Consider the following 140,886-nt stretch of genomic DNA (forward strand, 5'->3'; position numbering starts at 1 on the left):
ACTATACTACCCAAAGCAATCTACAGATTCAATGCAATCCCTATCAAATTACCAATGGCATTTTTTACAGAACTAGAAGAAAAAATCTAAAATTTGCATGGAGACACAAAAGACCCCGAATAACCAAAGTAGTCTTGAGGGAAAAAAACGGAGCTGGAGGAATCAGACTCCCTGACTTCAGACTATACTACAAAGCTACAGTAATCAAGACAATATGGTACTGGCACAAAAACAGAAACATAGATAAATGGAACAAGATAGAAAGCCCAGAGATAAACCCACGCACCTATGGTCAACTAATCTATGACAAACGAGGCAAGGATATACAATGGAGAAAAGACAGTCTCTTCAATAAGTGGTGCTGGGAAAACTGGACAGCTAAATGTAAAAGAATGAAATTAGAACACTCCCTAACACCATACACAAAAATAAACTCAAAAGGGATTAGAGACCCAAATGTAAGACCAGACATTATAAAACTCTTAGAGGAGAACATAGGAAGAACACTCTTTGACATAAATCACAGCAAGATCTTTTTTGATCCACCTCCTAGAGTAATGGAAATAAAAGCAAAAATAAACAAATGGGACCTAATGAAACTTAAAAGCTTTTGCACAGCAAAGGAAACCATAAACAAGACGAAAAGACAACCCTGAGAATGGAAGAAAATATTTGCAAACGAATCAGTGGACAAAGGATTAATCTCCAAAATATATAAACAGCTCATGCAGCTCAATATTAAAAAAAAAACAAACAACCCAATCCAAAAATGGCCAGAAGACCTAAATAGATATTTCTCCAAAGAAGACATACAGATGGCTAAGAAGCACATGAAAATCTGCTCAACATCACTAAATATTAGAGAAATGCAAATCAAAACTACAATGAGGTATCACCTCACACCAGTTAGAATGGGCTTCATCAGAAAATCTACAAACAACAAATGCTGGAGAGGGTGTGGAGAAAAGGGAACCCTCTTACACTGTTGGTGGGAATGTAAATTGATACAGCCACTATGGAGAACATATGGAGGTTCCTTAAAAAACTAAAAATAGAATTACCATATGATCCAGCAATCCCACTACTGGGCATATACCCAGAGAAAACCATAATTCAAAAAGCCACATGCACCCCAATGTTCATTGCAGCACTATTTACAATAGCCAGGTCATGGAAGCAACCTAAATGCCCATCGACAGACAAATGGATAAAGAAGATGTGGTACATATATACAATGGAATATTACTCAGCCATAAAAAGGAATGAAATTTGGTCATTTGTTGAGGTGTTGATGGATCTAGAGACTGTCATACAGAGTGAAGTAAGTCAGAAAGAGAAAAACAAATATCGTATATTAATGCATATGTGTGGAACCTAGAAAAATGGTGCAGATGAACTGGTTTTCAGGGTGGAAGTTGAGACACAGATGTAGAGAACAAACGTATGGACACCAAGGGGGGAAAGCGGCAGAGGGGTGGGGGTGGTGTTGTGATGAATTGGGCGATTGGGATTGACATGTATACACTGATGTGTATAAAATTGATGACTAATAAGAACCTGCTGTATAAAAAAATAAATAAAATTAAATTAAAAACAAAACAAAATAAAAAAAATAAAATCTTATTCAGTAATATTTTTAAAAGAGCTATCAAGCCATTAAAAGACATGAAGGAACCTTAAATGCATATTGCTAAGCGAAATAAGACAATCTGAAAAAGTTACATTAATGTATGATTCCAACTATAAACATTCTGAAAGAGGCAAAATTATGGAGACAGTTAAAAAAAAAAAAAAAAAACCATCCTTGCCAGGGGTTAGGAAGGAGGAAGGGATTAATTAGAGGAAGACAGAAGATTTTTAAAGTAGTGAAACCATTCTGTATGATACTGTAATGGTGGAAACATTACACATTTGTCAAAACCCACAGAAAGAGAAACTCACACAAAGAGTGATCCCTAATGTAACCTATGGACGTCAATTAATAACAATGTATCAACCAATGTTGGCTCACAAATACACCATATCAATAACAGGGGAACTGGCTCGGGGGTGGTTAGGGAGACACTAAGTAAGGGGATATATGGAAACTCTCTGTACTTTCCACTCAATTTTTTTGTAACTGCACCAAAAAAATATAACTTTTTTCAAAGAGTTTGCAAGCTCTTCTCCCTAAAATCTAATATTCACTTGTTTTTCTCCCCCTTTTAAATATAACTTTTAAAATCTAAATAAATGTAGTATGTGGTATGGGAGGAAAAAATCTTCTTAGATTTTTTTTTTCCTACTTGTTAACTCCATCATCCCAACACCATCTACTGACTTTTCTTCCCTCTTTGATTTGTGATGCTTTATCATAGTCTTATGTAGAAGGACCTATTTCTGTGCTAACCCATATAACATTTTGAATTACAAATGATCTAATCATCACCCAATAAGTTTATCTTTATTCTTAGCTTTCTATGTCTCTTGTTTCTGCAGTGAACTTTAAAAAAACAACTCTATTTCCTTTCAGATCATAGACTATCAGAGTTGACAGGAACCTAAATATGACAATACCCAAATGACTCATTTTATAGATGAGGAAATTGGGGCCCAGAGAGTACATAGACTACCCTGTGGTCATGCAACTGGTTAAAGGAAGAAATAGGACTAGTACCCAAGTGTTTTTCACCTATGTCAGAAGATAATCTAAATCTAATCTTCCAATTTTTCAAATGGTTTAACGTTAGAAAATTTCAGAGATGTGTTCATTTATTAACTGGGGAAAGGGGACCCAGTGTGCAAGTGAACCTCAGGAAATCTAGGATAAGACAGAACACTGGAGCTCTATTTGCATGAGATGCTTCCCCAGCCCAGACTCTGGGGAACATGTTTCAAGTTCTTGAATGGAGGGAACTATAAGAAATTGAAAGAGTGGGTAAAGCCACTCTTGAGCAGGGGTGGGAGGGTGGCGGGTGGTCACTAGAGCTGAGGATCCAGAGCTGGCCCACAAGGACTTCTACTTATCAAAGGAAGAAAGTTTTGTTCCAATTTCAAGGCAGGAACAGCACAGGAAAAAGACAGCAGTAGTCTTAGCAGAGGCGCCAAAGGGGAAATAACAGTAGCCACAGCAGAAAGAACAAGAACAAAGGAGGCAAGTCTCCTGAGAGTTTAGAATACCAATGGCAAACTGGGTTGGGGTTCATAGTCCAAAACTCTGTCATAATATTTACTCAAGCCTGAAGTCTCTGAGAGGATGTGGTACAGGATTTTGCTCTAGTATTAACAAAATAGACCTCCTCCTCCTCAGGGGAGAAAAGGAGTCGCTTCCATTGACCCTCTCCTCTCAATCCTATTTACCCACACTTCATTGTAATATCTTGCTTGTGTGCAAACCCTTTGAAGTACTTTTGTTATGTAGTGCAACTTCTACATGTGGTAAGACATTCCCATTGAGCTAACCTTTCTTGAAAATAGTTCGGTACAGTATATCAAGAGCCTCAAAAATGTTCTTAAAAAAAAAATGTTCTTAACTTTTGACCTCTTCTAAGGAAATAATTCAGATGACAAAGATTTATGCACAAAGATGTTTATTACAGCATATTTATAATACCATACATAAGTAGTATACCTAAGTATCCAACAACTGAGCAAAAGTTAAATAAATAATGTTATATCCATTTGATTAAATATCATGCAGCCATGAAAAAAAAATTATGGTCTTGAAGAATTAACTGGGAAATGTTATAAACCAATGTTAGAAAAGAGAAGCAGGTAACTGTGTTGTTTGTATTGTATAAGCTCTATTATGTTTTTTTTTTAATAGGAAAATACTAGATGGAAGGATGCCAAAATGTTACTAGTAGTTGCCTCTGGATGACAGGACCCAGGATTATAATTGACTTATCTTCTGCTTTAAAAAAAAACAAACAAAAAAACTGTACTTCTGTACTTGCTAAGTTGTTTTCAGTTATTACATTTAAAAAAATGCTTATAGCCAGTAAAAAGAATCAATTAAAAGGAAGTTACTCAGTGACCTTCTCTACTCTGTCATCAGTTTGGAACCTCAAGGATGTACCTGGACCTGCTAGCATTTAGATTTAACCCCACAAACCTGTTTACTGTATCCTTCTATCCCAATTACAAGGCCCTCTAACTCTGAACCACTGGCTATCCACAGGACTAATACACATGAGATGAGGCAAACATGCAGAAGCACAAGACATCTTGCTTTGGGTGGGAATCTGTGTCTCCAGTAGAAGGGAGTTTCCACTCTGGATTGGGGAAAGTGAATACATAAAGAATGGATGCAGGATGGATCAAAGGAAGGGGGGAAATGTGGCTCTCTTAGACATGACTTGGCTCTCTAAATTTAGAACTATGCCTGGAAATGAAAGAGACCTAACCCCATTGTCAGACTCTAGAGTTTCTCCTACAGGGGGCTTCACTATAGCCCTAGAGGACCAGGACTCCGGAGTTTGAACCATAGTTAAGTGGCTGGGAGGGGAAGATGAGATAGACTGCGAAGATAAACTGAGTCTTTATAGCACCCTTTCTTAAATTTTAGTGTACTTAAGAATCAACCAGGGAGATTGTTTACATTGTTGATTCCGAGGCTCTACCGCCAGGAATTCTGATTTAATAGGTCTGGGGTAGAGCCAAAGAACATTGTGCTTTTATCAAGCAATCCCACCGTCACCACCAAAAAGCTTCCTGATGCATTGAGCACAGCTTTAAAAATCTAGAGACTTTGAAATTATAGGCAAAATACTGTGTGTGTGCGCTTTTCTGGAGAAAGTCCATTACTATCACCAGATTCTCAAGGAGTTCCATAATTCAAGACGGCTAAGAACGGTCTTGATGAGCACAAAGAGAACTAGAGAAGCTTCACTCAAGCAACAAGTCAGGGGGGCAGGGGCAAGGTTTTCAAAGAACAAAAACCTACAACTTCTGAGAAACCAAACAGAACCAAGGCAGAGTGAAGTGAAAGCCAGTAAGGTGGAGAACCCTGAGGAGGTACCTAAATCATTTTCACCTATAAGTCTGGAATGTTAATAGCTTATTTTTATTAGCCACAGGAACTTGGTGGATGGATGCGTGGCTTAAAGGCACAGGGGTCAGGGAGACATCAGCTCCAGGGGACAGTAATAGGAGCGAAGGTCAGTGGATTTTCCTAGGCAGATAGACTCCAAGGTTGTGGAGATTAAGGGAAGAAATGGTGGTTAACTGTTGGGTTTTACAATCTGGAGTTCAGCTGCTATAAGAATCTAGAGTGCTGTCAGGTAGATGTGGTGGGGCATACCTGAGGCAGCTGTAGTTGAGATGGGGCAGTGATGATAGAAGTGGTCACCATTCCCTGCCTCCCTATACGATCAGTCATGGTGCACAGGAGGACAAGAGTAGAGACTGTGATCAAAGATACTGAGGCTGCAGCAAGGAGGACGAGTTCTCCTGGTGTTCCGCTAAGAATGGGGTAGGAGAGGGAGCTGGCTTCCAGCCCGTGCTCTAGTAAGTGCTCAGAGAGACTGACTTTGTTAGAAGAGTGAGCAAATTTCCACACCCTCTTTGTTGTCCTTTGTGGACTGGGAAACAACTATTACAAATATTATCATAGGGACTTCCCTTGTGGCGCAGTGTTTAAGAATCCGCCTGCCAATGCAGGGGACACGGGTTGGAGCCCTGGTCCGGGAAGATCCCACATGCTGCGGAGCAACTAAGCCCGTGCGCCACAACTACTGAGCCGGCGCTCTAGAGTCCGCGAGCCACAACTACTGAGCCCACGTGCCACAACTACTGAAGCCCGTGCACCCTACAGCCCATGCTCTGCAACAAGAGAAGCCACCGCATTGAGAAGCCCGCGCACCACAATGAAGAGTAGCCCCCGCTCGCTGCAACTAGAGAAAGCCCGCACACAGCAACGAAGACACAACGCAGCCAAAAAATAAAAAACCAAACATTTTCATAAAAGGTTTACCTCCTAGACCAAATGTTCATTAGCTACATTCTCCTCAAAACAAACTTCTCATTCGTTTGTGATATCACAACAGTCTCTTAGCTGATTTCCCTGCCTCCAATCTTCTGGACAACAGCTCAAGGGATAGTCTTTAAAATATTCAGTTGTTCCCCTAATAGTTAGTGAAAATTTTGAAAGCTTCAGAATCCTGTTTTTAAATGAAATATCACTGAGAAGTCCAGTTTAATAAAAGTTAGAAGCCAAGCTGTTCTTATTAAAATGTGTAGGCGAGCTACACAGTAGCTGTCCCCTCTGTTCAGCACCCCTCTCCCATCCTTGTGGCTGCTCTGGAGGCAACACCACGGAGCTCTAGGTGTCCTTGGTGGTTTGAATCCCACTGGCCTGCTTACAGCAGTAAAGGTACTTATAACCCAAGCATTATAGTTGCTGCCACCATCCCCCCTTCCTAGTCCCATACCTGGAACAATTAGCTCCCAAATTGTTTTTCACCATTTTTCAAAACTTTGGACTATGGGGAATTCCAAATATACATAAAAATCAAATCAAATATAATAATAAACCTCCATATACCCATAACCCAGCTTTAATGATTATTAGCTCACAGCCAATCTTGTTTCATTTATACCTCTCTAACCTCTCTTACCCCACACTACTTAGAAGCAAATTTCCTTATAACATTCCATCCACTAGAATTTCATCACATTGCTCAGTCTGACAAGGAATTATAACCAACAATACCAGTGTCACATCTAAAATATAATAATCCCTTAGTAAAATCAAGTATCCAGTGTTCAAATTTCCAATTTTCTCATAAAATGTTATGTTTATATCAGGAACCAAATAAGACTCATGCATTGTGATTGGTTGATGTCTTTTAATCTGTAGAGATTGACTGATATCTTTCAGTCTATAAGTATCCTTCCATCTTTTTTCTTCTTGCAATTAATTTATTTTAAAAATTAGGTCATTTGTTTTGTAATTCTTGTCCTATTTTGCTAACTGCATCCCCATAGTGTACTTTAATATTTCCCACATCCTCTGTATTTCCTATAAAATAGTAATTGGATATAGAGGTTTGATCAGACTCAGGTTTGATTTTTTTTTTTTTTGAAAAACCACTTTGTAGGTGGCATCTGATTGTCTCCTTTTGTGATGTTAGCAGCTGTTGATGCTCAGTGCCTAAGATCTATTTATTAAGGACGGCAAAATGGTGATATTTCAATCACTCCATTTATTAGATGAAATGTTTTTATAAAATAAACTTCCCCTCACCTATGAGGATACCCACACCTCAATATTTTTCATATTATGCCATCTGTCCTGCATGACACATCTTCTCCAATTGATGAAATGCTAGCTATCCTTTCAAACCAACCAAAATATTACCTCTCAGTGAAGTCTTGCCCTAACTCCAAGCAGACTTCACCCTTCTTCTAATGCTAGAAACATATCATTATAATAACGCTTATCTCATTGACTCATAAATTTAATGCCTCTATCCCTGGGGCTCAAAAACAGAAATGGCCTTTGGTCCTAGCACTGGTATAAAGTATTTATTGAACAAATATGTGTAGGATTTCACTTTAGAAAAGTCAGTATCACTTAAGTGACATTATGTAAAATACAAGTTACAAAGCAACTCGCAATGAGATAACCATCACTAGAAGAAGAGTTACCAGAATTCAAGACACTTTACAAGATGGAGTAGAGCTGAGTTACCACGTGTCCACCATCAGACTTTAACCAGACTGAGAAGAGAGCCTGGGGCCTGACTTTTCAAAAATACAGAGAAGACATGGTGAGAATCAGGTTGAACCCGGGTCCTTCCTAGGAATTCCATCAGTAAAAAGTCAGAAGCAGGCTAGATTTGAACCCTGGTGGTACATCAGTATTTAAGAAGGGAAAGGAGGTCCTGAAAAAGAGTACTAAAAGGAGGAGAGAATTTTTTTCCTAGAATGTTGGTGATGTCCCTAGAGGCATGAAACTAGAGAACTCTCTGGCTTGGGAGCAGTTTTTGTTTGTTTGTTTGTTTTGTTTTTAAGAAGCTGCATGGAGCTTCCCTGGTGGCACAGTGGTTAAGAATCCGCCTGCCAAGGCAGGGGACATGGGTTCGAGCCCTGGTCAGGGAAGATCCCACATGCCGCGAAGCAACGAAGCCCGTGCACCACAACTACTGAGCCTGCGCTCTAGAGCCCACGAGCCACAACTACTGCGCCCGTGTGCCACAACTACTGAAGCCCGCGCGCCTAGAGCCCACACTCCGCAACAAGAGAAGCCACCGCATGAGAAGTCCACGCACCGCAACGAAGAGTAGCCCCCGCTCGCTGCAGCCAGAGGAAAGCCCGCGTGCAGCAACAAAGACCCAACACAGCCAAAAATAAAATAAATAAAAAAATCTAAAAAGAAAAAAAAAACGAAGAAGCTACATGGTTTCCTAGTGCAAAGAGAAGTAACTAGCAGCAAAGAGAGTAGGGTTTGCTTTGATGTTTCATGTTTGGATTTTTTTCTCATCTTCCTATAGTGTTTATTTGGATCTTTGTCTGGGGTCTGGGGTCTGGAAACATAGAGGGCATGGATTCAATTTTCATTTAACTCTTCTTCCTCTGATGTAAAACTAAGGTTCCATATCCTGAAGGACTCCAGGAGTCAGCAATTCAGTGGGCAAGATATGAAAATATTCTGTCCTAACCTCCTATCTTTAAGTCAGGCTGACCAATTCACACACAACCCAGCAAATAATTTTTATTTAAATTTTAACTTTGCTTTAATGGAAACTATCTTGGACCTGTTCTCTCTGCCCCCTCCTACACTTCACTCACTGTTCTTTTTCTGCACATACTATGTCCCAGTACTGTGATATACAGGTAGGCTCCTCACCACTTCCTATAACTGGTACCCTGGGAGCTTAGATTGTTCTGTCAGAGGTAGTACCAGATCTGATCCCCCCATCCTCCTCTTGCCTTCTTCCCTCTCTACTTGTTTGAAGGTGATATGCTCTGTTCTCTAGTGGTTATTCTAGCTAATATGTACAGTTTCACAAAAGTCTTAAGCTAATCAATAATTCATTTTCCTCCTGAATATAAGAACATGAAAATTAGTGTTCTAGTCACCCCAAGTTACATGCTATTGTCGTCCAGTATTTTAATTCTAGCTCATATTTCCCTCCCACAAATTACAGTTTTTACACTTAACGCTTACCTACTCTTACCAACATTATTTACCAGTATCTTTGTTCAGTGTTCCTTCTTGCATCAGACTTTCCATTTAAGACCATTTTCCTTCTGCCTCAGGAATCCTGACTTACCTGCGGCAAACTCTGCTTTTGGCTGAAAATGTTTCTAATTAGCCCTCTTTCTTAAAAAAGTTTTACCAAGTGTCAATTTCCACGATAACTTCTTTTGTTAACGGGATGCAGCAAAAGAATTCCACTGTTTTCTGGCTTTCATTGTTGATGCTGACAGGTCATCCATCTAGGCTGTTTTCTAATGTTTGTCTGCATTTTATCTCTAGCTGCTCAAGATAGAGAGCATTTTACCTCAGTGTCTCTAGATATGAGTTGCTTTTTATCTTGCTTGGCGAACTCATTGGGATTCCTAAATCTGAGGTTTAGTGCCTTTCATCAAATCTGAAAATTTATCGGTGGTTACCTCCTTGGATAATGTCTCTTCCTATCGTCTCCTCCTGGAGTTCCAGATAACTTAGTACATTAGATCTTCTCATTCTCTTGTCCTCTATTGTCTGCTTCTCAACATCTTTGCCATTTTCCATTCTTCCTTTCATTCTCTTTGGACTGCATTCTGTATAATTTCTTGAGATCTTCCAATTCACTAGAACCCCTTCAATTTCTCCAATCAATTTAATCTGAGTTTTTATTTCAAATTTGTATTTTTCATTTCTAATTCAGAAAGGCTTTTTTTTCCCAAAAAAAATCTGCTGGGTTGTTTTTTGTCACCTCTTAGCTTCCAACTTGTATTAGCTCATTAGTCAAAAAGTTATTTCATTAGTCTGACAATGCTATCATCTGAAGTATTTAAGGATCAGCTTCTGTGACTTTTTGGCCCCTTTTCCATTTGTGGCATCTTATTTCTTTGTGCATCTTATAATTTTTAAGCAGGATTTGCTTTGGGAGTTTATATATAGGAATTGAGGCCTTCAAGGGATTGCATTTGCTTCTGGAAATCACCTGAAGGCATGACCAACTGTAAGCAGATAGAGTAGGGGGCCCAGAAAAGAACCAGATATAGCTTTCTGATATAAGAGAAGCCGTTTTAGGCCTAAGCCATTTTATGATCTAAGCCTGGCCACAATGCCTGCCCTTGAACAGGTCTCAGTAATAATGATCTTAAGGGAACAAAAGAACAAATTGTTGCTAGGCAAGAGAAGTAACAATAGCAAGGCTAATAAATGAGTTGTAGAGACTCCCAGTTCTGTTTTAAAGGTAAAGATTAGTCTGAAGCACTTTCTTGAGCTGTTTTTCAGAATTTAAACACCCCCTTGGGCACTCAACCACCAGATCAACTGGAACTTAAAGATGATGATGTTGACCTTTTCTGGCTTCAATCAACTACAGCTTGGACTCTGTCAACCTTAGCCCCAATTCTATGGTGAATTCTCCTCAGCCCAAGCTCCTTCATGAATATGCATGTAGCCTTAGCTTAAAACTTCCCCCATTTTGCTGATCCGGAGAGACACTGCTTTGGCAAAGATCCCTGGTGTTCTCCTTACTTGTTGCAAGTAATAAATCTTTCTTTCTCCTGATCTTTGGCTTGGCTGTGTCTTTGGCTTGACACCCACCAAGAGGTGAGCCCAGTTTTTGGGTAATATCAAGGTTGAGACAAAAAATTCCTTGCTCCCCTCTTCCATAGAGTTTATTTCTTGTTCACATTTACACTGAGGGTATCCTGGCTTTACTTGGAGTCACCTTCATTTTGTTTCCCATACCCTGCATGGTCACTAAAATAGATGCTGAAAGCCTGCTGAGTTTGGCAAAAGCTGAGTAAAAGCTAGCTCTAGCAGTTGCTTACTTCCTACAATTCCAGTTTTCACTTCATTTTTGAAGATCTATGGATGCCTTACTTTTGTGCTTGTTCAGCAATATGTTTGTAACTATTTTTTAAATAAATACATTTTACCCAGCATCTTGTTTCTGCTGAAAGTACTTTTCAGAGTATCCAATCCACCACAATGCCAAAAAACAGAAGTCTGAATTAGTTCCAACTATACACACTACACTCCCCCCACCCTTGATTCTAACAGACTGGGTTGTAAAAAGGTCCAGAGTGCAAAGTTTGCAAAAGCCCACTGCTAACTTTGCCTTAAGGATGGAGCAAAAAAGAATTGAAGACAAGAGCAGTGTAAGTGCCTGGCACATTACCGTGAATATCTCATATTTTTTTCTTTTCCTCAGGCACAAATGCCTTATGGCATTCAGACTATTTGTCCATTAGCACTACAAATACCTGGGCAAAGACGGCAAGATAGTAATCCCTTCTGTATCCTAAATAAAAGTGGAAGAACCTGTCCTTTTCAACAATAAAGATAGAAATGTATACAGTGAGAAGCACAGCACTTTCTCCTCAGCTAAAAATAAAACAAAATAGCTAGTTGCCACATGCTTACAATAATATTTATGGCTCCTACAATTACACTAACAGGTATAATGCTCTTGACTCAATCCATCCATGGCTACATTTCATACTACATAAAAAGGGAAAAAATATTGTCAGGATATAATACAGACAGACCAAAATGACTATTTTCACTTATGCTTTCCCTACCTCATTTCCTCCAGCTTCCTCTCCATCCACGTCTGCCCCTAAATTCTGGGTGGATCAGCTGAAGAACTAACGCTTTAAGTGATATAGACAACAGCAAAGTCAAGAGGTCATAGGTTGGGACTTCCCTGGCAGTCCAGTGGTTAAGACTCCGTGCTTTCACTGCAGAGTGCGAGGGTTCGCTCCCTGGTCAGGGAATTAAGATCCCACATGCTGCGCACCAAGGTCAAAAAAAAAAAAAAAGTCATAAATTTACATGAAAAAGAAATTTGCGGAGTTCCCTGGTGGCCTAGTGGTTAGGATTCCGGGCTTTCACTGCCATGGCCCAGCTTCAATCCCTGGGTGGGGAACTGAGATCCCACAATAAAAAAAATAACTTAGCTCCTACAATGTCGTGTGTGTGGGCACACGCAGGCGCGTGCTTTCTTGGTATATAGGCTGTCCCTCAGGAGTGATTTAAATTTCAACACACCTCCTTGGCTTTGGCCAATGGGGCCACTTGCCTCCCAGCTGAGGTACCCTTTGTAGCCAGAAGTGACACTTTAGTTAGAGCCATCGGCTCTAGGGAATTCTCTATTGCCCTAGAGGGCCCCATATCAAGGGCTAAGTTCACGTCTCATCAGCTTGGGCATTATATAGATGACATGATTTACAAAAGAAGTTTCTCCAACCTACATGCTACATATCAGCCTGTCACTATCATCTCAGATTCTACAGTAATCATTCATTCCTTTGAGATAAACACTGTTTCCTATATGAACACTCCTTTATTGTGGTTATCACCACACCCACCATGAAACTAGTATCACTGCCAGCGGAGTTGAAGCCAGTCATCCTGGATTCTAGTTTGAGGCTGAATTCTTAAGCAAGTCTTTAGTGTCTCAAGTTGCAATTAACTCACCACAGGCATTTGAATAACCTAGGTTACGTAAGATTTCAAATTCCTGAGTCCCACTTATTTAAGCAATTTTTGGAAACTTACCACGGAAATCTGCATTTCTAACAAGCTTCCCAGGTAATTCCTGTGTACTTGCTCAGATCTATAAGGCTGGGTGTAGTTGGTCTGTAACTCTATCTATGAAAATACCAAGATAAACCTTTACTATCCTGTATTTCAGATATAAAGATAGACAAAATGAAAAATAACGATCTAGAATAACTGGTCCTTAGTTCTTCCTGGGTGAGATACTTCTAGTCTGTAACAAAGTGCATTATTTCAGCAAGAAAGAACAAGTGGCCAAGTGAGGTCATAGCTCTGAGCTGTCAGAAAGTATGTCACAGCAAGACTCATTGCAGCTATTGCACAAACATGTTCACAAAAAAGGCTCACTGAGGCAGAAGAGTGGTTGAGCATAATCTATAACCGCCTCCAGGAAAAAAACCCAAAAAACTCAGGCTCTAAAGGATCAGGGAACAAATGGGCAAATCTTGACAAAATACACAGGATTCCTAAAGTCGGTATTAAGAGATACCAAGAGCCTTCAAAAGCATTACTAAATCAGTGTCAAGAAACGAGATACAGGGACTTTACAGATCATTCTTTTTAACACCTTGTTTTAGTTAAGGGCAGAAAAATGTTTTTAAAAGACCACAGATCTCAGCTGCATAGAATTCTCATGGATTGCATATGAGAAAGGGTCCATCTGTTTCATTCTCTAATCTAAACCTAACATACACAACAATGCCTGGCATACGGAAGATGCTGGGGAAATATTTATTGAATGAGATAAAACAAATGGACCAATCCAGAGAGAAGAGTAAGGTTTCTATGAAGCTCAATGCCCGTGCATAATAAAGAATATGACAGAAATAAAGGCTATTCACCAGTAGCCAGGTTTTTCTACATTAAAAAAAAAGTCTCAAGCAGGTCTACCAAACCTCTTTGTAAAGCAAACTCTAACAGCTTTTTGGCTCTGTGCTTCATCCTTCTAAAACTACAACTGTCAGACACAGATCAAGCTCTAAAAGGTTATCAGCTACAATGCTTAGATTTCTTGGTCTTACAAGCCCAAGAAAGTTTTCATACCCAAGACCTAGTTCAACAAAATTGAGACATGAGCATCACCAGAAGCAGCTATATATTTTTAATCTAAAGATTGGGCATACAGAAAGCATTTTACATAAATTCTCGAGTCTTAATAATGTAACAGGAAATATGGGCCCCAGAGAAATAAGCCCCTTTCTGTAGGTCTTAATCCTTGGCCTCTACAGTAAAGACAACCCCTGGTAATCCAATGAGTATTTGCTACCCACCCACATATTACTTGGGAGGACACAGAGGAAGCTAGCTATAGGCCTGCCCCGTAACATCTTACTAAAAGATTGCAGATAGCCTGAGAAGCAACATTACGGCCTAGTGAGCCTTTTAATTCTACATTTTCATACTTATTAGGATGATAGCTGGAGCTGGTAGTTTCTAATCTTCTACCCATAAATGTTCAAGAGGGTCATGTATTGCAATGAGCTTTATTCAACGTTAGTTTTGTCAAATGTCGCCAAAGAATCCCAGTGACTTATTCTTTATACTTCAGTTTCCTACCTCTAAGTTAGCAATAAGCTTCCCGTGCTCTACTTAGCCACATTTAATTGTTAAGAATCTTCAGAGGAAAAATGTTTCATATATAATTAAAAAGAATGTTCCTTGTTAAGAGTTGGGATTGAGCTCAAAATAAATCAGTCCTGGTACAATCCCCTTCTAGTTGCTCTGCAGAGAGAAAGGACACTGATACATAAGGAAGTAACCAAGATGAAAAGGAGAGAAGAGATACAGCTTAAAGTGAAGAAATGACACAGACCCCCCCACATACACACTTTAAAAACTTTATTTATATAAAAAAAACTCATTTGTTTTTAAAAGCATTAACAAGAGAGAAAGAAACACAGAAAAGGTCTGGAGCAGAAGACATGCCCCTTAGTAGTGTTCGCTGGGAAGGTGGGATTTTTGGTTCTCTGAAATTGAACGTTTAGTGTTTTTATAAATGAAGAGGAAAAAACAAACAGTTAAAGGTCCCCCAAAGCCCATGGCTGTTCTATTACCCACAGCCCACCGACGAAAAGAGCACCAGGAAGAGAGCAGAAGAAGACAAGAGAAGCCAAGAGTGGAACCACACCTGGATAGGGGCGACCTCCCCTGTGCAGCGTGCTTCTAGGGTCACAGAGAGGGAAAGGCTCCTTTTTGCCGGAAAAGGAGTGGGACGAAACGTGAAGGGGAAAAGGGGTAAATAAGGAATTTTAATGCCGAGGGGAAGGGGGGGGTGGGTTGTGCACTTTTCTCCTACCCCAAAGCCTCAATATATAAAGGAAGGGGGAGAGAGGAGGATAAAGATTTCCAGTTGCATTAAACAGAGCTTTTAGATTAAGGGGAGGAGTAAAAGGCAAGTAAGGGAAAGGGTTAAAAAAAAAAAAAAAAAAAATCAACCGCATAGCAGCTGATTCCTCTAGCCCAACCTGCTAATATACACTAAACTGAAAGGAGGAGGTATGGGGGTGGTGGGGGGTCGGGGAGGGGGATATGGACACGACTTCCCTATAACCCCTTCAGAGACGACAATCATTCTGGGCAACTAAGGAGTAAGAGCCACACCACTCACTCCTCCCACCAATCTCATTTGGAGGTTCATCAGAACAGGATTTTTGCAAAATCCCAACATACACAGTTGAGAAAAACCTTCTATGGCTAATATTAGAGGCTATTCCAATTCCCAGTGGAGAGACTGAGGTTCTCTAGGTCACCTCTCCTCTTCTTTCTGCTATTTAGGGCCAAGAAGTAGGTAAGAAAGCAACAAAATATAATTTGCAAAATCATGAGAAATGAGACTGCAGAGGCAAAGAAAGGCACATGGAAGGGAAGGAGGAGATGCACCCCAGGCCAAAGGCACAAAGAAGAGGCAAAGCCAGGGGCGAACCCCACCTTTTTAAGGGTAAAGGGGGCAGGAGTATGTACATCAAGTCCTTTAGTCAGCCAACCAATCCAGGGAGGAAGCAGGGGAGGATGGGGCTATAAGGGTGAGAAAAAGGAGAAATAAGGGCAGGGGGAAGCCAGCTTTGTAGCTTCCTGCCAGTTTCAGACTAAATGATTCATGTACATTCCTACTAGCTCCTCCTAGAGGCTCTTCTCCTCCCCGGAAGACATCTTTCTGCTCCTTCTCACCCAAAAAGTCTTCCTTGACATATTCTCCTCCTTCTACAGCCTCTTGCAAGTGGCCAGGCCAAGTCAGCAGACATTATCACAGGATGGGAGAGGAGGGTTAAGGACAGCCTCAGTAAGGGGCAGCAGCTGCAGCCCAGGGCTGGCATGAGGCGTGGAGAAGAGATGGAGTCTGTAGGTCCTTGATGGTCCCTGCTCTGGAGGTGAGGAGGGCAAGGTTTCTTAATCTCAGCTCTAGGAAACCTTCACTTTCTCAAGGGCCCTTGCCAAGTGGTATGTGCCAATGTTGCCGGCCTTCTTTGCTTCAAAAATAGTCATTAGGAATAAAGGAAGAGCTCACGCCCTCCATTCTCCAAAAATGTAAAGGTCCCTTCCCCACCAAGAGAAAAAAAATCTTGCTTAAGAATCATCGGTTTATCAGATTGCTGGACACTGCATATATAGCATATAACTTCCAATTCTTCCCATGGCTTCCAGTGAGGATTCCCACTCTCTCCCTCCCTCCACACATTGGTCAAGAGTTCCAGGGAGAGCTGGCAAAAAGAGCTAATCTGCAGCAGTTTCTCAAGATATGCATATAACTGAGTCAGGCTTCTTGGGAGTAATTGCAGGGGATCTGGAGGGGGGAGGAGGGACAATTAAGCTTCACTGGAAGAAGTTAGGGAGTTGATGGAAAGAAGGCAGCCACTTAGGGCTACGAGGGCAGGAGGCAGTGTGGCAGTGGGCACAACAGTCCAGCGAAGAAAGGGAAAAATCATCAGTCCGTTTCACCACCAAAAAATAAAAGTACATATATTATAAGCCCAGATGTAGCGGAGAGAGTGGTGCTAAATCTTCTGCTGTAGGGAAAAAAGAGAAAGAGATGTTAATAGGGTTGGGAATAAGGAGAACCAAAAGAGAGTTGAGCAAATCTGAAGGGAAGAAAGTAGCACATAATGGAGAATCAGATCACCAGTGGCATGTCCCAGCCTCTTAAGAGGTAACAATCACAGAAGCAGCACCCCCACGCCCCGTGTGGCTGAGACAGATCAGATCAGCATGATTGGCAAACTGCTGGCACACAGAGACTTCCTTCCTCAAGGATGATCTTGGGGGTGGCTGAAGGACATACCATGGGGGCGGTAAGACATTTGGTCCCCCTCATCATCCAAAACCAACACATCCACCTCTTCCTCCAGAGATTCCTGCCCCTCGTCCTGCTGTGAACACATGCAATGTGTTAGTATGAGAGTAAGAAAATAAGAACCTCATGAATGCGTGCAAGATCTAGGGAAAATCCCCAAATTTGTAAACTCAAACAAAACAAGGTAATAGTAAGTGAAGGGCAAGATATTCAAAAAAAGGCAGGAACAGAAAGAGAGTAATGTGAGAATAGATCAGTTGGCGTTAGTCACATAAGCAACACATTTATAGCCTTCTTTCTCCCATCTCAACCATCACAGAATAATGGCACAAGAAATCCCAACATGAATCAAAACTCCTACTTTTTCCCTGAAAACCCCGACAAGAAAAGGTGCTGTCTTTCAGTACGTACTTTTTTCCTATTTCACAGAACATGCAGGCTTCAAAACAGAACTAGCCTTAGAAGGACAAGAGTATATAAAGAGAATTTACCATCAGGGGCGTTCCCTTCAATGGCTCCATTTCGCCTAGATCCCCAGATCGATCCAGTGTTCTATTGTGGTCTCCTCTCTCATTCAGTGTGGAATAGTTGTTATCTAGTTTAAAACAAAAAAAAAAGAAGTACAGAGACATGATGTTCCCCTCTAGTGTAAAATATGTATTAAGCAGATAAATGTGATTTAGGCACCTCTTTGGTGAAGCATTTGGGCTTTACCAAAGGCATTAAGGTCAGGTGGTCCTTGACATAAAAAAACTTATATCTAACTGGGAAGGCAATATATATCATATATGATAATAAAGCTAAACTGAAGAGATCTATGAAGGGTACTGGAATTAGGAGAAGACAGTGAGGTGAGCTGCCATAGTTAGGAAGGACCTAACAAAGTAGACAGGACTTCAGCCAAGCCTTTGGGGATGAAGACCATTTACAAAGCAATTGGGAAGGACATTCCAATAGGAGGTATTACAAGAGCAAAATAAAAAAGTATAGACTGAAGAGACAGGATAGCAAGTAGACTAGGTGGGCTCAAACAGAGGATATGGAGAGTAAGACAGAGCGAACCTGGCGTCAGACTGTGAAAGGCTGTGGGCAACAGTTTAGGGACACACACTTGACTCTGTATTAACGGGGGAGGCATATGAAGATTTTTTTTTTTAACCTCTGAGCATTTGGGAATGTGGGAAAAGGCAGATAGATCAGGTTTTACTACATTTCCTTGAATCCTTCCAAATGGGATGTCCAGCCAGTGTTCTTCCAGGAAGGTAAATGGTGCGGGTGCTGGAAAGAGCTGCAGAGCCAGATGGTTCTCCTCATCCCACATAATAATACGGATTACTCCATATCCTTAGGCAGGAATTCATCACCTACCTAATGATTTTGTGTTTGAGCCCATACTGCTCATCTGAATTTCTTCCCGATCAGGTTTCTTATCTACAGGGAGTCAGAAAGTTATCCAGGTCAAAAACCAACTCTTCAAAATCTAAACTCATAAAAATTGCTTTCTAGTCTGTCCTCCCTTCCCCCTCCCTCCCATCAAATTTTTACTAAGAACCCACCACAAATGCTAGGCTCTAGACAAAGCCCTCATGGGACTCAAAGAGATCCCTTTCCTACAGACTCTAACATAAGAAACGATTCACTCTAAGCCAGCAGGTTTCAAATTATTTGGTCTCAGGGCCCCTTTATATTCTTAGAAGTTATGAGGATCCAAAGAATGTTCACTGGTGTAGATTACATGTATTAATAGCTACAGTGCTTTTAAATATTTATTTCATTTAAAATTTATTTTAAATATTTATTTCATTAAAAGAAAACAATAAACTTATTCCGTTAACATAAATAATACTTTTAATTTTTTTTAAAAAAGCATTGTTTTACATTTTTGCACATCTTTAAAGTTTGGTTTAAGAGAAGATAGCTAGATTCCCATATCTGCCTCTGTATTCAATCTGTTGTGATGTTATTTTGGATGAACATAAATGACTCACTTTGCTGTACAGCAGAAACTGACACAGCATTACAATCAACTATACTCCAATAAAAAAAAAAAGGATAAAAATGATTAAAGGGGCTTCCCTGGTGGCGCAGTGGTTGAGAATCTGCCTGCCAATGCAGGGGACACGGGTTCGAGCCCTGGTCTGGGAGGATTCCACATGCCGCGGAGCAACTGGGCCCGTGAGCCACAATTGCTGAGCCTGCGCGTCTGGAGCCTGTGCTCCGCAACAAGAGAGGCCGCGATCGTGAGAGGCCCGCGCACCGCGATGAAGAGTGGCCCCCACTTGCCGCAATTGGAGAAAGCCCTCACACAGAAACGAAGACCCAACACAGCCATAAGTAAATAAATAAAATAAAAATTAAATTAAATTAAAAAAAAAAGACCAATAGACTGTTCTAAAAAAAAAAAATGATTAAAAATGTTTTTTCCTCACCAGAAAAAAAAAAAAAAAAAAAGAATCAAACTGATTCTTATTTAGTAGCATCACAGTGGATAGTGTACCAAATTGTTCAAGATGGCTTTATAAAACGTACACACTTATTAAAAAAATAAAAAGCATTGTTTTACATTTTTGCACATCTTTAAAGAGAAGATAGCTAGATTCCCATATCTGCCTCTGTATTCAATCTGTTGTGATGTTATTTTGGATGAATTATATAAAGAAAATCCAGCATCACACAGATAAGAAGTTGGAAAAGGGAGGAGATTTTTATTAGTCTTTTCAGATAATTGTGGATATTCTTTGATAGTATACTAATACTCGACAAGTAGAGTTTCTTTAAGGTTAGCGCAATAAGGAATCTGAATCCAAACTAATGCTCTCTTCACAGTCTGTTAAATTAATATCTATTGGTCTGTCTTACACTTTGAATGGATCAGTTACTCATGCATGATTTTGAAAATCATGCACTGGTCACTTGGAAAATACTGGTTCACAGAGTTACGCCGATTTTCTAAATGTTAACACATTTCATGATATAATATCAAAAAAATCACATTCATTAACATCGCCACTGATTTCATTTAAAAGTATATTAACGGGGCTTCCTTGGTGGCGCAGTGGTTGAGAATCTGCCTGCTAATGCAGGGGACACGGGTTCCAGCCCTGGTCTGGGAAGATCCCACATGCTGCAGAGCAGCTGGGCCCGTGAGCCACAATTACTGAGCCTGCGCGTCTGGAGCCTGTGCTCCGCAACAAGAGAGGCCGCGATAGTGAGAGGCCCGTGCACTGCGATGAAGAGTGGCCCCCCTTGCCACAACTAGAGGAAGCCCTCGCACAGAAACGAAGACCCAACACAGCCATAAATAAATAAATTAAAAAAAAAAAAAAGTATATTAACTATTGGGATGTTACCAGGCTCACAGTGAGATACAAGTCTTCCAAAATTAAAATTTTCACTTGAAAATTCAGGCAAGTACTGTCAGTTATTTTTCCTCAAACTGACGAGCTCACTGCGTGCATTTTCAAGAAAATGTCTGCTGTTTTTTTAAGTAAAAATAGTGTTCCAAAAAAAAAAAAAAAAAGTGGTTAGTGTACCTAGTAACTCCAACAATAGCACAAGTGCATTTCCTCAAGATAACCATCATGCTTTGGTATGCTACAGGGTGCTTTATGAGTACTCCCTATATCACCAACACAGGATATTAAAAAGCTGTGTACTCAAGAGCAGAAACAATAAAATTAATATTGTTACAGTTCCATCAAGTACATTCTTTTTTTTTTTTATTTTATAGCTACTTTATTTATTTATTTATTTATTTTTGGCTGTGTTGGGTCTTCGGTTCGTGCGAGGGCTTTCTCTGGTTACGGCAAGTGGGGGCCACTCTTCATCGCGGTGCGGGGACCGCTCTTCATCGCGGTGCGCGGGCCTTTCACTATCGTGGCCCCTCCCGTTGCGGGGCACAGGCTCCAGACGCGCAGGCTCAGTAGTTGTGGCTCACGGGCCCAGCCGCCCCGCGGCATGTGGGATCTTCCCAGACCAGGGCTCGAACCCGTGTCCCCTGCACTAGCAGGCAGATTCTCAACCACTGCGCCACCAGGGAAGCCCCATCAAGTACATTCTTAAGTGAAATTGGCTCCTTCTTTTCCCCCTACCCTCCTGAAACTGGCCCTTCTTATAACTGCAAGTACATGGCAATGAAGACTACAACAACTAGTTTGGTTTGGCGTCATCGCCCTGGTTTACACTCAGCCCCCAGCAATAAAGCACCACCGCTGCTTTTGCACCATCAGCACAAATGTCAACAGATTTGGTGATCCTCAGACTACACTTTAAGGACCCGGACTGAGGCAAAACCCAAGTGTCATTAAGATAATAAGGGTTAGGGCTTCCCTGGTGGCGCAGTGCTTAAGAATCCGCCTGCCAATGCAGGGGACACGGGTTCGAGCCCTGGTCCGGGAAGATCCCACATGCCGCAGAGCAACTAAGCTCGTGCGCCACAGCTACTGAGCCTGCGCTCTAGAGCCTGTGAGCCACAATTACTGAGCCCAAGTGCCACAACTACTGAAGCCCATGCGCCTAGAGCCGGTGCTCCACAACAAGAGAAGCCACCGCAATGAGAAGCCTGCGCACCGCAATGAAGAGTAGCCCCCGCTCTCTGCAACTAGAGAAAGCCCGCACACAGCAACGAAGACCCAACACAACCAAAAATAAATAAATAAAATAAATAAATTTATAAAAAAAAAAAAGATAATAAGGGTTATAATGAGCACTTAATATATGATTTGTCTTTTGAAGAAAAATGTATTTGCTCACATGGCAGTGTTTAAAAGATACAGGATAGCAGTGGTTATCTCTGGATAACAGAAATAAGTGACTTTTTTTGTTGTCATTTTTCTGGTTTGTATTTTCTAATTTTTCAACAGTAAACACATACTACTTGGTATTATATGAAAATTTAAAAGGGAAAAACAATCATTTTGCAATATACAGATCTTCCTCGGACTTACAATGGGGTTACATCCTGATAAATCTATCATAAGTTGAAAATATAAGTTGAAAATGCATTTTAATACACCTAACCCACCAATCATAGCTTAGCCCAGCCTATCTTAAACGTGCTCACAATACTTACATCAGCCTACAGCTGGACAAAATCATCTAACACAACGCCTACTTTATAATAAAGTGTTGAATATCTCATAATATAATTTATTGAATACTGTACTAAAAGCGAAAAACAGAATGGTTGTGAGTGTATCGGCTGTCCACCCTCAAGACTGCACGGCTAACTGGGAGCTGCAGCCGATGCCGCTGCTGCCCAGCGTGAGACACTGTCCCACCATGTATCGCTAGCCAGGGAAAAAAGCAAAACTCAGAATGTGAAATACAGTTTCTACTGAATGCATATCACTTTTGCAATACCACAAAGTCGAAAAATCATAAGCCAAACCATCATTAAGTCAGGCACTATCTATATACATTATGTCAAATCATTATGTTGTACATCTTAAATTTATACAATGTTATGTGCCAACTATATCTTAAATAGAGAAAACAGAGTAGGGTTCACTCCCTGGTCATTTTAAGTCCACCAGCAAAGATGGGGGAATCACACGCAGGCTAACTGCCTGTCTTATTTTCTAATGCTCAGGTCTACCAGCTTCTGGGTTATAATCCTGAGGTGAAGTATTACTCTTCCTCCACCAAAAGACAAGCTCATTCAGAAATAATATATCCTATTTCATTAGATGGTAAGCCATCTAACGAAAGAATAGCAGAAGAATAGCAGAAGTGGAATAAAAGCAGAGGGGTATGTCCCCCAGTTACTGTACCTGATTTCTGGTTCCGGTCAATGAGAGGGAGAGTGCTATCATCATATGAATGAGTGCTCTGGCTTCGAGAAGCATTGTTTAGATTCACCTGGAGGCAAACATAAAACACAATAATGTCACAGAGTACTGAATTCACCCTTATCTTATTCCTTAATGGGCTCAGACTTTTAGGTCCTTATTCTCAAATACAATTCTTACCAAAAGGTAACTTGTAAGGGTTAAATAAACACCTATATAGTGAAACAAAACTAGGATATTAGGCTTCTATTTGTGTTCTGAACAGATTACAAAGGTATCAAACACTCATGCTATCAAGGAGATACAGTCTCAGAAAATGACAGTCTCAGAAAATGGCAAACTCCTTCAAAGGGCTAAGGCAGATTTGGAGAAAAGTCAAAAAGGCCATCATCCTTCATTACCACTGGTATTTATTTACACTATGCTATGACACAGAGGAAGACCAGAGCTATTTCAGCAGCAAATGAACTACAGGCACCATTTTGGGGGAAAAGTTAATAAATGATTTCTTTACACACAGAGACTTGGGGCAAAAGTAGACTCAGGGGAAGTTCTCTGGTGGCCTAGTGGTTAGGATTCAGTGCTTTCACTGCAGAGGCCCAGGTTCAATCCCTGGTTGGGGAACCATCCCACATGCCGCCAAAAGAAAAAAAAGAAAAAAGTAGACTCAGTGTGACAGTGAAATAGAAGAAACAAAGACAAAAGCATTACCTGAGACCAAGGGGAAAAAAAGGTGAAAGTCGTGGTCTCAAGAGTTATTCTACCTGAAAGTCTGACTTCTTCCATCCTTCTTTTTCCAGTGGCTTCCGCAGTTCCTTATATCCCCAGATTGTCTGTAATACAAGCGCTGCTGCTCGAACTTCTTTTTCTGAGCGGTTCCTTTTGAGAAAGTAACACCAGATGGAATTTGGATGTAGGACGAGGGAAGAAGCTGAGAACTTGTACTCTCTAATGTAATGTAACGTAAGAATATAAATCCCAAAACGGGCAAGATCAAGTATTCACCAAGTCCCATATTTTAACTCAAACGGTGACACAAAAAAATGTTTGATGTAAGAGTCTTATCGATTTATGGATCAACATTAAGACAGAAAAAAGAGCAATACCTCTTCATACTTTCCATGTAAATAAGGGAAAATAACCTTAAAGAGCAAAAGGGGAAAGCCCCTTCCCAGCAACCCCTCTCTCATATTCAAATTTTTCCAGTTGTAATTTTAAGTGTTAATCTCACCCTGATTTGTTGATCAAAACCAGCTTCTCAATACCCTGTGTCTCTCGAAGCTTTTTGGCAGCCTCCAAGTTCTCAGCAATAACTTCATTGATGGTATTCAAAACAGAGACCACAGTGTCCTCAGAGAAATTCTGGGAAGAGCTCTGTTGCCCTCCTGGCAGATTCTTTACCAAGTTAGGAATAGCATGTTTACCTACAGCGGTAAGACAGGAGCAATGTGTGCAGGGAGAACAAGCTGAGTCAGGTTCTAAGGAGCCTAACACTACACTTAGTCGCGCTGATCATATCAAGTATAGATACTATCCGTATGAATCAACTTCATTCTCCTGTAGGATTATCATTTCAAAAGAGCAAAGGACCTGGAATAGCCATGGATGTATTGTCCTTCCTATTCTTTTATTTATTCTTTCAGTCACATTAAAACAATCTGGGGGCTTCCCTGGTGGCGCAGTGGTTGAGAATCCGCCTGCCAATGCAGGGGACACGGGTTCAAGCCCTGGTCTGGGAGGATCCCACATGCTGCGGAGCAACTAGGCCCGTGAGCCACAACTACTGAGCCTGCGCGTCTGGAGCCTGTGCTCCGCAACAAGAGAGGCCACGATAGTGAGAGGCCCGCGCACCGCGATGAAGAGTGCCCCCCGCTTGCCACAACTGGAGAAAGCCCTCGCACAGAAACGAAGACCCAACACAGCCATAAATAAATAAATAAATAAATAAATATTAAAAAAAAAAAAAAAAAAAAACAATCTGAATACTTTATATCAAATATGCTACACAGTCCATTCAGATAGTCTAATGAAAATAGTACACTGCATACTATACTACTGAATATTATACTACTATTATAGCTTAATAGAACAGTCATTGTGAATTTAAAAAAAACAAAAACTGGGCTCTGTCACTTATGAGCTATATTAACTCTGGACAAATTACTTAACTTCCCTGACCCTCAGTTTACTTATTCTAATAAAAAATTTTTTAAAAATTTTAAAAAAAGGACCCTTGTAAAGTGGTGACATTTAAATGAGAATATACAGACATGCTTAACAATCCCTAGTAACAAAGTACATGCTCAATAAATAGATATTATTATTCTATTTTTGAAGAGTCAGCACCTCTTGTCTTTCCAAGAACCATTAAACTATAACCTTCTCCAACCCCCAGATTCACAGACTATGGAGGACTAGGATTCTTCCTCAGCCCTTTCAACAAATAAATTATTTAGCACCTGCTGGATTAAAGGTGCTGTACTAGATGCTAAGGTAACGGCTAACATCCAGCTCCTCACCAATTAATTCTTTGTTGCGAGCATCCACAGCCAGGTTTCTCAGTGCTCCAGAGGCAGCTTTCACGACCCGCTCATGTTCATTGGTCAGGAGGTCAGCAATGGCAGAAAGAGCCTTCTCTTGACGCAGAGCTGAGCGGATATATCGACCATACTACAAGTAGCACATGGAAAGAAGTAAACAGATTACAAATGGTAGCAAACTAGTTAGGTAAGTCCTCCCATCTCCAAATCCATTTTGTAAAAGGTACTCACCGTCCAGCGCCCAGCACACAAGTTCTGGATGGCCCCAGCTGAGGCTTCTAGGATGGCAGGATTCTTGCTCTCCTTGAGGAGTGAGATGTATATCCGAACCACCTCTGGCTGAAATAAAAGTTCATAGCCTGCACGAGAAAGGACAAGAAAGCAGAGGATGCTTATCAGTACCACCTACAAACCAGGCTCTGGCTGGCTGAAGTCCAGTGTTAGTACTCTGGATTAATGGGTTTATGCTCCTATACCAGTAGACTCTCTAAACCCTCCCACCCACCCAACAGCAAACTCGAGAGATCTGACTACTACATCTGATGCAGTCAGATGTAGCCTTAAGAATAAATCAACCACGGCAAGAACAAAACAGATATCAACTCATATGCAACTCCTGTCTCTCCCTCCTCCTAGCCTCTTCTCTCCCACAGTTTACTCTGACCTTGCTTGGCACTCAAGGGATTCATTTACTCATCGATAGCACTCAGAGTTAGATTCCTCATCTCAAATGAATTATTTCTAACTTAATTGAGACATTCTGCCCACCTGAACTATGATTAAGTGAAAGGGGCTCTCACAGATTTAATAACATCTAAATTTTTATATCCACGGAGAGCTGTGAATTTTGGACTCACCATATTGATGAATATAAAGATCCAAACTGTGATAAAGAGACTTCTTATAACAAGTAAAGTTTGAGTCCCAAGAACTAGTGGCTACTTAGGGTACTTAAGTTTCTGGTCTAGACTACCATCAGGTCCTTATCCTCAAGTAATCTGAATAGTTGCCATAACAAGAAGTCCTTTGAAAGTTACTGTTATTAGTTTCCAAATACTTTTGTCATCACTTCAAATCCTTAAGTCAGAGAAGACAGAACAGTGAACGTACTGTATAGCCTGTTAGGCTGCCAAACACCTATCTGTGGACTATGGAGCCTGAGAAGAAAAAGATAACTTACCTCGAGCAGGACTAGTTCTTTTAGGGAAATCCACTGTATCATTTGTTGGATCCTCTGTGGGTTTTTTCCCTTTGGAAATTAAAAAAAGGGGGAAGGGGTAAAAAGTTTAAGAAAGGGAAGAGTCCACCCAGTATATTTTTTTATTCTTCAGTCAAAATCTTTGGATCAGAGATGCATCAAGAGGGGCGTAAAACAAGAAAACAGACAAACAAACAAAAAACCAGGATCCCCAGCTTGTCCCAGATACAAGAACAGAAAACAGGCAGCACATGAGTAAGATAAGGATAACCACTACTGTTGCTGCTGTCCTGAGTTCTGATAACTGGGGCTGCTGTCCAGAAATAGCATGCCATGAGCCATTAGCTCAGAAGAGCTAAACTTGTTTCAGTGGCCATCCTCAACTGAATTTTCCTACATGCATCCACAGGGAAGGGTTAGGCAAAGAAATACCAGGGAAGCTAAAACCAAAACATGCAAATTAGAAGTAGGTAAGCGCCTTAAAAGATTCCACTCACCTCTGGAGAACCACTCATCTTCCAGTGCATCACCCAAGGTGGAAAGTACAGGAGAGAAATGAAGGAAGAAAAATGCGGCAGAGAGATGTCAACAGGATCATGGGAAAATAAGCAGGAAAGCGGAGAGGAAAAGAAAAACACAGGAAACACAAAGGAGGAATGGGGGAGAAGGCCCCAGATTAGTTGAGTTCTCGGCCTTCACTGCCCAATTACTGATAATAATACCACCACCACCACCACCACCACCACCACCACCGTCACCACCATGAAGCACACGACACAGGGGAAGCAGCAGCAGAGCAAAAAGACATCCCTGACTAGGCTGATTCCTGTACTGCTCAGCAAATATTTTGTACCTAAAGCTAAAAGTGTTCCTTCCTCTCCCCATCCTACATTAAAGAGCAAGGAACAAGGAACCAAGACTCACCTTTGCCCTTCTTGGCCCCAAAGCAACTGGCAGCATGTGGCCCAGTATTGTTGGCAACATTGGGAGGTGCCTCTTGGTAACGTTCTGCTTGTGGGATTTCTCGGTGAACTTGATAGGACAAGTTCCGAAGGAGGCAAACACAGTTCTCCACAAGCTTGGGATCACAAAATACAAGGTTCAATGAGAGAAGAGAATGACTATAGTGATTTTCTAGCAAGTACAGGCTTCCATGATTCACGTATTAAAATACTGATCCTCAAAAGCACAGCCCAATTCATCATCTCTCACAATACCTCAAGTGCCCACGCTTCTCAAAATTCTTGTAGCCTCAGGCTAACAGAAGGTTTCTGCTACCATTTGGTGTGTTAACACAAAGCTCAGGCTCACTCTTTTTTCCTAATTAGAAAAAAATGGAAGTATGGCTAAACAGCTTTAAAATATACAGGTGAAGGAAATTCTAAAGAAAACAGTTTTCGTCTATGGTGAACACCCACTTTAAGGAGTAGGGGCTGGTATAGGTATCTAATGTTATTTGAAAGCCTGAGATGATAGGTCTGCACTATGGGTACCTCATGGTTGTTGTGAATGGAATTCTCACCCATTAACCTACCTTGCTGTCTGAATCTTTCTGTCCAATCTCAGCCTGAACAATGAAAATGAGAGCATCCACCAAACCATCACATTCCCGAAGTTTCCGGCGAGCTTCACTCCTCTCCGAGCTGACATTCCTGAGGGAAAAAGGAGAGGCTTCAAGGTGACTAAAATCCAGAAACCCTCTCTTAATATCCTTAACATCTACAAGCCTCCTTAATATCTTTTCTTTTCACTGTAGCGAATAACGAGTACCTGTTATAAGGAAGGCACTGGAGTTGAGAGAAAGTTGAATAAAACAGTTCCTGCTTTCAGGACATTTATAACCAGGCCAGGGAGGGGGGTGTATAAATAAAGTATACCAACAACAATAATTTAAGACAGAATAGATTCTTCTTGTATGGAAGTACAAATGAAGAATAGGGGCAGAGCACATAGGGGTATATTCCAAAGAGAGAAAGAATATATTGCACATTTACAGGGTATTAGAAAAAGAAATCAGGAAAACTTACATGAAATAAAAGCACTTGAGTTTAGCTTCAAAAGATAAATAAGCAGAGAAAGGCATTGCAGACAGAGGAAGAGCTCTTCCTCACTCTATCCTTCTAGTAGTTTGTACTCCATTTGTTGCATTTATCGCAGCCTGACTTGAAATACAAATAATTGAAGGCAAGAACACAGGTACACACAAGCCTAGGACTAGACGACTGCCTTACGTGCAGTAGGTATTGAACAAATGTTTACCAAATTATATGAACAAAGTCAAAGAGGCATAGAAGTGAGGAAGATATGTGGTTTACTTGCCGTTCCCCACACAAGGCATATATGGTATGCAAGGGAGTAGTGACAAAGGTAGAAAAACAGGTTGAAGTCATAGTATGCAATTCAAATAGGAATGGAGGCTGAATGACAGGCTAAGGAATTTAAACTTTTTTTAAAAGCAATTTAAGTTAGTCTTCAAAAATTCAATCTTCATACTCTCGGAACCCTTATGTTACCTAAGGCAGCCAGCTGTGTTGGTGAGCACAGACTCCCACTCAATATGGCGCGGCTTACAATCTTCATTAGGTTCCCGCTCCCAACCAGAATGCGGAATGATCACTTCATCTGTCAAGGCATGCAGTGCATGGTCCACAATCTCCATTTTGATTGAGTCATGGGATGAGAGATTCCACAGGGTTCCTGGCAGAGACAACTCATCAGACAGCTCTCCAGCACCCAAGACAGTATGCTTGAAGAATGCCAAAGAGAATCCCCTATTCCAACATTTCTCAGTCTTCCCCAATGACCAAATACCTTGTAATGATATTCAAGCTTTAGTCTGTGACCCACAATAAGAAATATATTGTACATTATGGCTCAGTACAAACATACATAGCATGAAGTAAGATTTCATAAAACAATACTTATTATAAGCCATACCCTGTAGGCTATCTACACCCACTTCTCAATCCCAGCACCACTGACATTTTGGGCCAGATAATTCTTTGTTGTGGGGAGCTGTCCTGCCCAACATTAAATGTTTAGTGTATGTCCAGCGTTTACTCATTTGATGCTAATAGCACTCCCTCCCAACCTCCCCAAGTTATGACAACCAGAAACACCGCCAGACATTGCAAATGTCCTCTGGGGGGCAAGATCACCCCCAATTGAGAACTAATGATCTATGCTACTTCTTTTTTTTCTTTCTTTCTCTTGGAACGCTGATTGTGATCCACAAAGTTGTGTTCAATACACACTAATGGAGTATGACCCACAATCTGAAAAACCACTCTTCTAAAGCAAGGACCACAAGCATAAACGCCTATACATGCCAGGCAGGTGAGTCAGGACAAGCAGATATTTAAAAGAAATTACAAGAATATGGGTTAAGTGCCAGCTGACACTCAGCTTCAATTTTGGGGAGACAACTTCCTAGGTGCTGGCAGTTGGTCTGAGATAACATGTTGGAAATTATTGCGAACTGGAGAGCACATGCCCCAATCAGCTCAGACCAACTACTGCCAGGTAGCAAAACAGATCCATTGTTACCAGTTCCCGCACGTTTAAAATAGAAGGCAAGAATCTGGAATTTTAAATGAAATCTTCTGCGTTTAAAACATTAGCAAACAATGCTTTAAAATCTGGAAAACCTTGCATGATCCAAATCTGCGAGATGGATTTGACCCAAAGGCCACAGCCTTTAATCAAAAGTCAAAGGACTAGAAATCCTTCTAGCTCTCAATATGTCTAAGGGGTAACAGTGACCCTAACCTAGCAGTTTCCCTTAGAACTCACCAGTAATCACTTCGGTGAGGTCCATATCACGAGCCTTTCGGAGTAATCGCACAAGAGCAGGAACACCATCACAGTTTTTTATAGCAATCTTGTTATCCTGGTCGCGCCCAAAAGAGAGATTCTTGAGAGCTCCACAGGCTCCAAGGTGCACTTCCTTTTTGGGGTGGTCTAACAACCCCACCAGTGCTGGGATGCCCTTGAGCTTCCGAACGTCAGTCTTCACCTTGTCATTGCGGTAGCACAAGTGTTGCAGGTATGCCGCGGCATTGGACTTGACAGCATCCAAACGGAATCCTAGCATGGCTATCACCTCTGGCAGCTCTGGCTGTCTCCAATTCGGGGGTGGAGGCCCTCCCTTGCGCAGGCTATCCAAGCTTGCTAAACTTCCCCGTTCGTGTTGGGCCAAAGGAGCCCAATAGTACTGGTCTGACGGCACCTCCTCACCAATCATGTCTTCATAGCTCCTGCAGTGTTGGAAGAACCAAAAAGAAAAAAGGAATACATTAAGTTGTTAAGCCTGGTTTCTTGGAGGGCTCCCATTACCCCTCATCTTCAAGGAATGAGTAACCCCAGCTCTAGTACACTAGATCTTATCTCTCCTTTGCATAAAAAATATACTGATCAATTTTTCTTAATGAAATAAGACAATAATCCTACAGGCATCTGCAATTAGATTAAAACTGCCATTTTTTTCTGTGAAGTTTACTAGCTTGGAGGAGCAACAAGCATTCGGATAGTTAATCACAAAAAAGAACCAAATCCTGACTGCTTAGCGTTTGAATGATACCTGACACCTATTAAACTTCTCCGAATAGAGACTGAAATAAACCTTCAGACAGCAGAGTTAATGAAACCAACTGACTTGGTACCACAGAAATTAGCGAACAATATCTGAGAACAGCTCTCACAAGGCCTTAGGCTAAAGGGAAAATAAGGCATTTACACACAGGAAAGAGCTGGTGGAATAAGACCCTTAAACACATTTCACATTTAAGTCTCTCCTTACCCTATTTTGGAAATTATTAAAAAAGAGATGATAGAGTAAAAGCAGTAAAGGATGTCTCAATACCTCATGTGAGGACTTGGCTTTGGTATTGATGAGGTATAAGCTTGAACATTAGTTTGCACTAGTTCATCCCAAGGTCATCTCTGCTACTCAACAAAAGTGTTTGAGACATAATTTCTAGTCTCCAGTTTCTAAAGCCAATACTTCCAATTCTGTCAAAATAGACACTACTGACCACCATCACATTTGGGATACCCAGTCACTATGAAAAGGAATAGACAGAGCAATTGAAGGTAAAGAAAAACATCTAACCAGAAATATTGCTTCCTATTTCAGTACTACCAACAACCACTAGAGGGTGAGTCTGTCACACTGTTATTTATTCATAACCACCAGGAAGGAAGAGACCCATTATCTGTGAGCTCATCTCACTCTGTGGCTCCCACAGGAGAGAGGAGAATCCATTGTGTGGAACTCTCCAAATAAGCCAGTCGTTTGTTCCGCAAAACCACTCCCACTGTCACCAAACCCTCAAGGTTAGCCTGAGCAGAGGGCCTGCCTCATAGCTGTCAACATCAACCACTCAAAAATGACTTAAATGGACAAAGCAGTTAGTAAAAAATCACTATTTTTTAATATCAGTGAAACAAAATAAACAGGTTATATAGCTGAGTTTTTAAAGTAGGCAACTAAACAGCATATTAAGTAAGATTCCATTTCAGTAGGGAAAAAAATAAAGTCAGACTGTGTTTACATGTATAAGAAAAAGAACTCAAAGGAAAAGCATCAAAATGTTAACAGTAGTTCTTTATCAATGGATGGTGTGCTTATCTAGTTTTGTAGTGATGATGTTTTTACTTTTATTATTATTTTAATACAAGCAATTACAAAACAATTACCATAACAGAAGATCTTGGTCACTCAAGATATTTTTACAAGTGGATCATGACATTCTTTCCTTTGTCTTACAAATAACAAGGCTGTGCCCAGAAAGATTAAATGACTTGCTTAAGACTACATAGCTAGTGGCAAAGGCACAACTAGAACCAAGGTCTTCTGGTTCGGTGCTTTTTCTACAAATCATTCTGCCTTACTGTTTTCGTTTGACCTTGTATTACTCTCCTAGCCCCAGAACAGGAAGCAGCAAATGTTCTTGCTAGTCAAGCAGGTTTCCAAGTCCAGTATCACCCTGGAATAAACCCAAGAAGCAAGCCCAAACCCTCTTTCTTTATGTCAATTGCCACAGCAAGGGACAACAGAGAATGACCTGGCCACCAGCACCCACCTAGATCCAATCCCTCTAGTAATGAGGAAGTCAGAAAAAGCAGACTTGTCAACAAAGAGAAGAAGCCAACACCCTAGGCAGACTCCTTTGGTGATTGCTGTTATCTACCACTGCTCCAAGTTGCACCAACTAAGGCCTGGTGTGCTCCCTCACCTCCACCCCAGGAATAAAAAAATGAGTCACATGGGAGTTGGATTTGCTGTCCAAAAGATACCTGAAAGGTGAGTGACTCAGGCTTAGATAATGAGGCCTCTACCCCTGGGCCCAGCCCAGTCTACTGTTCACCAAAGCTACCTAATATGAGTAAAATGAGCACCAAGGCATTTGTTTTAGAAAGTCATGACCTCATACAGAAATTCAGCAACAGCTGTTAGGATATCCTTACCATTAAGACATCCATAAATCTTCTCCCTTGATTCTTATCATTTCTCTTTGCCTGGAAAACACTGTCTCTGATTTATTCTAAAGCAGGATTGGCAGCCCATGGGCCAAACCTGTTTTTTGTACAGTCCCAAAACTAAGAATGGTTTTTATATTTTTAAAAGGTTGTAAAAAGAAGAACAACGACATACAACAAAAATGATATACTGTTTGCAAAGTCTAAATTAGTTCTATTTGGTCCTTTACAGAAAAGGTTTGCCAACTTGCATTCTAAAGCATTTTTTCAAGGCAAACCATCTACCAGTCCAAACGTCAATTACTACCTTTTTCACATCACCAAAGAATCCCCAGGGATAAACAGTAAAGTCAGAATTAGTGACCTTTCAGAGTGTCAATAATGTACCACCCTCTAAGGAAGCCACCCCCATTTCACTTTACAATCAAATGTAAGGACCTAAGCACAAAGTGTCAGGGTTTTTGTGAGATCAAGGTTTGTTTTTACTTGAGATTAAAACCATCACAGCGAAGGTTCTTATATATACCCTTAACTATCTATTCTGGCCTAAAACCCTCAACCTTGTTCTTAACACCAAACCAGAAGCTGAAGAAATTCACAAGAACAAATATTCCATAGCCTCAGACACCAGGCTCCAAAAGGGGGTCAAATCTTAGGCAGAAAATATAGAAACTCTTGGCACAGAAACAAAGGCCGCTCTTCAGAACACAGACCAATAACCATCACAAGTTGTTTTCTATAATTAGAATATATGATTTCTACAACGAAAAAGAGACAAAAAAGCACATCAATACTTAGTAAAATCAGAAAAGGGAAGAAAAGGGTGGTCTTCCACAAAAACAGGCAGACGAGGGGGCCACAACTACCTCTGATCCCAAAAAGCACTTAGACGGAGAAGGAAGAGCTACCCCCTTTTGCTGTCTTTGAAAGACCCTTTTCTTCCCTTTTTCTTGCCTACCTGAGGCGTCGCCGAGGGTCAGAGGGTGTCCCAGTCCGACGGCCAGTGCCGTAATCAGACATCATGCCGTAATCCACGTCATCGTAGCCCATGCTACGCTGGTCATCCTCAAGCCCGTAAGGCTCTGGATGGAAACGATGCAGATCCACGCTGCTCCCACCTACCCGAACCTGGGGCTGGGGCCCATAGACATCCTGTCTACTGGGTGCCCGGTAACCTTCCATGCTGGGCCTATACCGCTCCTCAATGCGGGTCACCCGGGACAGACTGCCATAGTTGTCACTGCTACTTGGATAACCATCTTCATAGTGGCGGCTATATCCATCAGGAGGGTAGTGGAAGTTCCTGGGAAGGGTAGCAGTGCCTGCTTGCCCCACATAGGGGCCAGGTCCCCCATTGCCATTCTTGCGGAAGTCACGACCCAGAGTCTGGATATAGCTGTTCGAAACTGATGAGGCATCTGCAGGCAGCCCGTCTGGTCCCATAGAGACTGGCTGGACCGTCCGTGTTGTCACCGTCTTCACCACTTTCTTGACCTTCAAGTAAAGAGAGAGAAAAGAAAAATTAATGAAGTGAACAAATTAAGCTTAAATTCTAGACCACTCTAAGAAAAGAAACAAACCTCTACCCCCCGGCTCGCTTTACCTAGAAATGCCATGCAATCTACCATCTACCTTTCTCTCCATCTTATAGGAATTCTCCAGGCAGGAAAATTGCGCTGGCAGTTAACTATGCCTCTAAGGGAAGCTACTGCAGACTCTCTTCCTCATTCCATTAGATTTTCCCATATCTCTTCTATCTTCTCTGTCTACCCAGAGATCACTTTCTTTATGCCTTTACCACAGATCAGTGGCTCCTCATCCACCCTAATTAAGTGCTTAGCCCCTCCCCTCAATAAAGACCATAGGAAGAACTCCTCCATCATCGCAGACCTTACACAAGTCTTAGCTTACTGTGGTCTCTGTGCGCCGAGTGGTTCCATCGTCCGAGGTCTCCACAGAGACAACAGACATGGCTCCCTCAGGGTCCTCCTCCGTGTAGGTCTCCACAATCTGCCCTGGCTCCTGCATCCTGGGGATGGTGCTATACAAAAGGTGACTGTGATCCTACATGGAAAAGAGAAAAAAGAAAGAGCTATTATTAAGCCATATATACTAACAATCCATCCCAATCAGAGGCACTGTCTCCCTAAAGACACTGCATCTTCTATGGGCCCCAGGATTTTTAGTGGGGTGCCTGTCCCCACTTTTGAATTTGTACAAAAGGGCAGAAGACATAATTTCCCAGTTCTAGTCATTTAACAAACAGGAACTGAGTTAACTGTCGCTACATCAACACCCAAGTGACAGAGACAGCAGATATAACTTCCCAGTTCTAGTCATCTAAGTGAATATGAACTGTGTTAAACTGCAGCTACATCTACATCTGAGGGATCCTTCAAAAAAAAAAAAAAGTTCACCCAATAAGAACTTTTAAGATGAACCAGAAAATCCCAATAAGAGCTATCTTCTGAATAGCTCTATGCTATTCTTCAGATATGCTTAAGGCTCAAGATCAGCCAGATTTTAGGCATGGTTTTCTGCAAAGTAGAACCATGCCCATTCTAGAAAAGGGATGCAGTAATTGAGAGATCAAATACTGGATCAATGGTCATTACAATTAATTCCAAAATAAAACTACATTTATAGTGTATAAAACTGATGACTAATAAGAACCTGCAGTATAAAAAAAAAAAACAAAACAACTAATACTAAACTTTCATTGGGTTATTTGTATGGAAATATGTTAATATAAATGTTTCAGACATTACGTGAAATTTCTAAAAATCTTATATGTTCTGGTATAATGTTATAAGTCATAATTCTAGTTATTACTTTAAAATGTATATCTCAGAAATAACTAAAAAAAAAAAATTCCTAATGTTCAGCATTTTTCCACGCCTTTTTCTTTTCTGTTAAAAAAAGAAAAAAGAAAAATTATGTGAGTACAATTAAAAAAAAAAAAACAACCTACATTTATACTTTGAAACTCCATTTTTCAATTTTCCTAAATGAAAGAAACTAACGGGAGCTTACAATGTGCCAGGCACTTTAGAAGACACCAATATGCTCTTAAGCTGAGGAAGTAAGAAAGATATGAATAAGCAACCCAGACCTTGAGCCAAAAGAATTACCTGGGGTCCGTTGAGTTTTAGATCTGAAAATTTCTGTCGCTCAAGGTCAACATCGCCCACAAACCGGCCGTTCTGAAACATAGCCCACAAGAAGACAATTCATTTTGTGGCCTTCTTTTGCTCTATCAAACACAAATGATTTTTTTTCCAAACAGGAAAAGGCCTTTCAAGAAGACATTTGTGGCCTGGAGTCCTTCTGTCAGTACAGATAAAAGAAGCACATCACTCCTTAGACTTAACACCTCAAAATTGGAACCGGGCCTAGAACTCTGGCAGACTGGGTCTCTGGAACATAGGAACGTAAGCTCTATGAGGGCAGAGGTTTATTGTGTGTTTTGGTTTTGGTCAGTTTTGTTCACTGTCTCCCTAGTGCCTTGATCAGTGCCTGGCACATAATAGGTACGCAAAACCTATTTTCTGAATAAATAGCAGAGACTCAGATAAGTTCCCCACGAAATCTTTTTGGAAAGCCATAAGAACATAAGGAAACTTGGAAAGCCTAGGTTGGGGGGTTTCCAAAAGCCTTCTTTATTGTTTCATGCATCTTCATGCTCTACAACCACTGGAAACTCCCATACCAGGAAACTTTTTAAAGAAAGAGGCAAGAAATATGAGTTTCTCTTTCCAAGTAGAAAGAAAACAAGTATCTCAACTCCCCTCAAGCAGATGTCTCAGTATCTTCATCACCAATTATTAGAGCCACAGAACACATTAAAAAATGTCATTCTTAAGTTGCTCTGTCTTAAACAGCAGGAAATAATCTAATAACATTATACTACGTAAAAATACATTTGACTACTCCCCTTCAAAAAGAATACAGTGAGATCCAGCCACCTTGGGAGACTCTTCCCCCACCCTACTCCCATTACATAGGGAGTGTAGTGCTGTAGGGAAAGGAAGTTAAACATTACTTTCAGGAAGAAGGAAGGGTGTGGTTTCATTGCTGAGCAGAAGTTAAAAATAAAAGAGAAAGAGAGAGAGAGAGAGAATCCATGTACTAAGTCCTGGAATTCCCCACCACGGCCAAGGCTGAGCAGTCCTGCTCTCCTTTTCCATACATACCCCTCCCTCAACCCTAACCCTCTATTCTTGTTCCTATAAAAACCCTAGGAACACTGCAAACACACTGCTTCCAAATTCCTGATCATCCCCAATTGGAATTATATCCTCTCACTCAACATGCTCCTTAGCATGAGGGACCTTCTCCATCTTAAAAAATAAGTAAGTAATCAATGAAAGGACTTACTGGAGCATGAGCACTGTTCTTAGTTCCCATCAGAGATCTCTTAAAATGAAGTCTATCAGGCAATGCCTACTACACACACACACACACACACACACACACACACACACACAAAACCTCAGACAGATTACATCACAGCGAAGTCAGACTACAGAAACCATAGGAAACACAAGATACTTCTCATTTCTAACACCAACTCTCCCAAGTCACATCAGAGTCAGCCAACCCAGAGACCACTGGCTCCTGTGGTTATCTGGGTTAAACAGCAGCACGATGCTCCCTCTCCAACTCTAACCAAAAGAATTAACAGTGACCCCTTCCTCCAAGAACTGATTTGCACAGCCAACAAAAAGAGTATGGAGCAGGAATACACAACTGATGAACACTGTCACACCTTCTGAGCAAACTGTTCTCTGAGGGAGAATACAAGATGCCCAACTTCCCCAATCACTAAGCAGGCATTTAATTTCCTGAATTTCTGATATGGGGGGTTGGGGGACACACAAGAAAAAAAACAAGTAACCTGAGTACAGCTTCAAATTATATGATCTGCCATTACTAGAACTGCATCCCAACCCAGAAACCCCACTCCAGCAAACAAGAAGTCAGATGGATGCTTCTAGAGATAAGTCCACCCAACTCAGCACAGCAGCAATATTCCCTATCTCTTAATCAGTATTTATCACCCCTGTAAAGGTTATCATGAGGTATGGGCACTGGACAGCCCATAACCACGAGGAGAGTAGCTTCCCAAGAAGGATCATAGTCTCTCTATGACCATGCCAAAGTCCTACCTGCAGGTCTGATGGAGAGAGGGGTTACCTGATGCCGGCGGGTGAGGGTGCCGTTGGCCATGAGCGGGTTGGCATCTTGTGGTGAGACCCGGACGCGTTCCAGTTGCGCCGAGACGTGGCGCCGTTCCTCCTCCAGCGCCCGGGTCAGCTTCTCAAACTGGGCCTCTTGTTCCTTCACAGAGGCCAAGATGCTGGCGGTCGACTCCACCTCTGAGTCGTCCATGAAGGTAAGGGGCAGAGCCGCCGCAGGGCAGGGTAAAAAGGGAAGGTGGATCACAGGGGGAGGAGGAAGGAGGGAGAAGGCCCCCCTCACTTCACACTACCGGGAAAAGGTAAGAGAGAGGAGAGAAAAGGTCACAGGTCAGAGAAGACAGATGAATTATTAATCCCAGAGCCAAAGATGCCCTCTCGTGGTTTTACTGCAGCACAGAAAGAGAGCCACCACCAAGCCTGGACCCACCACCAGTGTGTCTGTTCAAGCAGGATCCTTTGCCCATTACCCTCTTTAACACCCCACCAGAAATAACTATTGAAAGGAAAAGTGCAACTAGATCCAAGAGAGAATGTGCCTAAGGGCTGTAGTCATGACATGAGTTTAAAATTAGGTTATTCTCCCCTGGAAAAATTTGCTGGCATCAACTCAATGAAAGATGTAACTCCACAGTATAGACAAGCACACACTGTCCTGCAGGGGCAAGCCACCTCTGAGATAAGGGGGCAGTACAGATCTTACTTAACCTCTCCCAAATCTGAACACTGAAATTGCTGGAGTGGTGGCAAAATATACTAAATGAATATGCTAAATTAAAATGCCGATAAGAAATGGATGCAGTAAAAAGAATTCCCACCATCAAAGGCAGGAAAACTAAGGCCCTCAAATTGAATACATTTATAAAGGGACTTTTCTACTTTTAAAAACTATACTACAATATTGAGGGCAGAATGTGTGCCTTGGCTAACAGAGGCAAGAAAGCAACAGAATAAAAAAGTCTACGTGCAAAAAGGCAATATTTTCAGTGACCTTCACATCTCTTTGTGGAGTAGGAAAAGGGGCATTATATTAAGTTACAAAGTTAACCCTTGAAGTAGTTCGTATTCTAACCTTCAATAAATAGCTGGAACTTCCTACATCTCTGTTAATCCTGCAGAAAGCTCTGAACAGGCTACATTTTTACCTCTTTACATATTCCAACTAAGGGTAAATATCCAAGTATCTAGAGGGTTTACGTGTACCACTTCCACAATAAATGATATTCAGAAGCGAAGAGTTCCCCATACCCTATTACATAAACTGCAAGTTGGCTAGTAAGTGGAGGGGCACTGTAGTCATACTGTTGGACTTAGTAGGGTTTCTCTCTTATAACTTGGCTATAAGAGACTTTCTGGTCAGTCCAAGATATACCATGTTGAAAGGCAGGTTTTAGAATAAACCCTCTCCCCTATTCCCCACCCTCTCCTCAACCCCTCCAGAAAAAAGGCACTTAAATTTTTTTTATTCTTAATAAACATATTTACATACACACCTGTTAAGAGAAGGTCGTAATTGATTGGTTTAACAGAGAACAGCCCAGTCTAGATTCAGAATATCATGGGAGAAGCATCCCAGCCACCACAGCAAGGAGGAAGCAGGAAGAAGAGAGCTGTAGAAATATTTGGAGGAAAAATAGGAATGAGAGGAAAATAAAATATACCTAATACATTAAAAAAAAAAAAAGGAGCAGCAAGGGCAGGTGTTGGGGAAAAAACAATCTGGGAATGGAAGGGAGTAATTTAAAATATGACTTGGAATTGCTTAATGTGACAAATGCCCTTTGGACTTTGCTCTGTTTTCAAATACTTGGACCTTGGTTGTAGTTTTCATTAAAACCTGGATTCCACTGTCATGTCAGAGTTCCTCTACATGTATTTCTGTAGAGAACCAGGAGCAGGTCATAATATGGATATAAATTCACTTACCCCCTGTTCCCAGCAACCAAATTGGGAAGGAAAAAAAAAATTGCTGTTGGAATGCCCTTCCCCCTCCTTCCCACCCCTAAGGCAGAAACCTCAAAGCCCAGTCCCAGCATGCCCACAAAGATATTGAGAAACCAATGCAATAGTCGTCGTGGGGAAGACATGTGGGGACTAGCCTAGGCTAAGCCTTTTGCTTCAGTTCCCTTTCCCACGCTCCCCAGAGCCCTACCAAGCACAATCGCTTGGGCCTGTTTGCTTTAGAGTATGTGCAGTATTCAGCAAGCAAGAGTACCCAGAGGAATTGATAAATAGGTGCCCAATAAACTCCCTAATTAATTCTCCATCACCAAGACTCCCTCCAGTGGATCTAAATCCAAGAATGTGGCAGTCTTTTTTCCAAAGTCCTCCTACCCAGGCTCTGGGCTCCTGCAGTCACTTATCAACTCCTGTTCTTCCTTTAGGTCCAAAGCCCATTGTCACTTTCTCAATTCCCACCCTACATTCCAACAGGCCACTCAAAGGTCTTTAATAAGTAGCCTTATTTTTTTTTAATGTTGCTCCCTTTTCATCTCTATTACTTCATTTGCACTTGCCCTCATCTGCTATGTACAATGACCTATGAACCTTCCACACCAAGAGGACCCTGAGCTGGGGAGATTCTTCCAGTTCTGGGTTTCAACAGGGTCTGTCCGAACTGTAGTTAGCACTCCGGCAGTCTCCGCCCTGTAATCTTCTTTGTTAATAAAAGACCAAACTACCACTACTATCAGGCATACAGTGCCAACACTCCCTGTTGCACAGAGAAACTGTCACCCTTCCATAAAATTGCCGCTTTCTGCCCCCACAGCTTTAGCTAATACAATACAGGGAGTTAGGAAGGGTAGCAGGGCCTCTACCCAGGGCTCTAGGTCGGGAAGCAATATCTGGAAAAACATCAGCTTCTCCCATCTTCGTGGCTTTAAAAGCTGACCACCTGGCTCTAATTTGGAGAAGAAGGCAGAAAAGTTAAGAAAAAGAAGATCAGATTCCTAGGCCTAACAGCATGGGGGAAATTTTCTGCCTGAAAGAGGGCAGAAGCAGAGCTCTGTAGGACAGAACTGGACTCAGAAGACACGTCCCAGTCCTGGCTCTACCACTAGCCAACAACGGCAGTAAGTCACCGCCACGTTCTCATCTGTAAGATGCCAATACCACCAGCCCCGTCTAACTCAGAGTTGATGTGAGGATCGGCTGAGAATTCAATGCTATACAAATGTGAGGTATTAAGTTGTTTCAAGAGTTAGTTTCTGTCTTCCAATTACATTACTTAATAGTAATGCCTCAGCCCAAAACTATTTTGTGAACTAGTAGACAAAATTAACTGGATCAAGTGCATAACTGGGTTCTAAGGAGTGGATGAGCTGGTTTCCCTACTCCAACACTATTTACTAGGAGGGAGGTCCCACCTAGACCAGTGTTCCTGGGACACAGGGTGCTTTTCTAAGTGCCTGGCATTTATCACAGAATTACACATCTGCTATAATGAGCTCTCGATTCCCTATTTGAGGCCTTAGCAGTTTATTACTAAGGAGAAAGGGAGGGTGAAAAGAACTAGCAATTACTGAATGTTTTACATTTATTATCCTGGCAATCCTTACAGCAACTCTATGGAAGTTTTACTGCAAATGAGAAAACAGGCTATAGGTGTAGAAATTACCCAAGGTCTCAGTTAATGGCAAATTTTGAACTTAAGTCCAATATAAAATGGACAGTCCAGCACCTCTCTCTTACAACTCTTAAGAGCTTTCTACCCAAACATCACAGGAAAAAGGGAAAAGAAAAAGTTTCCATTTATCTTTAGGTTAAAGGGTTATCCATAATGTCTACAAATAAGAAATAAGTGGGAGAAAAGAAATAAATGGGAGGAAAAAGCAAGCATATGTGGGGGAAGAGAACGAAGCAGTTAGGCAAGATATATAGTACACCACCTCACAACTCAAGAGACTTGAGTCTTCTCCATGCCAAACATACACATCATAAGAAAATCATACTATAGACCAGAATCTGCAAACTATTAACTGATTTTGGCAGTTAGAATCAGGAAAGCCTTAAGACTACAGGCCAACATCTTTACAGGTTGGCCACTTATTATTTTCAATGGATACACTTGTTCTCACTTAAAAAAAGTTCATTGGGAATTCCCTGGTGGTCCAGTGGTTAGGACTTGGGGCTTTCACTGTCATGGTCCCGGGTTCAATCCCTGGTCAGGGAACTAAGATCCCGCAAGCCGAGCTGCACAGCCAAAAAATAAAAAAAATTAAAAATGATGATCAAGGAATTGCCAAAGTGGGGGAGAGGAGCAAAGTGAACAAGTGAACCTTGCAATTCCCCTAACACTAGATTTTCTCAGAGTAACTGGTTTTACTCTTTTTTTATTAAAATAAATTTATTTTATTTATTTTTTATTTTTGGCTGCGTTTGGGTCTTCGTTGCTATGCGCAGGCTTTCTCTAGTTGCGATGAGCAGGGGCTACTCTTTGCTGCGGTGCGCAGGCTTCTCGTTGCGGTGGCTTCTCCTGTTGCAGAGCATGGGCTCTAGGCGCATGGGCTTCAGTAGTTGCGGCGTGCGGGCTTCAGTAGTTGTGGCATGAGGGCTCGGTAGCTGTGGCTCACAGGCTCTAGAGTGCAGGCTCAGTAGTTGTGGCACAGGCGCTTAGTTGCTCCACGGCATGTGGGATCTTCCCGGACCAGGGATCCAACCTGTGTCCCCTGCATTGGCAGGTGGATTCTTAACCACTGCGCCACCAGGGAAGCCCTGGTTTTACTCTTAACAAGCCATAGGTCCTACAGACCTACGAGTCTACAACAAAGCTCCCACATTCAAGCAATGACAACAGTAAATATTCAATCTCTTCTGTAAGAATTCTGAACCAGAAGAAGTTGAATTAAATCAAATACCCAGAAAGACCAAACAGTTTGACAATGCCAACCAGGTAAAAGGGGAAAAGAAGAAAGTCACTTGCCAATAGCACAATCCCCACAATGACTTGTTCTACTGTAAATTGGCCATAGAAATATAATTTGAAATTATAATTTTTAGAGGTTAAGAACATAAACTTTGGAATCACACTGACTGCGTTCAAATCCCAGCTCCATTGCTTCTTAGCTATATGACTTTGGGCAAATCTCTCTAATCCTCAGGTTTCTTTTCTGTAAAATGGGAAAAATAAAATACATAGGGTGGTTGTGAGGATTAAACGAGACAATCCATGGAAAGTACTTAGAAAATGTCTTGACGCACAGAAAGCTACTGCTACCAATACAATACTATTACAAATAGTTAACACAAAGAGACTAGGGTTTTGGTCGTGTTGTTAGGGCTTTTGAATAAACCACACGTCTCCACATGTTCCCCTCTCCCACTTACTGTAGCCCTGTAAACTACAGGAATCCTTCACACTCTTAAAGGGAAAAAAAAAAAAATTAAACTCCAGGCCAGGGGTCAAAAGACCCGGAGTTCAAGTCCTGGCTCTGCCAAAAACAAATTGTGAGACCTTGGAGAAGTTATAAATAACCCCTGTAAGCTTTACTTTTTATTACTTTTCAGAGTTTAGCTTTAATGGGCTAATATATGTAAAACTATAGGCTGGGTAACTCTGAACCTCTCTCCCACCTCCATGCACTTCAGGTAAGTATATCCAAAGAGATGACCAGAATCAGGCATATAAGCCTCTGGGGGAAGCAGAAAAATTATTTGTCTTCAGATGGAGAACTCTAAACCCCGTAAAATAGTCTTTGGGTTCTTAGGAAAGAACTGTTATCTTCTGTAGAGCCAGGTCCAAATGCAGCCCTCTTCCCTTTTCCTATTTCTTCATTATGAAATCAAAACCAATGTCATAAAGTTATCCCTTCCCTCTAAATGCAATGATAAGCAAAATTCCTCTTCTACATCACCCTAGGGATTTCAAACTGCTTTTTTAAAAAGCACACTGAGCCTTCTATTGAAGAATACCAATCAATAAAATATAGCACCTGTAACACTACAGAACTGTATTACATAACATTCAAACCAAAAAAGGTAGGTCTTCCAAACACCTAAAAGGCATTTATTTGCCTTAACTGGCATTTGCCCCAAGTTTAAAGCAATTAATGCTGTTCAACCACAAACAGAGAAAATTGGCACCTTATTTTTAAATCAAAAGGAACATATTTTGTCAATAGTTTTTCTATGGCTTCTTATCACAGAGTGCTTATACCAAAGTCCAAAGTCTTAGTACTCCACCCACCACTTGATGTTCCACCATCCAAAGCTTAGAACAATTCAAAGCTCAGTCAGAACAATTCTCATATTTCTCCCTGCTGGAAAGACTCACTCCCACACTAACCCCAAGTCTCTGAAAGTGACTTGAAATAAGATGGAGAAAGGACTCTGCTCACTTCACAATCTCATGTCAACTGGGCACTTCTCAGAATTACAAAACTGACATTCCAGAAACGGCATTGCCTTAGGTGTTTAGCAGTTTCTGTGCTTCCCTGGGGATCTGCTTTACGCTAGGCTCAGCTTCTCCACTTAAGAGCACTCAAAAGGCTGAATGAAGGAGTCTTCAGTTTTACAAGTAAGGACTAGGTCTCACTGTGTCCAACACAAATCTGATGAATTAAGGGAGTCTCTGGCAAATCACCCTCCTCTTAGGAAAGAGTGATCATTCTATCTCACTGGAGTTCCAGGGAAAATAAATATGTGAAAGGTTTTTTTTGGTTTTCTTTTTTTAAAGAAATACTCCTTGTTAAAAGGCAGCTGAGCTAGCAATCTCTACAGGTCACTAGGACACCTTAAACATTCTAGTTACCTGTCAGGATTTAAAGTTTTTACTGTGACTTTAAAAGGAAAAAAAAAAAAAAAAATCACCTCCACCATCTTGACCCTAAATTCAGAAACCAGATGGAACATTCTTCTTGCTCTCTTTTCCCCTCCCAAGTATTCTGGGAACCCCCCAAACCATAAGATACTAAAATGTCTAAATGTTAGACTGGCTTTGAAGCAAAGGAAGGGTGTGGCTCTCGGCTCTTGAGGGGGCCCAGGACTGAAAGGGTATGGAAAGAAACAAAACCTGCTTCTCTCTGGAGCGTGTATGACACACACACAGGACTGGTCTAACAAGTCCTTCTGATCTCTCAGGCCAGGCCACCTCCTTCTCCTCCCCCACCACCCACGTGCCTCTCCAAGGCCTTCCACTGGGACAGATAACACTGAATTTTCTCTCAATCCTGAGAGTCTGAGACACATCAAGTTACTTACCTGTGTCCCTGTTGCAACCCTGCCAAAGGCACCTCACGCAGCCTTATAAGGAGAAAGCAGAGCTTTAGGGAGAGGCCAATAAGGAAACAAAGATAAGAAGGAGGGGCAAAAAACAGAGGGAGGTGTCAGACTGGAGGAAGGGGAGAGGCCAAATGCCTTTCTCCATTCTACAAAAGGAGGGGAAAAGAGAGGAGGTCAGGTATACAATGGGAAATTAGAAAAAGTCTAGTCAAAATGGAACATTATTGTTTAACTCCTGTGTCATGAAAGAGAAATCCTAAAATTAACTAGGACACCTTACACTCTTCCCTACCCTAGGCTAGAGGAAAAAAAATTCATGGAAAAAAAGCTTAACCTTAAGGTTTACTAGAGGCCACCCCACTGTTTGAGCTCCCAGTTCTTTTTTAAAGTGGCAGCTTCTCATCAAACCTCCTAACTTTCTATCTCTGGCATTCCCACCATCTCTCTGCCCATCATTTGAAGATGACTTGGAAAAGCTGAAAGCATGTAACTGAATCATATTTACAGTCCAGCTTCCTAAGAAAGCCCTGAGCCCTGTAAAGAGCAACAAGACACCCCTTCCATTAGGTTTAGAGTATGCCTCCCTTTTGAGACAAGCAAGAGAGAGAAGGTGTGAGTCTATGAAGAAATCATAGGAAATATGAAGGTCCTATTTCAGCTCAGGGCAGATAGCTGAAGGAAATGTTTCTCCCTATCTAAAAGAAGAAAATCTGACCTTACAGGGGGAGAAAAGTTGTGAGTCATTAATTACTGACCTCCCCCTATAAATTATCACAGATACTCTTCCCAACAACCTTTGAGGCAACGTTGGCCCCTTTTATAGATGAGTAAACTGTGCATCAGAAGTACTGGCTTCCCTGGTGGCGCAGTGGTTAAGAATCCGCCTGCCAATGCAGGGGACACAGATTCAAGCCCTGGTCCGGGAAGATCCCACATGCCGCGGAGCAACGAAGCCCGTGCACCACAACTATTGAGCCTGCGCTCTAGAGCCCACAAGCCACAACTACTGAGCCTGCGTGCCACAACTAATGAAGCCCCTGTGCCTAGAGCCAGTGCTCTGCAACAAGAGAAGCCACTGCAATGAGAAGCCCGCGTGCCGCAACTAGAGAAAGCCCGTGTGCAGCAACAAAGACCCAATGCAGCCAAAAATAAATTAATTAAATTAATTTTTTTAAAAAAGTATTCACTATCCTGCTCAAGGTCGTCATATAACTAGTAAGGGCTAGAAACGCATCTCTTCTACTCCAAGTCCGTGTTCCTTCTCCTTGATAGAGTGAAATGAGTATGAACTTTCTATGCTTCCTGTGGTTAAAAGTTATTCTAACTCAAATAGAGAAGGTGACCAAAAGTAAACTTTGGGGGGAGGAGGGGAGGGTAGTGAGAAAGGATGAGGTGGAAGCACCTAGACCTTTGGGTATTGCCTTCATTTTAAAGAGCAAGACCTCACTCAATTCTGGAGAAGAATGGCCAGAATTGAGAAATACCTTAGATTTCCCATTTTAAAAGGAAAAAGAACTCAGGAGAAAAGGTGAGAGGAGCAAAAGTAATAGTATTACTTGGTACACAATCACCTACTTTTCCACTGAAAGGCCCACTATAGAAATCTGGCTACTTGCCACATTCTCTAATCACAGCTCAAGAAAGAAATCTAATCACAAATATCCCTACTCTCATTTTTAACGTGACATCTCACTAAACCAAAAGCAAAGATCAGATCAGAGGTGGGGTGGGAAACAGAAGGAACTAGAAGCAGGGAAGACTGTGCTAGCCAGCATCAGAACAGAGGGAAGGGATTGTTCTAGCGGTATGTTAGCAATCTGCCTCTAGGGCAGCTGTCCTCCTGGGTAATCAAAGGCCGGCTTGTGTGTGTGCTCAGGGACTAGCCAGCCTGGCAAGAAGCTGAGGACTCAGCCACCCAATCCACAAAGTGAGAAGAGATGCCTGTTTCACAGCTGGAATGGAGGGCAGGGAAAACACAAAACAAGAGGAAAAGGCGGCGGGAGGGGGTGGGGGGCGGGGACAGAGAGTGCTACAGGTGCTACTTCAGTCTAGACAGAGGGGAAAAAAAAATCCTAGGAAACTACCAACCATTCCCTAGTTAAGCGCAAACAGAGAATTGCCAGTACCTCTCAATACTAAAATAAAAAATGGGTAGGTTTCTCCAGCTCTGTACATAGTAAGATGTCAACTGGAAGGATGAGACCTAAAATGCAGGGCCCCGGCATTGCCTGTTTCTCTCTATCCCTTTCAGACTCAACAAGGTATCTGCAATATACACAGTGAATAAACATAATATAAATAAACATCTATCTCCTTCTAAAATTCCTTTCTTAATTAAATCCTAGAGATATATAAATAATAGTAGCACACATAAAAGTCAGTGAGATCCCCAATACTAAGAGATCGAAGCCATTTATATAACTCAAGTGCTAAAATGCAAAAGGCCACAGTCAGAATTCACACTCCCTAATCCCTCGGAGTAGCTAGATGCTCTGAGACCCATTAGACACACAAAGGCTGCTCTCTTCTCAGTAGAGCCCTGGTAGCAGGGCTGCTCTCCAGGGACAAAGAGATTTCACAGGAGAACCACAAAGACATCGCCCCTCTCCATTCCCCCACTCCCAGCTTTCTCACTTCCTGTCACAGTAGCACCAGACCACAGTCTCCCAGAAACAAACAAATACAAAGTGCTGGATTCTGGGCTTCAAGCCAACTGCATTCCAGGGCATCCTGTCTACCAATCACCAGCCAGAGCTCCCACTTTGCCCTGCTCAATTCCTTATCATGTTCAGGGAAAACAACCCTCCTCCCTGCCCCAAGCCAACACTACATAGGACAAAGCTCAGGCCTTTAAGAATCAGCAGAAAGATACTGTGTGAAGATCTAAGGGTTCAGAGGGGCTGAGGGGATTTTCAAGATTCCTACTTAGCTAGTTTCTTCACTCTGGAGGCTGTGGATCTTAAAACTGGTATTATACTCAGCTCAGCTACGTGTGATACATCTCATAGAAAGCTTCATCATGGCAATCTGATAACCAACCTGAATTCAGTCAATGGAATATTCCCACCTGGAAAAACTACTTTAGGACACATCCTCTGTCAACTTCTCTATCACCCATTTCTACTGTTTTCAAAGTCTTTCAAACTCTTTTCCCCACAAACATAAAGCTGATTTTTTAAGAGGCCCCAAATAGAACAAACAAAGGCAGCAGACTCCACCCTACAAAGAGGCAGAATAGGTATCAGCAGATGCTAGGAGTAAAGTTCTCTACTTCCCTAGGGAATGAAAGGAGGCCCACTAGGAATTGCACAGTAGTGCTTGCAGCAAAAAAAGTCAACACAACAAACAGCTTTTCCTGCTCACTGCTCCCCCTGGAGTGGATCAGGGGTTGTAGATTTGGAACCTCATCAGAAGAGAAAGCCTCCCTTCCTGGTAAGGGTCCACAGCTGACACCAAGAATGGGATAAATGATTCATTTTTCTGTTATCTTAAACAAGCCCACTGGACGTTAGCTCTAAACTTTAGAAGCAAAGATGCAGATAGATCAAGCTCTATTTAGCCAAAGATTCTTGAAATCCAAAACAACACCCTTTGCCCCCAGGGCTCAATTCTTGCATAAAGCATAGTATAAGGCTCAGCACAGAGGTCTCAAACCAGAGGGACATTCCAGGCAACTAACTAGTAATACACTATCATTTCTCATCTTTTCTCCTCCCTTTCTCCTACACTCCTTTCCCCTTCTTCTTGGATCTGCTAGAAGTACTCTGTGCAGAAGCCTGATTCGGATAGTACATGCTGATGCAAAAGGAGATAAGTCTAAAACAGCACAATTAGAAGGAATTAGTCCATATCTGGCTATGATATAACCAGATGGAAGGAAATGGGGCAGGTATATACACAATAGTCAGCCATTCTAGGACTGGATAGAAAAAAGAATATTTAGCAACACTACGTTTTAGAACAGAACTTAACAGCAGGGCCTAGCCACTGCAAACTGTATCACTGAAGTACACACACAAAAAAGTTACAGATCTCTTACCTAGCACTAAATCGGACTCCCTTTTTCACTCAAAAATAATTTTTAAAATTAGTTACAATTGTTGGTATTCTTATCCAATTCTCCCTTATTCATAGCCCAGGCCAAATAAATCAGTCAATTAAGTACTACTGTGTGAGATGGTTATATAAAAAGCAGATAAAAATAGTAGAAGAGTTTTCTGAGATACTTAAAAAAAAAAAGAGGGTTATAAAAGACACACCCCAGACAGAACTGGACACACCCGTATCAGTGCTGCTACTGCTACTCCAAAAGGATGCTTAGCAGGTTCTCTGCCTCAAATTGAGTAGGTGAGACAGAAACTGCATGCTGACTCAGAAATATAGAAACCCCACAATGGGAAGGAGGGAAGGAGACCAGTATAGCCAACTGATCGCAATTCAGCACAACTTCATCAAAAGTCCTGGTCTAGGGGCTTCCCTGGTGGTGCAGTGGTTGAGAATCTGCCTGCCAATGCAGGGGACACGGGTTCGAGCCCTGGTCTGGGAAGATCCCACAAGCCGCGGAGCAACTAGGCCCGTGAGCCACAATTACTGAGCCTGTGCGTCTGGAGCCTGTGCTCCGCAACAAGAGAGGCCACGATAGTGAGAGGCCCGCGCACCGCGATGAAGAGGGGCCCCCACTTGCCGCAATTAGAGAAAGCCCTCGCACAGAAACGAAGACCCAACACAGCCATAAATAAATTAATTTAATTTAATTTAAAAATTAAAAAAAAAAAAGTCCTGGTCTACTTGTGTCTCTGGCTGTTTGCAGACATTTAGAAAACCCAACCAAGGGAATAACAAATGGGTAAGGAGAAAGTCAATAGAAAGGCCCAAGACTTAAGCTGAATACTCAATGGTTGGAAAAGTATGAATCTGTTTTGCTATATAACTTCCCACATACCCCTTTCTCTCCAAGTCAGGCCCAAAGCTGAAAGAACTGGAGGGAGGGGAGGCAGAGAAAAGAATGTGATTGGGAAAAGGTTTTGCTACATTCCAACTAGCCAACATCCCACATAGCATTAAGAGTGCCCAAGAATCCAATCCCACTACTGAGAGTTGCTAGGACTCCGCTAACACACATCCAATTCCTCTACCACCCTCCCCCTAAACACCCTGAAAAGCAGCATAATTGAGATAGCTTGATGAAGGCACCAGCTGTTTCCACCACTCTCCCTCCCCCCAACCCCAGAGACCAGAGTTCAAACTCACATCAAACACGTAATACAATTGGCCAGTAGGAAGGAGAAGCCAGAACTAAAATAGCAGGAAGAGTGCCAACTGGCCCCACTTAGAAGGAATGCTTTCTTGGCTCAATTTAAAATAAGAAACTTTTGTCATCCACTCCCCTCTGCCCAATTATGTTCTCCTTTCCACAACCCACCCCTCAGTGTCAAATGGATTTCAGTTTCTTCCCTACAACTCCTTGATCTATTTTCAAATGTCAGGGAATACAGGGGAGGTATAAGGTTGAATGTAAAATAACGTCTGGGAGATTGGAAGCCTTCCTGGACTGCAACAGCCAAACCTAGCACAGGGCTATCACATAAGGGCAAGTAGACAGGAGCCCACACAGCACCCATCACCATGTTTCACGCAAGGAAAGAAGGGAGCAAATGCTTCTGCTACTGAACATTGATGATAACCCTATTTCCCATGGAACGGACAGCCAGCTGAAGTAGTAACGCGATCAGCCCCTCCCCCACCCATATTCTAAGTTGACCAGCATTAGCCAAGGAGGAAGGGAAGGAAGCCAGCACTTCCTTTTCAGACAGGAAGTAACATTGGCCCTTCCTGTCGAGTTTTAAACAAATTGTCCAGCTGAGTTTCAATGTTAACATCCTCTCCTGAATTTGTTCCACAATTTCAAAATGGAGAGGGGAAATGGAGATATGGTCTAAAAGTTTCCCTTCCCCCTAAGAGGCAAGTCCTCAATTCCATACTAAGTGCTGGCAGAATCCCCAAATCAGGCGGTGACATCTGTAATTCCAAAACAATACGGGATACAGAGGTAGAAAACTTCAAATTAGCAACCTTCTTACCATGTCTACTACCATGAACTATTCTTCTCTACTTCTTATACTAAGTAAATAACCACCCATCTGAGAAATCATATAGATATGTAGCTTAACTCAAATGTTCAGATTTTGTGGTCCTCAAGCCTAAGTGATCAGAATCACCTGGGAAGCTTTTTTAAAAATACAATCTCCCAAATCTACCTCCCCATCCCTCATACCTCAATTTCTGGAGGGAATGCCTCAGAATTCATGTTTGCAAAAAGCCCTCAAAGTGATTCTGAGAGTCAGCTATTGGGAACCACCGTACCGACCTATCCCAGGCAACCTTCTGACCACCACATTCCTCTCCCAAAAAGGGCATTAGTTATAAAATACATTTTTTTGGACCTGCTTTACTATTCAGCAGACAGCTCATTATTCAAGTCTGGATTTGAAAGCATGGATTTAAATATATAAATGGCCAGAATGACACAATCCTAAATGCTATATTCTAGACTCAGAACCTAAAAGAAAGAACTATCTCACTTTGGAATCCTGAGTTGCTACAGTGGTGGACATCCCTATTTACACTGCAGATTGGACAACCCAACTTTTTTTTTTTTTTTTAATTTAACATACAGAGCTGGAATTTTTATTTAAAAATATGAAAATCCAATCAAATCTTATTAAATATTTTTATAAAAATGAAACTATACACAATTCTAGGATTCAATGTTCATCTAGTTGCCAATATAAGAAATAATTTCATACTGCATGCATGTTGTGTCACATATGTACATATTTAAGAGTAATACGAGTTAATAATAATCTAAAATGTTCTGTGCCACCATGTAACCTGCAACTGTTGTGAAGACAATGTGAGTACCAATTTGTAAACCCAGTTATTTTCTAAATGACTCAGTTTAGCTTTCCTCCAAGGAACAAAGAGTTGTGCCACATTTTCAAAGACTGTTCCACATTCCATCCCCGAAGAAGTCCGAAGTCCTAAATCTAGCATTCAAGACCCTAGATAATTTTAGCCCAGCTGACAATAGAAGTAACCAGAAACTCTGGATTCAAGTGTTACCTCTGACACTTAGCCAAGTCACTTTAACTTCTAGTTTGAGTAAGGGCAAGTGAGTAGCAAGATGTTTTTAGAAGAGGCATAAAGAGAAATATTTCCACAAAGAAGCATGTCACTGAAGACTTAGGAAAGAAGAATGGCATTGAAAGACATACTTTCAAGACAACTGCAAACATCTACAAATGCTGAAGTAATACACATCAAGCAGTTATTTAAAGCAACTTCAAAATTTGGGGGAACCTGATTGCCTAGAGTATTTCCTGCAAGATGATATACAGTTACCTGACCAAAGGAGAAGAGGATGGAAGGGGGAAAAATGTTTCCTGATTGAGGTCATCGCCCAAGGATGATATTAAGTAACAGAATGACAACTAAGAGAAGAAGAGAGGGTAACCAGGTCAAGTTCTAGGGCTACACTCCAAACAGAGAGAGACAGAGAAATTCTTTCACTGAAGGACAGGCTAGCTAAACCAGAAATCTTGAGAGGGAAAGTAAGAATGGGTGATTCAAGACACAGCTACTCTGGTAATCAAATATCCTTTTACTTTCCATTATGGGGTTGCCACAGAACATCAATCACTAAACAGTTGGTGCTTCTTCTTCAATCCCACCAAAGCCAACCAGGCCAAGTGGTTCAGCAATATGCTTTAACAACCATTACTGCTTAAACACACATATAGAAAGGAAAAAGAGACAGTTAGTTATCAGGATTGATCATGTCCCCTGATGTGCAAGACAGAAATATGGATATGGTGACCTATAAAATGGTACCTGAAGCCATTTAATCCCAATGATTAGGGCTGCAGGGAAGCAGGAGCTTTTCAGTCTAATGAGCAAAACGAAAAGCAGCAGATAAGCGGGGTAGGCATAATATTTGGTCATAAACCAAATCAACAAATGTACTCAAAAGGAAACTCAATCTGCTCAAAAAGAAGGCTGTCACTTCTACTATTCATAGAAATTTGAATCTGTAGATAAGAAGGTGGAGGAGAAAAAAAAAAAAAGAAGGTGGAGAAATAGATTTCTCTAGGGAAGAAAATTTTGATCTCACGTCCCAAACACATACAAGCTCATTCTAAGTAGTTGCCTTACTTTTATCATTCTCCAAGACAAGGGTCATCAACCTATGCAAATTCTGCTACTTTGCAAATTATGTGCTGACTATACTCACATGCAACTTCTGCAATGGGACAAAGATGGAGGCTGGGCCAGGTGTTCCCTCAACTCCTTACAAAGCCTACACAAAAAACTGTTAACAGCTGTTGTCTCTGGGGTCTGAAGTGAGGAGACTTTTCTTTGTACCGTATAGTGCAGGAGGAGGTCCTATACTGTGTCTCCCCTTATCTCCAACACACACCCATTGGACCTTTCTGAACACGTCTACTGCCCCCATCTCTTGCTTGCTGGTAACAACCAGCCTCAGGGCCTTTGCACTTTGTACCCATATCTATGTGACTTCACTCTCTAATTTCTTTTAAGTCTCTTTCAAACATACCTTGTAAGTGAGGTCCTCCCTGACCACTCTGTATTAAACAACCTCACTCCCACCCTTGCACTTCTTATTCACCACCCTACATATTCTGATTTATTTTTTCCTCAATAGTGTTATCACACTCTGACTTACTATATATTTACTTGCTTACTTAATATCTATCTCTTCCAACTAGAATGTAAGCTCTGTGAGGTCTATTTGGTGTACAGCAGGCTCTCAAATTTCTTTTGAATGAATGAATGAAGATGTTTTACTTTTGTAATGAAAACAAAAAGTTAAATTTTAGAAAAATAAATCAGTATTATTTCATTTTTCTTTCTATACATTTTTTCTAATTGTGACCTTAGGCCCATCAGTTGGGGTCTCCAGTAGCCTTACCTGCAGATTTGGCTGACCTTCAGCGGGGCAGACATTCAAATGGCCAATTCTGCCCTGGTTTACAAAGTAGTCAACAGAGAAGAGAACAACAGAGAGGTTACAGAACATCCCCCATTCCAACAAAGAAACAGTGGAAAGAAATCAGATTGGCACCAATTTCTCCTTTAAAATAGACCACTCTGTTTTTAAAAGTGAACTGAATATACACCAGCTACTTTATTTCAATGAGATTTACTTCACTTGCAATGAAATGGGAACTGTAGGTGCCTTGATAAAAGTACTGAGAAGTTGACTTAGTTTCTATAACAATGTCTTATATCCTCAACTAGCGGAATATATTTTGGTTTTTCAAATATAAGCTCCCTAAAACAAAAATCTTTTCACTCCACAAAGAGACCTCTCATTATGAGACCGCATTCCAATATAGAACGTGGGAAGCACACACAAAACTGACAATTTACTTTGGGAAAAGTAAGTATCTTTTGCTCTACTGTCAACTGAACCAAAATGAGTAATTAATTAGTAAATGTGGATGAGATTTGAAAATCGAAAAAATAAAACCTAATCTTAATTACTAGAAGAAATCAATCTTCTTGAATCATAACAATTAATCCTAATCTAGACCTAACTGAAATAAACCAAAAGCAGTATCCTAATACTTGTACCTTCACCACATGAAGTACAATCTATTCTATTTTAAGAACTAGAAATTTCTTCCAGGACTTCCCTGGTGGCACAGTGGTTAAGAATCCGCCTGCCAATGCAGGAGACACGGGTTCGAGCCCTGGTCCGGGAAGATCCCACATGCCGTGGAGCAACTAAGCCCGTGCGCCACAACTACTGAGCCTGCGCTCTAGAGCCCACGTGCCACAACTACTGAAGCCCACACGCCTAGAGCCCGTGCTCCGCAACAAGAGAAGCCACCGCAATGAGAAGCCCGTGCACCGCAACGAAGAGTAGCCCCCACTCGCCACAACTAGAGAAAGCCTGTGCTCAGCAACAAACACCCAACGCAGCCAAAAATAAATAAATGAATAAATAAATCTAAAAAAAAAAAGAAATGTCTTCCCTATTACGTGTTAGTGAGGCAAAGTGATGCCCGTGAAGACCACCAATCTAAGGGGAAAAAAAGACAGGGGAGGCAAAAAGACAAAGGGAGACACCAAATAGAAAGGGGAAAGCAAACGAAAAGAAGAAAACGTAGGAGAATCAGTAGAGGGAAATGGGGGTTTAAAAAAATTATGGAGAGCTGGGTGAAGGAGTTATGATAGGAAGCTACGGAGTGCCAATAGAAATTAAGTTTAAATACTATTCAGAACACTAGTTTCATGGGTTATTTAGTATGAGGGAAGGAAAAAAAGAAGGAAAATCTTAGGCTGGAAGAAACCAGGTTTCCAGGCAAGGCTGCATCTAACACACGTGTATTTCCCACGGGCCACAGTTCAGCTTTTCCACATAGAAGAGCAGACCTTCTTCTCAGAGGCACACTTCTCACAGGAAGCGCTGATGAACTCAAAATTTCTCCAAGTTTCAGTTTAAATAAAGGTTGAAAATAGAAAATGATGTTTCCTGAACATAAAAAAGGGAGGTTTGTTTCAAGAAAAGACATAGTAAAAAAAAAAACTGCCTTCATTGCTATGTAACTGTTTCCTGTACATTCAAAACTAACGTTATCCTACAAAATCCTGGTTGGACAAGTGAGACGGCAAGGAAAAGAATCTGGTTCAAAGTCAAGAATAATAAACCCAAACAGAGCTTTTTCAACCCGCTCTCTGCCAAAATTAAAGGAAGTTTATCCTTGGGTGCTAGAGTTCTGTCTCTTGTAGATACAAAAAGGTGGGAGAAACTTGTATTGCTGTTTTTTCCCCTGAAGTATCCAAGTCTCCTAAGAAATTACTGCAAGAGATTCAAGCTTTGCCACCAGCTTCTCTTCCCTCACTCACACCTTACTTTATTAAGGGTTACCCATTCCCCTAGCACCCATATTTTGGACAACCCTGCCCATGTAACTCCCCAAACCTGCCTATTGCTAAAGGCACTTTTTTCCCCATTAAAGAAAAAAAGTTAGCCTATCCATCCAGGATGCCCATTTATTCTGTAATATAAGCATCTATATCCACCATAGAGTCTCAGGTTTTAAGACACCTTAGAGGGAACTTAGTCCAGCAGACAAATGATGTTTGAGTTCACTTAAAGTATCCATTCTAATAGCAAACACAAGGTGTTCCCATGAGCTGGGCAACATCCTATGAATTTTGCACGTATTAAGTCACTTCATCATCACAACAGTCCTATGAGATGGTTAATATTATTGTCCTTATTTTACAAACAAGGAGATCAAGGCATAGAGCAATTAAACAATTTTCCCAATTTTGGCTAGTTAAGTGGTAGAAGATTTGAACCCAGGCAGTCTGGCTCTGGCATCCATGCTCTTAACCATGCAAAGCTGCCTTGCCTCTCTAAATTTATGGAACACTGAGATTGGAAATTCCCTGTTTAGTCAGCATATTGATCAAAAAATACAGAATAATTAAGCATTTGTGGCAAAATTTTAACAATTGGTGTCAAGGTGAATGAAGGGTATACAGGAGTTATTGTGCTACTCTTCCAACTTTTCTGTAAGCTTGAAATGTTTTCAAAATAAAAAGTTAAAGTTTCTTTTATCATCACACAATGGCACAAGTTTTGTGAAAGTGATGCCCAAATTATCTGTTAGCCATCAAAGAAGGCTTTAAGAAAACTCTGGATCCTTATAATGTTCCCACTACATGCCTGATTTAAATTGCCCACACCGGGACTTCCCTGGTGGTGCAGTGGTTTAAGAATCCGCCTGCCAATCCAGGGGACACGGGTTCGAGCCCTTGTCCAGGAAGATTCCACATGCCACGGAGCAACTAAGCCCACGCGCCACAACTACTGAGCCTGTGCTCTAGAGCCCGCGAACGACAACTCCTGAGCCCACATGCCACAACTACTGAAGCCCGCGCGCCTAGAGCCCATGCTCCGTAACAAGAGAAGCCACCGCAATGAGAAGCCCACGCACCGCAATAAAGAGTAGACCCCGCTCGCCTCAACTAGAGAAAGCCTGCGCACAGCAACGAAGACCCAACGCACCCAAAATTAAATAAATAAATTTTTAAAAAATAAAATAAATTGCCCACACCACTCCAAAAAGGCTTAAGGACTCACTGGAGAGGAAATGGCCTTAAAAATGGGGAGCACTGTCCCTGAACCAGAATAGTAAATGTGGGCCCTGTTCTCAATACTTAATATTTAATAATCAATAACATGCAATTCCAAGTAGACTTAGTGGGAAAAAAATTACTTCCAAAAATACATTATACAATATAACTAAATACAAATTAATCCATACCCTTATATCCCACTTGTTAGTTCTAACCAGAACAGTTTTTCTTCCCCGCCTTCACAATCTCCCTGCCAGGCTATATCAATGCCCTCTATTGCAAACCTTGGAGGCAGCTGCATTTAGGCAGAGCAATCCCTATTTCAGCTTCTCAAAGCATTTAACCCCTTTTGCAAGGGAAGAGAACATGAAATCGTATACTGATAACCTATGGCTTGTTCCTTTAGGCAAATTTCTTGTTACTATTATTCCAAATTTCCCATGAAAATTAATTTGGGTTCTTAAACTCATAAACTTCCCACTTTGTGAACAAAATCTCCTGAAGTTTCACAGTGAAAGCAGTGAAAAAAGTACAATGATGCCCAAACATACTTTCTTTGAAGCACTAATGTTCAAAACTATGTTCCCAAGCTTTCTGTTTTCATTAACAAGTATAAAAACCATTCACTTCCAACATGGCTGAAAGCAATATTTCCCTGCTGCGGCCCTGATATGTTCTGGGTAACGAGTTCCTCTCCCCAAGAAAATGGCTGCATTTAAGGTTTCAGTGGTTGAAGTTAACAGCTGCCTATAGTATGAAATGAACTGACTAGGACCCTTACTTTTTTTTTTTTTTAATTTATTTATTGATTTATTTTTGGCTGCGTTAGGTCTTCGTTGCTGCGTGCAGGCTTTCTCTAGTTGTGGCGAGCAGGGGCTACTCTGTTGGGGCGCTTGGGCTTCTCACTGCGGTGGCTTCTCTTGTTGTGGAGCACAGGCTCTAGGCGCGCGGGCTTCAGTAGTTGTGACACACGGGCTCAGCAGTTGTGATTTGCGGGCTCTAGAGCACAGGCTCAGTAGTTGTGGCGCACGGGCTTAGTTGCTCCGCGGCATGTGGGATCTTCCTGGATGAGGGCTCGAACCCGTGTCCCCTGCATTGGCAGGCGGATTCTTAACCACTGTGCCACCAGGGAAGTCCCGGACCCTTACTTTTTACACTATTATTTGTACCGTCTGCCCAGAAAGAAAACAGGACTAAAGAGAAATTAAAATTTTAAATCTTCAATTATTTCCAGAAACTTTATTTAAAAATGGAAGGCGGGAGATGTGTAAAAGGTTGAAACTACAGACTAAAGTTTCAAAATTACATTGCAATTTTATTAATCTTTCTTGAATTGCTTCCTATTTCAACTTCCTTTCAGCCTTCCCCACAAAAGTCCCTCACTGATTCCCATAGTGCCTATTTAACCAAAGCTTACTGAGCACCTCAATATATCCCAGACACTAAGATAGGTGCTAAGAGGATACAGAGGTAAGACAGTACCTACACTCAAGTAGGTCAGTACAGAGGCAAAGACAAAAATAAATAGATAATTTAATAGAGACACAGATGTAGAGAACAAATGTATGGACACCAAAGGAGGAAAGTGGGGGGAGGGGGGTGGGATGAACTGGGAGATTGAGATTGACAATATACACACTAATATGTATAAAATAGATAACTAATAAGAACATGCTGTATAAAAAATAAATTAAATAAAATTCAAAAATTCAAAAAATAAATAGACAATTTTAACATAGTGTGATAAACATTATTTGAACTACCTGCTACAAACCTCTCCCTGCAAGTTGGCAGTATCATTCCAAACCACATGCCAGAAAATTCTCTGGAAGAAGAAATTTCACTGACAATCAAATGAAGTTTGAGACATTTCCAGTAAGTTTAAGAAAGTAGAGGAGGGGAATGGTGTGCATATGGAAAGACTCCTGTTCTAAAGATTGAAATAATATCCATTCTAACATATCTAGCTCCCCACCTCCCCACAGGCTTTATGGAAAATGGATTTTTTTGCGTACATTACTCTAACACGGAGGGGGTTGGAAATCTAAATAAGCACTGACCTTCAGGCAAGATGAAACACTCCTGCCTCTAGCAAGGGCTCATTTTAGTTCTGGCTCGTTTCTATTCTCTGTGGAGAATGGCAGTGTTTTAGTGGTTAAGTCCACTAACTTTGTAGTTAGTCAGACCAGGGTTTAATCCTGGCCTTGGTCACTTACAAGCCCTGAAATTTTCAGCAAACCTCAGCATCTCTGAGGCTCAAATTCCTTAAAAAACAAAAAATAAACCAAAAAACAAACAAACAAAAAGTTGTTGTAGGAAATAAAGTAAATACAATAGTTTATGCAAAATGCTTAGCACTCAGTAAAAAAACAAGGAGGGGGGTGGGGGAGGGAGGGTGGGCAGTTAGTAACAGAGGACCACCAGGTGCCAAAATAGAAAGCAATAAATTATTACAGAGCTAATCATTTTGCTATTCCAATTGAAGAGTGATCTATGCTTAATTTATTTGCATCCATCCTCTCTCACTCATCCTTAGAGAGCAACTACCTCATAAACCCAAGGCTGAATTGCACTTGGAGCTTTTTTTTTTTTTAAGATTTCCAATACTCCCCATTTTTATCCTAGCTGAAAGAACATGTTCTAACCCCTGTAACTCTCCATAACTGGAACCCTAAGAAAGGCACTCGGACTCTAAGCACCCAAAGGAGGCCCCCACCTGGAACATAGCATACCTTAGTCATATAACAAAGAAACCAACAGCATACAGGAGTCAGACAAGGAAAGAAAAATCTGCACAACTCTTACTTACTTGTCTTTTTTTACCCCCAAACCAAAATGGGGAGCAAAACAAAAAATAAAAGATTTACTTATTCACACCCCTTATTATATTTCCTGGAAGAACTAGGAGAGGTGAGGTAAAAGACAAATCTTCCATCTTATCATCCAAAAGGCTCTAATAGTACACACCAGTCAAAACAATGCCTCAGTTCGTGAAATAGTCCTGGACGCTAGTTAACTAGGATGTTCACTGCAGCTACACAAAGCCCAGCATTTAAAGCTGGACCCAAACCACCACCACTCAGTCATCCAGAACCTATTTTCAAACTGCCTTTGTACTCCTTCTTCAGATTCCCTCATCCCTCCCCCTAAAGGTTGAGTGGGAAACTGACACTCTGGTAGCAACATGACCAATCTTCCAAAGATCCACCAAGAAACCCCTAGGCTGGGGTCAAGGCAGAAAGAGCATTTGAAAATTTGTTAATGAAATAAGAACTACAGCCCAACAGACTGTACACATTGTCCTTTTTCTTTCTTTTTAACTGCACTTGCTATAATTAGGAGATCCAGACATTAAAATCTTACTGTAGCCCTTGCATAAATTATATTAAAAGAAGGAACAAAGTTCCATTTCCTCTGAAGCCACAACGTCACAAGAATGAAATCAGCTTTCAAGAAATACTCATGTCTGGAAAAGAAATTCAAGGAAGTGTTCTAGTCTAAAAAGAATTAAGGGGTGGGGGGTACAAAATCAGAGGATTATTATAGATACATACCAGTTTAAAGCTAATGAGCAGCTTACATATTAAGGCCCATCTTGTTACAATTAGGGCAGTATCTATTGCAGTTATAATTTTCAAATGATTCGCATTTTCAAAGGGAGAAGGAAGAGAACATCCAGTTTTCAGCCACTGATGAGTTGGTTATATGGTTATCTAGCATCAGTATTTTTACAAGAATGTGTTTGCAAAACAAAAACAAATCTTAAAATTAAATATAAGACATGAAAGCAGTCATGGGCCTTCAGATCTTACAGGCTTCTGATTTCACGGCAAATTAACCAAATAAAAAACTCACCTCCAAAAAATAACTTTGTTTGGTTTAAAAATAAGAATTCCCCTTGTGCTTTCTCAAATGCATCCTAAACACTAAAGTTTGTGTAAGTGTTTTACCCTTAGCCTAACCTTATTTTAATCCAAGGCCCTTTCAGAGAGCACAAAGCTGAAAATATTTTCACATGTGCCACTTTACTCAGGTGAACTAAAAAGCATGATTAGAATTTCCTTATTCCTTTAAGCACATAAACCAAACGTTATCGTATATGCAGGCTGAACATACAATACCTCCACAAATCTTTGCTAGCAAAGGTAGTTTTAGAAGGAAGGGGATGGCAATTCAGTTACCATGGATCCATTTATTTTCTTTTATAAGGCAAAGCAGGGAGGCTAAGTCTAGAAGGAGAATGAGGCTCCTACCCACCACACCTGGAAAAGTAAAAGAAGGATCCACCCAGCAACAGCAGGGCTGAAACCGATCTGGGCCGTTCAAACTCTCTATGGGAAAAAATATCACCATTTAAGCTGCAAAGCTCCCTGCAACTTTCCACTTCCACAAATCTAATGATAAAAAGGAGAAAGAAAAGTTTTGAAACATATGAAGAACCATCTGTATAACTAGCTTCCGACCCGGACAAATTCCTTTCCCAACCCACACGCAACATGCCAAAAAAACCAACTTTTGGTTTGGGCTCTGAAAACAGAAGTTTGTTAGCCTAACCTAGAAAAAAATACATAAAATCAAAGAACACACCAAAATGTACATTTATGGAATTGCTCTCACCCTCCTGAATCTATTCATCTCCCTATATTAGAGAGACCAGAAGTTTGTTTCTGGGTCTTGAACATTTTACTTTGCTTTAAATATGATAAAATACCAAAATTCCCCGAAATAAGTAGAAAGAAAAATTAACTGCTTAAAAGTTACCCGTCAGCATAACAGACTCTCTCGTTTTTAAATTCCCTCGGTTACCGTAAGACAAAAATTCAACTTGGCTTATCCTCCTTTACCCGTCTATACACATATTTTTTAAAAAGGCACACACCTCAAATGTGGACTTCTAAAAACCAGTCCTTTAAGAAAGAAAACCAAGGCTTCGTCAATGTTCTGAGAAAGACAAATCCAGCAAGGTAGTTGATTTTTCGCCACCTCTTCCTCCTTTCAGGATCTTTCCTGCTCTTCTTTCTCTCTCTCCCTCTTTTTTTTTCTCTCAGATCCAACACCTAAAATGGAAGTTGCACCCAGCCAAAGGCTAGGGAGCCTGGGTGGTGACAAACTGATCTGGCAGCCCTACCCCCTCGCTTTCCTAAGTGATGTCAGCCCCTGAGAACTTCCAATAGGAGCCGGGCATAAATCAGGGAGCTGATTTTATCCAATAGGAAACTTTATTATAGGAAATTAAAAAAAAAAAAGGGTGGGAGAGCAAGAGGAGGAGAAAAAGAGACAGGGGGAAGTTATATATATATATTTATATTTAAAGTGGAGACCTATATAATCTCTGAGGAATTACTGCAGAGCTGGGAGGGGTCGGGGAAGGGGGCTGAAGGAATAAGGGGTTTTTAGAATGGCATGCCTAAGAACCTCGGTTCTCGCTCCCTCCTTCCTTTCCGGGTGGGGAAGCAAAAAAGAGCTGATTTTATTTGCCTGCTGCTATTTGGTTTGTTGCTTTCTACCCCAAAGCATTTCCCCAAAGGAAGACAGGAAGGGAAGGAGCGTGAAATGCTAGAAACAGGACTACAATGTGTTGATTGGGACGGTAGGGGATATCTGAGGTAAACTCTCAATTTTATTGTTTTGGTTTAAATGCATTAGAGTTAATTAGAAAACCTAATGCTTGGACTTGTTAACAATTTTCAGTGTCTATACTTTCAACTAGAAGGAAGCTGAATCCACTAGGCTGTTGAGGAAAATCACTGTCTTCCCATTTGTCCCCAAATCAAAATAATGTGGGTTTGAGGGGGAGAGTAAATGATATCCAATAAATAATATATTTGGAGGAGACGAGAGCATGTGTAAGGAAAAGAAAATCTCATACCTAGAAAATTCAATTTATTTGTTAACTTTGAGCTTAAGACTGTCTAGTTCATACATTCTGTTTATGCTTGACCTGAATAAAGGATTATAGCAAGTATTCTTTTTCTGAATTAAAAGTTATCTTTAATATGTTCTTAGACTATTAGTCCATGAAGGACAGAGATTGAAATTTTTTTTTTACATGCTTGACAAAGACTAGTATTTTATGGTCATTCGGGGATTAGCTATGTGAAAATCATACTGATAAATTGAAAATTTTCTTTCTTACTGAAAAATCTATCCTGTAAACTGCTACCAAATGAATCTTCATGAAGTTTTCATAATCTAAAATAGTTAAGAGCATAGGTTCTGCAGTCAGACTGACTGGCTTCAAACCTTTCTCTGCTGTAAGTATACTCAATCAAGTAAATGTTCTACATACTTTGTGACCTTGTAAAAGTTATATAATCTCTCTGTGACTCAGTTTCTTAACTATAAAATGGAGATAATAGCTATATCTCTTTCACAGGACTGTTGTGAGAATTAAAATACACATAAGGTTCTTAAAATGGCATATAGTACAAACTCAATAAGAACGAGTTATTATTACCAATATCTACCCTACCGAAAAACTTTCAGTGATTCACCATTGCCCAATAATAGCAACCAATAAATGAAGCATCTATCACGTGAGGGCACTTTGCACTCACTCACTGTCCCTAACTTCTAAGACACCACCATGGAGATAGTATTACCACCGTTTAGAGACGAGAAAATCAAGGCTCAGCAAGGTTAAGAAACTAACCTGAGCTCATCTGGCTAAGGAGTAAGCCCCTCATCAGTCTGACTCCAAGGCCCATGCTCTTTCCATTACCTTACACTGTCTGTCCTCGTCCGTTTTCAAGATGCCATATTTACTCATCCAATACATTAAAGTAACACTTATTAAGCATAATCTGACCTTTCCTTATCTTTCTAAACTGGAATTCCGCTCCTCCTCAGGATGAAAGTGTCCTTCTAATCAGGTTTATCTGATCGTTACCCACCCCCTCGTATTTGGTCTATGGTCTCATATACCCTCATATTTGGTCTAATGTGGCCAAAAAGGACTTCTCTCAGAAGTGCTGGAAGAGGTAACAGACATCACAGCACTTGTCTGACAGGGTTTAAACAAACTATAATAGAATAGGAAATGAATACATTTGACAGAGAAACAAACAGCCTTTAAGTCTCATTATCTAAGAATCTTTTCCTGTTACCTTATCACATCTTCTACCTCTACTTTCCATCTATTCCTAGTCTTATATAGCAAGTTTAAAAGCCAAAGATGAAAAAAAAAAAAAAAGCCAAAGATGATTGTCAAAGGAAAACAATCGGGGCTTCCCTGGTGGCGCAGTGGTTAAGAATCCGCCTGCCAATGCAGAAGACATGGGTTTGAGCCCTGGTCTGGGAAGATCCCACATGCCGCGGAGCAACTGGGCCCGTGAGCCACAACTACTGAGCGTGCGCGTCTGGAGCCTGTGCTCCGCAACAAGAGAGGCCGCGATAGTGAGAGGCCCGCGCACCGCGATGAAGAGTGGCCCCCGCTCGCTGCAACTAGAGAAAAGCCCTCGCACAGAAACAAAGACCCAACACAGCCAAAAATAATTAATTAATTTAAAAATAAGTAAATAAAATCAAGCAGAATAAATTTTTAAAAATTGGTAACTTAAACTATAAATAAACAAAAACACAATTTAAAAAAAAAATTTTAAAAAAAAAGGAAAACAATCAACACATGTTTGTTGATTCACTGGTTCCTAGGTCAGAGCCATTATCTAGAATATGCTATGATTTTCTAGAGATGGACTAGTCTTGTGTCCTTCACACCACCACTAACTTGTAAGTAAGTATTTTGCCTTCCTTTTTTCGTGTGTATGTATGTGTGTGTGTGTGTTTTCCTGTCTCCCCCACCAGAAGATAAGCTCCATGAAGGCATAAAAAATGTCTTTCTAGTTTATGGTGTATCCCCAGAGCTCAGCCTTGTATCTCATATTTAGCAACAGATGAATAAATGAATGAAGTCTGTTGGCTTACTAGTTATATAATCCTGGACAAGCCATTTAACATTAATGAATTTGTAGATAACATTCAAAATAAAATTATATACAAGTCAAAAAAGTTAACTCAGTGGTGAAAAAGTTGTTAAATTTTAAATTTATCTCAAACAGCCATCTCCAAATAAAGAATCACAAGGATTAATACTCACTGAGGGAAAAACTGTTTATACTCAGTGAACAGAAAAAAGACTAGTTCCTTCTGGGTTATTTTGAGCACCATCCCACTCTTCCACACGTCAAGGATAATGAAATAGACAAGTTTCCTGCTCTCAAGTTTACATTCTAGTTGGGGTTGGGGGGGGCGGGGTGCGGTTGCAAAAGATTAACAGATAAGATGTCAGATGGAACATTATGCAGACATCAAAACAGACTTATGAGAATGACTTGGGGCTTGTTCTAGACTGGATGTCAGGGACAGTCTCTCTGGACAGGTGACATTTAAGTTGAAATCTGAGTGGTAAGAAGCAGCCAACCATGAGAAAATATAAGCAATGGCAACTACTAACGCCAAAGCCCTAAAGTGTGGGGCTGAAACATACTGGATCCAGCAGAGCATGTTGGAAATGAGAAGGGAGGGATAGGTGGGAATCAGAATGTGAAGGGTTCTATAGGTTAGAGAAAGGAGTTCTGATTTTATTCTTAGGTGGAAGAAAGCCTGTGGGGATTTTAAACAGCAGAGTGACATAATCCAGTCCACATTTTGAAAAGATCTGGCTGCTTATGTGCCAAATGGATTAAAGTAGGGGCAAGAGGACTTCGCTGGTGGTACAGTGGTTAAGAGTCCGCCTGCCAATGCAGGGGACACGGGTTCAAGCCCTGGTCCGGGAAGATCTCACATGCCGTGGAGCAACTAAGCCCGTGGGCCACACCTACCGAGCCTGCGCTCTAGAGCCCATGAGCCACAACTACTGAAGCCCACGCACCAAGAGCCAGTGCTCCGCAACAAGAGGAGCCACCGCAATGAGAAGCCCGTGCGCAGCAACGAAGACCCGACACAGCCAAAAATAAATGAAAATTTTAAAATATAATAATAATTTTAAAAAGTAGGGGCAGGAGCGAAAGCAAGGAAATTAGTTTGAAGGTCAAGTTGCAGTGATATGGAGTTGACTACAGTGGTAGCAGTAAAAATGGAGAGAAGTCAATGGATTGAGGATGTGTTCAGAGATACAGGGTTGTTTTTGTTTGGGGCTTTTTTTTCTTTCCTTTTTTGCTTTTTAGTTTAGTTTTGTTTTGTTTTTTATGCATGGAAGACTACAGTCAGTGCTCACTCTTGCAACTCTCAAAGTTTAACTGCTCCACCAACAACCATCACCACGTACACACAAAGAAAAGATACCTTAAAATGGTGAAAAATTAGGGAAGAGCCGTGAAATAAAATTATACTTAAAAAAGAAGTGTTAAAATTATTATGTAGGGCAGAGCACTGTGCTGTGATGGCTCTACTTCTAAAACAGACTAAAACTATAAATGCCAAAGAGAAGAAATTTTTAAAAATCCAACTCCAAAAAAAAAACTGGCTATCCATACAAAGGAAAACAAAACATTTTTACTCCTTTCTACCCTCTGATGACAACACATTACCATCCAAAGTTTGTCATTTTTGAAGCCCTGCGTAGGATGGCCATTTATCATTCCCTTTAGAAAATCTACTAACACAAGATATAACTGAAATTGGATTAAAAAAAAACAACAAAACCAAACATAAAACCAAGAAGTGAGTCCTCGCTACCTCTTGAAAATTAATCTAATACTGATAACAATATATTCATGAGAGGATGTAATACTTATATTTTCTTTACAACCCCGAAGAATCACCTATAGTGGTATTGCACCTGCATAATTTAGTCTTGATTCCACAGTAACAGAGGCGTGAACAAGTATTGTCCTGCCTTTTTTTCCTTGCTTGCTCGCTTTCTTGTGTGTGTGTGTGTGTGTGTGTGTGTGTGCTGACAACATCTAAAACCTGTCCTTCTGCTAAGTTTTATGTCCTTTCACGAATTGCTACCTCTTCAAAATATGACGGCAACCAAAAATGTCTTCTGTTCCTTGTTTCTTTCTTCGTCTTAAAAGCAGGAGCCTCAAACTAGGGAAAATATTACCTGACTTGGAAATCCACCCCCACCCCCCATATTTCAATCAACCACCTCAAATCCTTTTTGAAAAGGTGCAAAATATCAGTAAAGATACACTTGAGCGCCCTGTACTACTCACCCCTCTACGTTTTGTCCGTGGGCAGGTTCCCCTTCTCTTAGACATCGTCCTTCCTGCCTCCAGTTGGCCTCCGCGGGGGCTGCTCTGGGCGAATTCACCACACTTTGTCCCCAGTGGTGTTGGATTCAGCCGGCGCCGTCCAGCGCTGGACATCACCTGGCAGCGACCCGAAGCCGGGACCCGCGTCCTAACGCGCACAGGGCAGAGAGAAGCTGTCCAGATTTCTAAAGTGGCTTGGCATTCTCTCTTCTCGAGATCTTTTAATTTTTGGTATCATCCCTGAGAACAGCTGTTTCCAGTCGGGAAGTGTGCGAAGGAAATCAACACCGGTGACCCCCCCTCCAGACGGAAAGTTCTGCCACCCCCTGGATCACGAGGTCTCCGAGATGTGGGGCTGGAGTGGAATCTGTGAAAAACTTGAATTCAGAAACTAGCCCGAGGACCTTGTTCCAGAACATTCCTGGCCTTAGAAGACATCTAGTGAGAGACATGGGGGACAAGGTGCGACTGGAGCCATCCAGAGGCCTTCTCCTCCATTACGCCTGGGGTGCTCTTAGTGGGGCCGAGGCCATTCGCAGCCTCCTCAAAGGGAAGCCGCAGGTGCCCTTCTACCACCTTGGAGCCTGCCCCGTTGGGAGTCCTGAGCCTCTTTTCCGTGCGTTTTCATCGGGTACAGAGGACGAGGCCGGCTTCCAGAAGAATTCCTTCCGAGGGGGCCCTTCCCCCTTCCTCTCGCAGCCCTGCCGCCTTCCCGCAGCCTCCAAGTCCCTGGAGACTTAGCCTCCCGCCCAAAGCGCTCCTCGTCCTGTGATTGGCTCTTTGAGGAGCCTCTGCCAATGGGGATAACGTATTCGGGCAGACGTAAGCCCGCGAGCTGGGGGAGGAGGAAGGACGTCGGGGCCGCGACGTGCGGTGAGTGGAAACGTGGCGCGAGGTGTGTGGCACCGGCCGCGTGGCCTCAGGCCCTCGCTGTCACCACTTCCCAGTGCATAAGGATCCCCGGGCCTGCGGCAGGACGAGGGCACCAGGGAGTGGCTGCAAAGCCCGTGCGGCCGGAGGTGACGGTGTTGGGTGAGCCTTGAATTAGGGCCTCCGCGATCCCCACGCTCCATTCCCAGAAACCTTTGCGCCGAGAGCTCTGTCTTCAAAGGAGTTGGGCCGAGGCGCCCAGCTTTGCAGGGCCTTCCCTGAAGCCCTGCTTTCCCCCGCCAACCCCGATTCCCTTGGTTCTGGACGGGGAGAACCCTCAGGACATTGTGCAGCTTTGCTAAACCCCACCCCCACCCCCAGCCCCGTCCCGCGCCAGCCTGGACCTTGGGAGGAAGCAAGGCAGGCTGGACCGAGGACCCAAGCACGGAGCGGACAGCAGGAGCACCTCCTGCCGCAGAGCTCTTCCAGGTTGGGTCTGGGGACAAGGCCCAGGGCTGGTGGATTGGGAAGCTTCCCCAGGGCCTACCTCTGGGCCCTTGCAACAGCTGCCATCCTCCATCCCCATCTCTCTGGCTGGGATGGAATTGAGCCTACAGTTTCTTAATTTTCCTTTCCACTCTTTTCTTTCCTGATAGTTTGACGTGAACTGTTCGGAGCTTCAGTGCCACCTGACAGAAAACTGCGTGCCAGAGAAGGAGCACCGGCTGTGCAGTGAGTGTGGGGATCTCAGTGCAAAAAAGCTGGAAACGAAGTGAGCCTGAAGTCAGAATACCTAGCTTGTGTTGGGAGGGGTAGAACGCGTAATTATCCTTGCTTTATTGTTAGCCAGAGAACTGACCAGATTGACAAACCGAAAGGCCAGATTCTTTGCCAATTTCCAGGTGGAATCAGGCTCACTTCGGTCAAGAACATCTGAACCCACGGTGGCAATATTCTTACTGCTGTGAGAGACCTTCCCACCAAGTCCAGCAGCTTCTTTTCTTTACTGTGCACCCTCTGCTGGTTAGTGTGATAGAGTGAGCTCAGGGAAAAGAAGGTGTGTACGACTTCCTAGAGGTCATTTAATACTCCGTGGTGTTTTGTTAAAATGTGTTAAATTGGGGAAGTATACCCATGAAACGGTGCTCAGGAAGAATATGAGTAGTGAGCAGTATAGGAGTTGGGTTTCTGGCAAATGTGAATGAGGAAGGTTTAAGGATAAGAACAACTCCATTTTTGGAGTGCTAGTTTCGTGCCGGACACTCACAGTACTAAGCAATTTGGTAAAATTGACTCATTAAATCTCTAAAACAGCCTTACGAGGTACGTACAGTACTGTTATAATTCCCATTTCCTAGATGAGAAAAGTAAGACTCAGAGAAGTTAGGTCATTTGCCTGAAATTATACATCTAAGCTAATAAATAACAGAGCTGAGATTCAAATCTAGGCTTTCTGAGCTCCCACCTGTAACCACTAGGATATTCTTTCTTAAGATACCCTTGGCACAGTTCCTGGGCTTATGGTTCCTCAACTCATGCTTTTGTCTCCCACTTTCAAAATTTCCCTGTCATTTCAAAGACAAAAAAAAAAAAATTAGGTATAATCGTGCTTCTGAAAGGTATTATTTCACCCACAGGAATCTGATCCATGAAAACCTAGGTTTGTTAAGAGACCAACATGTGCTCTTCTGCCAGTCCCAAAATCCTATACAGGAATCCCCGGTTCCTCCGGCTAGCTTTTCTGCAGCTTCATCACCAGCAACAGAGTGGTGTGTTCTGTGATGTCCTTCTGCAGGCAGAAGGTAAGAGACCAGTAGGGACTCAATTGAAAACTCACCATAGACTAAGATAAAATGACTTCAGGGCCAAGCAGTGCAGGAAAAAACCATGAAAGTGTGTAATTATCGCCTTTGAGTACTGTAAGCTATTTGATAAAGAGCTTGGCTCTTTCTAGGACAGGTACATTTTTCAAGAGTGAAAGTGAGATTATGCTCCTTCGCTTAAAAAATGAAACTAATTACAAAGTTTTGTAAGCATAGAAATTCGGTAAAACATGGATACACCGTAGTGGGATGGTTGTGAACATTGAGTTAACATACGTAAAGCACTTAGAACAGTACTTTTAATGTACTAGGCACAATGTAACTATTAGATGATACTATTACATATTTTCCTTTTTTCTTGTCTTCAAATTGATGGCTTTTATTGTTTTGTTGTTAAACCTAAAAACATATAGCTTATTTCCATCCCTTCCCTTTACACTTGAAATGTTAAATCAGCTTGGGGTAGAGCCTGGTATAGTGTAAAAGGCCTAAGACTAGGAGTCCGAGTTTAAGTCCTAGTTTTGTTACTAACAGTAACAAATGAGCAAGTAACTTCACCTCTTTCCAGTTCACTTTCTTCATTTATCAAAAGGGATTATGACAGCCAACACTGTGTAACACTCTACAGTTTGCAGAGTACATATAGCACAGTTTAGTGTCTCATTTGATTCTTATAACAGCCTTGTGAGATGCGGAACGTTACATGGTTCCAGCTCTACAGATGAGTGAATTGAGGCCTAGAGAGTTAAGTGACTTGTCTCTTGGTTCTCTTAGGAAGTGCAGAGTTGGGATGCATTCCTTAATTCAAAATAAACATAAAAAGTATCAACTGCCTGGTGTATGCTAGTATACTTTACTAGCATGGCATGTAGTATATATGAAGATAAGTCCATCCTCGTAAGGAAACCGTGTAAAGGGGAGACGTTCCAATAACCAGTGCATCCAGGTAACTGGGCAGTATAATAAATAACATTGGGGTAAGTATAAGCTGATACAGGAGCACAAAAGAGGAGCATCCTTCACAGACTTGAGTAGGTTGGGGGATGGGTGTTAGGGAGAATTTCTTGGAGGAAATAACTCCATAGGGGACTTCCCCGGTGGCGCAGTGGTTAAGAATCCACCTGCCAATGCAGGGGACACGGGTTCGAGCCCTGGTCTGGGAAGATCCCACATGCCGTGGAGCAACTAAGCCCGTGCGCGACAACTACTGAGCCTGTGCTCTAGAGCCCGCACGCCACAACTACTGAAGCAGGCGCGCCTAGAGCCCGCACTCCGCAACAAGAGAAGCCACCGCAATGGGAAGCCCGCGCACCGCAATGAAGAGTAGCCCCCGCTCGCCACAACTAGAGAAAAGCCCCCGCGCAGCAACGAAGACCCAATGCAGCCAAAAAATAAATTAAAAAAAAAAATCAACTGTTAAAAATAAATAAATAACCCCATAGGTGAGTTGTGAAGGACAAATAGAAGTAGGAGGAAATGGGGTAAGATTTTCCCAGGCAGAGAAAACAGCATGTACAGAGATGTACACGTGACCAGGGATTTGCGAGTGGTTCATTATGGCTAGAGCACAGACTATAGGTGTATTGATCAGAGGTGTGGCTAGAGAGGTCAGCAGGTCTGAAGTGTTACACCAAGGAAGTTGGTCTTATCCTAAGAACGCTGGGAAATGTATTTAAAGGTTTCAAGAAGGTCCTAACTGCTTTAGAAACAGCACTTGGGCTGCAATGAGAATTATTAGATTGTTACTGAGCCCAGTTAGGAGGCTATTTTGGAATCCAGGAGAGAAGGAATGGTGGCCTGAACTAAGGCACTGAGGATAGAAAGAAATATATAGTTTATGAGCTATTCAAGAGAATTTACAAAACTTGCTGCAGTTAAGAGCATAGACTGTAGCCCTGGGTTCAAATCTTGTCCCTGCTCCTTAACTGTAATTGTGGGCATGTTACTTCACTATGCCACAGTTTACTCATCTGTAATGACAGCTACCCCACAAGGTTGTAGCGAAGATTAAATGAATTAATGCTGCTAAAATCCTTAGATGCCTGGCACATAATAAGGACTCAAAAAGTATTAGCTTTTTTAAAAAACTTAATGTTTGACTAGATGCAGTGGGTAAGAGAAAAGAATCAAATATGACTTCTGGTTTTCAGGCCTGGGCAATTGGATGAATGTGCTATCTTATTTTGAAGTAAAAACTGGGACGTTTTGGAGTGTGGGGAATGGTGAGTTCACTTTCTAGAAAGGTTGCGTTGGAGGTACTTGTGGGACCTCCATGTAGTCATGCAGGCTACGGCATGCTTAATATCTCAGAAAAGATACCTGGGCAGATGTAGAATCTGGGAAGCCTCAGCAAGCCTTTGCTAACTGAAGCCATTGGAGAGACGGAAATTGCCCGTGAAGTGCCCATAAAATGAGAAGGTTGTTCAGGACAGTGGATACCAGGCAGTGGAGAGAGCTCAGGAGAGAACTGAGCCCTGATTATCCATATCCAGAGCTCATGATCTTTCTGTTAGACCACAAGCAGCTTCCATACAAAATTTTAAACTCTTGTGTGAGTCAAAAACATTTACTCAGCAAGTATTTGATCCTCTACTTTGTGTGAAACACTGGCTATACTTCAGTGAGCAAGACAGACACGGTCTCTGTCCTCACAGAGCTTACAGTTTAGTGAAGGAGATGAACAGTTACAGCACAGATGGCTGAATGCTATGATAGCTACAGAGCACCTAACCCAGACAGGGGGTAGGGTGGGGGAAGGCTTTCTGAAAGCCTAATAGATAAAAACTGAGTTAGCTAGGTAATGGCAGAATGTTCCAGGCAGGCAGAAGAAATAAATTTATCCTTCTACTTGAACTTCTGTGGAGGGAAATTGAGAGAAGAGGCAGCACATTTAGGTAGTCATGTCTGTGCTTAACCCATGAACATGCCAGTCGGCATGAGACAGATAACAAAGTGTTTGGGTTTCCCTCCAGGCGAGGCAGTCCCAGCCCATTGCTGCATCCTTTCGGCCTGCAGCCCCTTCTTCACAGAGCGCCTGGAGCGGGAGAGGCCAGCTCAGGGTCGGAAGGTGGTGCTCGAGCTGGGGGGCCTGAAGATCAGGACACTTAGGAAGCTGGTGGACTTCCTATATACCTCAGAGATGGAAGTATCTCGAGAAGAAGCCCAGGATGTGCTTTCTGCTGCCCGTCAGCTCCGTGTATCTGAGCTGGAATCCCTTCAGCTAGAGGGTGGGAAGTTGGTGAAGACCCCTCAGGGTCGAAGACTGAACAGGGAGTGCTTACAACCTCCAAGTGCTGCTGCCATCTCTGCCAGGGTGGTGGCATCCATCCGCCGCCCTCGAACTCCACTGCCTGTTACCCAGACTCCCTGTCCTCTTGGGGGAGTGAGACCGAAGTCCTCGGGGAAGGAGGAGGGGGCCCAGGAGAAGAACAGCCGACAGAACGCAGAGAACTTGTCTGGCACTCTTCTGCTCAAGAGGAAGGCCAGAGCCTGCCCAACTCCACAGGAGAAAAGCTCTTCACCGTCAAGCCACAGTCAGGGACCTAAAGAGAACAAAAGTTACCCTGCCCTTGGTCCTACAGCACTTTCCCCACCCAGCTTGTACCCCTCTGTGGACGAGCGACTATTGCCCAGAAAGATCAGGCTGAGCCGCGCAAAGCTGTCTCCTGATGTCTGTACATCCGAGCCTGCCAGCCTTTTAAGTGGACCCAGCTCAGTACCCCCAGCCCCTGGCCGGCGTCTTTGGCGGCAGAAGAGTATAAATAAAGAAGCACCAGAAGACGAGCAGAAAACAGGGCGAACTAGTCCTCTACAGAGTACCCCGAGCCAATCTGGTCTTGTTAAGTCGGGTGGGAACAAGAAGCGGAGCCCTGAAGTCAGGGCGTCTAACCCCGACTCTGCAGAGGAGGGGCAGGTTGGCAGAGTGAAACTTCGCAAGATTGTCAACGGGACCTGCTGGGAGGTAGTTCAAGAGCCTCCCCTCAAAAGCTCTCAAGACAGCCCTCAGATCCCAGAACCTGAAGACTCGGAAGAGCCTCCAGGGACTCAGCCGTCCTCAGGTAACGAGCAGGAAGTGTCATCTGCTAGCACAGACCTGTGTGAGGACTTCCCCACGTGCTCTAGGCTACAAGGCATTCTCTCTGCTGGCCACTCCCCATACAACCCAGTGGTGAAGTCCGAGTTCGGGTCCAGTCCAGAGCTGATAGGGGAGGCACCAGGATTGGATATTGACTGCAGAGAGCCCTACGCATTTGACACAGCCCTGCTCGGGCAGCCGTGTGAGGCTGAGGAGTACCGAATCACGAGTGCTGCTGCCGCCAGTGAGCTGGAGGAAATCCTGGACTTCGTGCTCTGTGGCTCAGACATGGAGCCACCCATAGGGTCTCTGCAGAGTCCCCGGGCTGAGGGCTGCAGGACCCCTAGTTATCACCTGACAGAAACAGGAAAGAACTGGATTGAAGGGGAAGAATGGTGTTTGCCAGATGTGGAGCTCTGGCCCAGGGAAATCACAGGATTGGAAAAGGAACCTGCTGGTGAGAACAAAGGGCCAATTGAGCCTTTTAGCCCCTTTGTCATGCCCTCTGAGAACAGAGAGCCAATTGAACCCCTCAGCCCCCTTGTCATGCCCTCTGAGGTGAGTGAAGGGGAGGTGCTTTCAGTGGGAGGCTCCTGGACTGCAGACCTGGAAATTCCCAGCTCCCAGCCACTGGATGGTCAGAGAGACAAACTTCTCCACCTCAACTCCCTTAACCCTCCCCAAAGGTCCTATGGGGACCTCTCACCTCCCTGTTCAAGCTGGGTGGAGACTGGGCTGGAAGTGTCCCTAACTACGGATGAAGTATTATACCCTGCTCCAGAAGCAAGCAAGGAGGGATTTGGCAACTTTGAGTTGTTGGATCCACTTCCTGCTAGCCCTGAAGAGGAAGAGATTGATGTGGTGGACTCGATGTCAGAGGGTATTGTGCCCATGAGTATTCCCTCCGTGTGGCCCGACCCTTCCTCAGAGTCAGAAACAGAGGTGGACATACTAACGTAGTGGAGTGGGGAGGGCAGGTTAGAGGGAGTGGGCGGGTGGGAAATGTTGGCTAACAGAAGGTACACGGGCGGGCTAGCACATGCCCTGTCCTCTTAGCACAAGAGGCAGATATACCCCCAGCTCTCCTTCCCTCCCCAGGCTTTTGGAGGCAGGCAAAAATCGTTCCATGAGTAGAAAATTATGAACCTGAACCACCTTACCTCTTTATAATCTATTTTGCAGTTAGTGACAAGTGAAACAATAAACTGTGTGTCACAACTCTAGTGGGTCGTAGGTAACAGCCAAAGCCAGGTCTCCCAGGTCAAGAGGCATCTAATAACTGATTGAGGAAGAGCTGAGAAAGACCAGCCTCTGTGGTGGGGGTTCTGTGGGAGAGAAAATGTTCCAGGAGGAGGTGTGAAGCAATGCTGGGATGGAACACTAAGTGGGTGGGAGTGACAGGGTATTGTCTAGTACCTAATGTGCGTGGCTTAGTCACTGCCAGTATGGTTAGTCTAGCCAGAACCTCCACAGGGGCCAGGAAGATGTACTTCCATCATCACTTCGGAGAATTGAGTTGAAAAAGATACAGTTGCTTTTTTAAAAAGAAATTATTTTGTTTTTCCCCATAGTTTTTACAAGTATTTCACATGCTCTAACAGGGACCATAGGAGTTCCAGGTTAATTGGTGACCTTAGGCTATGAAAAACACAAGGGGGACCAATCCCATAAGGCTGGTTTAGGGCATCCCTTACCTTAAGATTAAGTTTTACTTCATCACTCGTAGTTTATATCAAACTCAAATACTTTAATTTTTATTAAACCAATCCAAGAACTTTTCAGTGCCTTACTAGAGGATTGCCTCACAACTGAACCACCGTTTCTGGAGGAGAAGAAACCACAGCTTCAGGCACATGACTGAAGTTTGGCCATGTCCCGTCATAAATGCTCCAACATCACCAGGGACAGAGGCTGTGAAAATGAGAGTGGGAAAAAAGTTAGAGAAGGGCTCCAGGCAATCATATAGCCAGCCCTCCTCCCTTGAACCCACAAACCCAGGAGAGCTCAAGGACTGCATCCTCCCCCCACATCTCACGCAACGTATCAAGTGCCTGACAACATGCCAAAGCACTCTATGAAGCACTAGGGATAAAGACAAGGTCAAATCCTGTGACCAGGAGTGAGTACTACAGTGCAGGGTTATTACACGGGGTGGTAACAGAAACAACATACCAGTAACAAAAAACACAAGAGGACAGGAGTAGGCATACCTGAAGTTACACAAAGATTTGATCAGGAAAGGGGAGAATCATAACTTACCAATAAATAAGGGAACCGGTGGGATTTACAGGAAAATGAGGTTTTTTTAAACAAATATATAAAACTGGTCTACACCCCAAGGGCAACAATTAACTGCATCCTCTAAGGACACAATTTGCATTTTTATAATCATTTACATTACCATCTGTATTCCACGACTTAGCTCAAAGACAACGAAATGAAACACGGAGTTAGCAAAGGGCACACTGGATAGAAATCATTTTTTGCGGACTTCAGTTTTTCCCACCAGTAAGGGGAAGAGGTATTCCCACTAGAGGAAATCCTGAGAGCAGAAAAGAGTTATGAAAATGTAGGTCCTGTGTGAAATAAGGGGTTTAACGGTAAGGGCTGCTTCGCCAAAAGCCACACCAAGATCAGTCCACTCGCCCCCATTTCCCATTTCAAACCTCAGCCTGAGGACTTCTGCCCAAACCTCCCTACGAAAGGTACTTCTTCAGCTCGTTCACCACCTCTTGAGGTTCAGGGAACTTGAGTTTGCGTGGGGGCCCCTTCTTAATCCCAGTCCAGAGCTCCGCACCTGGGAAAAGTCCACGAAATCATCAGGTGGCGGCGGTTTGAGACCCGCGCTTCCTCGCCTCGGATCCATGCCCCCCAACGCCCCGCCCCGGGCCCTCACTCACTGCTGCCGTCGGGTCGCAGCAGTGTCACCTCGAAGCTGCCCCTCCGGGGCTTGGTAGGGTTCACCTTCACTGGAAGCTCCGGGGCCTCCAGGCGCAGCGCCTGGCTCAGGGCCGCGGCGTTGCGCCCGTAGACGCGTCAGCTCATGCTAAGGAGAGATGGGGGAGGTCAGAGACTGGGACCCTTGGTCTGCGGCGCCCTTGCCCGCCCCCCATTACTCCCCAGACCCCCTCACCAATGCTCGATAACGACGCTCGCCTCCTCCACTCCCTTCTGGCTGCTAGCCGGCTTCTCCCGCTTCTCGGCCGCTGCGGCCAGCGCCGCCTCGGCCTTCCGCTTCCTCCCGCGGGAAGCCATGGCGCCTGGAGCCCGGCCGGGAACCCAGCCGACCTGGGGCGGGAATAGGGTGGAGATGCGGCCACCGAGGAGGCCAGCCAAGCTCCGAGATCCAAACCGCAACCCACTCAGCTCTCCAAACAAAACCTCTCTTAAACTGCAGAAAGCGTGGCGCTGGGCGCACACGTGGCCTGGGGGCGGGGCCTTCGGGCAGAGCCACTCTGCACGCAGAGACGGGGGAGGTAGGCTCCAGACCGAACCACCAGTGCTTGGGGGGGCGGGCAGCTCTGACAACGAGCCCGGCTTCACACAGGCTTTTCTGTAACCGCGAGACCAGCTAAATGGTGTGCATCACGATCCCTACCCAAAACCGCCTTCCGGGGACCCGCGGACCAATCCCAAACCAAGACAAATTAACTCTAGGGTTAGGGAATCTAAACCCTCTCCAGCTCTCCGCAATCGTGGGGACCGATGTACAGCATTTGGTGAAACTGATCAGTATGCCCTTTGCAATTAAGATGAACAATTCCTCTGCAGTTGCCTCGCTTTTCTAATACGTGAATAACACACAAAGGGGCAATCAAAAGTAAATCCCAGTCTCTTTATTATGGAAAACCATCAACTGGGTGTGGGGAGGATGTAGGAGGGTGAGACCCTGCCCAGGGGCTTTCTCCTCCAGGGCCCACCACACAAAGGCAGTCTCAAACTTCTATTCCCCTTCCTCCCAATCTCCATAAAATAGGGAGATTATTCAATACTATCTTCAATGAGAAAACTCTGTGGTTAAAGATTTCTCCTTGGGACCAGTGACAGGCTTATACTTTTTAAATATAGGCCACAGACCAAGCCAAAATGGCTTAAAGCAGCAAGCGTCTTGAGGGAAAAATCTTAGCACTAACTCTGCATCTTGGCCTGTTATGTTAGGGTTTAATCTAATCTAAGCAGGCTGTGTAGATCCATTATGAGGAATAATGAAACCAGAGTGTGATGGAGATGTGTGGGCAGCACACAGCAGTCGACACACTGGCCGAAGGTTGGAAGGAAAGCATTTCCCCCTCCACCATATAAGATCTTTCCCTCCTTCCAGTGAAATAGCAGACCACAGCAGTAGAGGCCTTCCTGGAGGATACCTGTCATTTCCCTGGATGCCTCTTAAAAATCAGAAGCAATCTCCTGCCCCTCCTAGGCAGAGCCACACAGGGAAAACATAAAAAAAACGGCCAAGGCCTCAGGCAACGCTTGTGGCTACAGAAAGGGTAGGGCCTCAGAGGTGCCTGGGATTGACAGGAGAGGAAGTACTGAAGGCAGGGATCCTATTTGTCCTTCTTGCTCTCCTCATCTGGCACTGCAGTGGGCACTGGGGCCACAGGGTGCTCCTCGGGCATATTATCTCCAGCCTTTGATAGCTTCTTGGCCCGTTGATATAGCTCATTCAAGTTGAATTCTCGGATCACGTTCTCCTGCGCAAAAGAGGTGCACACATCAGGGTTCAGGTTGGAAGGGGGTGTTATGTCTGGGAAGTTAAGTACAGTTGACTCTTAAACAAAGGTGTGGGGTTAGGGGCGCCAACCCTTCTTGCAGTCAAATATCCACCTATAACTTATAGTCAGCCTTCCGTATCCACAGTTCCTCTGAATCCGTGGTTCCACACGTGCGGCGGATTCAACCAACCTCGTGGATCGTGTAGTGCTGTAGTTACTATTGAAAAATGTCCACATAAGCGGACCCCCACAGTTCTAACCCATTTGTTCAAGGGTCAATTGTATTTAGACACAGTCTAGGAAAGGAGGAAGCAAAGGACAGGAATCTACTCTAACCCAGCTGTCCTTTTTTGGGTACCTGGAAAAGTCAACTAATACTTACGTATTATGTGCCGGTTGCTGTGCCAAGAATTATGGTTACATTATTTAATGTAACCTGCAAAACAAAACCTGTGAGCCAAGTGCCACCGTCTCCAATGTACTGCCAAGGAAAAAGACTATAGGTACAAGAGCCATTGAGACTAAATCTTAACTAATAATTGTTGCCCAGTACTAGCATGTCTGGCACATGGTAGAAACAGTATAAATCTGCTAAGTGAATTCATGAGTGAGGTCTAATAACTAGTCCACACTCTCAAAGCTTATGGGCAAGTAGCAGAACTAGGAAATTAAACCCAGGTTGGGCTCTAAAACCTACCTACTGTTCCACACCCTCCTCCAAAACTTGCCCACTCTTTCATATACCTCAGAGAAAGTCCAAGAGACAGCTCGTCCTTTTTTGTCGATCTGTGGCCGCCGCATGACCTCCTTTCCACCTTGGAATAGGATCAGGGTAGGGAGCTGCTTGGTGAGGGGTGACATGCTCACTTTGTACCTACAGGGCCCAGAAGGTACTCTGTAAATGCATCTGTGTATATATCACTCTGAATGATCCCCTGCCCAGGCCCTTACATACCGTGTACTAACATCAGTGTAGCGTCCAACGTCCACCTTCCCAAAATTTAGCCCTGTACAGTTGTACCTGAGAAGAATATATTATTTAACATGGTGAAAGAAGATAGAATGAATCAATGAAGTAGAAGTACAGATATCTGGGGGTGGGGGTGGGAGTGCCTTTGGTTGCAATATGCAAAAATCAAGGCCAAAAACAATGAGAGGGAAGGTATAATTTCTGTCATCCCTCCCTTTGTCCTACTCACTTGAGGGAGAGATCAGCGTAGATAGGAGCAAATGACTGGCAGTCATTAGACCAATTGGCAAAGAACTCCACGATCCAAGTGACCCTCTTGTCCTGCTCCAGCTCTTCCTGTCACACACAGAACAAACAGTGAACCGGCTTACACAGGCTCCTGGAAAGATTCAGACCTTAGCACCTAATTCCTCATCCTGGCTTCCCTACACCTCTCCTCTAGATCCCACAGTGAACGAGTGCCCTTGACTTGCATTCTGAAGCACTGCTGTTCCTCCTAGTGAGGAGAGAGCACAACTACAAAATCACCCACAAGGGCCCCAAGAAACAGAGGGAGAAAGAGTACTCACATCAATGGTTTTATCATTGAAGTACTTGATGTACTCAGGGCCCATATACAATGGGGGTTTGCATGTCATCAGGAACACTAAACACAGAAAAAAGTTGTCACAGGAAACATATAAGGCCTTGGGCAGGGGATTTACTTTCAAAGCAACTCAAAGATTTCAAGCACCAAAGAGTGCATTTTGTGGACATACATAGACACATTCCCTTCCTCTTAAAATCTCTGTAGATTCTCATCATCTGAGGCTCACACATAATTAATTAGGTATGAGATATGGCAGAAGGGTATGGAGAACCTGGTTTGGGGATGGAATTTGGTTCCCACAACCAAGTCTTGCAGTCTCCTTACCTATGCAGAGTGTGAGATAAAGCAGGCCCATGCGAATATCCAGGCGGAAGAAAAGAATTGCATTGGCCACTTTACTAAACATGAAGATGTTGCCTATATGTTGCTCCACGGTGACTGAAACACAGAGATGTCACAGGTCAGGCTGGGCTGTATGCTTCTATGACCTATTATTTGCCCCTCTTCCTGGAGTACTTTGAAATGGGAGAGGGGGAAGAGGATAAAAGTCCAAGATCAAATTCAGCCTTGGCACGGAATGAGGGACAAGTTCACCAAATAACGCCCCTCTCATAACATGGATGAAAGCACCTCAGAGGTCACTAGTCCTAATCTTGAGAGACAGAGAAGCAGGCTACACTTACTGGATCTGCGGTTCTTCATCATTACAATGGCACTAAGGAACATCAGGATCTCTACTTCTCTCTGGAACAGAATCAGATTGACAGGAATGCCATGAACAGAAATGATTTGGGTGAGCACGGGAGCCAAGTATGTAATAAAAACCAACAGAGATCCAAACTGGGAATGGTAACAACAGAGAAATAACTGGAGTCAGCTAAGGTGTAGTGGGGAAAACACCAGTCAGAAGGTCTAGGTTCCAGCTCTATCCCTGCCACAAACTGGCTGGTGCCCTTCAGCAAAGCACTTAACCTCTGCGCTTTGGTTTCTTTGACCGAATATTTCAAAATGGTGTTGTGAGGATTAAATGAGTATGAAAGAGTTATGTGAAGTATATAGCATAAAACTGTAGATATTACAATCAACTCAATGTGACCCTGGTAAAATAAAACTTTTCCAGGTAAACTTTCTCAGTAATATTCCATTAATACAACATATGGTTATTCCATTTGTTTGTTTTCATGTAAGTTAAATCATTCCTCTCCACCTAATATTCATAGTGATAATCCATGCACCTTTAATATAATTTGAGAGCTGAAGGAGGCCTTTCAAAGCTCTCAAAGATCCTTTTCAGTACCCTTGGCTTACTGTTCTTTCTCACCTTCTAGAAGGTAAGCTCCGTGTGAATGAGTGAGACAGACACTAAACATGACATAATTTCAAAGAGTAAAGGCTGCAATGAATAACAAGGACTTTGTGAGAGAAAGTATAGGGGGAGGGTCTGAGGCTTTCCATACCTTTCTGTTTATAATACAGGGATCCAAATCTTTACTTCAGACAGAACCAATTAACTGCGATTTACAGCTAGCAATCAGGGACTTAGGTTTTTAGCCTCAATCTCCAACAAAAAGCAACTGACTGGATTTAGAAATGGACATGTGAAGTGGGGGGTAGGGAATGTGACAGACCTTACTAAATATTACATCCGAGTAGAAATTGGGAAGAGTTTTCAAGAATGAAGCTGGATTAGAATTGGCACTTATAATTATGGAAAGATGAATTTAAAAAGGGAAGTATGGCCAATCAGGAGACCAGAGATAGGACTAAAAGGAATATACTCTAAAGACAGAGAATGGGTCTGTGGTAAAGCCTGGCCATGTATACTCCAAACCTTATTTCCTTTTTCTCCTGGGCATACTGCAGGTAGACTCTCTCCTTGCATCTAGGGAGAACTGTGTGACTGGTACTTCTAAATGGAATGTGAATGGAAGTGATGTGCTACTTCTGTGCCCAGGTGGTTAAGAAAGGGTACGTATGCCCTTGCAGTCCACCTTTCTTTCTTCATCTGCTGGCTTGATGATGCTGGGATGAGCTTAAGGCCATCAGTTGAAGACAGCATGAGACAGGGTTCCAGAATAACTATATAAACCTGAGGCCCCTTGGTTGTTCACTTGTTTATTCATTGTTTTCAAACTTTTTATTAAGGACATTTTCAAACATACACAAAAGCAGAGAGGATACTGAGGGTAGCAAAATATGCTACCCCAAAATATGCCACTTTGACATAAGGATTATTTTGAGTCTAAAGGCAATTCAGAAGAAGTAGAATAAAGAAAGGCTCAGTGCCCTCTACCTATTTGTCAAAAGGTAGGACATAAATTCTCAAAGGTGTCCCTCCAACCTCTACCAAGAACAAAACTAATCAGGGGAGATAACTTTAGACCCTATCAGCCTGGAGACAGCACCAGGGGAATCTACATAACAAACTAGCCTTTATCTACCATTAGTTTACCTTTCCACAGTTTTCTGCTCTTGCAAGCCTAAAACTCCTTCCTTCATCCCGTCATTTCTCCACAAACTTAGTGTTCTTTGTTGAAGATGCCATATAAGCTGGAAGCCACCTCTTTGAGTTACTGATTTTTCCCTGGGTATCTCCCGTGTATACAAGTTATACATGCTAATAAACTTCTGTTTGTATTTTAATTGTCTTTAATCTGTCTTTTATTAGAGGGGTCTCAGGCAAGACCTCAGAAGGGTAAAGGGAAAATTCTTTTCTGACCCCTACAATACCTTAATAAACCCCTATTACTCAGCTTCAATAGTAATATTTTGCCAATATGGTTCAATTTCATCTATGCTACCCATTTCTTTTGCTGGAGAAACTTAAAACAAATTCCAACTATATCATTTCACCTGTAAATACTTCAGTATGTACTGCTTACGGATAAGAACTTTTTTTTTTTTTAATTTTTATTCATTTATTTATTTTTGGCTGCATTGGGTCTTCGTTGCTGCGCACACGCTTCCTCTAGTTGCAGCAAGTGGGGGCCACTCTTCGTTGCGGTGCGTGGGCTTCTCATTGCGGTGGCTTCTCTTGTTGTGGAGCACAGGCTCTAGGCGCGCGGGCTTCAGTAGTTGTGGCATGTGGGCTTCAGCGGTTGTGGCGTGTGGGCTCAGTAGTTGTGGTGCAAGGGCTTAGCTGCTCCGCGGCATGTGGGATCTTCCCGGACCAGGGATTGAACCCGTGTCCCCTGCATTGGCTCGTGGATTCTTAACCACTGCGCCACCAGGTGAGTCCCAAGAACTTCTTTTTTAAAACAAACCAAAATACCATTATCATACCTAACAAAATTAACAATAATTACTTATTGTTATCTAATACCTGGCCCTTATTCAAATTCAAAGAACAAAGTATTAGATTTTGTACAACTTTGTACAGTTGTTTGTTCAAGTCAGGAACAAGCAAGCAAGAACCGCAAATTGCATTTGGCCAATGTGTTTCTTTGGTCTTCTTTAATTTCTAAAGGATACCTGCTCTTCCTTTTTACCCCAGGCTATTTATCTGTTGAAGACCTTGAGTCATTTGCACTGTCAACCTTCTGACTTTCTTGGATTTGGCTGCTTGCATACTCGTGGTATGTGTTCTGATGATGATGATCCTCTATTTCCCATATTTCTTGTAAAATGGTAATGAAATCTAGAGATGTGAATACAATGAAATCCAAATCTTTTGCCAAAAATACACCATAGGAGGTACTAGGTACTCCCTACTGAATCACTTCAGAGGACATAGCAACCTTTCATCTGATGGCTTTAGATGATCATTGTCTAGATTTATTATTTCATTAGAGAATGCTACATGACTTTTAAATGCTATCACTCCTTCTGTAAGCTCAAATTTTTCTATATCAATTATTTGGTTACTCTGACAGTATGTAAAGGAAAAGCAAAATACTTGATTCTTTCTTTTTATTTAATAAAATAGAAATAAACTTTTATTCTGTTAAGCCACTGAAATTTTGACGTTTACCTGTTATTGCTAACATTATTTACCTTATATTCTAACTTCCAAATCACCAAGGTAAATCAGCAAAACACAGATTTTCCAGGAAAACAAACACTGGCTATAAACCCTACATAGTTTAAAAAGAAAAAACATAACAGAGTAATATGAAAATATAAAACCTCACAGTATTTTGCACATAATTAAGACAAGAGTATACAGAGAAATTAATTGTATAAAAGGTCCCTCCTTTTATTAAAATCTTTATTACTATCCACTTATATGTTTGAATCTCATTTTGGTTAAAGTGGTATAGATAAAAATAGGATCTTTTGAAGTAGCATGGCTACATTTGAGCTAACTAGTAACAATGGGAAAGGACAGAGGAAGTATGAAAAAGTAAACAAGGGATGGAGAATAAAAGTAAGGAAGTGGGTTCTGTTAAAGGTCAAGACTCATTTTGGGGCCTTGAAAAAAGGACAAAAACTCAGGTGATCCTCCTTTCTCAGAACACAGATGCGGCTATACAGCAGAGGTCAGAGAGGTTCAACTTATTTTTCTGAGTGGCCCCTCCACTCCAGCTCAGGGAATACTGCAAGAGGCTTGAGATAGATTTCTTTGCAATGTATTTTTTACAATTCCATTTCAATAGCCCTAACAATTTTATTCATTTTTACATCCCCAGGATGCAGCACAATGCCTAGCATTAACAGTCCTCACTCAGTAATTGTTAACTGAATTAAGCAATGGCTGACAGAGCGTGCTGGTACCATGGCCGAAGAGTGGTTTCAAGTCCTAGTCACTCACTAGTTGTGTGACCTTGGACAAGTCGCCTAACCACACCTAGATCAACTTCTTCATCAATAAAACGAGAATACTACTTGCCTTGTTTAACTCACTGGTTCCTCAAAAGGCTTTACATAATGAGCAGCACTGGAAAACAATGCACTTGCCTAGTTTGGGTAGGTCTGTTGCCGAGTATGAATTTTGAGATGGAAAGGAGCTTGGACTCAAAAGGCAGAAGACTTAGGCTGTTGTGCAGGCTAACCGGATGTTTTCCCATCCCAAACAAGAGGTTTAGGCTCGATGACGATCCAAGCCCTACACTCCTAATAGTCTGTTAAGTCCGCTAGAGGCTCGGAACCTCAGATGTTCTCAAAAAGGTAAACCTCGGGGCTCCCGGATGCAATCACAGGGGCAGGGGCAGGGACAGTCAAGGTCGCGGGGTCCTAAGGCGGGGGTCGCTCACCCAGTCAAAGTCACACGGGTTACCGTCTTCGCGTTGCGTAGGGAGACTGTGGCAGACAGGGGGCAGCTTCCTCACGAGTAGAAAGGCAGCAGAGAGCAGGGCTGACAGAAGGTAGTAAGGTCGGGCCAGCCATCGTGAAAGTCGCGGCACTGAATACACTAGAGCAATTAAAGGTGCCAGGACCGCCATCTTTCCGGCCCTAAGGGCGCCGACCGCTCTTCGGCGTCCGTAGGTCTGGTCCCGCCTCTCCCACCATTGAGGCTGCCATTGGGCCCAGTGTCGGATGCACCGCCTCTGGACCCGGAATTAGATCTCTGATTGGCCTCTACGGCAGGTTAAAAACTGAGAAAGGGATTTGATACTTTATTGGCTAACCTAGCTGTCGCTTTTTCTACGTGTCACATGATTGAATATACGACTGTGGCGAACGGAGGTATCGGAGGAGAATTTAATAAAGGTAGGTAATACTTCCGGAACGTTCTCAGAAGGCGCCGGAAGTAGCTACCGGAAGAGGGTAGGCAGGGCCCGAGGCAATCCAATGGTAAGAGGCTCCTGAAGGAAGGGGGCGGTAGCCCGGGAAAAGATTGACCAATGAAAATCATTAACGCCAGACACCGGGACAGCGCCGGGGCAGAGGGGACGATGGAGAATTTCACGGCACTGTTCGGGGCTCAGGCTGACCCACCGCCGCCCCCAACCGCCCTCGGCTTCGGAGCTGGAAAACCTCCACCCCCACCGCCTCCTCCTCCGGGTGGAGGGCCCGGCCCGGCCGCGCCCCCAACCGCGGCCTCGGCCCCTTCCGGCGCTGACAAGTCAGCGGCAGGTTGTGGCCCCTTCTACCTAATGCGGGAACTGCCAGGTGAGTACGAGGCCTGGCCAAAGCCAGCCAGTCAGATCATAGCGAGGAGGGGATGGGCGTGGCTCTCAGCCGGCTGGCGGAGGTTAGGGGTAAAGTAGGTAACGCGTGCGGGGATTCCGGAGCTGTATATCGGAGAGGACTCTGAGACTGAGGATTCACAAGCAAAGGGATTACATGAATTCTTGAGATGGATTGGGAATGAGAAGAGTAGATATCCGTGACCACCTTTCACGCTCTATCGTGCCCCTGTCCCTGACAGTGGTTTATGGTTCCCTAAAAATTATCCAGAGTTTGAGTTTGCAGCTTGAGAGTTCTGATTTAATATCCTTGCGAACTTAGTTTCAAATCTGCTTCAAACTTCCTGTTGGTTTGGAGCGTGTTGCCTTCCTTCCTTCTCTGGGCCTCGGCGTTTCCTCATCTGTTGGAAGTGATGAGAATTTTTTTAAATAACTTTATTTATTTAATTTATTTATTTTACTTATTTATTTTTGACTGCGTTGGGTCTTCGTTGCTGCACGCGGGCTTTCTCTAGTTGCGGCGAGCGAGGGCTACTCTTCATTGAGGTGCGCGGGCTTCTCACTGCGGTGGCTTCTCTTGTTGCGGAGCACAGGCTGTAGGCGCGCGGGCTTCAGTAGTTGTGGCACGCGGGCTCAGTAGTTGTAGCTCGCGGGCTTTAGAGATCAGGCTCAGTAGTTGTGGCGCATGGGCTTAGTTGCTCCGCGGCATGTGGGATCTTCCCAGACCAGGGATCGAACCCGTGTCCCCTGCATTGGTAGGCGGATTCTTAACCACTGCGCCACCAGGGAGGTCCTCAAGAGTCATTCTGGACGTGTTTTAAGTCTCCAGGATGCCTTTCAGTTCATCCCAAGTCCTACTGCTACATCAAGAGCTGAGGGAAATAATAATATTGTTACAGACTTTAAGGTTCACAGTGCAGTTATTTATATTATAGTATTTAATACTTAGATAGTTCCTTAAGATAGGCATTGTTATCTGCATTTTATAGTTGAAAAAACTGAAGCAAGGACTTACCTGCTGGTCCAGTGGTTAAGAATCCGCCTTCCAATGCAGGGGATGCAGGTTCAATCCCTGGTCGGGAAACTAAGATCCCGCATGCTGCAGGGCAACTAAGCCCATGCGCCGCAATTCCTGCGGCCCGCGCACCGCAACGAAGATCTCGCCTGCCGCAACTAAGACCCGACACAGCCAAATAAATAAATAAATAAATATTTTTTAAATCTTAAAAGAAAAACAGTGAAGCATAGCGAGGTTGACTTGACTTTAGTTAATTAGTGGTTGATATCTACCAGCAGTTTCTTTAACCTTAACCTGTTCTGATTGTACCTATTTACATCAATCACTTGATAGATATTGACTATCCGTTCTGGGCAAATACTGGGTGCGTAAAAAGGGAACATGTGATGAGAAGGGGAGAGAGATCAGTAAGCCTGGTCCTTGCTTTTTTTTTTTTTTTTTTTTGGCTGCGTTGGGTCTTCGTTTCTGTGCGAGGGCTTTCTCCAGTTGCCGCAAGCGGGGGCCACTCTTCATCGCGGCGCGCGGGCCTCTCACGATCGCGGCCTCTCTTGTTGCGGAGCACAGGCTCCAGACGCGCAGGCTCAGTAATTGTGTCTCACGGGCCTAGTTGCTCCGCGGCATGTGGGATCCTCGCAGACCAGGGCTCGAACCCGTGTCCCCTGCATTGGCAGGCAGATTCTCAACCACTGCGCCACCAGGGAAGCCCCCTGGTCCTTGCTTTTAAGCAGCTAATTGTACTTAAGAATGAAAAGTATGTCGTTTAAAGATAAAGTAGTGACTGTTATTTCTTGTCAGGATCAATGTCATTATTTTCTGGTCATGCCTCACATACAACTACTAAGAACTGCGTAATGGTTTTCAAAATGTGTTTCTTGTCGTTCAACATGACAGCAAGAATAAGTTGTCACTTTAGCTGGACTTTGAAGAATTAATACTGGTGAGGAAAATTAGGAAGAATTTTCCTATAATTAGGTCAGTTTTTCTAAAAGGAAACAATATGAGGGGTATTTTTTTCAGGAGATGATGGATACCCGTTTGGATGGATCAGAAATTTTACATAGGGGAGTAGCAGTTGGTCAGTCCCCGAAGCTAAGTTACAGTAAGATGTGTTTAACCGTGAGTGACAGTCAAAGGAATTTGAGCTTTTTCCTGAGGGAATAGGAAACCATTGAGATTTTTGAACTGAGCACTGCTTCTAAAGATATCTGGAGAATGTGGGTGCCACGTACTAGAATAAAGGAACCATGAGTGAGGTGGGGAAGATTTGGAGTTAAAAAAAATTAAATCTGCAGTGAATTAACTAAGACAGTGTTGGAAATGGAAGATTAGTTTTCAGGAGAGGAAACTGAAGAAGAGAGATTTATAAGTCATCTTCATAGAACTGATGGGCAAAACAAAGTTGGATGGACTCTTAAGTTAAAGAATTTACAAAAGAGCACAGAGTGCCTTTTCACCTGAGCCTTGAGAATAATCATCTGGAAGGAGAGCTGACAGAGAGGAAAAAAATCAGGATACTCTTAATGGCAGGAAGCAGTGCTGAGTTATGAGAAGTACCGGGGCACTGAGTCTCCTGCCATTACCGTGGACCACTCTTCTGAGATATTTGGCTTGAGAAGACAAAGGAAAAGAATAACGTAAGGCCTGAAGGTGGGGAGGAAAAATACATTGTTCATTTAATGTGTGCTGAGCACCAGTGGTACATGAATGAACAAGGCGTTTTCTCTGCCCTCAGTGGGCTCATAGCTCAGAACCTGAGTTTTATCAAGTGAATGATTATAAACAAGTCACTTTTGTCATTTGTACCCTGAGTGTTCATCATAACTATACATGAAATTGTAGGCTAGATATTTCTACCCTCGCCACTGGACCCTAGTTAAATTACTCATAAGTTTGTATCCTTTCAAAAAAGCCAGCCGTGAAATGTTTATACTAATGATGCCTTCCATTTATATAATACTTTATACTTTTCAATATGTTTTCATTTGAACCTTAAAAAAAATTGTGTAATTAAGGTAGCTTTTACCCCATTCCATAGATAAGCGGAAACTGAGGCATAGGGGACGGCTAGGATTAGAAGTCTAGTTGCCCAGCTTCTAATCAAACATTTCTTTCTTCTAGGCAAAGCTATCATATTTGGTATTATTAGGAAGACTAAAGATGGTGGTAACAAAAGTTATGCAGCAGTAGCTAGAAAAATCTCCCGTTTTTCTCTGTAAAGGTGATTAGTGTTTCTTGCTAGTTTAAAAAAAAAAAAAAGGAAGCAAGACACTCAAGCCACTGGGTCATATTTGACCCTAAGTTTGGCTGTAGCTGAGCTGTGAGGTTATATTATTCTGGTCATGGCCAAAAGTATAATTTCTCATTAGTACATTTATGAAACACAGAGCAGTGCACAGTGCTTAGCACAGAGTATAAGCATCATGTAAATTATTACTCTGGTTAGTCCGAGTGTATCCTTTATTGGGTTAAAGCAGTTTCCACTGCTGCCTTATTTGGATTTTTGCCTATTTTTTCTCCTTCTCATTCCAACCTACCATTCTATAGTATTATATTTTTAGTGTTTATTGTATGTTATTTACTTTTGCTATTTTTTTAAAAAACAAAGTTATTTATTTATTTATATTTGGCTGCGTTGGGTCTTTGTTGCTGCACGTGGGCTTTTCTCTAGTTATGGTGAGCAGGGCTACTCTTCGTTGCGGTGCGCGGGCTTCTAATTGCAGTGGCTTGTCGCGGAGCACGAGCTCTAGGCGCGTGGGCTTCAGTAGTTGTGGCGTGCAGGCTCAGTAGTTGTGGCGCATGGGCTTAGTTGCTCCGCAGCATGTGGGATCTTCCTGGACCAGGGATCGAACCCATGTCCCCCCCCTGCTCATTGGCAGGCGGATTCTTAACCACTGCGCCACCAGGGAAGCCCTACTTTTGCTATTTCTTACTTTAAAAATAACTTTTTTTTATTATTATTATTTTTTTGGTAATTCTCACTTAAAAGATTCATTTACTTTCCCTTCTGGGTCAATGACGTAAAAAAAAAAATTCTCTCCTCTTGGGACTAATTTTTCTTATTATTATTCTCCCTGTATTTTCTAGGCAGCACAGAGCTGACAGGCAGCACTAATCTGATCACACACTACAACCTGGAACATGCCTATAATAAATTCTGTGGGAAGAAAGTGAAGGAGAAGCTAAGTAACTTCCTGCCTGACCTGCCAGGGATGATTGATCTGCCTGGTTCCCATGACAACAGCAGCCTCCGCTCCCTCATTGAGAAGCCCCCTATTCTTGGTGGCTCTTTTAATCCTATCACAGGGACCATGCTGGCTGGCTTCCGCCTCCACACAGGCCCGGTGAGTCCCCTCATGGGGAGGCCTGAAAGGCACGGAGGTGGTTTTTCTGTCTACCTCTGTTCCTTCATAACTTACTGAGCAGAACAGATGATGGGAGCAGGGGATTTCCTCCCTCTACTCACCTGGACCTTCCTTTGGTTCCTTCAGTTGCCAGAGCAGTGTCGTCTGATGCATATTCAGCCTCCCAAGAAGAAGAATAAGCAGAAGCACAAACAGAGCCGTACCCAGGATCCGGTCCCCCCAGGTAAGAAGTGGTTCTCTTCAAAGCCAGAAAATCGGACGTTCTGAATCTGTTTTGACCTTCCTCAGTTAAAAACCCAGTCAAATTCCTTATGAGCCCTGGACTCCCAGATTCTCCTTAAAGAAGAAATTGACATAATGTGGGTCTCCTGGGCAAGTAGGAACTTGGGACAGGAGCTTAAGCAGTGCCTCCAAATCCTTTCTGGTCATTCGAAGAAAAGCGGTTGCCCTCGACTAGGGGTTTTCCTCTAGTCTTCAGACTTACGGCAGTGGAGAATTTTGAGCTCGACAGGTAATAGGCTCCTCATCTCTCCTACAGAAACACCATCTGATTCAGATCACAAGAAGAAGAAAAAGAAAAAAGAAGAGGATCCTGAACGGAAACGGAAGAAGAAAGAGAAGAAGAAAAAGAAGGTATGGGAGCGGCCGGTGTCTGCAGCCCGGTGAGTTTTCCCGTCTCACTCGTCCTGGGTGGAGTCTGGCTCTCTTACTCTTGCTCGCTTTTCTTCCCCAGAACCGACACAGCCCCGACCACCCAGGCGTGGGCAGCTCTCAGGCCAGCAGCAGCAGCAGCCTCCGCTAGCAGGACCAGGGGACTCTGCCAGGAGGACCTTTCTGCTGTACGGAACCCGCTGACAAAAGCTGCCTTCCAGGCTCTTGGTCACTGCCTTGGGAGCATCCCCTGCAGCTGGGACAGAAGCCAGCTCCTGCTGTGCTCAGTTAAGATGAACCCATTGGAAGAGAGAAGGGCTATGCTTTTGTAAGCCTCAGCCCAGTTTGCCTTCTCATGGACATCTCTTCCTCTCCCAGGAAGCTTTCATCTCTTTTGTGCCATTTGTCTGATTTAGGACTTTATCTGATTTTTTAGGATTTTTAATTTTCTTAAAATTGCATTTATCAAACTGGCTGAAGTGTGGCTGCCTGTTAAGAGGTAAGTGCCTTTCTAGGAGAGTCAGGGTTTAAGCCAAGGCATGCTAAGATCTGAGGGGATTTGGGTCTTGTATTACATTATCTCATCAGCAGGCAGGGAAACAACCAAAACGAGATAGGGGAACATGGTCCAAAGGCGAGGCAGAGCTTGCTGATACCTTTCCACAGCAGGCACATAACACTCTGCCTATAATGTTGAGAACCAGTAACCTGGATGATCTTCAGGCTCTGTCTCAAGGAGCGGATTCACTTAGGTCTCAGCTGTGTTCTGGGTCAATTCTGTGTTGAAACAGAGTAGCCAACGGAAAAAGCACCCACAGTCACCAACATAATTCAGCAAGGTTGCTTCTTGGTCAAGCCTATCATTTTTTGAAATAAACCTCTGGCAAGCAAAGGTAAATGCTTCTCTTTATAATAAGAACTTTTGACCTGCCTCATTCCTTAAGACAATGAAATTATTTGGCCGACGTGAAAACATTTCTAAGCTTCTAAGACAGCAAAAAAGAAAGATAGCCTAAACTAGCAAAATGTAAAATAAATCCCTTCAGTCTTTGCAGCAGGCCAGATAACCAGAAACATCCATGAGAAAACAAGCTAATGTAATCTGACTTTAAGCTCAGTTTGACACAGAACAGTTAAAATCTGTTGCAGTGAGCCAAGATTGTTCACCTAGATCAGCAGGTGGAAAACCACTCATTCGGCTCGTTTTAACTAGGATTTCAGAGCAAGAGTTTATATACTTAAGTTATGGACAGTGAAAATAAAGGGTTCTGGCCAGTTTTCTGAGATTTAGTATCTGAGGGTGCCTTTTTCAAATTAGGGCACAGCCTTTTGCTTTTGACAAACGGAAGAGACATATGAGACGTCAGACTGCCACCCATATATCCCTCTAGTCTGTTGCCTTTAACAGGCCTTCATACTGTGACCATCCACCGGCTCACCTTTGACTACATCCAAAATGAGCTTTATTTTCCAGAGACAAAATTCTGTATTAAGGAACAACTGTGGCAAAAGTCAAGAGCTCTCTAAGCTTTGAAATGACAAGTTTTGGTGGTTACAAAAGACCTTTTTCAGAAACATTTAAATCACAAATAAAAACAGGACCTCTTGTTTTAAGTGGTTATTTTCACTATCGTCCTGCTTAAAGATGGACCAGGACCAGAGACGCTTATGAGGTTTTCCTTGTAACTGACTTCCCATCAGAGATCATTCACCCTGCCTTAACCACACAAAATAACGCAAGTCAGGGGGAGCTGGTTAGATCAGGATTTCTTTTTATTCCTTGTTGGTTTAAAATGGCTAATCAGAATAAAAAATAAAAGGGCTTCTGTTTAGAGGCTGGGGTCTCCCCTATTTAAAGGTTAGAACCCAGGTATCCCCTCTACCCAGCGCCATACTGAGGCGGGCTGAGGGGTCATCCCCAGGGGACAACTGGAGGGGCCGAGGCCTGCCACTCCTTCTCTCTATCCCGTTTTTGGCATGTGATGAGAACTATTGCTTTTTGGATTCTTCTCTCCCGGCCTTGAATTTAAAAATAATGTCAACCGTGTGAGTTGGGGGAAGGCTTTGAGGGGCCAGTTGAAGAAGCCCACCATAATCCCTCTCCCCCAAGAAGGGGGGATTATCCAATATTGTTCCTGGAGCTCAGCCAAGCTCTTTTCCTGATCTCCCCACCACCACCACCAAAGTCATGGGGCTTTGACCCCTTCCCTGGGGAAACTAAGTGCCAGTGAGCCTAGAAAACTAACTCTCCTCTCCAGGTCCTTCCCTCCTCCGACCAAAACCCCACCCAGACGCACCTCTCCCTGGGTTTCTTTCCTGGTCACTTAGCACCAACAACAGGGGGTGCTATTTCCTTAGATGGTAAGTGGGACAAAGAGAGGGAACCACGGGGAAAAGGAAGACTTCAATTGATGTCTCCCCTCTTTTCCTGCTGGTCTGAGGAACAGGAAGAATAAAATCCCCCTCCTTATACATATCCCTCCCTCATTTTCCCATCCCAGGAGAGATATATAATTTCTTTGATATTTATTTTATATATATATATATATATATATATATATATATATATATATATATATATATATATGTACACACACACCTGGTAACGCAGAAGAGGAAAAAAATAGAATCCGTAACAATAATAAAAAAAATTATTTCTGGTTTAAAAATGATCTGGTTCCCTCCAGGGCGAGCAATTGCACAAATGTCCACTGAGTCTGGTCCAGGGGTTAAGGAAGGGAAAGGTCTTAAAAGGTGAAGGGGGTTGCTACCCCAGTCTCAGGGCCCCAACTCTCCAACTCCCCAACCCCACTGCATTTTATAAAATGTCCTCATCCTCTTGGAATCGGTTGTTTAAAAAATGTCCATGCAGGGGAGGGGAGCCCCTTGAGGAAAGGAAGGTGGCCACCTGGGGCCCTTTGGTGTAGGCGCAGAGGTGTGGGGGAGGGGAGCTGCCCAAGGCTCACACCGAAATCTCATAGGTGGTGCCACCCACCCCTGACACCTTCTTGACTCCTCCCCTTGTGGGGCTACTGAGAGGTGGCTGGCCCGGGCCAGGGGAGGCTGAGCCCATATTCTTGGGCTGCCCGTTGGTTTTGCTGTAGGCGGTCTTGAGCTGTACTTCATCTCTGGGAAGAAAAGAAGAGAGAGGTGTCAGAAGTGGGACACACAACACCGAAAAGGGAGGTAGTTTAAAAAGTTAAGAGAAAAAAATGTGCTTTCTACATATATACTTTCTTATACAAAGATTCCCTTTTATTTTACTGCCCTGCTTACAAGCAGCCTGATTCCCTCTCTCCTCTACTTATTCCTTTCACTCTCAGGCAAATAAATTACATTTTAGGAAGACAGAACTAAGAAAAAAGCATTAATCCTCAGTCTCTTAACAGGAATAGCCCATGAAGGCAGCTGGAGTAAAAGTGAAAATGAAGGGCTATCTTACAAGCAGGATAACCCTGGGTCCACTTGCACTAAAATGTACAAGTGAAGCCCTGATACCTTCTGCAGGGCAGTACGCTACTTTTAAGTCCATTGGGGGCCAGGATGGACTAATACTTACTTGGGTGTCAGTAATGGCTGCAAGGCCACTTCCTCTGTCTCAGAGACACCAGATGGGGCTTTTTGGCTGCTGTAAGACATAGATCGGCCCACGTAGGGGGCAGTTGGGCCTGGTTCAGGGGACCCTAGTCCCCGGCCCCTTAGCCCATCTGGCTTGCCAAAACGGGGCGCAGCTGGGCGTCCCAGTGGAGTCTTGCCCAAGGGTGATCTCTTCGAATCATCTGAGGAGGAACTAGTACGAGGGGCATGGCCTGAGCCTGGTGTTGACTGGATGCCTGAGTCCCCCAAGCCTGGTTCTTCCTCGCGGCCTGGGAGTGGGGGTGACTGGCGTAGCAGCTTCTCTCGTTCCTGGAGGGAGGCCACAATATGGCGCGACAGATTGTCGTACCGGACTGGTGAGGGCTCTCGGTGCGTTGGGCCGGTTGGCACCAAACGTGGGTGCCTCTCGGCTTCCCGTTGCTGGGCCAGCCGGGCTGACAGGAAGGGAGAGGTGTAGCCTAAAGGTGGGTCTGGCTCAGGCCCTGCCTGCACGGACTCAAAATCAGGGCTGTCTGAAGGAGTGAGCAGACTGTCGTAAGATAGGCTTCCATTACGTGTCTGGTTGGCCAAGCTCTTATAGGAGGTGGAGGTTGTGCCCTCTGAACGGATGGACTGCAGCTGGCCCAGCTCAAAGCCTGTGCCCTGGGCTGACTTGAGGCTGGAGGAGCGAGAGCCACTGGACAGTGGATCAAAGTGAAAGCTTTTGCCAAAAGTGGGAGAACGGAAGCTCTCTGGCTCCAGGCTCGGCTCTGAACGGTAGCTGGGATGACGGCTGCTCTCCGCAATTGAGGTTGGCTCCTTCAGGCTGTCCCCACGACTCAACTGAGGGAGCAAAGCAAAGCAGGTTCTTAGTGCTCCTCCTCTTGTCCCCTCTTGGGACACTAGGCCCCAGAGCCCAAGGAGGCAGTCAAAAACAGTATTTGTTATGTGCCAGCAATATGCTTAGAATTTTCACATGCATTATCCTGTTTAACCCCTAAAGTAAATCTGTAAGTAGGAACAAATAGTATCTCATTTTAAGATGCAGGAAATGGGGCTTAGAGAGGTTAAGGAACTTCTCTGTGATGGCACAACTGGGTTTTGAACTCAGATCTGACGCTGTAATCAATGCTTTTATCTATTATGTTACCGTGACCTCTCTTGGATGAAGGACAAACTGTCAGCGCTATTACTAAGCCAACAGTTAGTAAAATGCCTTTGGTTTTCTTCTCTTCCCTCTGCTTCTTCCTTCCCTTCTCCCAATCTTCTTTTTCCCAGAACAGCTGGCATACATGACAACCCTACTTCTTAGAGAGCACTCAGTACCTTGGCGCTGGAAGAATGAGGCATGGCGGCTGATGTACTGCTGCTACTGTAGCCCGGCCGGTACTTGTACATGGTAGGGGTGGGGGGGCTGTCCTTGCCCAAGAGGCTGCTCTCTGCAGGAAAAAAGGCCCAGGGGGCACCACTTTACAAGCTGTTCTCTTAACCTGGCTAGAGTTCGTTAAAGTACAGGGGGAGAACAAGGTAGGAAAAGATATACCAAGCAAAGGAACATAATGATTTTGCTGAAATCAAGACTACAGACTCGTACCAACCCAGAACACAGAGTGAGTGAATGTACTAAACAGATCCCAGAATGTTCTCTGGTCTGTCCGGACGCTAACAGTACACACAGACACACAGAGATGTCCAACTCACTGCCAATAGCTAACTGTCATCCCCTTTCCTCCGGCTGTCCAAAGAAGTGGTTCAAGTACCACTTGCTGGGTTTTCTCAGTCACAACATAAGCATTATCTCCCAGCCCTTGCCTGTGTCATCTCCACAGCTAACAAATAACATTCTCACTCCTGCTTCTGCCCTTACCCTCATTAGTAGCCAGGCTGAGGTGTGTCCGTAGCCCCGCGTAACGGCTCAGGTCCGGCTTAGGAGGGGGTGGAGGTTCAGCATCTGCAGACTGGCTTTCTGTTATCTCCAAGCTTCCTTTAGACTGGATAAATGAGGGAAAATCAGATTTGGAGAACTGAGCGTTAGGGCAACTCAAAGTATGAAACTGGTGTAAGAGGGGCACTGGGGAGTCATCACATACTTCTGAACTGGAATTGGAAGACAGGACACAGGTCAGTTTGGGGACGGTTTTGGAGAAAGAAAAGCTTTCAACAAGGGTTTCATTCTGTCACTTACTTATTTCCACCAAAAACTACTCGTTGAGTTCCTACCATCTATAAGCTGCTATGTTAAGTCCTATGAAGACATGCAAATGAATGGACTAAATTTCTACTGTCAATGAACTTACAATCTAATGGGAAAAAGAAGATATGTGTTTAAGTAACTTTAACACAAATCAGAAAGTGATAAATACTATAAGAGAGATGTAAACGAAGCAAGTTTCCATCTCTTTGCCATGGGTGAGATTCCCCAAGTTACCTAGCTTTACTTCCCTAAATTCCTCACCTTAGTTCTCCTCAGCTCTCCCTGGATGCCATTGTCCATGATCTTCACAGTTATCTGCCCATCTGACACTTCTGGCCGAAGGAAGGGTGGTCTGATTACAACTGTCTTCTCTTTCTTTGGTCTCCCCAAATACCTGAGTGTCAAGAGTGAGAGGGCTTTCATTCATTCATTCGTTCATTCGTTTGTTCCAAAATATCTAATGGTTGCCTACCTTGTGTAGAGCAGTTTTACAAATATAAGAAACAGTCCTACCAGGCCAGGGAAAAGATCAGCATTGAACTGATTTCTTTGATTCTATGAAGAACAAGAACAACAGCAAGACCAGGCCTATGGGCAGATACACCTAGCTCAAGGTACTCTGGAGTAAATCTCATCCTCAGTTCTCCAAAGAGAGTAACATAATATCTAAAGAATACAACTGAACTCACAGGGTCCATTAAAGTGCCTCTCCCTTGTAGGCACTTCCCATTCTAAGAGAACCCTCCCTAACAGGCAGCCAGAATAAACCCAAAGAAGACAAAAGTTTTAACCAAGGGTGAACACTAGAGCAAAGGGGTAGGTGTACCTGGGTGCTGGGGAACTGCAGAGTACACGGCTGACATTGTTACAGCAGCCATTAGTGAAGGGGTTCACACCTCCCCGGAATTTACCCGTAACCTAGAGGGAGGGAAAAAGGACCAGGTCAGTCAAAAAATGGGACCTTGACCTCCAAAAGCCAAAACACAAATCAATGACAAATTATTGTGCACCCACTATCTGGGAGATATAAAAATGAGTAAAATACAGTCCTACCATAAAGAAGCTTATACTTGTGACGACTAAGAATGGGAACTTCAGAGTCAGGGTCATCAGTTCAAATTCTGGGTCCACTTCATGGTAGCTATCTGACCCTAAACATCAGTTTCCTTATGTAAAATGGGGATAAATAGCTCTCTAAATATTGAAAACTAAGATAACATACGTAAGAATAAGCAAGTAAGGTTAGCTATTGTTATGGGCACAAAAATAATTGTTTTCCTTTAAGCAGGACTGTAAGCTTCTTGAGGGCTGGCCCAGGTCTTTCACTGTTTCTATTAGCTCAGAGCCTAAATCGACCAGTATACAGCAGACATTCTATAAATGTTTGTTAACTAAGAAGTGGCCCGTCCTCATGCTTACGTGAGGAACTTGGACACCTCATCATAAAAAGCAGACAGTAACTAGAGGGCCAAGAGACACATGCCCTGCTCTTCAGGGATCTCCCGTCACTTCTCCCCATACCTGTTCATTGGTTGTGCGTCCCCTAGCCACCAGCACCACGTGAAATCCCGTGAGGCCAGCTACTGGGATGAAGAATAAGCCAGCCACACACATCACTGCCATTCTGAAGCCAGACAATCAAGGAGAGCAGAGCAACGTGGTCTCGCCTTCCCCAGCCCATGCTGTAGCCGCCTTCCCTCTGACCCTCACTGCCACCAGACTCAACTTTCTCCATTCTTCCCCCTCCCAGTCCCGCGACCCACAGGCCTTGAAGGATACGTGACAGCCGTGCGGACCCCTGAGAGTTCCTCCATGTGGTAGAGGACATAAAGGAGGCCAAAGCCAAACACACCCATAATGTGGGCTGTCAGGGAAAGGAGGAAGAGGAAGAAATAACGGTAGTTCCGGCGACCAATACAGTTGTTCACCCAGGGGCAGTGATGATCAAATTCCTAGGAGCAAAATGAGACAGACTGAGCGGCATCCTTGGACCATGGCACTAGATCATTTCTGTCAAGCAGAACAAACAGCAGAACTTAAGTGTTTCTTTTAATAATCTGTCATCATGTTCACCATTTAGTTACAAAATTTAAAAACAGTTCATGCAGTTTATCTTGCTCTATCAATCTATAAGGAAGACGTTCCAGAGGCTGATCGAAGGCCAAGGCCACCTCTCAAAGTTTATCCTATGTGACCAAGGAACTCTGAGAGGTACAAATGTCAGAGGCTTTGCAGAAACATTAAGATTCATGAAAAAAGAGGCTTGGAAGAAAAATCTGGCAGGCAACTGCTTACAGTTAAGTAAAAATGCACTGAAAAAAGGGCTAAAAATAAAAGACAAGGAATGCAGAAGAAAGAAATATAATTGTAAAATTTGAATGCAACAGCATGATGAAGTGGAAGGAGTGGAGAACACTAAGCAGGTCAAATAACCGAAAAGATGAGCCAAGGGATGGAAGGCTGGAGCTATGACTAATGGTGCTGGGAAAGCCTATGCCTACCCACTTGGGCTCCCTCCTGTAACAGAGTATTTATGCTCTACCTCTCATGTGTACCTCGTTGCTAACACTTTGTGCCAGAGCTAGAACACAGCCCAGGTAGTCAGGGCTATATTTTCATCCATGGCCAAGAATCCACTGGATTCAATTCTTATTCTGTGGGTAGGAAGAAGGTAACTTAGGTTCAGCTCACCCCACCCAGAGTTCTTACCTCCACACAGTTGTCACAGACGCTGCAGTGGGAACATCGAGGAGGACGGTAGAAGCGGCAGGTGGCACACCATTTCATGCGCACCTGGATGCCCTTGATCTCCACTGTTTTGTAAAGGGGAGCTCTAAAGTCATCTTCCTTGTCTTCATCCTCTTCAGCTGTAGAGAATAAAAGTTAACGAAAAAATGACTATGCTAGAACTGTACTAGGCACTTAGGGATGCAGTGATATTTAAAATATGGCCTCTGCCTTCGAGGAATTCACAGTCTAATGGTGAGAGAGACTAGGAACTAGTAACTCTAATACGGTGAGATCAGCTCTATATACAACACTATGGAAACGCAGATGAGGAAGCAATTTATTCTACACTGGGAAATGAGGTTTAAGAATATGACTCAGAGGTGGCTCTGATATGGATATGCTGATATTCTTGGTTTACGTATTATATTTCAAAAGAAATAGACACTTTATATATCAAAGTACATCTATAATGAGTTTGCATAATAGTTCAGTATCTACAAGTACACGACTGAACTACAACAATCCGAAAGAGGAAGTAACGAACTAACATCAACCTTTTTTCCACACACAGACACCCTTGCCCAAAAGCTCTTCCCCTAGTTCCCTATATACATTACAGTACTGTTTCTTGGCTGCAGACATTCTCTTTACCTGAATGCCCTTTCAATTTTCAGCTATCAGAAACTCACCACCCCACTTCAAAACTTAAAGGACATCATTTGCCTTCTCATCTATATAGTGTGCAATTTTCATTTTTTATTATTAATCTAAAAAAGATACCCATGAGAAGGAAAAATTAAGTAAGTGATGGTATAGGAATTAAAAGTTTTCAAATGTACTGACTTAGGGAAATGCTAACAATGTAAGTGAAAAAGTACAAGGTAAAGAACTGTACAAACAAAAAGATCCCATTTTGAAAACAGAAATAAAAACAGACACACATATATATGCTACCGATTTATGGTATATATAAATAATATTGTATGTATAAATCGTCACAATATTGATTGGAAGGAAATATACCACAATATAACAGTAGTCATCTCTGGGCTGGGAAATTATAGGTGATATTTACCTTTTTTATACTTTCTATATAATGAATATTCACTACTTATTAAAATCTTTTTTTAAAAAAGTTTTTTAAAGGAAAAAAATTCAAATGCTACTTATATTGAAATATCTGATTCTTCCACACTATCATGTATCAGAAGTCAGCTCTTTCTCTTCTTAAAGTACTACAGTTCTTTGATTACTCTTTAAAGTTACCACAGTGTATTTATGTAAACATCTTCTCTATCTTCCCTTCAAGACCGAGCTATTTGACCATCATAATAATCATCCCAAATGACCACATCATAATAATCAATAAATATTTGATAAATGAACATTAAACGCTCATTAAAATAGCATCTTCCTTGGCTTTAGGGACTCAGAGAGCCTTTTGTTAATCTAAGCTTTGAAACAAAAGTCACCACGCACAGTGACACAGGCTTTGTGAGCACGATGAATTTCAGAAAAACCTCTTCTCACTGAAGTTGCTATCCCAATCCCACCTGCCTCACTCTTACAAGGTAACTTCACATTTGAGAGAAAAATGAGATGTCATCAGTAACAACCATCATCAATTCTCTATCTCTTATCCCAGTAATGCTGGTTGGTCCTCACTCTCACCTCCTATTCCAGAAACAGCCTACTTCTGTAAGCATAACCCTTCCAGCACGCAGAGGAAAGCATCTCCTTCCAGATGGTCACTCTTCAATTACTCTTTCATCACCTTCTGCTTGTCTCTTTTCTGGTTCCACCTCTTCATGCTATCAACATGCTAAAGTCTTCTGTATCATTAAACAAACAAACAAAACTCCTCCCTCTGCCCTAAGATATTCCATCTTCTTCCTTCTCTGCTTAACTTCCTGAAAGAATAATCTTAATACTCATTGACTCTGCTTCCTCATTTCCTATTCACTGCCTTCCAAACCGTTATAGTTTTGGTAATTTAACTGTCTCTCTCCCACATACATACATAAACATACTATTAAAACCATTCTTGTTGGGAATTCCCTGGCAGTCCACTGGTTAGGACTCAGTGCTTTCACTGCTGGGGCCTGGGTTCAATCCCTGGTTGGGGACTAAGATCCTGCAAGCCATGTGGCCAAAAAAAAACAACAATGAAAACAAAAACAACAACTAGTCTTGTGTGTGTGTTTTTTTGTTTTGTTTTTTTGGCCGCACCACGCAGCACGTGGGATCTTATTAGTTCTCAACCAGGGATGAACCCATGCCCCCTGCAGTGGAAGTGCAGAGTCTTAACCACTGGAACACCAGGGATGTCTCAAACTATTCTTGTTAAGACCACTAATTTCTTAGTCACTAAAACAATGGGCAACTTTGAGTTTCCATACTATTGGACCTAATTTCTGATATTGCCAACCATCAGCTACTTCATGAACTTTCCTTGGTTCCCACTTTGTCCGGTTTATCCTCCTACTAACTTTTCTTGCTCAATCCCTCTTCAGCGGCTCCTCCTTCTCCTCATTATTAAAATGTCAATACTGGTCAGGCTGACTTTCGTTCTTTCCTAATCTCATTCTACTTTCTCTAGAAAATCTTAACGCCTGTTGCTTCAAATACTACATGGCTGAGGACTCTGCCATGAGTCTGACTACTCAACTGCCCACGGGTAACTACCCGAATGATCCATTAAGTATCTCAAATTCAACGTGTCTAAGATGCTCTGTCTTCCCTCCAAACCCACTCAACAGTCCTATAACTTGGGTCTTGGTTTATAAAGAACCAGCATACAACCTATCTTTCAGGTGAGGAACCTTGGAACTACCCTAGACAATTCCTTCACCCTCTCACTCTCCCCTAGTAAGCAATTAGTAATGAAAAATTCTGCTGGGTCTACTAATGAAAAATCTGTAAATCCAGCTTTGAATTCAAGTTCTCATCTGGCCTGCATTATTGCAATAGCCTCCCAAAAGGTATCTGTACATTCTTATAAGAATTATTATTGTAAAAAGAAATGTGATCCTGTGATTCCCCCAATTAAAGACGTCTTGCTGTCCGAAGGAAGAATTATAATCTATCTAATTTAGCACATAAAGTCTTTTACACTTGGCTCTGGTTTATCTCTTGCCCCTTCTGGCCCCACCATGCATTCTAACTTCCACCCACTGAATTCTGCATTTCACAGCTACAATTCTGTATATGCTGCTTCCTCTTCCTAGAATGCCTTTCCCTTCCATCCTCTACTCGATAAAGTCCTTCCTACCTATCTTCAGCAGCATTTCCCCAATTTATCTGGGCAGATATAAGTGCCCCTTTTTCTAAGGTCTCAGAGAACCTTTTTCATGCTTCCATTACAGTTTGTTATCACACTGTCACTCTCTAATTCATCTTAGATGATAGTATCAAAACTAGCAACAATGCCCAACCCATGTGCTCGAAATAAATTTCTGCTGAATGAGTAACTGAAAATCAAAGAGTTGGGCCAAAGTGGATCAGATGCCTAGAAGTTATGACATATATTCCTAAGATCCTGACTTGCTTTTCATCATTAGACTATAAAAGTATCCCCAAACCCAAGACTCTTAAGGCCCCAGACCAAATGTATAAATGTCCAAAAATCATTCTTTTTCAAAGGCAGTAAGATATTTCCAAGAGAGAGGAGGGAGATCTTACCTCGAGGGAAAATCCCTGGGTCCATGAAGGTGGCCATGCTGAAGTTGGCCAGCACAAAGAGAAAAACAATCGCATTGTAGATGGGCACTGCAGGTGACACGTAGAGGCTTAGTCCTGGACAGCTGCACAGATAATAAAGAAAATGAGGGGCTGCCTCTAACACTTTGGACACCAACCATATAAAAAAATCTACAAAGATTCAGGGACTTCCCTGGTGGCGCAGTGGTTAAGACTCCATGCTCCCAATGCAGGGGGCCCGGGTTCAATCCCTGGTCAGGAAACTAGATCCCACATGCATGCCGCAACTGAGAGTTCGCATGCCACAACTAAGGAGCCGGCGAGCTGCAACTGAAGACCCAGTGCAACCAAATAAATAAATATTAAAAAAAAAAAAAAAGATTCAGTCCCCATACCTATATATAAATCTTGTGTGGTTCACCTTTGAAGTCTCAAATTATCTTTATCCTTCCCAACAAGTGGGTCTAGTTTCCCACAGAAATACTCATTTTAGGACTTCCCTGGTGGTCCAGTGGTTAAAAATCCGCCTGCCAATGCAGAGGACACACAGGTTCGATCCCTCGTTCAGGAAGATCCCATATGCCGTGGAGCAACTAAGCCCGTGCGCCACAACTACTGAAGCCCGCGTGCCTAGAGCCTGTACTCCGCAACTAGAGAAGCCACCGCAATGAGAAGCCCGTGCACCACAATGAAGAGTAACCCCGCTCGCCGCAACTAGAGGAAGCCCGCATGCAGCTACAAAGACCCAGCGCAGCCCAAAATAAATAAATAAATACTCATTTTTGATCAAGGTACAAGACTCATAACCCTTTGCACTAAAGTCTGTGTTCCTCAAATTCATTCTTACCTCGTGGATCTTTCCACATGTTTTGGACTCTGTCCTTACCTCCTTTTAACCAGGCACAAGAGCTAGGGACTAAGTATGTAACTGACACCAGCTGCATTCCCTTCTCTGAAACAGCCTGAGGCTTCTGGACCCCAGCCATGCCCCACTGACCTGCACATTCACCCAAAGCATGGGACACCACCTGCCTCTCTGGCTTCTCTTCCCTCCTCCCAGCTGGCTCTGAACTACTCTCAACTGCCTAAAGTCTCTCCAGATACATTATACATCAGATATTCCTGAGAATTTTATTCAACTAGAGGCTAGTTCTCAAGGTAAAGAAAAGGAAACCACTCACAGGTAAGGAAGGATACCAAGACACAGGACTAGACCCCAAGATGAATAAATGAAGCAGAAGAGTGGAGGAGGAAAAAAAAGGGAAGATATCAGACCAAAGCAGCCCCAAATCCTGCAGGAAGAAGAAACTGGCCACACATATCCAATATTCCACAGGGTTCAAATCAAGAGATATGCTTTAGGTAACTTTTCCTTGACAAAATAGTGACCTAGTCCAGGATTAAGCTCAGTTTCTGTCAGGATATATGTCTCAGGAATGCTGCAAGAGCTCTCCCTTTCTCTGAAGATGGTTCCTGGGAGCTGGAAGTGTCAAAAGAACATCTGATGTGCTGCTTGCTTGGTCAGTGGTATCAAACACCCTCTCTCCTGTCTCAGCTCAGGAAGAACTTCCCATAACAAGACAGTGGCTAAATACCCTAATCTGCTTTGTGGCTGAGAACTTAATCTCCAGAATTAGGCCAGCATCTGTCCTTGTTCCCTTTATCTAGACCAGCGGAAGGAAAGGAAGAGTTCCCTGAAGGAAAGGAAGAAGGGGCCAGGAGAACAAGACAGCAAATGACTCCGGAGAATTAATCCACAGCAGTCCTGGATTCTGTTGAGAGGTGATCTGTCTCCATCAAAATAAAAAGCACAGGGCTTCCCTGGTGGCGCAGTGCTTAAGAATCCACCTGCCAATTCAGGAGACACGCACAGGTTTGAGCCCTGGTCCGGGAAGATCCCACATGCCGCGGAGCAACTAAGCCCGTGCGCCACAACTACTGAGCCTGCGCTCTAGAGCCCACGCGCCCAGAGCCTGTGCTCCGTAGCGGGAGAGGCCACCGCAGTGAGAAGCCCGCGCACTGCAGCGAAGAGTAGCCCCCGCTCGCCGCAACTAGAAAAAGCCCACACGCAGCCACGAAGACACGGTGCAGCCAAAAATAAATAAATTTTAAAAAATAAAAAGCACAGCCCTGAATAGTGATTCAGGACAATTCAAAAGAACTGAGCTCCTCAATGAAAAATAAAGTAATGATAAAAGGTAAAACTGATTGTCACAAAGCATCTCACAAGTCTTTACCAGCACCATCTATTTATTCAAATTCCATTTAGCCATTCATTAAAAAAAAAAAATTTAAGTAAATACTTATGATGTGCCAGGCTTTTTAGATAGTAATTATCAATTAACTCTGCCTCTCTTCATGGGCCAGGACGTAACTGGGAGACAAAATAATGAAGCTAGAGCGCAGGGAGTGATTTCAAGGAAAAAACAGACCTTCAGTCACAGCTCTAGTTTTATTCTACCGAAGTCTCCTATGGAAGCCTCTTCCTCTGGGGGTTCTTTCATTCAAAAAAGATGTCCCCGTACCTTGGCAGGGTTTGGGGTGGAATACAAGCAAGAAGGCAAGAGCCTTTACACAGCCCCACCCAAAGCCTGACCTCCTAGGCTCCTTGCGAGGGAGGGAGAGAAACTGAAACCCAGTCATCCAGGTCAGAGCGCCTCCCTAGTACTTAGCTGTCACTTCAATTTCCACCCAGGGACGAGGAGAAAGGGTGACTCACTTGACTCCTACAGCCTGGGAAGATAATTAGAAGGGAAAAAGAAATGAAATCCTTAGAACACTGAGGTGTCCGTGATTTAAATGTCTCATTCCTAGAATTGGCTACGTGGCCTCTTGAGCTTCTGAAAAAATAAGGGTGCCGCCATCTCTGAGGGAAACTAAGGTGAATGAGAATGAGACATCAGCCCCCTTGCAGGCCCAGATGTCAATCTTTCTGACCCCATTCTTCCTCCAGTTTCTGCATTTCCAAACAAAGCAAATCACTCCATTTCTTGGACAACCTGCCAATGACCTGCCCCTGGATAATGAACTTTACCCCTACAACCTTCTTGATATCAACCCATCCCAGCTGAAGTGTGTAACTCTAGAATCAAGTTCCAGTATCTGTTGCCAAAATAAAGCCTACCCTCACAGTGGCAGTATCTGGAAATAATGCAAATAACTCAACTTCACAGGCAACAGCTGCTCCTAGATTCAAGTCAAAGACCACTGCTTCCAACCTGAGCACTCTGAGGGAACATCCCACCAAGGAGAGGCCTGTGAGATCAAAGCCTGCTCCCACCGTATCCCACGTTCTGCTTGGCTTCAGGAGAGGCTTGCCGTTGCTACAGTACTTTGCCAGATTCCTAAGTGACCACCCCAAGTGGCCCATCTGAATCTGTGGCCTTTGATGGACGGAGACGCGGGCGGAGCTGAGGAGCTGCTGGGGCTCGTCCTTAGCCTATGGGAATAATCACAGAGCTCCAAAGCAGAGGGCGTGGCTGTAGCCCAGAAGGCTGGCTGACTCACCGCCGAGACTCCCAAACCTACACCATCCCAGGGAGAACAGGTTCTTCTGCCCGTCCCTGTAGCACTCCTGTTTTCAAGGCCAAATAAAATTGGGAGAGTGGGTTTCAATACCCACACTCCTGCACATCTGTTTCCTAGCCCTCTCTAACTCTGCCCATTATAAAAAATGGATAAGTTCCTGGTAAGAAAAATAAAGTAGGAGTCAAGAAGCTTTGGATTTTAACCCTGTCTTGATCAATGCTTTGCTACTGTAGCCTTAGGTAATTCACAGGAAACTCTCCAAGCTTGTTAGGTCAGCTACCTAATACAGGTACGAGAATGGAGGAGACAATGTCTGAAATGAGCCTAGAATTCTTTTTAAACCAGCTGGTTTCATACTGAGCATTCATGGGATAGAAGAAACAAAAAAAACCACATTATTAACTATCTCCATCATCATCAATTATCATTCCAGCTCCACCTTCATCGCTAACTCCACTTCCTCTCCTCTGAACTACTAGATTCAAGAATATTTAACAACAGAGGCACTTCGCTCCTAAAGAACAGGTCTATGCATTCCTCCCATGCCTAGCACATACTTTGACTATGTGTATGAACATGTGTGACTAGTGTTCTTTGGTGATGAGGCAAGGCTAGAATGAATATCCCACTTCTTGGCCCTGGGGATCCTCAAGATTCCACAGGAAAACAATCTCTCCCCTTCTAGTGGATAAATTTCTCATAAAAGACTTGATTTGTCCTGTCTTACCAGACTTTCAAGCAGCTGAGTACAAGATATAGGACTTGGGCACTTATTCCTGGGTGAGAATACAACGTGGGAAAGAAAAGAACAAACACTGCTCAATTAATGCCCCAAATCATGAGGCTGCTCCCACTCAAAGCAGGTGCTAGCACCTCTGCAGTCATGAAAAAAAAGGGCCAGAAGGGAGAGTCACTGAGGTTGCCCAACTCTGTGGATGAAATGCTTGAGAGGGGATAGAGGCAGAAACTGTAAAGGAGAAAGCTCTTTCATGGATGGGACACTGGAAAGACCATCATGGATTTCTGGACAACCCTGACTAATCCTTCCCACAGAGGATCACTTGCAGCGGAGACTTCACCCCCATGTCCTCCCCATCAATTTTATTTTAAGATTTTTTTTTTTCAATGTGGACCATTTTTAAAGTCTTTATTGAATTTGTTACAATATTGCTTCTGTTTTATGTTTTAGTTTTTTGGTCGCGAGGCATGTGGGATCTTAGCTCCCCAACCAGGGATCGAACCCGCACCCCCTGCATTGGAAGGCAAAGTCTTAACCACTGGACCGCCAGGGAAGTCCCCACCTCATCAGTTTTAGAAACAGATATATGGGAAGCTAGCTGACTTAACTCACAGCTCAAGGAGACTTTAGGGGATACAATTCTGCGATTTATTTCAAATGGTATTGCCAGGAGCCCTAAGAAGGTCTCAGGGGTCCCCAGGAAGGCAAAGAGGAGATACCCAGTGTCTGGGCCTCTATGCACCAGCCTCACTTGAACCAGAGCAGCCCTACTCTGACATTTTAAATACTGGGGTTCCCCAGAAGATCTCATTTGGGGAAAAAAAAAAAGGTCATATTGCTTAAATCAACTGCTCTAGGTCAACTTCCTCATTACACACAGAAGAAAGAGGTCCACAAAGGTTAACAGACTTTACCAAAATCAGCTTGCCCCAAACTGCTTATTCCTCTCACCTGGCACTGCCCCCTGCCAATCACAAAAGGAGACTAAACTAAGCCAGATGAGGGTCCAGGCCCGTTATCTTAAATGCAGTGTCTATTACCTAATGGGGACCAGGAGAGTTACTTTAGCAGACACTCTCCTTCCCAAATAGTGAAAAGAGAAAAGAATTAACACAGGTTCCCCAATAACTCCTGCCTAGTTTTAGTACTGGACAAATCCTATAAATGAGAGGGACGGGGTCAGAGGGGGAGACCTCAACTGTTCTATTCGAGTTTCTCTGGGGCAGCAGAGGATCACCATTTTTTTGATGACGAAACCCAACTGATAATTTCTGCTCGTAGCCTTCCCTACTTGACAAAGAAACACGGAGGGTAAATTGTTTCTAATTAGTGGAAGCCCACATGCCTCCACTAATTATGTCTGCCAACTGAAAGGGCTCCTCCTCCTACTCCCAGCCCTATAGGTCCCAAAGTAATTCTCACCTGGGGTTTATACTGACGTAAGAACAGACAGCTGTAGCCTAGTGAAGAGAACAGGAGGATGACAAAGTAGCCACAGATTTAAGGCCCCAAATAGGAGCTGGTTCAAAAAGAGCCTTCCTCTTGTCTCTATTTGAAACCAGTCATTCTTTTTTAGGTGGTGTACGGTTTTAAACAGAGAACTGAACATCAAAAGGGACAGAACAGCTCTGGAGAACTGTGGTACCTCAGCCCAGGTGTATACTTGCAGAGGAACTGATACGGTCAGATGGCGAGGAAGAGATGAGAATTTCAGAGGTACCAAGAGCTAGGTAAGATAAACAGGGTATTTATGTCTCCCCAGAGTGGACAGGGGAAAGCCCAGGGAGGAAAAGACAGCCCAGAAACGTGTCCTGAGGAAACTGCCAGGGAGAACTCTAGCTAAGACTTAAGGCTCTTCTACCTTTGGGTTAGAGGCAGTAATTCCAAGTAAGAGTCAATACTGTCCTCCAAAATTCTTTGTCCTAGGGCTGACAGACCATGGAATAAGGAGGGCCCCATACTCTTCTAGCATCAGGCAATGGGGAAGTAGGTTAAATAGCTTCAACTGTCAGTTGAGAAAATGTCTATGTCAGGACAACTCTTTGTGGCAAAACTGGTATAACCAGCCAAACACTTCAGTGGTTCCAGATTAGCAAATTAAGAACAAGGTTTCTGCTTGTCCAAACTCAAGAACAGATGGGTTGAAAGAAAAACCACTTAGCCAGTTCCCCAAATTTCCTAACTTCCCGAAGGCTTTGCCTCTTAAAGGAAAACAGACCCTCCCCAATTAAGCAGGTCTAAGGGTGTCAAATTGGTGTTGTACTTATCCCTCCTGACACAGCACCACAACAGCTACAAAGATACTAAGATCCCATGTAAATGTCCCTTGGTTAAAATGCTGATTCCACTTAGTGGTCATAAGAGCAGAAACCAAAACAAATCTGACACTGAAGACTCACTCCTCCTTAAGGGTAGGAGTGGAATCCTTGAGGGTTTCAACAGGTATGCTCAGGCTGAAGAGCTGGGGGCCAAAGGATCTATGACTTCTACTCTTTAGAGGAAGAGGTGGGAAGCAGGATGATGCCCATACCTTAGATAATAGATTCATTCTTGCCTTGTTTAAAAACTAAATAGGAAAACATCATATTTACTTTACTTTTGCGTCATTACTCTTTTGGCCAAACGACCCATAGTTTTTAGAACTCCTTCTGGCATCAGAAGCTCTGTTTGGGTGGAGGTGGCGGGTGCCCCTTCCCTCCTATCTCAGAGTTAATTTCTGCCTGTACCACAGCAACTCCTGCTCATTCATCCTTCAGTGACTCCAAACTGCTTCTATTCCCTACCACGTCAATTCATTCTCTTCCTCTTGCCGGCAACCTCACACTGGCTCTAAACAGTACCCACCATTAGGTCTGAGCCTGAATCACAGCAAAGTGAACTCCCCAGAAAATCTAGCCTGCTCTGATTGTTCCAAGAGCTACAACTGGAACACTAACTCAATGACTCAACAGTTTAAGGCTCAGAAGCCTGGTACTTGTTAATTTATAAACAGGTAACGGCAAAGACGCTTGCCAGATAGTCGACAGCTGAAATACCAGGGAAAAGGAAAAAGATGTAAATCACTCACGTCTCCTCCAGTAACAAGCAGATGAACAAAGGCTGAATATCCTAAGTGGGAAATCTTTCGACACCAACTGTTTTTCCTAATAGGACCAGGCAATGGGAGAAATGACTGTCATTCCCTTCAGCAGGAACTAACGTAAAGGAAGCCTTCTAGAACTCTCTTCCTAAATAAAACTTGCCCTTTCCCAGTGGCCTTCACTTCTCCAGCCTTCGGCTCTTAAGAATACAGAGAAAACCATCTGAGTAACACTAAGAGCCAAAACCATCTCATTGGTATACCTTGGAAATCAATTCTGAAATTCTCTAGTACTCCCAGTTCCCACAGTCTCAAATCTAAGCTTCAGATATCCTGGGGAAAAGCCACTACTTTTTGAAAAACCTTTCATCTAGTCCACTTCTCTCACAGAACTGACTGCTTAGGCTGCTTCAAGACTCTCTGGTGATTCCCTCCCATTTCCTTCCTAGTGCAGAATCATCTAACGATGAAACTGGGTAGGAAAATATGAAGACATCTGTGATTTCAAAGGAAGGGAGGCAGGGGAAAGTAGAGGAGTCAGCAGAGTAAAATTCCTAACAAGGTCGAGAGGGTAGGCCTGTTCTTACGCTTCTTGCCCCATCTCTGGGATCCGGATTTACCTGTATCAGACCTCAAACTCTCCCAGTCCCTTGCCTTTGCAAGTAAGTAGCCAAACTCAAGAGGAAAAATACCCCCTCGCCTCCCATGGAGCTCCCCCACCCCCGCCCATAGCACCACTGGGAGAAAACTCACGTAAAGGCAAAGAAGAGGGTCGTAGCTCCCACTAAGAAGACGGCGGCTGCCGAGACTGGGACATACTTGCTGGGCCTGAATCTCTTCCCAGACTCCGCGGGCATGTTGGAGCTCTGATGGAAGATCTGCCCTGCCGCATAGCCCAGGCCCACACAGCGGCAGAACAGACAAGAAAACGGGATGAGGGAGACAACGGCCAAAAGAGTACAGAAGGAAACCAGGGAAGCAGACAATTTAGAATTATCACCCTTCCCCCTCCCAAATAAAACCAAAGGTCAAAAGATCTCAAATAAAGGAAAGCACATGGGAGGGGGAAAGGTGATTCCAAATGATGAATAACCACCTCCCCAGAACAAGGCAGAAGGAGAGATTAAGAACCACAACTTGTACAGTTTAAAAACTGGAGACAAACAGTAAGCTGTACACATGAAAATGGCTGCAGGTAGAGAACATGGGCAGTCAGACAGATCAAGGAACAGCTCATGGAGGGAGGAGAGTCTTCAAAAGGAAAGAAGGGGAGGTTATGAGGGTAGGACGGAACACTCCAAGCAAGGAAAAATTCTTCGGAGGAGATACTACAGAACCTCCACAACTACCACACTTCCACAAAATGTGAGCGGCACCTAAAGGAGGTGTTTCTATTTCAATCCAAGAAGGAAACTGGTGCCCCTTCCAGCTTTAAGGAGAAGCCGTTTTTACTGCAGTCTTTGTCCCTTTCAGGCAGTTTTCTCAATGCCACCACTCCCACACCTTGACTTCAGGGCTTGTAGTCTGGCAATGGTGGTTTAATTTTATTTACTTTCTCTTGATGGTTAAAGCTGGGCAGCAGCTGTTACAAGGTTGAGTTGTAAATCCTTTTCTTTGAAGCAGGAGGGAAAACAGAGAGAGAGAGAGAGAGCACACGCAAGCTTGCCTGTCTTCAGTCTCTTGTTATTCCCAAACCCTTTAAGGGCTCCTTTTCCTATGGAGTTCATGCAAAACTAAAGGGAAACATAAAATCCCTGAAGCCATGTTCTTCCCAATAAGCAAAATAAGATGAAGAAATCAATTCCACTCGATGATACTTTTAAAAGCCACTGCGGATGAAAGCAAAGTTCCAAAGAGGTCCCTGTTTCCAGGTCAGTCAATGTCTCTGCTCTTTCTTCTTCAATCTTGGGCTTTCTGGATGCAGAGTTCAGGTGTGTTACAGTGCCTCACCTGGAGAAAAACAAATATCTTTATCAGAGAAATTTTTTCATGGCATTTCTTAAGACCAGCAAGGCTAAAACCCCACAAGCTACTCTGTTAAAAAGTGCCTTTTGAAAGAAAGATGGTTTTCTACTTCACTATGTGTATGTGGGAAAGGACTGTGAATTGGGAGGACAGTGGGTTCAGAATTCTTCACTCTTCTAAGTCCTCTTCATATTGAAAAGAGAAAAACATGGCTTCAGCTGGCCTAAGGTCATCAAAGAACTAGCTCTTGACACAGATGGGGCCCATCTCACCTGACACATATAGGCAGTAACAAATACCAAGAATATCAAAATCTAAAAACAAACAAAGGCACAGCAGTGAAGGGCAGTCCTAGAAAAGAGACTTGTCTTTGAACAAAGAGAATATTTATTGCTACAATGAAAAAAGAAAAAAGTAGGACAAAATTAGGACAGTCTCATTTCCTTTCTGTGTATGTCTCTCTCACTCTTACCCTTCTATACTTTTTAGTTATAACCTTAAAGAGGCAAAAGCTGAATTTTTGGTCTTCTGAAATAACTGATGAAAGGACCTGGATGAGAAATGTCCCTGCACTGAAAGGTGAGATGCCCTCTATGAGAAACTGAGTCAACAAGGGGAGGGCTGGTCTTTTTCTTCCCAATTCAACAGTTCTCTATTCCTACATTGGCCTATTAGGAAGTCAACTGAGCCCCACCTTCCCTGATATGATTAAAAATAACAATTATTTCTGTTGATGGTAGTAGCAAAATAACATTAGCACTTTGGATTTTATAGGATGCTTTTCATCCAGTGATCGCAAAGCATTTAACTCATTATCTGGTGACACAGTTCCTTATCCTACTCGGTAAAATTGAAGGCTAGAGAACGCCTGAGGCCATTCCACTGAATGACTTGAGCAGTCAGGTTCAGAACCCAAGAGTTCACAGGCCCCTTTGCCGACACAAACCCTTTCTACCTCTTTCTCATCCACTACACTACCTGCTCAGTGATGACAGCTTGGAATCTGCAGACCAAAAATTTTACTTAAGGTGTTTTTCCACCTAAGAGGAGTAATAGCTTCCTTAATTCCAAAGGCTGAAATTAAAATACCAGAAGTTTTGACTACTGAAATATGAATGTACCCTGGAATTTAGCACTTCCTCTCTTTTCTGTGGCATGAAAGGCTAAGGTGCCTTCCTTCAAGAGTCATTCATTCTCTCTCTCTCAAAAAAAAAAGAGTTTTAGAGAGCCAAACAGCATTATTAGAATAGATTGATTCCTACAGGAATCAAAGCCCAACTTTCTGAATTTAGGCTTAAGTAACTTTGTTAACAATGCGAAGCAAATTCTTGCTTTACAGACAACACTATCAAAGTAAACTTGCCCCTCAAAACCCCAAAGATTAGAGAAGATGGAAAATTGCACTGCTTATATTTTATCTAGGGTAGGATATCATTTAAACACCATATATGATTTCAGATTATATTTTCTGACAGGAGAAAAGTCACATGGGCTAATACTGCCAAAGTAATTCAGAGTCATAAAAGGCCACGGCATCTAGGGAGTACAATACTGGGAAACAAAAGATATCAGTGTCTCAGATGTTTAGGGGATATGCATTAGAAGTGACAAGACAAAACCTAAGAATGTGTTGGGTATAATAAAGATGCACCAAGGCTTAGCAGAAGGATGTACTGTGGGTAGTAGGGATGAGACTGCAGGGTGAGTGGGGTTCATCAGAGCCAGCAGTTGGGATCTATAGCAGTAGGAGAAAGGTGTACAAGAATGTGTACGACACATTTCAGGCTTAATCTATGGAACAGGAATATGTATATATAAAACAAACTACAGAATATGTGGTTTCAAGCTTTAACAAAGGTTCAATACAAGTACCTCCTTAAAGGGATAAATGGACATGGCAGCATGACTGAGAGCAAAAGTATTGTTTGTTGAAATAAAGTGATATAATAGTATAATACAGTAAATCTGAACACAGTTATCAACGTTTCATGGAATAATCTACATGTCAAGATACTGGCTGAAGAGTCAAACAGAAGCTTAATATGGGTATTATCATCTTATACCAAGGTACCAAAGTACATGGCAATATAAATCTTGTAAGTATTTAAAGAACGGGTGATAATGAATACTCTGAAGAGATTTAATATAGTACAAAGGGATACTGGAATAAAAGGATAAAGATGCGAATATAAGGTCAACCTAGACAAGATGGCATTAACCAGTAAATGAAAAATCCAAGGCAGAAAAATGGTCTAGAGTATAACGTATAAGTGATCCTACACCTTTCATAACGTTGTCACTTTCTTACTTCTCATTTCAATGTTTTCATGCGGCCAAGTGGGTAAAACACTTTCTGCCCTGTCCCATAACAGATTCCTATAGGTAAAGAAATGGCAAATATATTCGAGTTCCCACTTGTAAAAAGTACGAAGTACTAAAAGCGTGGAGCTCCCGGCTGGTGGGGGTAGGGGAGAAAGAGGACGGATGCGAAAGAACAGGTAACAGCATGAGGCTTGAGCCAAAATAAGTATCAGAAGAATGGGGCGAGGGGACCTGAAACGCAGGGAGGGAACAGCACCCAGTCCCCAGCCCGGAGCCGGGGCACTGAGAAACACCGTATGGGGCAGGGCTGGCCGAGACAGAGAAGACGGAATCCGCGGCAGCAGGGCCCACTGGGGCTGCGGGAGCAGGCTGCGGGAGGCGGCAGAGCCTCGGGGTGCAGGGCCGGGGGCGGAAGGGGCGGCGGCTGGGCGCCGGGAGCGGAGGGACCGGGGTCCCGAGCTAGGATCCGGCGGCCCGACACTAACCTGTTCTGAGCCCCGGCAGCCGTGGATCCCCGGCCTCTACTCGTCGTCCGTTTCCGGGGCCGAAGGGTCCCGCCGCAGTTGGATGACCCGGCCCGGGGGAGGAATGGGGCCTCAAGCCACCTCCCCTTCCTTGGTCCCCCTTCCCTAGAGGTCACTCTCCCCTCCCACCTTCCTGGCCCGGCACTTCCGGTTCCGCAAGGACCCGTGTCCCCGGCACTCACCCCCGGTGCGGTTCCCGTTACCGCTGCCGTCGTAGTCGCCGCCACCTCTCAGCAGCGCCGTCCGGCCTCTGAGAGGCAGCGCGCGGCCCCCGCACGCTCCACGCCCGCCCCGCTCCGCGCGCTCCCGCCCGGCGACGCTCGTCTTCGAGCCGGCGCGCGGCCGTTGCCCTCAGTGCCGGGTGTCGAGCCCTCCCAGCGTTCTCATTGGCTCCCTGTCCCGGGCGCGCGCGACATCTCGCGCGGGGCACGTTTCTCTCATTCATGCGGCTCGCGCCGCCGCGCCCGCCCCCGCTCACTCTCCCATTCACCCATAGCCCCCACCCCAACGCCGCTCTAGGGCGTGCGCGCGCACCCCGGCGACCGCGGCGACCTCGCGGCCTGATTGGCTGCAGGAGCACAGCGCCGTACCACGCAAGAAAACGAGAACGCGCGCGCAGGGCCGTCCGGCTCCGCAGGCAACCGGGAGAAGAGGGTGGGCGTACTGCGCAGGAGTACTGGGGAAATGGCCGAGCGAATATTCCTTTTTCCTGCCTCCTGCTTTCTACCCCTCATGAATCGATGCAGAAATCCTCAGAAGTAAAAAATAATTATATGTATTTACTGAAAGTACTCAAGAACAAGCAGCTACCCTTCCGAATTCGCCAAACCCCCCCCTCCAATAAGTATGGTACAGTCTAGACAGGCTTCTGGCGTAACCAATTATCCACTGGCCCCGGCGTCTTCCTGCTTCAGCCCCTTCATGCATTGGCCAACGGTTTGGCCACTAAATAGCCCTCCCCCAATCCGTCCCCCCTTTTTGGATGGCGAAAACTTTATTTAAAACCATCTTTATGGAGCAGTTCTCAGTCCGACGAGTTCCCTGGTACCAGCAGAATCCCAGGATAATGGAAATGTCTGGGCTGTGGCTTCCGCAGGGAGGGGCCGCAGGGACTGGAAGAGTCAGTTGGGGGCCGAAGCTCCTGCCTAAGGCACGGGAGGAATGGGAAGGAGAGCGGCCGCGAGCCTTGGAGCCGTAGTGCCAACCGTGGAAGGAGGCGCAGGGAATGCGCGCTGAGGCGGTGGCAGCCCCCTGGAGTGAGAGCCGGCTGTTGGCTCCGCTTAATTCCCTTAGTGTTTCACCGCAACACAAAGGCTGGACGCCCCCAAGCCTAACCTCTCCCAATCCGGGAATACAGACAGGAAGGAAAAGTTTCTCTAGAAGCTCCAGTCCCTGGCGAGCTGCTGGCCAGGTCTACGTAGATCACAGCGCCACATTTTGCCCTAATTAGCCCAACATAGCTGCGAACCCAAGAGCAAGGCCCAGTGTTCTTTCATTTCGCTCAAGGCCATTTCTCTTTTGAAAGCTGCTCTGGCTATTACATAATAGTCTTTCAAAAAAGTGTTCCACCAGCCACTTCTCTGAAGCCAAGGTGTCTCACCTGTAAAGTGTGATTCTAAATCCTGTGGTCTGTCCTCGGCTTTGGTGTCAAATGTTGATGGTTTAACTGTGCCCTGATAAGTTAGCACTAAGCAGGAAGGGAAAGGAGAAAGTCTACCTTCTGTTTTCTGAGGTCTAGTCTAGTTCCTTCTCCGACATGGCATATATAACAGATTCTAGTTCATTCTTGCTAAGGGCTTCAATCTGCCATTTATTGCATCACACTGGAGAGTTCTCTTTTAATGACAGTGTTCATTTAAAAAATGAAAAATTTAAAAACTTTAGACCTTATAGAAGGTAAAGGTAAGGTATTGGAGATACAATATTTGTTTTATTTATAGAGGATTTTCTATTTGTAAATCAGGTTGTTTCCTTAGGAAGAAATCAAATGTCATTTTCCTATTGTGTATTTTTCTTGGATTTTAAGACTTCATTTCCCCAACTTCACAGATTAGGGATCTTTCTCTTCCCGCTTTCAACAGTCTAAGAACCTGTAAATTGTTTTGTCTCTTGGCTAGACAGTGCTAAATAGGAACGAGTATCCTACATTCCGCCAACCAACCACATATACCAAACTCCGCTAGGACACTGGATTACTGTATGCCACGCTCTTAGATAGGTGAGCACTAGTGGTGGCTTAATCACTAACCAAAGGTTTAGAGAGAGATTCCATTTTCTTATCCAGTTTTCCTTAGGATCGTGCAAGATATTTCCTGGAAAGGATGTTTAATAGAACATAAGGTTTAAACTGACAGCCACTCCTGAAAAGTACTGCACGGTAAAAACCAGACCAGGGGTCCCCAACCCCGTTAGGAACCGGGCCGCACAGCAGGAGGGGAGAGCGGCAGGCAAGCGAGCAAAGCTTCATCTGCCGCTGGTCATCGCTAGCATCACCGCCTAAATAGCCCGCCCCACCCCACCCCCTCCCTCCGTTCTGTGGAAAAATTGTCTTCCACGAAACCGGTCCCTGGTGCCAAAAAGGTTGGGGACCGCTGATCTAGACTAAAACAATGAGATATCCAGACCACCGAACTTCAAATAAATTACTTTGCTATATATGTCAAGTAATACCTTATAGTTGTTTTTTTTTTTTCTAGTGTAGTTTATACTTCTTCAAATCCTCTCCACTTGCATTTCCTCATGTCTATAGATGGCAAACTACAGGGTCTTTTTTTTCTTTTTTTTTAGTTCAACTCACTGGTATTTACAGGCAGACAAGAACAAAATGCTACGCTTGGATTTAGGTGCAAAGAAGAATGCCCATTCAGAACCAAAACCACCAAAGACCTTTTTATGTTTAAATACTGCTGCCTTCCCTCCTGTCCTTCTGAAATGTGTTTGCTTGTGTTAAGGCACAGTTTCCCCTCTTGTGCTCTGGATCCCACACCCTTCATTTTCTTCTGAATTTTTTGACATTTTATTTGAAAAATGAAAAACACACCCATGTAAAGAACACACCCATACCCATCATTAAATTCTCTCCCTCTAGAATCTGTTGATATGCTGAGGCATCCTATCTAAAAACCTAACAACAAACCCTCCCTTCACTCCATAACCCCACCCCCACTTCCTTTCTAAGCAAAGTTTCTTGAGAGTTCTCTATAGCTGTCATCTTCACTTTTGTTTATCTGTCTCAATATGTTTCAACAGGATTTCATCCCCACCATTCCAAGACAACACCCTTCAAGGTCAACACCGACATCCATGCTTCCAGATCAATAGTCAAGTCTCCTTTGCTAGCTCCCATTATAATTTACCTGTTATGTTTGGAATGCCCTGAAAGTCCATTATTCTGCCTCCTTCTGATTTCCATTTACACAGTCCCTAAGTGACTTCATCCAATGCCATTGCTTTAAATGCCCTCTGTAGGCCAAAAGCTCCCACGAACCTTCAATCCTAACTCTCCCCAACCCTCCAGACTCATGTTTCCAACTGTCTATGTGGCATCCCCTATGGATGACTAAGTTCAAACTTAACGCTGCCGAAGTAGAACTCCTGCTGTTTCCTTATCCCCTCTCCCAGAGTTTCCCCAATCTCAGATCGGATCTAGTTGCTCAAGTAAAAAATGTAGGAATCAGGGACTTCCCTGGTGGCACAGTGGTTAAGAATCCGCCTGCCAATGCAGGGGACATGGGTTCAGTCCCTGGTCCAGGAAGATCCCACATGCCACGGAGCGACTAAGCCCGTGCGCCACAACAACTGAGCCTGCGCTCTCGAGCCCATGAGCCACAACTACTGAAGCCCGCACGCCTAGAGCCCGTGCTCCACAACAAGAGAAGCCACCCCAGTGAGAAGCCCACGCACCGCAACGAAGAGTAGCCCCCACTCACCGCAACTAGAGAAAGCCCAGGCGCAGAAATGAAGACCCAACACAGCCAAAAATAAATAAATAATAAATAAATTTATAAAAAAAAAAATGTAGGAATCATCTTTGATTCCACTTGCTTTTCCTCACCTCTCCCATCAGCAAGTCCTATCATTTTACCTCCAAAATATCCCAAGGCAATCTACTCACCAACTCTACCTCTGCTGCCCTCTTCTAATCCATTCTCACATTGAAGCTACCACAAGTCTCCTAACTCGTGTCCTTGCTTCTTCTCTCGCCTCTATAACCCATTTTCCACACAGCAGCGATCTTTTCAATGTAAATTATTGATAAATCATGTCATTCGTCTGTTTAACCACCTGCTATGGTCTGAATTTTTGTGCCCCCCCATCCCAATTCTTATGCTGAAATCCCCAAAGATGATGGTATTAGCGGATGGAATCTTTGAAAGATGCTTGTCATGAATGTAGAGCCTTCGTGAATGGGATTAGTGCCTTTATAAAAGAGGCTCCAGAGAGCTTCCTGCCCCTTTCACTATGTGAGGACACAGTTGAGACAGGCAATCTGCAACTTGGAAGACAGCCCTTAGCAGAACGTGACCATGCTTGGTGCCTTGATTTTGGCCATTCCAGCCTCCAAAAATGTGAAAAATTTCTGACGTTTATAAGCTACCCAGTTTGTGGTATTTTTTTACAGCGGCCCGAAGGGACTAAGACATTACCCCTCTCCCATCATTTCCCACTACTCTTGGATTATAAAAGCCCTACATTATCTGGTCTTTGCTGCCTCCCTCCCCCCAACCCCAGCCTCAACATTTACCGCTCTCCCCCTGATTCACTACACTCCAACCACATTGGCCTCTCCCTTCATCCAAAACATTAAGTTTTTTTTTTTCCTTTCTTAGGGTTTTGCACTGTTTCCTCCACCAGGAAGATTTTGCCCCCATTTCACACAGCCATTCAGGTCCTAACTCAAAATGTGTGCTCAGAAGAGGCCTTTCCTGACCACCCAATCTAAAAAGCCTCCCAGCCACTCTCTCCTATCACCCAATCTTAAGTCTCTGCACAGCACTTACCTTTTTATGTTTAGTGTAAGCTCTGTAAGACTTTGTCTATCTTGTTCCCCGCCCCCATCTAGAATGGTAACTGTCACATAGTAGGTGCATGATGAAAATGTGTGGAAAGAATGAATGGACGAAAGGCATCACGATGCTTATTCAATAATGCAAGTCCAAACCAGGTATGACAATCATTTGCAAGAGATCAAAGAGAATGGGCTCTCCCAGCTTACCACCTGAAAGCTCAATTTACATTTTGACTTACGGTCTGGTTCCAATTAAACAACAGATTTAGCATCTATTTACCTAAGTGCAAAGGAAAGGGGACCCATCATAAAAGTTCACCTGCTTAGCTCACAGGTAGGCTCTTGGCTTTCCTCTCCTCTTAGGCATTCAGCAATAAATCATTCCAATAATGTTTCTATAATCCTTAGGGAAAAAACAAAAATTTTAAAAATTACACCAACTTCTGTGATATGGCAAAAATGTTTATTAAAATAGTTTTTTTTTTTTTCCCAAGTAAGAACTTTATTGGAAGGAGTCCTTTGAATTCGCTCTCTCATCCTGGACAAACAAGATAACAAGTACTATATACAGAATATAAAGCAGTAATAAATTAGTCCACATAGTAGCAGAGTGAAAAAAATGGGACTTCTCTGGAACTCAGATCATTCAAAGTGGCAACTCAGCTGATCTAAGAAACCAATCATATTCTCATGGTTTTCCTTCTGGTTCAAGATCAGAAGAGTTAGGTTACCAACACCTGTTTTAAGAGGTAGAATATACGCTTCCGAGTAGTCCACCATATACAGGTCAGCCTGGCCTCAAGAGATCCTCATACCTCAGCCCATGTGCCTTAGGTGATGGCCAAGATCTCTACGCCCCAGGCAGCAAGGCTTCCTGCTCATCTCTACTTAAGATCCATGAACCGGATATCCATGATGAGAAGGAAGTTCTTAGGCAGTGGGCGGGGGGCTGGAGAGAGAACAGTAAACACCTGATGCTCTAGGTCCACACTGGTCACCACGATGAAGCCAGCCACACTTGTCTCAGAAAGGTTCTCCTCTGTGCCCTCAGCAGTGCTGACACTCAGGAGGTGGTGCACCATATCTCGGCCAGGGGTGACGGGGACTAGCTTGAGCTGATTGTCCTCCTGAGACATGCCCAAAGGCAGACAGGAGTCTGGGATGGTGGGTGCCCCAACTTTGTAGATTTTCACATCTGAAAATTTGACATTGAAGGCATGGGGATAGAAACAGCCCCGGAATCCATAGAAATACTCACGGATACGCTCATCCCTACATTCCCGCCGGAAGTCCTTGGAGCGCTCAACCACACCCCCGGATTTAGGGAGCAGCACAGTGCGTACAAAGTGAGGTAGGTCCCGTTTCAGTTCATTGTACAGTCGTTCTTGATCCAGAACCACAACTACATCCACCTCGAAGGCTGAGGCTGCATGCACCAGTGCCTGGTAACCAGAGCCCTTGACCCAGCCACAGGTGTTAATGACACAGCCACTCACAGAGGCCCTTCGGTTCACTTCACACCTTTGGTTGAACACATCTGCTAAACGAGATGTAATCTGCAGAAAAAAGGATCGAGGTGAGGGGAAAAAAAACCCAGAAAAACAAACCAATCCACAGCTCTTTTACCCTTCTTTAAATAAGTGGAATCAGATATAAAAAAACGGACATTCTTAATTGCTGTGGTTGTGACCCCATAACGTGGATTTAATTTTTATTTTATGTTGCTTCTTCTGCCTCTTGTGTTTCATGTCCTAAGTAGAAATTTAATAAATCACTTAAGACTAGGTCCATAGAAACGTTTAACAATCTGAGGTTGACTTATTTTTGAAACTGTCTTTTCCAAAATCATGTGGCAATAATACCAGCTGAAAGGGAGCAAAGAATTTTAACTGGCAAACTTCTGCACAGCTTCCAACCTTGACAGCAGCCCTTCCCTCCACCCCACCTTGGCCCTGGCTCTGACCTTATTATAAAGCTTGATATTGGTGCCAGGAGTGGTGGAGCCAAAATGATACACCAGAGGGGCCTGGATAGAGAATCCCTCTTCAACATCTGCTGGCCGCTCAATGTAGAGGGCCCCCATGGTACCAGGGATGGACACAGAGCCCTGGCCCACATCCAACTCCACGTAAGTGGGCCGGCGGCCCAAACGCACTGCGTAGTTGAGCAGGAGACGGCACACTGTGGACTTGCCCACATCAGTGGGGCCCACTACCATCACCCGGGGCCCTCGCTCTTCTTCCTTCTCCGCCTGCCTCCGCATCTGCTCCAAGGCTGTATGAGTGTTGAGATAAAGCAACATAGGGGTGTCCTTGGAGACATACGCCACCTCGGTGCGGCCACTGAGCTGTAGAGCACAGCCATGCCAAGTGAAAACAGCCACCTTGGCACCAGCATCAAAGGTGAATTTCTTGTTTCGGGTCAGCTCTGTGCCAAAGATTTCTGCCATGCCAGTGAGCAGCTCCAACTGAACTGACTGAGAGGCCTCCACCTCAAAGCGAAGTTCTGTTTCTCGCTCTAGTTCAAATTTAGTAGTTGGCTTCTTGTCATCATTGGCCTCCTCTCCCATCTTTTCTGTGTGGCTGCTGTGCCTAGAACACAAATATCAGATATAAACAGAAGCCAGGACTCACTTCAAAATCCTCCAGTGGACGTTTCTCCTTACCTTGCTTCATACTTCTTCTTACCTCTGATCACCATCTGTCTCACTATATATTTGTTTATTGTCTGTCTACCCTCACTAGAACGTAAGGGGGGGGGGTATTTTTGTTTGCTGCTGTAACTCTAGTACCTAGAATACAGCTTGACAACCCAAAGGCACCTCTATAAAAACACCCAGTGAATACACGACTCGGAGTAAGAAGAAAACGGTATCTACAGATTTAACGAAGACTTGATTACATCACCTTCATCGCCCTACTGGGATACTCCAGACTTAAAAAGGCAATAGAGGGCTTCCCTGGTGGCGCAGTGGTTGAGAGTCCGCCTGCCAGTGCGGGGGTCACGGGTTCGACCCCTGGTCTGGGAAGATCCCACATGCTGCGGAGCAACTAAGCCCGTGTGCCACAACTACTGAGCCTGCGCGTCTGGAGCCTGTGCTCCGCAACAAGAGAGACCGCGACAGTGAGAGGCCCGCGCACCGTGATGAAGAGTGGCCCCCACTCGCCACAACTGGAGAAAGCCCTCGCACAGAAACGAAGACCCAACACAGCCAAAAATAAATAATAAATAAATAAATAAATAAATTTATTAAAAAAAAAAAAAGGCAATAGATGCCCAATCCCTAACCCTCTTAGTCAACAAGAAAGAGAGCCAGCAATCCGGATGCAAAGCAGAGAATACCGGGTTCGGACTCAAAACAGCAATAAGAAAACAGCTCAGCAACCACTAGTAGTGTCTTTAGACAAATAAATCACTTAACTTCTCTGTACCTTTTCCTCAGTTGTCAACTGGAGGAACTTACACAAAGTGTTGTTCTGGGGATTAACAGCGATTGCTAGAGGTGGGGGGGAAATCACTACATAAACTAGAAAACGCCGAGGAACAGCGAAGAATTATCTCCGATCACCGAAATCTGCCCAGGCTCCAAGGAAGCGACGGTTGCGTTCCTGAGCTTATTACCTTACCTGTACAGCCACGAGCCCAAACTTGTAAACCAAAAAGCCCTCACTAACTAGGACCTAAGCCCAACGGCTAGCCACGCTCGCTTAGACCCACGCCGGAAATTCAGGCGTTTCCGCACTTGCGCAGTGGAGAAGCCGCGGCCGCGCGATACCCCCTGGGATATGTAGTAGTGACAGAACAGCCGCGAGCGATCGCGTTCACGCAGCCGCTCGGCTTTCTGGGACTTGTAGTTAAAGGATTGTTTTTGATTGTGACATCAAAGGTGGGCGGGGCGGCGGCCGTCATTGTTCGCAAAGCCCGGGGGCGGGCGGAGTAGGAGGAGTGGCGGTTACGCCCCCGCGCGGGGCGGGGACCAGCAGAGGGGGCCAACGGTCGCTGAGACGCGGCGGCTGGGGCCTCTCGCCACAGTACTCCCGCTCACCTGCCGTCCGGGAAGGGGTAGGGCGGCGGGAAGAGAAGGGGACTCACTAGTCTAGGTCCCACGATCGCCTGGAAACGGGGAAATTAGCAGAACACCATTTGGATACGAAGAAACCAAGGGGTAGGGAAAGTGGAGGAAAACAGCTTATCAGAGACTAACCTGGACCGTCATCCCCGACCCGACACAATGTTTGCCCCCTAGAGAGCATTAAAAAAAATTTTTTTTAAATAAACGAATAGAAGTCCAAGAATTTTTTCCAGTTACTCTGCAAGCCAATCGTTACCCAGCAACCTCTCTCCTATTGAGTGGGGCGTTTTGTTGGGGACTCTGTTTCCCGCCCTAAATCCCTGACAGTTATACAAGGTCAGTCATTTAACCCCACAGGCAACAGGTTGGGCCACGTCTATACGCTTCTGATGCGCTTGGACTTTGGAATCTTGTATTCTTTGCTATGTATGCCACTTGCTTGCTGTGTGACTTTGGGCAAATCACAGACTTAAACTCTCTGAGACCCAGTTTTTTGACTGTGAACTAGCGATAACAGTACCCAACCTCTTCAAGTTGTTTTAAAGATTGCATAGGATGATGTATGTAAAGTACTAAGCCCAATGCCTGTAACATAGAAAGCATCTGATGTTAGCTCTTAAGTTATTGTAAGTTGAGGAGGGGAAGCTATAACGATGCCATCTATTTGTAGTTTACATTTTTCAAAGCCCTTTCAGGTATCCTCTTTCACAGCCACCTGTAAAGTCAGCTTTATCATCTTCAGTTTCAGGTGAGGTAGGAGACTAAGGTAGGTGAAGCGACTTGCCCAAGCTAGTACTCAAACCCAAGATTTTGGAGTTTGAGTGCCGTTATAATAATAGCAAACGCATAGTGCCAGATGCCACACAGTGTTCTATGGGCATTACAGGTATAAATCCATTTAATCCTCACAAGAATCCTGTGAAGTACACACTGTAATTGTCATCCCTGCTTTAGAGATGAGTACTTTTTTCAGTCCAGCTCACAGGGTTAATCTGGGTAGAAAAGCCTGGGAAGATTTTCTGGGTTGCCTTTTTCCGGCTGGCCCCATTTTACCATTCACTTCCTAAGAGTGCCTTCCTCACTTCTCACTTCTATTTATTTAATTATTTTGGCTGCACCGGGTCTCAGTTGCAGCACGCGGGATCTTCGTTGCGACATGCAGGCTCTTAGCTGGGGCATGCGTGCAGGATCTAGTTCCCCGACCACGGACCAAACCAGGGCCCCCTGCACTTGGGAGCACAGAGCCCTACCCACTGGACCACCAGGGAAGTCTCTCACTTCTCACTTCTCACAGTACTTTCTTTGGTGATTTGCTTTAATTATTTAATTCATTCACCACGCCTCAATTAGTTCTCCAGGGAACTACCAGCTATCCCCTAATCTTTCACCATTCTTCAAAAATTCAATTCTAGTCTTCCATTTGCAAAATTCTCTCCCTTAGTGAGCTCATCCTCTCCTGTTTCCATGCAGTCTGTCTCCCAGATTTGTTTCTTTGCCTCTCCCCTAAGGCAATTTCTCCCAGTTATCTGAAGGTCATCTTAATTTGGGTATTGTATAGCCATCTCAAGCTGACTTTAGGGAGAAGAAACCCCTCCCCCTCCTTTGGACTGCTCTCCATTTTGCTTCTTAAACACAGAAAGAGTCAGGGCAGAACATTGAAAGCATCTGTGCTTCCCTACACTCTCTCTCCTCACTTTCAGTCTTTCACCAAGCACTCCTGTCACCTCCACCCCACCCCCAAATAATACTGTCCTCACATGTCTTGTTCATTCTCCTCTCCAGCTAAATCCTTGATAATTTTCTTCCTGAGTTCATTTAAATTAACTGGCATCCTTTTTTGCTTCCACACTTTCAAACCTTGCCCTAAAAAACTACTCACCTTCCTTTTCCCACTTCCCACTGTTTTCCTCAACAAATGCCTCCTCCACTTACATTTCCCTTCTCATCTGTTGCCCAGGCAAGAATATTTCCCTCTTTCTTTACTCAGTTCTGCCTCTCAATTCCAAACCTCTGGTAACATCACTCAAGATACCCACACTGTGTTTTCAGAATTTACCTTAAACCCCAGAATCTTCCCTGATTAAATATTCAGAATTCCTTTCACTTTTTCATACCCAGCTAGCACTGCCTCCCATTAAGCTTATTTCCCTACCTTAACTTTTCCCCCTCCTTGCTTGTGAAAAGTACTTCGTTTTCTGGATGTTAGCCTTGGTTAGAAATCGGAGTTTTTATCTTAGAGGGTTATGTTCTGTGATCACCTACTTTAGCAGCTTGCACAGGGCAACACTCCATGAGAAATATTCTGGGTCAACTGAAGTATAACTGGAAACCGATACAAAAATAGCAAGAAAGATGTTAAATTCTTCATCAGACATAAATTTGGCATGTGTCTCTCGAGCTAGCAGAATTTTAATAGTAAATCTGCTCTGGGTTTAGGGGTGTTTAGTTGAGAATACTGTTTTGAAATGACAGTAACTATGGTTTACTAAGTGCCTATCACGTGCCAGGCATTTTTTAGGTGTTTACATGTTGTCTCACCTTACTTCACATCTCCATGGGGTAAACATTATTAGCTTCATTTAGCAGAAGAGCAAAACAGGGGCACGACGTTTATTGGTAACTCACCCAGTGGTGTCTGGTAAGTGTATTGGCAGAGCCGGGATTCCAACTCAGGTCTCTGTGAGACCAAAGCCAGACACTTGGACAACATCTGAAGATGCAACTCAACGGCTGTTTTGTGAGCATCTTCTGTATGCAAAGTTCTGCGCTAGGCATCACAGTCCTGGGATGCAGAGAGGAGTTTCCCAGAGGACCTGCCTCAGAAAGTTTATAGCCCAATAGAGAATCTTATGTAATGTGGGTGTCTCCGTTCACGAAGCACAAGTAATTTGGAGGTAGGTGATAAAAAGTTCCTGCATGTGAGATGTCATATTTGGTCTATGACTCCTTTGGGGGTATTCAGCTGGAGGCTTTGAGGCTTGGAAGTGCCTGGTACAAGCTTGGGGGCACTCTATGCCATATGTGACAATTACTATGTCTTTCTTTTCCCTGCGTCAAGGCTGGTACCAGAGCTGAAATGGGAAATGTATCATCTTGAATGTGTGTGCACGCTCCTGACTCTGCATCCATCTCTCACTGTCACCCGCCTAGCCACCTCCTTTCTTTCCTCCAGTCCTGCCACCCGTACTGTACTCCATCCTTGCCCAGCCCTGTCCTTCCCCCAGGTTCTTGCCGTCTCCTTGGCCACACTGCCTTCCTCCTCAGCAACAAGCCTCTCCTCTTGCACCCGCCCCTCCCGTCCCACCCCTCTGCTCCCATCCCTCTGCATCACTCCCCCAGCCCCATCCCTCAATGCCTGCCCGCTCCCTTCCTCCCAACCCTCCTCCTGTGTCTCCCAGCCCTGCTCTGACGTGGGAGGTGAGGGGGGTGGGGGGATGGATGACTCACAGTGTTATGATGCAGTTCCACAACATACAGCTACATTCACCCACAGCCCGAGGTACAGACGAGAGACAACCTCTGGCCCCCTAGCAGCTGGCCAGCTTTGCAGCCCCAGTCTTGAGCCCCTAACTACCCTCCCCCCGCCCCCACCCCCTTCCCAATTGAAGGAGCGGAAGGAGAAGAGAGAAGAGTGAGCAGAGAGATTGAGAGAGAGAGAGAGAGAGAGAGAGAGAGATAGACGGAGATCTCTGGAGCCGACCTCAAGGTGAGGGGGCAGCCCTTCTCCAAATGAATCTTTTTCCCTTTGCAAATTTCCTCCTCCTGCTGCGTGTTGCTTTCTCCCCTTTGCAAAAGCATTATTCATCCACCCTTTGTCCTCCCTTCCCCCTCCCCGCTGCCTCCGCTCCTCTCTCAGCTCCTTCATCCCTCTCCAAGCTCTGACGGTTCCCGCACTTATTTCCCGGCAACTCTGGCTGCAGCATCAGGCATCGCTGTTTATTGTTTTGCGGCTGGTGCAGACCCCCAAAGCCCGCCCTGGGAGCCGGCTGCGCTGCTAATTATTTGGACCTTACCCTCCTAAGGAATGCCAGCCCGGAGGGGGCCGAAGCCTCAGAGCAGATGAGAAAATCCTTTGTGAGCAGGTGTCCCCCTCCCTTTTTTTTTCCCCCCCTAAGAGGCACGGGATTCGCACCTGTTTCCTGGAGCCTCCGCCTCGGCGCCTCTGCCGTCAGCGCTGGTTGCTCAGCACCCCCCCCCCTCCCCCCAGCCCTCCCCCACCTCCCACGGTCCAGCCCCATTTCACTTGGGGGAGCGTCCTCTCCCCAGCACTCAGCTTGCCTTTGTTTTTTCCCCAGTCATTTGCTCAACTTGCTTCTCCCGGTAATCTGAGATGGGGAAAGAAGTGACCCCTCCTCCCCTCCTCCCCCTCCCGTGAGTGACTCTCCGGCCTTCCTTGCAGCCTCTCCTGGGCTGGATGGGGAAGCAGCGGGAGAGAGAGGGAGGGAGGCGTGCTGGAGGCTGGGGAAGGAGTCTGAGAGCTAGGACCCGGCCCCCTCCCCAGGCCCCTCGAAGGTGTGTTAGATGGAGCGCGTCAGAGGGGAACCTGCAGGCAAAGTTGAAGGCAGACCTGTGAAGTGGAGGCTGAAGAGTGCTCTGCTGGTGAGGAGGGCCTGTTTCCTGCAGCCAAAGCCCAACGTCACCCTCAACACAGCCCAAGGTGTCTTCCTGCGCCCCAGCGGGGGAAGAAGACCTGAATCTGAAGATGGTCTCTGCCAGGGGGGTTTGTAGAGAGAGTGCCTGGCGGCCCCAGGAAACACTGGAACAGCTGGGGTGCTGGGGGCCACCGCAGAGGACAGGATGAGAGCCCGTCGCCCTGGCAGCCCAGAGTCACAACACCTCTGCTCTGACTAGTGGCCCAGCATTGCCAGAGCACCCAACAGGCATCTCGGAGCCAGACTTGGGCTAAACCGTCCACAACGGGCCTGAAGGCCCCGTGAAGGAGGGAGAAGACAGCAGCTCGCTTATCAGAGCCAACAGGGTACACCTCCCTCCTTATCCAGCACCCTCAGCCACTCTGGGGCTGGAGTCTGGGCCTCTTCCTCAAAATTCTTAATCAGGACCCAGCAATTATTTTATCTCATGTCACCCACAGAGTCACTGCTGTTTGTCCTGCCCTTGGGAGAAGGTGAAGAGAAACATCCTCTGCCTTGGGCCCCAAAGCACAGGTTTTGAAAATAAGAGCCTCCACTTTTGCTGCCCATCTTAGACGGTGCTCCCACCCTACAGACACAGCCCAGGAGCGCTGGCGTCCCAGACACAGTCCCCATTTCCCACTGGTTCCAGCTGTCAGATGCGCCCGAAGGAAAGAGAGTTTCTCTCCTAGGCTGGGTGCCCAAGTCCTTAACCGAGGGCTAAGGCAGCAATTCCAGAGGGCAGGAAAGAGAGACCGAGGGCCTCAGAGGCTGAGGAGACAAGCCCAGAGTTGCTTCCGGGCCAGAACGCGTGGACCAAGGGGCAAGACTGTGCAGCAGCCACGTCTGAGGTCCTTGGTACTGGCTGAGACATCCTTCAAGTTCTAGTTCCCAGAAGGCAGGACTCCAGCCCCAGAAGAGGGCTGGAGCAGCGTGTGTGCACCTGCCTGCCGGCCCGCCTTCCCTTTCTCATCACGCCCCTCCCTCCCCCACGAAACGTGTGATGGACCAATTATCTTGCAAACGGAGGCCATGAGAAAGAAGAACTGCCAGACTCCCCCAACTTTGTAAAGGCTTTGAGCTCCAGAGACGCAGAGCCTACCAGAGCACGTGGGACGCAGATCCTCACAAAAGAACTGAAAATCAAGAAAAGAGCACTTGCAAATGACGTTGCTCCCATGGCAGCGCTGGTGCCAGCGGGCTGCTCTCGGTGGAAAACGGTGGAGGCAGCTCCCGCCCCGGGAGGGAGAGACACCACCTCCTGGGCTAGAGGCCTGGATCCGCTGCCAGGCTTGCCAGAGCAGACTGTCATCCAGGGGACAGGGAGACACAGCGCGACTGGACGCTGAGGAGGGTTGCTGGTGATGGGGGGGGGGAGTAGGGGTGGAGGTGAGCGGAGCCCCATCTTCCCCATGCCCGCAGGAGGGGCTCCTCACGCGGTCTCGGCTCTCCTGATGCACCTTCCCCTCTTCCCAGGTGACTTCCATTTCTATCTGGTCCACGTCTGGGGGGGCCCTGGCCGGGCAGCCCCCCCACATCTCTCCTGCCCTGAAACACGGCTCTAGCCAACCTGCTCCGCTGCTTCACCTGCGACCGTCTGTGTGGGAGCTGCACAGCACCAGCCCCTCCCGCCCGCCAGGGCATCGTCCTCCAGCCCGTCATGCCCAGCTGCGACCCTGGCCCGGCCCCTGCCTGCCTCCCCACCAAGACTTTCCGCAGCTACCTGCCCCGCTGCCACCGCACCTACAGCTGCGTCCACTGCCGTGCACACCTGGCCAAACACGATGAGCTTATTTCCAAGGTACGCCAAGTGGAGGCCTGCCACTCCCCTCCACTCTCCCCCCAGGGTAGTCCAAACATCACCTAAGGGTGAGGCAACGAAGCCCAGCCTCCCTCCTCCGCGTCCCGGGGGGACTCAGGGCAAGGGTAACCCTGGGGTCAAGGGCTACTCAGTAGTCACTGTCGGTCCTATGTCTCCACAGTCCTTCCAAGGGAGCCACGGCCGAGCCTACCTGTTTAACTCCGTGTGAGTCTACCTCTCTCCTTGTGCATGTGTGCTTGTGTTGTGAATAATTTCCCCCTGGGAGAAACAGGGTGAGCCATCTGAAGGTGGTTTTGCAGCTGCTGCCTTTGCCTCTCCTTTTGCAAAGCGGTTCAGAAATTCAGTCTACAGTTCTTCTGTGGGGAGTCTGGGCAGAACTGCAATCCCAGCACCAGAAGAAAAAGGCCCAGGCACTAGACAGAAAAGGGTGGATTGCTGAAGGCAGGGACTTCCATTTGGAGGGTTAAGCTCTCTCCAGATGGAAGATCCTTTGGGCTGTTTGTTTGGGGTCTAGACTGACAGAGCGACCCCACTGGGTCCTGGGTCCCTCCTGTTTCCTGAGACAGGGTCAACGTGGGCTGTGGGCCCGCTGAACAGCGTCTCCTGCTCACGGGGCTCCACTCGGTAGCTGATATTTTCTGCGAGAGCTGCAAAACCACCCTCGGCTGGAAATATGTGAGTACCGGGGGGAGAGGGCCACCCTCTCTAGTGGAGTCTCCATGGCCCTCCAAGCCCCAGTGCCCACATGTTAGGTCTTTGCATGATCCAGAGGGGAGAGGGAGCTAGTAGTGGGTTGGACTGGGTCGGGGATAGAGGGGTTGGGGTCAGGGATAACACAGGTGGCGGCAGGAGTGCCTGGAAGGGAACTGCTCTGTCCTGCGTTCACTGCTTCCCCTCCATCAGGAACAAGCTTTTGAGACGAGCCAGAAGTACAAGGAAGGGAAGTACATCATTGAAATGTCACACATGGTGAAGGACAACGGCTGGGACTGAGGGGCTCCGGCAGGCTGTGCCCTTCCTCCGCATGCCCCACCCTCCCTACCCCTGTCCCCGGGCCCTGCCAAGCCTCCATACCAGCATGAGTACTGCCCCACCCCTGGGGGGAATCCCGGCTCCCACCAACCCCTCCCTCCACCTCATCACTCCCAGGCCCCTTTGGAACGGGGGTCTGGGGTACCCCAGGGGTGTTGAAGGCTCAGGAGTGGGCAGCAGCCAGGGAGACAGACTGGGGGAAAGGGCTGGCTGTGGGGCCTTCTAGCCCCAAGGTCCTGAAAATTGAGGGGATGGCGGGGCGTAGACTCAGGCAGAGAGGACCACGGGAAGAATCAGTGTTTGCTCCACCTCTGTGAATGAACAGAGGACCAACTCTGAGTCGTGGGACTGGTAGACCCTAGGCCACAGAATAGCAGATGGGAAAAGGCTCGAGATGGAGTGAAATTTTGGCCTCAGACACCGGGAGATACCAGAGTCTCTAAGGGTGAAGTTTCCCACCCCCGTTTGTAGAAGCAAGGATTCGTTGGGGGTGGAAATCCCAAATCCCAGGCCCTGGGTACTAATAAAAGAATCACAGGGGTTTCCATTTCACTCCACTTGTTTATCTTGGCACTAAAGTGGCACTTTCGAGCATCTGACCTTTGGGCGCGGTAGAGAGAGTTGCCCTGGAACAGCCTCACCCCCAGCTGGCACATTCCAGAGCAAGCAGTCTTTGTGGGCGCTCTCCGAGGCCCAGCCACTGCTCCCTGGGACCCAGTCCCTTGGGGGGAAGGCGGGAAATCAGTGCTACGGGACCAGGCTTCCTCGTGGCTGCCACCAGCGGACGAAACTTTTGTATGATACATAAAGTGTTTGGGTCTATTTTTAATAAAAAGGGGAAAGCAACTGTGAGGCACTCGGTCCTCTGACTTTTCTTCCTCATGCAAGTACCATACCAGTCGCATACACCCCCCATCCCAGGCCTGTCCCTTCACACCACTAGGGGGCAGCAGTTGCTTCATCAATGGCAAGATACCAGGGGATGGAGATTCAGGTGAGGTTTTGCTTGTTAAGAGATGGCTTTTGTGAGTGGTCTTCCAGCTGGAGCGTCCAAAACAGCTCCTGTCTTTTAGAGCCTTTGTCAGTGAATCTGCTTTTGCCTGGTTTGGGCACCTGGAAGAGGTTTATTCCAGAACAAGGGTTTTCTTGGGGCCCATTGCCTTTCAGCCCGGTTCTGGAATGTTTTGGTCAGCTCACGGCCACACTTAAAGCTAAAAGGAAAATCGATCAGCCAAGGTGCTGCCTTGGCAGCTGATACAAAGTGGAACAAAATAGCTCAGAACTGCAGCATCAATGCAACCATGTGACGCAAGTGCAATTTTTGGCAGTGATGTGAAATCTTATTTTTGTGAGGTCACCAACATCTGCAGGGAGGATTGGACGCATCATAAAAATCATTGTTTTTGTAAGCCAGCTTGTTATTTACGGATTCATTTATTGATACTGCAGCTATTTGTAAGAGCACCTCCTACTTGCCAGGCCTTGTTCAGCACTGGGGATGCAGTGGAGAACAAGGCAGCCACGGCCTGACTTCATGGACCTTTCGGTCTAGCGCGAGGACAAACAAGAACGAGGCAATTCCAGTAGGTGACAGCGGCTCTGAGCGGGGCTGGGGGAGTAAGCTCGGGAGCTTGTAGGAGAGGCTTAGCCTAGACTTAAGGAGCCAAGGAAGGCTTTGCAGAAGTGATGACTATGACGGCACTTGAAGGATGAGAAGTTGGGTGGGCAGGGCTTCCCTGGTGGTGCAGTGGTTAAGAATCCGCCTGCCAATGCAGGGGACACGGGTTCAAGCCCTGGTGCAGGAAGATCCCACATGCCACGGAGCAGCTAAGCCCGTGCGCCACAGCTACTGAGCCCACATGCCACAACCACTGAAGCCCGTGCACCTAGAGCCCGTGCTCCACAACGAGAAGCCCGCGCACTGCAGCGAAGAGTAGCCCCTGCTCGCCGCAACTGGACAGCCTGAGCGCAGCCAGGAAGACCCAACGCAGCCAAAAATAAATAAATAAATAAATTTATAGTAAAAAAAAAAAAAAAAAAAAAAAAGAAGTTAGGTGGGCAGAGAGGAAGATTGGGGGGAGGGGGATATTTCAGGCCGAGAGAACTGTGTGTTAAGTGGCTCAAGTTTAGGTGAAATAAAAGTGTCCAAAGCTGGAGCACAGATGCAAGTGGGTGAGATGAGATAGCACAGGAAAGATAGGCAGAGGCCATAATACACTTAGGAATTTCATCTCACGGGCGTTGAGGAAACACTGAAATTTTCTTGTTTCTTCCTAAGTGGAGTCACATCACCAAATGGCTGTCTTGTGCCCAGAGAAGAGGCTCAAATCGAAATATTAAGAATGCAAAAAAAGGAACATGAAGCTAACTGTACCGTCTCAGATACTGTTGTCAACGTCAGGATGGAGAGGCTGTCTGGGCAAAAGGGCGAAAGAGACCTGGAAGACACAGGTGCTAGAAGAAGGCAAATCAAGCCGTGAAGGAATGATGCCCAGCACCCCCATCTGAGAGGCCTGATGGGGGTCGGTCCCATCATTCAGTTCCCACATGCCTGGTGATGCCTAAAGCCTTCTCTCAGGTTCCACCAAGCGACCCAGAAACCCTGTCCCTCTCAGTCCCACTTCCTGCACCAAAGTTCAGGAAGGCTTGTCCTTGAAAATCTCTGACTTTGAATATCAGGCACAAACTAGCCACTTTCTTAAAGCTCCCCAAATCTGCCTCTCTCTCAATTTACTTATTAAGCCAACTAGACACTGTGGGAAACAGGGAAGTAACTGGCAGTCATTGCCCTCAAGTTCTTTGTAGTCTCTCCTGGAAGAATTATTCTGGGAGTTGGGTTCAAGGGATCCTATTTAATCTTCAAGATCAGGCCATGGGCAGTGCTGTCCGAATCTTGGATGCCCAGACAGGTGTGCCCTGGAGAAGCACCACTGTCAAATACCCTGTGACTAAGAGGGGTCATGCTGGGAACTGCAGGTGGAGATGAGGTCTCCTTTTTCTGCCCAAGAGCCAGGGAAGGAGCTGCAGGTGTGGAAGGCCAGGGGCACACGAGTCCCTGTCCCCAGGGAGCAGTCCTTTCAGGTTAGCCCTTTTTCCTTTCCTGGGCATCGCCTTTTCCTCATGGAGGTCTATCCTGGTCCTAACAGTGACTCTCCCAATCTTATCCACCCACCCTCCAACCCCAAACTGAGTCTGGGAACTTCTCCTTCTAAGCCAACAAGCCACTACTTGTATCCTGAAAGGCTTGAACCTTTGGAAGATACTCTCCTACAACCAGCAGGTGGCATCAAAACCCTCTACCCCTCAGCTCCGGCAATCTCTCAGTTGAGAATCTACTCAACCCTCTCCAAAGAGACTGGTGAGCTGTCAGACTTAGGACAGGATTAGATCTAGGCTCTGCAACTTAAGAGCTGTTAAAACTTTAGCAGCTCTGCTTAAACCTTTCTGACTCTCAGTTTTTTCATCTGTAAATTGGGGGTGTTACTTGCCAAAGTCATTAGAGGTCCACCATAATGTATTTAGTGTCTAGCACGTGGACTGCACGTGGAAGCGCTTCCATAAATGTGAGCTCTTCGTAGGACTGCTCATAGGGAGGATTCTGGGTGAGGAAGTCTCAACGCTGAGGAGGCAGCTGGCGCTGGGTAGCACTACGCGGCCAATGCCCTTTTAACATTGCACTGCTAGTGATAGGCGCAGACAGTAGCACAATGTGAAAAGAGCTCCGGCCCGCAGCAGAGGCATGCCGGCCCTGCCTCCTCGCTCCTTCTCCCAGTCCCCGGGCCACTCAGCTCTCCTGGCCTCCCTCTGCCCCTTCTCATCTTCAGTACAGCTTTCCTCCCTTCTCTTCCGTCCTCAGCGTAGATCCTCTATTTTCCCTCCACTCGTCCTTTGGCCTTCTTCCTCACACCCTTCCTAGCATCGAGACCACCCTTTCCCTGAGGTTTTGGGGCTGGGGGAACAGGGTCCAAGGAGGCAGCTTGGCACTCAATCTTCACAGGAAATGACTGGTAGAAACCCCCCAAATTTGGGGGCGACATGAAGCTGTGTTTATCTGGATTTGTATCTCCGGCAGCTTCCCTCCAGAGAGGAGCTGGCAGACCAGGACCAGAGAACCCTCTCTTCCTCCCTACGCCAAAGCTCGCTCTCCTTTTTTTTTTTTTTTTTTTTTTTTTTTCTCCTTTTTAGTTTAGATAAAGGGAAGTTCTAGGCCTTAAGGGGACAGCCTCAGATGAGCCTTCAGGACCAGAGGGATGGTGGAGAAAAGAAACAGGGTCCCCAGGCTGCACAGGAGGGGAGGTGCTTCTGGAGGTGGAAGCTGCGGGCAAAGTCCCACCTCTGCATCGCCTCTTGGAGGTCATTAAATCCACTTTATGGGTTCAGCATTAAACGAAACGGTGCAGTTGATTCCCTCACCATTAGAGATAGGCTTTCATTGGCAGTGGGATCCGAATCCGAGTTGTTTCTCATTTATCCAGGGACTCCAGTTAGGGAGCCCTCAGCTCACGCGGAACTTCCCCATCCTGCCTGGTCTAACGGGCTTAAACCCCGGATAAACAATCCTGACACCAGCCAAAGGTTCAGAGCCAGGCAGAGCTCTAGGGTGGCACATTCCTGGCTAGAGCTGTGGCCCCGGAAGCTCAGCTCCAGTTCGGACCCGGTGAACTGTGTGCAGCCCAGAGGGTCAGGGGCTGCGGGGTAACTCCCCGGTGCAGCGATCAGGGAAGGCCTCCAGGAGATAACCTCCGCCTTCCACAGCCGGCCGGAGGAATGGCGGACAGACTCCCAGTTGGGAGCTCTTCCTCTGGGCTTCCCCTCCGGCCCCCTCCCACCCCCTCAGGAAGCAAGAGAGGCTCTCTCCCGCCTTCCTAGGCAGAGTTTGTTCCTGTGATCTGCAAAACGTTCTAACGGACGGGGACCCAGGCCCCACTAGGGCCAGTCGCCAGGCCTCTGCTCTTGGGTTGAGCGAAGCAGTCCCAGCAGCGAACTGGATCATGCCAACAGGGGGCAGAGGGGCAAAGGCAGGACTGCCCAGCAAGTTCCTGGAGGTGAGGGGAATATTCCTCACCAAGGAGTTCCCAGATCTCTTCCGGGGGGGAGAGAAGGGAGAGGGGGCTGGGACCAAGGTCCCTTCGGCTCTCACACCCAACTCACTGCAGAGCGGGCCCTGCGATTCACCAGCCAGCAGGGCCCGTCCCCCAGCGTGGGCCCAGGAGCCATCCCCCAGCTCCTTCCAGAGGCGGGTGTGGAGACCGAGGAGGAAATGGGGGAGGGGAGGCCCCGGCTCAAGTTCTCTCCACTCCCCCTCCTCATTGGCCACCATCTTCCGGCCCCTGCTCCCTAGAGCCGCAGGGGATGGGGCCCAGCCTGCGGAAGGGAGAGAAAGGGCAGGTGGAGGGTTAGCTGGAGCAGCGGGGGCAGGGGCTGGCCCCAACTGTCTCCTCCCACCCCCGCCCCGCAGCCATGGCGACTGGAGGAGGAGGGGACCAGGAGGGTCCTGAAAGCCCCGTTCCGTGAATGGGCTGAAAGGGGCAGGGGGAGGTGGGGGGATGGGGGTGCGCTCGCCCTCAACGCCCAACGGTGCCCCCCCCACCTCCGTCCCCCAGGACACACACACCTAGAGGCTGGACCACACACGCGCGCACACGCAAACTCCCAGCCACACTCGCTGCACAACTCAGCCCTTACTACACACTTACCCAAACAGCAAGCCCCGGAGTGTGAGCCCACGGCTGCTCCACAGAACACACCCCTTAAAACCCCACAACTCTCAGCCCAAGAACGGGCCTCACACGCACACACAGCCCCTTGGCTCGTGCACAACTTCTCAAGATGCACAACTCCCCGCCCGGCTCCAGCCCTTCAGCCACGGCGCTCCCCTCTGAGCACAGCCGCCAAGTCCCCGGCACGCCCGGCCCCAGCCCGGCAGCAGCCGCCCTCCCCTGCGCACCACCTCCCGCTGGAGAAGGACCGGGAAGCCGCCCCAGCACGGCGTGCCCGCTGCTCGCCAGCTACAGGCGCTGCGAAAGGAAAAAACGGAAGAGATGCCCACGAGGGGAGGAGGATGGAGAGGGGGAAAGAAGACGAGGGGACGAGCCCAGACCACCCCCCGCCCCTCGCCGAGAGAATAAAACCGAAAACCGGGGGCGTTACCCCTCAGGGCGCTCAGATACCTACACATCGCGCTTCCTTACGTTCCTCTGCCTGCCACCTCCTTCTTCCCGGGCTCTTTCTCTGCCCTTCCCTCCCTCTTGGCTTCCCTCCCTGGCCTCGCTCCCCCTCTCTCACGCCCTCTCGCACCCCGCCGGCTCCTCTCCCGGGCCGGGCTCGGATCCCCGGCGGCCGCCCCTCCGCCCGCCGGCCGGGACCAAGGTAGGTCCGGGGACCAACCGGCCGCCGCGCCCTGTCCTCTGCCGATCTCGCTCTTCCCCCCTCGCCCCCTTTCTCCTTCCACACTCCCTGCCGTCCATCTTGAATACTTGGGATTCTTGAATGGAGTGAGGAGGATCCGCTCCCCCAGGCTCCCATTGGCTGTGGGTTAACCCTTTTGAAACGAGATCCTCCCTCTCATTGGCTGCCAGGCTCCCCTCTTCTCCCCCAACCCCCATCCCCTCCGCCTCCCAGCAGCCGGCGAGGTCAGGGCGCTCCCGGGCGCCCCCTCCCCTGGCCTCTCGGCCCCCCACACCTCCACCCCCGGACGCCGGTCTCCCTGCTCTTAACGTCACACCCGCCACAGGGCTGCAGGTGAGGGCAGATCCGGTTCCCGCCAAATGCGGCCCCAAGGTTGGACAGGCAGAAACCCTGTTCCCAGATGCCCCTTGTGCTGGACCTGGAGACCTTAGAAGATGCAAGAGGTGCAATTTCCTGCCTGTCTCCGAACCCTCCTTGAGCAGAAGTACCTCTCCAACGGGGAATCCACGCAGCCTTTCAGCTTCACCCAAGGCGATCCGAGAGCGCTCCCGAACCAACCGGCCCCCTGGCCCGGGCAGGAAGAGGGCAGCTCCGGAAAGAATATCTGAGACTCTTCTGAGAGGCTAATTCCCTGATTGCCGCAGGGCAGGTCTGACCCTACCAGGAATGTGCAGCATCTGGAGCTCTGCTCAGTCACAAACATCCCCTGGGACCAACCAACCCAGCCGCCTGGTCCTGTGCTGGACCCACGAGGGGCTCTGAGCTGGGAGCCCAGAGGGGCATAGAGGAAGGAGGCAGCAGGGAGTAGGGCAATGAGTCTGGCCTGGGAATGGGGTACTTTTGTTCTAGGCCCAGATCTGCCATAACATGCTTCGCCAGGTCATGTCTCCTCTCTGGGCCTCAGTTTCCTGATTTACAAAAGTTTGATCCAGAACTTCCTATAGAAGTTTCTGTGTGAAGATGGAAATGCTCTATACTGCATCATCCAATATGGTAGCCACTAGCCACATATGGCTACTGAGCATTGGAAATGTGGCTACTATGACTGAGGAAATGGCTTTCTAATTTTATTTAATTTTAATCACTTTTAAATAGCCACATGTAGCCAGTGGCTACCATATTGGACAGTGCAGGTCCAGAATGCCAGTGGTCCTGCTGGTGAACAACATTCTAGGAATCTTGCAGGGGAAAAAAAAAAAAAAAAAAAATCCTTTCTCTTTGTCTTCAGGTGCAAAATCTCCCAGGTCCAAATTGCAAATCACCAAGGGCATCAATGCCTAGGAAATGAGGTTCGAATCCCTGTCACCTTTGTCAGGAACCCTTTTCTTATGATTGTCGATCTGCTCTGCGGGAGCTGAGATACACAACCCACGACACAAGGAAGATTAGGGCTAGCAGGATTTGCAAGTTTGCCCAACCTTCTTGTTTTTTCAAAGATAGAAGGCAAGATATTGACAGGAGTTAGGATGGGGGATGTCACTTGCCCAAGGACACACAGCAATTTAACACAATAAACTTAGTGCATCTCTTTGGGGCTCTTATACGCCCACCACGAATACACCATTAAGTTAATTCACTAAAGGCACTTCTCTGGCCCAGGCCAAAAGTGAACTGGGGTTGAAA

General features: G+C 44.6%; 8 protein-coding genes across 17 annotated transcripts; 3 read left to right on the forward strand and 5 right to left on the reverse strand.

Moving 5' to 3' along the window:
- Positions 1-14,533: 14,533 nt before the first annotated feature.
- Positions 14,534-62,702, reverse strand: CTNND1 (catenin delta 1). 7 transcript variants are annotated; one of them, XM_007196470.2, is made up of 21 exons: positions 62,477-62,702; positions 54,413-54,466; positions 39,696-39,812; positions 38,201-38,491; positions 36,136-36,207; positions 34,916-35,068; positions 33,963-34,498; positions 30,317-30,780; positions 29,038-29,221; positions 28,059-28,176; positions 27,449-27,602; positions 27,022-27,039; positions 26,507-26,575; positions 25,558-25,685; positions 25,306-25,456; positions 24,018-24,210; positions 23,551-23,665; positions 22,769-22,856; positions 18,366-18,428; positions 17,489-17,592; positions 16,726-17,073 (listed from the first exon to the last, which is right to left on the reverse strand). In XM_007196470.2, exons 4-21 carry the CDS (start codon positions 38,393-38,395, stop codon positions 16,951-16,953), a joined length of 2,928 nt encoding a protein of 975 aa, XP_007196532.2. In that variant the 5' UTR covers positions 38,396-38,491; positions 39,696-39,812; positions 54,413-54,466; positions 62,477-62,702; the 3' UTR covers positions 16,726-16,950. The 7 variants fall into 7 exon arrangements, with proteins under 7 accessions (XP_007196535.1, XP_007196532.2, XP_057409509.1 ...); XM_007196473.2 differs by lacking the exons at positions 16,726-17,073; positions 54,413-54,466 and adding an exon at positions 14,534-16,713; XM_057553526.1 differs by lacking the exon at positions 54,413-54,466.
- Positions 62,703-63,143: 441 nt separating this feature from the next.
- On the forward strand, positions 63,144-75,521 carry BTBD18 (BTB domain containing 18). Its single transcript, XM_007196532.2, has 4 exons — positions 63,144-63,203; positions 69,320-69,395; positions 70,301-70,465; positions 73,459-75,521. Exons 3-4 carry the CDS (start codon positions 70,342-70,344, stop codon positions 75,519-75,521), a joined length of 2,187 nt encoding a protein of 728 aa, XP_007196594.1. The 5' UTR covers positions 63,144-63,203; positions 69,320-69,395; positions 70,301-70,341.
- Positions 75,522-76,287: 766 nt separating this feature from the next.
- Positions 76,288-77,999, reverse strand: SELENOH (selenoprotein H). The gene is made up of 4 exons (XM_007196469.3): positions 77,695-77,999; positions 77,462-77,607; positions 77,228-77,358; positions 76,288-76,472 (listed from the first exon to the last, which is right to left on the reverse strand). The coding sequence occupies exons 1-3, from the start codon at positions 77,814-77,816 to the stop codon at positions 77,258-77,260; spliced, it is 369 nt and encodes a 122-aa protein (XP_007196531.2). The 5' UTR covers positions 77,817-77,999; the 3' UTR covers positions 76,288-76,472; positions 77,228-77,257.
- A 378-nt stretch (positions 78,000-78,377) lies between these two features.
- On the reverse strand, positions 78,378-86,270 carry TMX2 (thioredoxin related transmembrane protein 2). 2 transcript variants are annotated; one of them, XM_007196467.2, is made up of 8 exons: positions 86,028-86,270; positions 81,519-81,579; positions 81,160-81,273; positions 80,816-80,892; positions 80,476-80,582; positions 80,232-80,297; positions 80,021-80,150; positions 78,378-79,255 (listed from the first exon to the last, which is right to left on the reverse strand). In XM_007196467.2, the coding sequence occupies exons 1-8, from the start codon at positions 86,214-86,216 to the stop codon at positions 79,109-79,111; spliced, it is 891 nt and encodes a 296-aa protein (XP_007196529.1). In that variant the 5' UTR covers positions 86,217-86,270; the 3' UTR covers positions 78,378-79,108. The 2 variants fall into 2 exon arrangements, with proteins under 2 accessions (XP_007196529.1, XP_007196530.1); XM_007196468.3 differs by lacking the exon at positions 81,160-81,273.
- A 352-nt stretch (positions 86,271-86,622) lies between these two features.
- Positions 86,623-93,548, forward strand: MED19 (mediator complex subunit 19). Its single transcript, XM_007196466.3, has 5 exons — positions 86,623-86,886; positions 91,006-91,262; positions 91,410-91,506; positions 91,822-91,916; positions 92,017-93,548. Exons 1-5 carry the CDS (start codon positions 86,670-86,672, stop codon positions 92,083-92,085), a joined length of 735 nt encoding a protein of 244 aa, XP_007196528.3. The 5' UTR covers positions 86,623-86,669; the 3' UTR covers positions 92,086-93,548.
- A 136-nt stretch (positions 93,549-93,684) lies between these two features.
- Positions 93,685-116,782, reverse strand: ZDHHC5 (zinc finger DHHC-type palmitoyltransferase 5). Of its 2 annotated transcripts, none has more exons than XM_007196463.3 (12): positions 116,473-116,782; positions 112,233-113,429; positions 104,116-104,237; positions 100,414-100,571; positions 99,484-99,656; positions 99,226-99,328; positions 98,531-98,622; positions 97,966-98,098; positions 97,378-97,501; positions 96,837-96,949; positions 95,494-96,353; positions 93,685-95,062 (listed from the first exon to the last, which is right to left on the reverse strand). In XM_007196463.3, exons 2-12 carry the CDS (start codon positions 112,334-112,336, stop codon positions 94,897-94,899), a joined length of 2,148 nt encoding a protein of 715 aa, XP_007196525.1. In that variant the 5' UTR covers positions 112,337-113,429; positions 116,473-116,782; the 3' UTR covers positions 93,685-94,896. The 2 variants fall into 2 exon arrangements, with proteins under 2 accessions (XP_007196525.1, XP_007196526.1); XM_007196464.3 differs by lacking the exon at positions 116,473-116,782 and adding an exon at positions 116,252-116,409.
- A 4,973-nt stretch (positions 116,783-121,755) lies between these two features.
- CLP1 (cleavage factor polyribonucleotide kinase subunit 1) lies at positions 121,756-125,036 on the reverse strand. 2 transcript variants are annotated; one of them, XM_007196462.3, is made up of 3 exons: positions 124,925-125,036; positions 123,262-123,889; positions 121,756-122,854 (listed from the first exon to the last, which is right to left on the reverse strand). In XM_007196462.3, the coding sequence occupies exons 2-3, from the start codon at positions 123,865-123,867 to the stop codon at positions 122,183-122,185; spliced, it is 1,278 nt and encodes a 425-aa protein (XP_007196524.2). In that variant the 5' UTR covers positions 123,868-123,889; positions 124,925-125,036; the 3' UTR covers positions 121,756-122,182. The 2 variants fall into 2 exon arrangements, with proteins under 2 accessions (XP_007196524.2, XP_007196523.2); XM_007196461.2 differs by lacking the exon at positions 124,925-125,036 and adding an exon at positions 123,964-124,757.
- A 3,915-nt stretch (positions 125,037-128,951) lies between these two features.
- YPEL4 (yippee like 4) lies at positions 128,952-133,695 on the forward strand. Its single transcript, XM_007196460.2, has 5 exons — positions 128,952-129,076; positions 131,478-131,802; positions 131,984-132,027; positions 132,390-132,498; positions 132,727-133,695. Exons 2-5 carry the CDS (start codon positions 131,662-131,664, stop codon positions 132,814-132,816), a joined length of 384 nt encoding a protein of 127 aa, XP_007196522.1. The 5' UTR covers positions 128,952-129,076; positions 131,478-131,661; the 3' UTR covers positions 132,817-133,695.
- Positions 133,696-140,886: the final 7,191 nt, after the last annotated feature.

The sequence above is a fragment of the Balaenoptera acutorostrata genome, chromosome 9 (genome assembly GCF_949987535.1).
Source record: "Balaenoptera acutorostrata chromosome 9, mBalAcu1.1, whole genome shotgun sequence".
In the NCBI taxonomy this organism is placed as follows: Eukaryota; Metazoa; Chordata; class Mammalia; order Artiodactyla; family Balaenopteridae; genus Balaenoptera; species Balaenoptera acutorostrata.

Coding starts and splice junctions, on each gene's coding strand:
- TMX2 (XM_007196467.2), bottom strand. CDS start 86,216: ATGGCGGTCCTGGCACCTTTAATTGCTCTAGTGTATTCAGTGCCGCGA. Junction 81,274..81,518: donor GATGAAGAACCGCAGATCCA/GTAAGTGTAGCC, acceptor TCTGTGTTTCAG/TCACCGTGGAGCAACATATA. Junction 80,151..80,231: donor TACACTGATGTTAGTACACG/GTATGTAAGGGC, acceptor TGGGCCCTGTAG/GTACAAAGTGAGCATGTCAC.
- YPEL4 (XM_007196460.2), top strand. CDS start 131,662: ATGCCCAGCTGCGACCCTGGCCCGGCCCCTGCCTGCCTCCCCACCAAG. Junction 131,803..131,983: donor ACGATGAGCTTATTTCCAAG/GTACGCCAAGTG, acceptor ATGTCTCCACAG/TCCTTCCAAGGGAGCCACGG. Junction 132,028..132,389: donor GCCTACCTGTTTAACTCCGT/GTGAGTCTACCT, acceptor TTCCTGAGACAG/GGTCAACGTGGGCTGTGGGC.
- MED19 (XM_007196466.3), top strand. CDS start 86,670: ATGGAGAATTTCACGGCACTGTTCGGGGCTCAGGCTGACCCACCGCCG. Junction 91,263..91,409: donor TCCGCCTCCACACAGGCCCG/GTGAGTCCCCTC, acceptor TGGTTCCTTCAG/TTGCCAGAGCAGTGTCGTCT. Junction 91,917..92,016: donor AAGAGAAGAAGAAAAAGAAG/GTATGGGAGCGG, acceptor TTTCTTCCCCAG/AACCGACACAGCCCCGACCA.
- BTBD18 (XM_007196532.2), top strand. CDS start 70,342: ATGTGCTCTTCTGCCAGTCCCAAAATCCTATACAGGAATCCCCGGTTC. Junction 70,466..73,458: donor TGTCCTTCTGCAGGCAGAAG/GTAAGAGACCAG, acceptor GTTTCCCTCCAG/GCGAGGCAGTCCCAGCCCAT.
- ZDHHC5 (XM_007196463.3), bottom strand. CDS start 112,336: ATGCCCGCGGAGTCTGGGAAGAGATTCAGGCCCAGCAAGTATGTCCCA. Junction 97,502..97,965: donor GAGAGCTGAGGAGAACTAAG/GTGAGGAATTTA, acceptor TCATTTATCCAG/TCTAAAGGAAGCTTGGAGAT. Junction 96,354..96,836: donor CTCATTCTTCCAGCGCCAAG/GTACTGAGTGCT, acceptor TTGCTCCCTCAG/TTGAGTCGTGGGGACAGCCT.
- CLP1 (XM_007196461.2), bottom strand. CDS start 123,998: ATGGTGATCAGAGGTAAGAAGAAGTATGAAGCAAG. Junction 123,890..123,963: donor AAGAAGAAGTATGAAGCAAG/GTAAGGAGAAAC, acceptor TTTGTGTTCTAG/GCACAGCAGCCACACAGAAA. Junction 122,855..123,261: donor ATATCAAGCTTTATAATAAG/GTCAGAGCCAGG, acceptor TTTTTTCTGCAG/ATTACATCTCGTTTAGCAGA.
- CTNND1 (XM_057553527.1), bottom strand. CDS start 38,395: ATGGACGACTCAGAGGTGGAGTCGACCGCCAGCATCTTGGCCTCTGTG. Junction 30,781..33,962: donor GACCCTCGGCGACGCCTCAG/GTAGGCAAGAAA, acceptor CCAACACTGCAG/GAGCTATGAAGACATGATTG. Junction 25,686..26,506: donor AAGAACTAGTCCTGCTCGAG/GTAAGTTATCTT, acceptor TTTCTCGTGCAG/GCTATGAACTTTTATTTCAG.